This window comes from Ascaphus truei, chromosome 12, assembly GCF_040206685.1.
Source record: "Ascaphus truei isolate aAscTru1 chromosome 12, aAscTru1.hap1, whole genome shotgun sequence".
Taxonomy (NCBI): Eukaryota; Metazoa; Chordata; class Amphibia; order Anura; family Ascaphidae; genus Ascaphus; species Ascaphus truei.
Window position 1 is genome coordinate 45,637,060 of NC_134494.1, and position 125,646 is coordinate 45,762,705.

A 125,646-nucleotide genomic window follows, 5' to 3' on the forward strand; every position below is an offset into this window, starting at 1 on the left:
TCACTGAGCCGCTCCTTCTCCCAGGTTCCCCTGCTTCACACTCAGTGCCAGTCAGTGTCTTTACTCACTGAGCCGCTGCTTCTCCCAGGCTCCCCTGCTTCACACTCAGTGCCAGTCAGTGTCTTTACTCACTGAGCCGCTGCTTCTCCCAGGATCCCCTGCTTCACACTCAGTGCCAGTCAGTGTCTTTACTCACTGAGCCGCTCCTTCTCCCAGGTTCCCCTGCTTCACACTCAGTGCCAGTCAGTGTCTTTACTCACTGAGCCGTGTCTTTACTCACTGAGCCGCTGCTTCTCCCAGGTCCCCCTGCTTCACACTCAGTGCCAGTCAGTGTCTGTACTCACTGAGCCGCTCCTTCTCCCAGGTTCCCCTGTTTCACACTCAGTGCCAGTCAGTGCCTTTACTCACTGAGCCGCTCCTTCTCCCAGGTTCCCCTGCTTCACACTCAGTGCCAGTCAGTGTCTTTATTCACTGAGCCGCTCCTTCTGCCAGGCTCCCCTGCCTCACACTCAGTGCCAGTCAGTGTCTGTACTCACTGAGCCGCTCCTTCTCCCAGGTTCCCCTGTTTCACACTCAGTGCCAGTCAGTGTCTTTACTCACTGAGACGCTCCTTGTCCCAGGTTCCCCTGCTTCACACTCAGTGCCAGTCAGTGTCTTTATTCACTGAGCCGCTCCTTCTGCCAGGCTCCCCTGCCTCACACTCAGTGCCACTCAGTGTCTTTACTCACTGAGCCGCTCCTTCTGCCAGGCTCCCCTGCCTCACACTCAGTGCCAGTCAGTGTCTGTACTCACTGAGCCGCTCCTTCTCCCAGGTTCCCCTGTTTCACACTCAGTGCCAGTCAGTGTCTTTACTCACTGAGACGCTCCTTGTCCCAGGTTCCCCTGCTTCACACTCAGTGCCAGTCAGTGTCTTTATTCACTGAGCCGCTCCTTCTGCCAGGCTCCCCTGCCTCACACTCAGTGCCAGTCAGTGTCTGTACTCACTGAGCCGCTCCTTCTCCCAGGTTCCCCTGTTTCACACTCAGTGCCAGTCAGTGTCTTTACTCACTGAGACGCTCCTTGTCCCAGGTTCCCCTGCTTCACACTCAGTGCCAGTCAGTGTCTTTATTCACTGAGCCGCTCCTTCTGCCAGGCTCCCCTGCCTCACACTCAGTGCCACTCAGTGTCTTTACTCACTGAGCCGCTCCTTCTCCCAGGTTCCCCTGCTTCACACTCAGTGCCAGTCAGTGTCTTTACTCACTGAGCCGCTCCTTCTCCCAGGTTCCTCTGCTTCACACTCAGTGCCAGTCAGTGTCTTTACTCACTGAGCCACACCTTCTCCCAGGTTCCCCTGCTTCACACTCAGTGCCAGTCAGTGTCTTTACTCACTGAGCCGCTGCTTCTCCCAGGAGATTATTATACGGGCAGCTTCCCCTTCTCCGTTTGTTATATAGATGAGGAATGCAGCATATTGGGCTTCAAGGACTAGGAATACACTTTTTTTGTGATCCACCTCAGAACGGCTGGTTCCTTTGGTCTGAGGATTTCTGTGGTTCAGTCTCTGTGTATTACAGTGTGGATCTAAAGAAGATCAGAAAGAGTTCCCCTATCTCAAGCACTCAATGCCGGATAGTAGTAGAGGGACAGTGTTCATGCTACTGGAATACTGGAGGCTCAAGAGGGTGCAACCAGTCAAGATGAGCCCAAAGGAGCTCACTACTTGTAATCACTAGTGCAGAAAATGCATGGTCTCACACAGCAGCAGGGAATAATCTTAGCCTATTTGTAAATAGTCGTTTGCAACACTGAATAAATGAGATTAGACCCTAGCTGCTACACTGTTTTTATATATATATATCTGCACTAATGAATAACTGGGAAAGACACTATGTTAAAAACAGCCCCATAACGGGGACTGATGACATAATCATGCTGTGTGAGACAATGCATTTTCTGCACTAGTGATTACAAGTAGTGAGCTCCTTTGGGTTCATCTTGACTGGTTGCACCCTCTTGAGCCTCCAGTATTCCAGTAGCATTAATAACTGGAGTATTTATATATTCTTTGGAGAGCCAAATAGGGGTGTATGTATTTACCTTATTTAATCTATTTTTAGTGTTCATTATACCATCTTTTTCGGTAATATATGTTTTAAGTATTGTAAATTAAAAGTTAAATTTTATTTCCAGGAGTGTGCATATAAGTGAATTTTCTTCAGGGATACAAACACATAGTATCTCTTATTTTCTCTGATTCACTTCAATTCACAGTTGCACCTACCTGCATTGATAATTATCGATTATAAGATATCATTATTATATTTCATAATTACAATTGGTATGATTTAGTTGATCATTCCCTAATCCCTGTCCTTTCCTTCTTAGGATATCCTTAGGCTTCTAATTATGTTTATTTTGCGTCGCGCTGGGGTACACGCCCTGCAGCCCCAATAGCTACGCCGCTGTTTATTTTATTATTTTATTTATCTTATTTTTTATACAACCGGGGTGCAAATTTTAAGTTTCTCCTAGGGAGCATGAAACTGTCCCTGGCTACCAGGGATGACTGTAACTATTTATCTATTTAAGTCGCTAACTGGTGAAACTTTATTATACCCTAGGGGATCCTGAGTATTATTTCTCTCTAGTAGGGGCACTGTGATGTCCTATCTACCTAGGGCACCTACCTATCATTAATAACCAAACTTAGAATAGCGTAGACTTCATTTGATATGTATATTCTGAAGCCAGGGTCACGTGTGATGTGTGAATGGCCCCAGATAGCATTAACTCGGCTCCCTTTCCAAATCACTCCAAGTCCTATAATATTTCCTTCACTTTATTGGAAAAGCAGCAGTAAATACAGGCTCTTGTGGATGGTGTGTAGTAGTGGTTTGTAGTTAGAAACAGGTAGAAAGAGATGGCCTTGCCATGGGAGAGTAACAGATAGGTGCTGTACTCACTGTCTCCAGGGTGGAAAAGGAAGTGAGGGGGCAATGTGGGTAAAAGGAATAGTCTTGGGACAGACTATCTGTGAACAAAGACAGAGGGGAGGGCAGAATAGCCCATTCTGAGAAGAATCTCAGAGCTTGCTGTAGCAACTCACTGGTTACATGCTCGGAGGCAGAAAGGGCAACATAGTGATACATCACACAGGCACATTTACCGGGGCTGACCTGATGACTCTGATCTGACAGCCACCATCGGTTGACTGCCTTGCCTTTACTGCTGTTTTAAATCTTACAGTTTGTAAGCAGACATTCTATACGAGCCAAGGTTTGGAGCATACTGCCCATTTCTTGTAATTCCTCTGCACTTAGATTTTCTGTGCTTTTGTGTGTTTCTCCTTTATGCTCCCCCTGGATTTCGTGTATCTACTGCAACACATCCTATATAAGCACACGGACATTTCCCTCTGTAACACGTATCTAGCTACCTCTATAGGATACATTGTATCTTTTATACTAGAACATTGAATACCAATAGTATCCGATCAGGGCTACACTACATCACAGCCCACGTTTAGAGGCAGCTCTCGCAATACACAGTGCTTACACTGTACAGCGCCAACGCTGGATTCTGCCATTGCTCGCTACTCATCGGAGCCAGCCCGGAGGTACAGTTCCCAATTCTCCTTGGATCTCTTCATTTAAACTATAAAGGAGAAACAACTGCTCATCCAAATACGTAGGAAACAAATTTGTAATGAACCCAAGGTGCTCAGAAGGATATATATCTTGTATATCAAGGTAGATCCCAAGAGAGGATCAAAAAGGTTCCCTCATAGTACAGCACTCATTGTATGGAGTGTAATAAACAGATTAACATTGGTCTATCAAAATTATATGTGTAGATAGGTCCAATTGTCCCATCTAAACCAAACTGGCCAGGAAGAAAAAAATAATAAAGTTTTATTCAAATATATATATTAAAAACATACAAATCACATTCAAACATTAAAATAACCCCGTAATTCAAGTGGCAGGATCAGCAAAATCTATGGAAATTGATTCAAATATCAATATATTTACTGTCACTCTGAGCGTCTGATTATATAGACAAAGTGTCTTACAGTAGGTAGGAAACCAGGTAGAATATCATATAATATGTCTCTCTGACATTCCAATATACAGAGATAACCTTCACATATATGAAAGTGCATAGAGAATTATGGTTGAATCCATAAGTATCCTCCGCTAGCTAAATCCTTAATCTATCACACTGAGATGTGGAGGTGGTAATGAAAAAACGGCTTAGATACATATATCCGTTAGTATAGCTAGACTAAAATCATAGAGTATACTTTCTTAAAGCCAGGTGCAGCTATAATGTCCCACAGAGTGTATATACATCTATTGAAGGTATTTGTTAATACAAACACTCCGTTGGGGATGCACAATAGCGGTATATCAAACTATCAGTTAGCAATGGTCAGATAGATACTGGATATAATATCCAAATGAGGCATAGATAAACCGCAATGATATCAACAAACGCTGCTGGTGATACAAGCCTGGCGGTGAGGTTTCCTGATATGCCTACGTCTCGACGCTGCCACTTGTGATGACGTCACCTATGACGTCATTACGTCCCGACGATCGTTTCGCGTGGGCTAAACACGCTTCTTCAAGGGGAAGACTGTTTGATCTGAGAGTTAGTCTGTTTATTGCACTCCATACAATGAGTGCTCTACTATGAGGGAACCTTTTTGATCCTCTCTTGGGATCTACCTTGATATACATCTCTTCATTTAACTAGTAAGATTTTTGGATAGCAGGAAATGGAGCCCCTGTGTCTATTAATCTAATATTATTTTCCCATTGATAACAATAGGCACGTAAATCCAGCTCCGAGGACCCCCTGGTACATATCAGGAAAGATCCTTCCTTGCATTCAAATGCCTTGCGCCACACGGGCCAATGGAAAGCTGTGATGATGTGGGGGCTTCCTATTGGCCCGCGTGACGCGGGAAATTCAAACCTCCATTTGTTTCTCCTGAAGGAGATGGCGGTAGTGTCAGCGTTACACATCTCGGGAACCAGCTCAATATACTGCAGTCCGCATCTACTTATGGGGGAGATGCGCTCTGTCATGATTACCATGAGATATTAAGTATTCTAATCAGTCTGGCTCACGAGAGGTTAACGTTGGTTACAAATTGTCTTGTTAAGCCCCTGGCCAGGCCTTAGGGTTATACGACTGATGGTATCTAGAGATAAGGACATCTGTTTTTGTAACGGGGGGGGGGGGGGGGTAGGGGAATTGAAATATGGATTCCTTGTCACCAGAATAAACAGGGCCCTATTAAATGTCCCATGAAAGGCATTCTTTGGGGAATCCTGCACAGTATCAGAGGGCGGGGCTAGCACGACAGCGCCAAAGGTTTGTAGTTTGCCAAATATGAAGATATTCTGGGCCTGGCTGCACTTTGCAATAATAACACATAGATATTTGTAACCACTGCGATTACACGAATCAAATGATACAAAAAACCCAGGGTTTTCTATGTATAATCTCGCATATCTCTTTCTCAAGCAAAAATAGAAGTTATGTCTCATACCCTAGGTGCGCATATTAAGTACACAGGCGCAACAGTGAAGATGGCGTATGTCTAAGTATTATAGAAGCAAAGCTATGAAGTCTTATATATTGAGGCACAGTTTAAAATTATGAATTGAATTAGAATTCAACAAGGTGTGGCTGATGTCAACCAGATACGTGAATTCTCATATTCCAATCCGCAGACTCTTTGGAAAAGATCTGATCAATGTTATGCGATAACGTAAGCTTAGATTCTGCGAATTTTCTCTTTTGATTTTAAGAAACTGTCTGCATTGTTATATTGTATGTTCTTGTAATAATCTTTTCCTGAAACCTAAGTACTGTACTCGTATATTAAACCTAAACTTTAATAAGTAATCCTTTGGGCTCTGATTGAACTGTTACACGCGCTTTGCAGAGTGTTTGACATTTTCAGACTCAATTTGCTATTACAGATTTTTGTGTGTTTGTGTGCTTATTTTTCATAATAAACTCAGACCAAAGGCTCTTCAAATGAATACATATTTGATAATCCTTTGGTGGTAGCGACGGCGGATTAAAGATATAAATTTTAAGAGTATGAATAAATATTAACTCATTGAAAACCCCTTGTCCTGTATACAGGTCACGTACTCACAGGTGTGCCATACGTGACTACCCGAATCATACAAATAGCTCATAAAACAACATGGCCCAGTTCCTGAATAATTAGTGGCAGCCGGTTATTAATTGATGCAAACAGCGTGCGGAATGTGGACTAATCTCTGTAAGAGCTGAGCATTCGCTACCAACGTCAAACACTGATTGGGAACTTGGTAATTATCCCTGAAAGGATTTACCGGGCACATTTCCTCTGCAGGCGACTGTATAAAAGAAAGCATCAGAAACAAGTCCAGCAACAACTGTCACCCGCAGAACAGTGACACCCACGTCATGTGTCTCTGTCACTAACATCTAGTGGGACTCAGTGCTTATGTATGTCTTTATATAGCGCCCACAGTGTACTCTGTGCTTTACAAAGACAATACAGGGAATTATAATATAATAGCACAGCAAAGTCGGACAATAGGAAAGGAAATCCCTGCCCCGGAGAGCTTAAAATCTAAGTGGTATGATGGGAGTTACAGAGACAGCAGGTGAGGGAATAAGTGCAGTAGATGGCAGGGCTTGGCCACAATGGGTGTTGGAGTGACTGTGGGTGTGGGACAGTAGCCGTGAGTCCTGGCTATTGGGATGCTTCATTTAAGGGGTGAGTTTTTAGGGTTTGACTTAAAGGTGGGGATGTGATTGGAGTGTACAGAGTGTGAGGGAGTCCCATAGGTAAGGGGCAGTGAGGGAAAGGGGTTTAAGATGAGAGAGAGCAGTAGAGGTGAAAGGAGACAGTTATGGATAGAGCACAGGAGACGAGCAGGGGAATAGCGAGAGATCAGAGCTGATATGTAGCAAGGAGCAGGTTAGTGAAGACTTAACGCAAGGAGGGGAACTTTGTGGGTGATCCGAAACTTCCTGGGAAGTCGGGAGAGGGATTTAAGGAGGAGATGAGCAGAGACTCCTTTGGGAGAAAGTTACATTATTCTAGCAGCCGTATTGTGAATAGGAAAAGGTAAGGATCGAGTATCCAGCCGCTCCAAAGCAAAAAAATATAGGCACTCACCAGCAAAAAGGGGTTAAAAATCAACTTTAATGGACTACATAAAAAACAAAAAAACAAACAGTACTGACTACTCTCCCACGCGTTTCATGCCCACTGTGGCGCTTTTTTTTGTTTTTTATGTAGTCCATTAAGGTTGATTTTTAACCCCTTTCTGCTGGTGAGTGCCTATATTTTTTTGCTATGGAGCGGCTGGATATTCGATCCTTACCTTTTCCTGTTACCGTCTGAGAGGATCTATTTCACCACCGGATGCCCAAAGGAGACGCCTCTGGCAGCGTCGGGGCAGCAGCTGGAAGGAGGGGGATCAAGGCGGTGTTTCATTGTGAGTAGAGGGTACTCCGCACTGGGCATAGCCGGGGCTAGGGGGACTTAGTGATTGCATATCACAACTATCTGTCCCCACTGTGTTCCCATCTTGTTACCCCCAGTAATCCGCAATTATTCTGTTACTGCATAGCCCTTCAATCCATATTTTCCGGTGTCAACTCCCTTTATTATATCATACATCACTGCTTTAAAGGCATTTTTTGCTAAACCTCCTGGAGCTTGTACATGGTTTTTTTCTATGTATTGTGAATAGATTAGAAAGGAGAAAGCTATGAGGCAGGGTGGCCGGTTAGCAGCATGTTACACTAATCCAGACGGGAGAGGACAAGGGCATGTGTTAGAGGTCTAGCAGTAGCATGACAGGAAAGGACGGATCTTGGCAATATTACAGAGGAAGAACCGTTTACTGTGATGGAAACGGGGGGGTATTAGGCCAGATTTAGGGGGAAATATGAACTCAGTTTTAGCTATATTAAGTGTAAGACAATGGAGCGCCAACCACAGGGATATAGCCAGGAGGCAATCCAAGACATGGAACTGGATTGCAGGGGGGAGGGTCGGGGTGGATAGATAAATCATCATTTATTTTTTTTACTAAAAACACTCTTCCACTTAAAGGAGCACCACAATACTTTACAGTCAGTTCAAGAACAAACTAAAAGTATACACAATAATGTTTGTTAGACAGGAGAACCCAAAAGGAAGAAATAAGTCTTACACCGAGCCCAAAACAGTGGCATATCATCTGTATAGCGAGGATACCGGAGGCCAAAAGAGTCGATGAGGTCACCAAGTGATATTGTGTCAAGCGAGAAAAGGAGAGGTCCCAGAGCAGAGGTAAAACCAACAGACAGATCAATAGGACATGTTAGCAACAGAGATGGAGAATGTGTGATGGGAGAGGTATGATAAGAACCAGGATAACAAGAGAGTTTAGAATATGCAGGAGAAGAGTGATTGACGGTATCTAAGGCTAAGGCCCCGCTCCCACAGTCAGCGCGCCTGTACTGCAGACAGGCGGGGCGCTGACAGACACAGACCGCCATATGCGGTCTGTAGGGAGCCGGAGAGGGAGGGGGGCGGGAGTGGGGCGGGCTCTGATCGTGGTGCCGTCCACCCCCCCACACACATACACACACACACACTTTAATAACACGCAGCTCCTTCCCTGCTCCCCGCCCAAGGCGCCTCCCACCTAGCTCCTTCCCTCCCCTCCTCCCCATTTGGCTGACTCGCGTACCACGTGATGCGTCAACGCCGAAATTCACAAGATTCTTGCAGCATCGGCCAGTTGACGCATCACAGGACATAGTCAGCCCTGTCGGAAGGAGGCAGCGGGGGCAGGGACCACTCGGGCAAGGGTCTGGTGGTTCGCGGCCGCGCGCCCCGCCGGCCGCAGCGGGTTCGCAGCCTAAAGCAGCAGAGAGATTAAGTAGGATTAGTAGGGAGAAGTGGCCTTGGGAATTTGCTTTGTGTACATCATTGGTTACTTTACTGAGCACAGTCTCTGTTGAGTGAGGTGTACGAAAGCCAGATTGGGAAGGGTCCAGGAGGGCATGGAAATGAAGTTGATCATACGGGAGAACACAAGACGTTCTAGCAATTATGAGGCAAACGGCCGGAGGGATACAGGGCGGCAGTTAGTAAGGCACATATGGTCTGTTCTTGAAAATGTAGCCATTTTTTCTGCCGCCATTTGGGACTTCATTGCACCCATTGTGGTGCAGTTTTGGCGCTCTGGCCTCGGTCCTGCGCCTTGGCTACATACTAGTGATGGGTGTTAGATTTTTGGATGCCATACATCTTTTAAACTATTGTTCATGGTTTCCCTGCTCTGTACTATCCACTGTGATTTTATATGCCTGTATAATCTAAATTAAAGGGTACTTTTGCATATATATTCATGTATTGGGTACTGCTGTGATCCCACTAATCTTTTTTTTCTACTTTTGAGTGCCGCAGACATTTTGTTCTTTATTATGATACTAGCTGAGAGCCCCGGCGTTGCCCGGGATGTTTGTGGTGTGGGTGTGGCATTTGGGTGAGGAGTGGTCAACGCGGCCCATGTGCGGTGGTAGTGCTGCTGTGGCTGTACTGATGGTGATTGTATCGGTGTGCTGATTTGGGAGGGTTTGGTGCTGATGTGGGGGTGCGGATGTGGTGTGCCGATGGGGGAGGTGCAAAGGTGCCGATGTGTGGGTGCTGATGGTGTTGATGGGGGCTGAGAATGGCAGGGAGCCGAGAATGCCAGTGTGCTGGGGGGGCATGGGATAGCGGTGTGCTGATGTGGTGGTGCTGGGGATAGTGTGTGTGTGTATACACGTGTGTGTGTGTGTGTGTATACATGTGTGTGTATACACGTGTGTGTGTGTATACGTGTGTGTATACACATGTGTGTGTGTATACATTATGTGTATGTATACGTTTGTGTGTATACGTGTGTGTGTATGTCTACATGTGTGTGTGTGTATGTCTCCATGTGTGTGTGTACGTGTACATGTGTGTGAGTATACGTGTACATGTGTGTGAGTATACGTGTCTACGTGTACATGTGTGTGTCTACGTGCGTGTATGTTTCTACGTGTGTGTGTGTGTGTGTGTGTGTCTATGTGTGTGTGTGTATACGTGTGTGAATACGTGTGTGTGTGTACGTGTGTGTCTACGTGTGTGTGTGTCTACGTGTGCCTGTGTGTATACGTGTGTACACGTGTGTGTTTCTACGTGTGTGTACATGTGTGTGTATACGTGTGTCTACGTGTGTGTGTATGCGTGCGCCTACGTGTGTGTGTGTATACGTGTGTGTACGTGTGTGTGTGTGTACGTGTGTATACGTGTGTGTATATACGTGTGTATACGTTACGTGTGTGTGTAAACGTGTGTCTGTGTGTATACGTGTGTCTGTGTGTATACGTGTGTCTGTGTGTATAGGTGTGTGTGTGTATAGGTGTGTGTGTGTGTACGTGTGTCTGTGTGTGTACGTGTGTCTGTGTGTGTACGTGTGTCTGTGTGTGTACGTGTGTCTGTGTGTGTACGTGTGTCTGTGTGTGTACGTGTGTCTGTGTGTGTACGTGTGTCTGTGTGTGTACGTGTGTACGTGTGTGTGTGTGTGTGTGTGTGTACGTGTATCTACGTGTCTGTGTGTCTACGTGTGTCTACATGTGTCTACGTGTGTCTGTGTGTCTACGTGTGTCTGTGTGTCTACGTGTGTCTGTGTGTCTACGTGTGTCTGTGTGTGTGTGTGTGTGTGTGTGTGTGTATAGCTGTGTGTATGTATAGGTGTGTGTGTGTGTCTACGTGTGTGTGTGTGTCTGTCTACGTGTGTGTGTCTGTCTACATGTGTGTGTGTGTGTGTCTGTCTACATGTGTGTGTGTCTACATGTGTGTGTCTGTGGACATGTGTGTGTGTCTACATGTGTGTGTCTGTGGACATGTGTGTGTGTCTGTCGACGTGTGTGTGTGTGCCTACATGTGTGTGTGTGTGTGCCTACATGTGTGTGTGTGTGTGTGTGCCTACATGTGTGTGTCTACATGTGCGTGTGTGTGTGTGCCTACATGTGTGTGTGTGTCTACATGTGTGTGTGTGTGTGTGTGTGTGCCTACGTCTGTGTGTGTGTGTGTGTGTGTGCCTACATGTGTGTGTGCCTACATGTGTGTGTGTGTGTGTGTGCCTACATGTGTGTGTGTGTGTGTCTACATGTGTGTGTGCGCGTGTGTGTGCGTGTGTGTGTAGCTAAGAGACCCGGCGTTGCCCGTGAGTTAAATTTCCCGCTGGAGGAGGGGGAGAGCGGACGGAAGGAGAGGGAGAGCGGACGGAAGGAGAGGGAGAGCGGACGGAGAGCGGACGGGAGGGCGGACGGAGAGCGAGCGGGAGGGCGGACATAGAGCGGACGGGAGGGCGGACGGAGAGCGGACGGGAGGAGGAGGAGGGGGGGAGAGCGGACGGGAGGAGGAGGAGGGGGGGAGAGCGGACGGGAGGAGGAGGAGGGGGGGAGAGCGGACGGGAGGAGGAGGAGGGGGGGAGAGCGGACGGGAGGAGGAGGAGGGGGGAGAGCGGACGGGAGGAGGAGGGGGGGAGAGCGGACGGGAGGAGGAGGGGGGGAGAGAGCGGACGGGAGGAGGAGGAGGGGGGGGAGAGCGGACGGGAGGAGGAGGAGGGGGGGGAGAGCGGACGGGAGGGAGGAGGAGGGGGGGAGAGCGGACGGGAGGAGGAGGGGGGGGAGAGCGGACGGGAGGAGGAGGGGGGGAGAGCGGACGGGAGGAGGGGAGAGCGGACGGGAGGAGGAGGAGGAGGGGGAGAGCGGACGGGAGGAGGAGGGGGGAGAGCGGACGGGAGGAGGAGGGGGGGGAGAGCGGACGGGAGGAGGAGGAGGGGGGTGAGAGCGGACGGGAGGAGGAGGGGGGGAGAGCGGACGGGAGGAGGAGGGGGGAGAGCGGACGGGAGGAGGAGGGGGGGGAGAGCGGACGGAGGAGGAGGGGGGGGAGAGCGGACGGGAGGAGGAGGGGGGGAGAGCGGACGGGAGGAGGAGGGGGGGAGAGCGGACGGGAGGAGGAGGGGGGGGGAGAGCGGACGGGAGGAGGAGGGGGGGGGAGAGAGCGGACGGGAGGAGGAGGGGGGGGGGAGCGCGGACGGGAGGAGGAGGGGGGGGGAGAGAGTGGATGGGGAGGAGGAGGGGGGGGAGAGAGCGGACGGGAGGAGGAGGGGGGGGAGAGAGCGGACGAGGAGGAGGAGGGGGGGGGAAGAGCGAGACGGGAGGAGGAGGAGGGGGGGGAGAGTTGGACAGGAGGGGGGTGGGTTGTTAAAATTTCCGGGCTCTCTCCCTCTCCACTCCCCCTGTATGTTCTTCTCCGCTCCCCCATTCTCTCTCCCCCTCCTGCCCCCCCCCCCCATGTGACACAGACACACACACACAGTGACACACACAGTGAGAGACACACACACACACAGTGTCACAGACACACAGTGAGAGACACACACACAGTGAGAGACACACACACAGTGTCACACACACACACACACAGTGAGACACACACACAGTGAGACACACACCACAGTGACACACACAACACACACACACACACACAGTGACACACAGTGACACACACACACACACACACACACACACACACACAGTGACACACACACGTCACCTCTCCTTCGGGGCGCCGCCATCTTAGGTGCCGCGTGTCCCCCCGCCGGGGAGGTGAGTGCGGAGGGAGTAGAGCGGGAGGGAGGTGAGTGCGGGAGTGGAGCGGCTTCCGGCCGCCTCTTAGGTGCCGCGTGTGCCAACCCCCCGCCAGGGAGGGAGTGGAGCGTGAGGGAATGGGAGCGGCTTCCGGGCGCCTCTTAGGTGGGCGCGTGTCCCCCCCGCCGGGGAGGGACTGGGAGGGAATGGAGTGGGAGGTGAGTGGAGCGGGGAGGGAATGGAGTGAGAGGGAGGTGAGTGGAGCGGGGAGGGAATGGAGTGGGAGGGAGGGTGAGTGTGATGGGGGGGGGAGAGGACAGAGAGGGGTGTGTGTGTGTGTGTGTGTGTGACACACTGTGTGTGTGTGTGACACACTGTGTGTGTGTGACACAGTGTGTGTGTGTGTTTTTTTTTTTTTTTTGTGGACCTTTGGCCCGTCACTCCGCCTCAGGCCAATGCGAGGTGTGGGGGGCGGGCCAAGGGGGTGGTGTGAGTGTGTGAGGCCAATGCGAGGTGTGGGGGGGCGGCCAAGGGGGTGGTGTGAGTGTGTGAGGCCAATGAGAGGTGTGCGGGGGTGGGCGGCCCAAGGACCAATGAGATTGCCGCTAGGGACACCGGACATCCAGACAGGCAGGCAAACATACAGTGCTTTCACTAATATAGTATAAGATAATTCAATGTTTGTCTTTGGATGTAACCGCTGCTTAGGTAACCCTGACAAAACCGTTTTTTCCCTTTGACATCTAGGTGTGACATCTACAGAGCATCTAATCCCAAATTAATCACGTCCCTCCCTCTTTTATGTGAGAAACAGCATTTAAAGTATTCAAAGAACTATAAAAAAAACCTCTTTCACTGTAAACAGCAGCTGTGCGAGTACAATAACCAGGACAATAAATAGTAGGAAGATCTGGGTCACATAATTCCAGCCTTTCCCGCTGTGACCGGTTGCAACATGATCGTGTGAGAGTATATTCACTCTGATCAGCCCGCAGTATACGCATGGACATGCATGGGAGAGAGACCCCGAGATCTGACCAGCCCGCAGTATATACATGGACATGCACGGCAGAGGGACCCCGAAATCTGACCGAGCCCGCAGTATATACATGGACATGCACGGGAGAGGGACCCCCGAGATCTGACCAGCCCGCAGTATATACATGGACATGCACGAGAGAGGGACCCCGAAATCTGACCAGCCCACAGTATATACATGGACATGCACGGGGAGGGACCCTGAAATCTGACCAGCCCGCAGTATATACATGGACATACACGGGAGAGGGGACCCCGAAATCTGACCAGCCCGCAGTATGCACACGGACATGCACGGGAGAGGGATCCCGAAATCTGACCAGCCCACAGTATGCACACGAACATGCACGGGGGAGAGAGACCCCGAGAATCTGACCAAGCCCGCAGTATATACATGGACATGCACGGGGGAGACCCCGAGATCTGACCAGCCCGCAGTATATACATGGACATGCACGGGGGAGACCCCGAGATCTGACCAGCCCGCAGTATATACATGGACATGCACGGGAGAGGGACCCTGAAATCTGACCAGCCCGCAGTATACGCATGGACATGCACCGGAGAGGGACCCCGAAATCTGACCAGCCCACAGTATGCACACGAACATGCACGGGGGAGAGAGACCCCGAAATCTGACCAGCCCGCAGTATATACATGGACATACACGGGGAGAGGGACCCTGAAATCTGACCAGCCACAGTATACACATGGACATGCACAGGGACCCCGAAATCTGACCAGCCGCAGTATATACATGGACATACACGGGGGAGACCCCGAGATCTGACCAGCCCGCAGTATACACACAGACATGCACGGGGAGAGGGACCCTGAAATCTGACCAGCCACAGTATACACATGGACATTCACAGGGACCCCGAAATCTGACCAGCCCGCAGTATATACATGGACATACACGGGGGAGAGGGACCCTGAAATCTGACCAGCCGCAGTATATACACGGACATGCACAGGGGAGAGGGACCCTGAAATCTGACCAGCCCGCAGTATATACATGGACATACACGGGGGAGACCCCGAGATCCGACCAGCCCGCAGTATATACATGGACATACACGGGGAGAGGGACCCTGAAATCTGACCAGCCCGCAGTATATACATGGACATGCACAGGGACCCCGAAATCTGACCAGCCGCAGTATATACACAGACATACACGGGGGAGACCCCGAGATCTGACCAGCCGCAGTATATACATGGATATACACGGGGAGAGGGACCCTGAAATCTGTCCAGCCCGCAGTATACACACGGACATGCACGGGGGAGAGGGACCCCAAAATCTGACCAGCCGCAGTATACACACGGACATGCACATGGGGAGAGGGACCCCAAAATCTGACCAACCGCAGTATACACACGGACATGCACGGGAGAGAGGGATCCCGAAATCTGACCAGCCGCAGTATACACACGGACATGCACGGAGGAGAGGGACCCCGAAATCTGACCAGCCGCAGTATACACACGGACATGCACAGGGACCCCGAAATCTGACCAACCCACAGTATGCACACGGACATGCACGGAGGAGAGGGACTTTTGTAAATAATATATGGCAACCGGAGGACGATTTCACTGTAATTAATTCTTTCATTTTGCCTTGTAATTAATTCTTTCATGGTGCCTTGTATATGTGCGTATCTTTGTTCCGCCTTCCAGAGAACCTGGAAAGATATGTGGCTGCATTATCCTCCCCAGTTACAGCGCGGCCGTTTCATCCCAGCAATAAACTCCTCCAGGCCGAAGCGCGGGGACCGCGCGTTCTCCGATAGAACGGCCTCGATTTCGCCAGAACACTGCGCACAATGTGAATAAAAACAAATGCAAAATCGACACAAGGATGTAAAATAGTATTCAACAATCTTACGTTGTGGCAGGTAATGTAAGCCCCGGGGAATATGGATTCCATGCGAATCCGCGTGTTCCTCCATCGCCGACTGATTGGAAAAGGTATTGGGATCCCAATATGTTGCTTTCTGAGGCCCACAATTAGCCACCAGCAGCTGTAGAGCAGCCATTAATTAGTAACAACCCCCCCCCCCTCCAGCCGCCATGCTTGTATTTCTTAACCCCTTTAATGCCACGTCGTCAGAATCCGGGCCATGTACAAGTAGTTGGCAATTCTACTCAACAGAGCCAGTGGCAGGAGCAGTAAGCGGCCTCACATGTTACATACGTAAACACAAGTGTCCCAAACAACAAGGACCTGTTCAGTTTATTGTACAAATAAAACAAAATCTGTACCAAATACACAGAGAACCAGCCTCTTCCCCTCCGGGAGCGGCTGAGAAACGCCTCGTGATTTGGTTTACCGGATGAAGAGGAAGATGACACACGGCAAAGAACCGGATATAAAAACAAACGGCCATGTGAGTGGCGTGTGAGCCATGTTTGTCATGTTTTGCTGCGCGTTCATTTGTATTTGTAGGCAGATTGAAATCAGCCACACCGAAACCCCCTCTTCATGTGAAGCCAGAGGGCGCCCCCCATATTCATGTGAAGCCAGAGGGCCCCCTCCTCTTCATGTGAAGCCAGAGGGCCCCCTCCTCTTCATGTGAAGCCAGAGGGCGCCCCCCATATTGATGTGAAGCCAAAGGGCCCCCTCCTCTTCATGTGAAGCCAGAGGGGCCCCCCCTCTTCATGTGAAGCCAGAAGGCCCCCTCTTCTTCATGTGAAGCCAGAGGGCCCCCTCCTCTTCATGTGAAGCCAGAGGGCCCCCTCCTCTTCATGTGAAGCCAGAGGGCCCCCTCCTCTTCATGTGAAGCCAGAGGGCCCCCTCCTCTTCATGTGAAGCCAGAGGGCCCCCTCCTCTTCATGTGAAGCCAGAGGCCCCCTCCTCTTCATGTGAAGCCAGAGGCCCCCTCCTCTTCATGTGAAGCCAGAGGGCCCCCTCCTCTTCATGTGAAGCCAGAGGCCCCCTCCTCTTCATGTGAAGCCAGAGGGCCCCCTCTTCATGTGAAGCCAGAGGCCCCCTCCTCTTCATGTGAAGCCAGAGGCCCCCTCCTCTTCATGTGAAGCCAGAGGGCCCCCTCCTCTTCATGTGAAGCCAGAGGCCCCCTCCTCTTCATGTGAAGCCAGAGGGCCCCCTCCTCTTCATGTGAAGCCAGAGGCCCCCTCCTCTTCATGTGAAGCCTCCCCTCTGCTGTCTCTTAACCCAAGGCCCCCCCGGTCAGGTTTTCATGATATCCCTGCTTCAGCACAGGTGGCTCAATCAGTGGCCGAGTCTTGGACTGAGCCACCTGGACGCAAGTTGAGAACTCGTGCCTTAACCTCTTCACTGCCAGATGGCTCAAAAGCAGTTCCATGTAGCATCCAGGAGCAGCGCAGAGCACACGCACAGCCCGTCCTATTTGGCCATGTCTATGAGGCTCTGTAGGGATGTGGGCACCCAGGTCTTCTCCCCCTGCACAAACACAACACCCCGGTCTATGTAGATCACGATGCGGCCGAAGGTGTACAGCTGCTTCCCCTCGTGCCGCTTGCCAATAAGAGGCATGAACACGATGTTGTGCTCCTCCGCCTTGGTTTGGATCAGGTCCTTGAAGTTCACTGGCATGGCGGCGGCGGCAGCTCCGATGCCCCTCTGCGCGATGCTCTCCGCGTCACGCCGCTCCTGCATGGCCTCGTACTGGAAGTCTTTCCTCCTCTCCGTCTGCGTCAGGTAGGCGATGCTTTCCCGGGCGCCAGGCTGCATGTATGCACCTGGGACACGAGAACCAGAGACAAGAGTGAGTCTTATTCCGAGCCGCGCCAGTGGGCACCGCCAATACATTAACCGCTATCTCATCGGGCAGCACAGGGGGCGAGGTCACAGGTCACTCACTGAATGAACGACCAGATACCCGAGTGTGATTGCATTTCTAATAAGGGAAGCAGATTACTGCCACGTTATGCCGAGAGTGGGGGGGCGGTGATGCCCACATTATGCCGAGAGTGGGGAGGGGTGTGATGCCCACGTTATGCAGAGAAGGGGGGGGGGGGTGATGCCCACGTTATGCCGAGAGTGGGGAGGGGGGGGGGGGGGGATGCCCCACGTTATGCCGAGAGTGGGGAGGGGGGGGGGGTGATGCCCACGTTATGCAGAGAAGGGGGGGGTGATGCCCACGTTATGGGGGTGATGCCACTTTATAAATTAATAATAATAATAAAATAATAATAAATTGCATTGCTGCTTATCAGAACCTGTGTGTGTATCCCAGGCAGTATAGTGTCCTGAGCCCGTGGGGGGGAACACACGCTTAATAATCCCCCAAACTGCCCCTCAGTGTGTGCAGTCAGCATGGAGGGGTATAGCGGTCACTCCCTGCGGGAGCTTCCAAAGTCACGCCCCACAATGCCCTGCTGCTGTGGGTGCAAAGCATTGTGGGGAGTGACTTTGGAAGCTCCGGCTGTAAGTGACGGCGATACCCCTCACGCTAAGGTGCAGTTTGGGGCCTTAACTATGTGCCCAGTCCCCACACGGGCTCAGGACCCCGCTATACTGCTTGGGGTCCGCCAGTACAGGTGTTATTTGGGTGGATGACTCACTAACCCCATCTAGAAATCTCTGCCTTAGAGATAAAGTTTACGTCTGAACTCCCCACTTACAAATTCCAATTTAGCTGCAAGTTCCGAAGATGAAGAAGACTACCTGTACAATCTAAGGCAGGGGGGCTCAACGCCAGTCCTCAAGCCCCCTCAACAGGTCAGGTTTTCAGACTATCCCAGCTTCAGCACAGGTGGCTCAATCAGAGGCTCAGTCAAAGACGGATTGAGCCACTTGTGTTGAAGCAGGGATATACTGAAAACCTAACCTATTGGGGGGGGGGGCTTGTAGACTGGAATTGACCCAGCTGATCTAAGGCAGCCCCGGTAAGTGCCGAGGGCGGGAGTAATGGAGAGGGCCACATTGCATCTGTTTGCAGGGAGAATCCACTCACCAACACTGGAGGAGACAGCTCTGTTCATGATGTCCAGGGCTTCGTTGAACTTGTCCTTCATGGATGGATGGGCCAGCAACTGGTCCGAGAACATGGACTTCCATCCCAGGTACCACTTGGTGATCTCTTCGTAGTTAGGGCTGTTACTGAGCCAGGAACACAGAACCTGGGAACAAAGCAGCGGGAACATCAGCTAAACCCCAAACTGGCGGGAGAAGATACAGGAAAGTTACGGTGAGTTCCATGCTGTCTCTCTCCGGTTCTCCTTACAAGTCGCTGCGCAAACTGCGTCACCAGCAACTCAAATATAGGAAACATGAGAAATCAGCACCAGGTGAACGTGCGAGGCGAGGATGGAAGCGATGCGGTTAGTGCAAGGTTTGGCTATGTATAGAGTTTCCGTCCTTCAGGTTGGTTCTAGAGCAAGGGTGCTCAACTCCGCTCCTCAAGTGCCACCAACAAGTCAGGTTTTCAGGATATACCTGCTTCAGCACAAGTGGCTCAATCGAAGACATCACAGGTAGCTCTTCAGCACAGGTGGCACAGTCTTCGACTGAGCCACTGATTGAGCCACCTGTGCTGAAGCAGGGATATCCTGAAAACCTGACTTGTTGGTAGCCCTTGAGGACTGGAGTTGGGCATCCCTTTTCCAGAGCAAGTATAAGAGATCTTGCTAACTGGCCAGAAGAAGTAATGTGCCTTGTTTTCCTTTATTTGGATAGTGGCCGTTACCACTGCAGCAGATCGCGTCGGTGAGGACGTGGCAGAATAATACAGTGAGAGCAGAACCCCGGTAAGGGCAGTGTCTGATCTACGGGACTCACCTGAAGCCACTTTGAGAAGAAATGCTTCTCCAGGAGCCCCACGAGGCTGGACAAGGAGACCATCCCCTGCCAATCCATCACCCAGTGAAACATCTCCATGTGCTGCTGGTGAGGATTAACTACAAACTCTCCGACACACAGTGCTGCCGAGAGAGGGAGCAGGGCGGGAGGGTGAGAAGTGACACACACACACACACACACACACTCTGTCCTGTAGAGAGAGGGAGCAGGGCGGGCGGGCGAGAAGTGACACACACACACACAGTGCTGCCGAGAGAGGGAGCAGGGCGGGATGGTGAGAAGTGACACACATACACACACACACACACACACACACACTGTCCTGCAGAGAGAGGGAGCAGGGCGGGCGGGCGAGAAGTGACACACACACACACAGTGCTGCCGAGAGAGGGAGCAGGGCGGGAGGGTGAGAAGTGACACACATACACACACACACACACACACACACACACTGTCCTGCAGAGAGAGGGAGGCGGGCGGTGAGAAGTGATACACACACACACACTGTCCTGCAGAGAGAGGGAGCAGGTCGGGCGAGAAATGACACACACACACACACACACACACACTGTCCTGCAAAGAGAAGGAGCATGGCGGGCAAGAAATGACACACACACACACACTGTCCTGCAGAGAGGGAGCAGGGCGGGCGAGAAATGACACACACACACACACACACTGTCCTGCAGAGAGAGGGAGCAGGGCGGGCGAGAAATGACACACACACACACTGTCCTGCAGAGAGAGGGAGCAGGGCGGGCGAGAAATGACACACACACACACACACTGTCCTGCAGAGAGAGGGAGCAGGGCGGGCGAGAAATGACACACACACACACACACTGTCCTGCAGAGAGAGGGAGCAGGGCGGGCGGGTGATAAATGACACACACACAGAGCCCTGCAGAAAGAGGGAGGCAGGCGGGTGAGAAGTGACACACACACAGCCCTGCAGAAAGAGGGAGGCAGGCGGGTGAGAAGTGACACACACACAGCCCTGCAGAAAGAGGGAGGCAGGCGGGTGAGAAGTGACACACACACACACACACACAGCCCTGCAGAAAGAGGGAGGCGGGCGAGAAGTGACACACACACACACACACACACACACACAGCCCTGCAGAAAGAGGGAGTCGGGCGGGTGAGAAGTGACACACACACACACACACACACAGCCCTGCAGAAAGAGGGAGGCGGGCGAGAAGTGACACACACACACACACACACACACACACACACACAGCCCTGCAGAAAGAGGGAGGCAGGCGGGTGAGAAGTGACACACACACACAGAAAGGGGGAAGAAAAGAGAGAGAAACCATTTCCACGTAGTAATTATATACACACTATTAATTGTGCACAGGAAGTCTGGGAATACTCAGGACCTGGGTCACAGAGTAATGTCTCAGACCAATGACTCCTCACCTAACTTGGGTACAATGTTCTTCACCATGAAGGCCTCCCAGGAGCCTGGGGTGAACACCTCCTTCCAGGGCTGCAGGATAAGCTTGGCAGAGGAATCGCTGGGGTGCCATTTCTGCAGGGCGCTGGCCAGCTTGCTCCTGATGGGTGAGAACAGCGGCTCCAGCCGGGACTGCATCAAGGGCAGCCAGGGGTGTATCCACGAGTGGATGGGAACCGTGTCTGTCAGAGGGTTCCAGCTCTCAACCTTCAGAGGAACACAAGGGAGGGGAGTCTGAGGATTCTGCCAGTCACCCCCAGCAGTGAGGCACAGGGTTTACACAAAGAAGTACCAACAATAGGATCAGCACCCACAGTATTTAACAGGTAGTGGTACTCGGGGCCCGTGGCATCTGCCGTCCTCAGTAACCTGTTACATATTCTGTGTGTGAGGGATCAGGGGACACGCGCCTCTCAGCGCCTCCCCGTCACCTCAGCTTCCCGTGCGGCTGTTCGCTCCGGTCCCCCGCTCCCTCGGCTCCTTACCTCTCCTGCTCCCAAGCCATGCCGCTCCTCCGCGGCGCACGCCACTCCCTCCCGCGCGCAGCCGGGGCGCGCGCACGACAACCTTACAGAGTGCGCGCGCAACCAATCCTCTTACTCGTCTTCCCGTGCCGCTGGCTCCGCCCCCCATCGGCTGCAGGCGATTTTCAACTACTCATCTCTCTGACCCCCTCCCTGCTCACCTGGACCTATCCCTGGGATCGCTCAGACAGGCCTCCGCTCCACCCCTTCCTACCATTGGTCCTCCTTCCTTTATAACCCCAGTCTGCCCTCTCCTTCCTCGCTCTGCATAGTTCCTCTGTGACTCCTGTGTGCAGCTGTCTATGCCAAGCTCTGTTCTCTGTTACAGCTCTTGTTCCGGTCCCTGCCCCTGTTGGATTCCTTTGGATTTGATCTCGGCTCTGTTTGACTACGTGTACCTCGCTACCCCTGGACTCGGCTTTGGACCTCACTACGCTGCTTTCTCCTGCTCCTGACCCACGGCTCTTGGACAATTACCCTCGGACTTCTGGCACCCCGGACGTAGCAAGTATATCGTTATCCCTTACTCACCAGGCCCGGCAACGCACCTTACCACACTACGGGCACGCCCTCACTGCGTGTTATACCCTTACCCACCTCAGTTCTGGGAACCGGCCAGGTCTGCGGGCATACAGGCGTTACACTGTGATGCCACGTCCGATTCCGTTTACCTTGGGTTATTATAGGAATCCACCTCTCCTGTGATAACAGGTCCCACACATAGCAAGGATGGAAGCGACTGATATCAAAGCAGAACCCTTCAGACTTCCAGTAATCTCACGAGACCAGCACTCTGATCATACAAGGGGTGGAAGTCACAAACCCTATCACATTACTACGGGGCAGGATGCGCAGTTCCGCACACTGCAAGATAAATCGCTATAATTCAAAATAATTCCATTACTGACGTGACCGGTGGGCGGGATAGAGCAACTAGACGTGACCGGGGGGGGGGGGGGGGGGGCCTGGAGGGAGGGAGAAGAGCAGCCCGACGTGACCGGTGGGGGTTAGAGCAACCTGACGTGACCGGGGGAGAGAGAGCAGCCCGACGTGACTGGGGGGGAAGAGCAATCCGATGTGACCGGGAGGTGGAGGGGGGTTTGGGGGAAAGAGCAGCCCGACGTGACCGGGCGGTGGAGGGGGAGAGCAGCCCGACGTGACCGGGCGGTGGAGGGGGAGAGCAGCCCGACGTGACTGAGGGGGGAAAGGAGGGGAAGAGCAGTCAGATGTGACCAGGGTGTGGGGGAGGGGGGGGAGAGAAAGAGCAGCCCAACGTGACCGGGCAGTGGAGGGGGAGAGCAGCCCGACGTGACTGGGGGGGAAGAGCAATCCGATGTGACCGGGAGGTGGAGGGGGTTTGGGGGAAAGAGCAGACGGACGTGACCGTGCGGTGGAGGGGGAGAGCAGCCCGACGTGACCGGGCGGTGGAGGGGGAGAGCAGCCCGACGTGACCGGGCGGTGGAGGGGGAGAGCAGCCCGACGTGACCGGGCGGTGGAGGGGGAGAGCAGCCCGACGTGACCGGGCGGTTGAGGGGGAGAACTGCCCGACGTGACCGGGCGGTGAAGGGGGAGAGCAGCCCGACGTGACCGGGGGGTGGAGGGGGGAGAGCAGCCCGACGTGACCGGGCGGTGGAGGGGGAGAGCAGCCCGACGTGACCGGGCGGTGGAGGGGGAGAGCAGCCCGACGTGACCGGGCGGTGGAGGGGGAGAGCAGCCCGACGTGACCGGGCGGTGGAGGGGGAGAGCAGCCCGACGTGACCGGGCGGTGGAGGGGGGAGAGCAGCCCGATGTGACCGGGCGGTGGAGGGGGGAGAGCAGCCCGACGTGACCGGGCGGTGGAGGGGGAGAGCAGCCCGACGTGACGGGCGGTGGAGGGGGAGAGCAGCCCGACGTGACCGGGCGGTGGAGGGGGAGAGCAGCCCGACGTGACCGGGCGGTGGAGGGGGGAGAGCAGCCCGACGTGACCGGGCGGTGGAGGGGGAGAGCAGCCCGACGTGACCGGGCGGTGGAGGGGGGAGAGCAGCCCGACGTGACCGGGCGGTGGAGGGGGAGAGCAACCCGACGTGACCGGGCGGTGGAGGGGGAGAGCAGCCCGACGTGACTGGGGGGGGAAAGGAGGGGAAGAGCAGTCAGATGTGACCAGGGTGTGGGGGAGGGGGGGGAGAGAAAGAGCAGCCCAACGTGACCGGGCAGTGGAGGGGGAGAGCAGCCCGACGTGACTGGGGGGGAAGAGCAATCCGATGTGACCGGGAGGTGGAGGGGGGTTTGGGGGAAAGAGCAGACGGACGTGACCGGGCGGTGGAGGGGGAGAGCAGCCCGACGTGACCGGGCGGTGGAGGGGGAGAGCAGCCCGACGTGACCGGGCGGTGGAGGGGGAGAGCAGCACGACGTGACCGGGCGGTGAAGGGGGAGAGCAGCCCGACGTGACCGGGGGGTGGAGGGGGGAGAGCAGCCCGACGTGACCGGGCGGTGGAGGGGGAGAGCAGCCCGACGTGACCGGGCGGTGGAGGGGGAGAGCAGCCCGACGTGACCGGTCGGTGGAGGGGGAGAGCAGCCCGACGTGACCGGGCGGTGGAGGGGGAGAGCAGCCCGACGTGACCGGGCGGTGGAGGGGGAGAGCAGCCCGACGTGACCGGGCGGTGGAGGGGGGAGAGCAGCCCGATGTGACCGGGCGGTGGAGGGGGGAGAGCAGCCCGACGTGACCGGGCGGTGGAGGGGGAGAGCAGCCTGACGTGACCGGGCGGTGGAGGGGGAGAGCAGCCCGACGTGACGGGCGGTGGAGGGGGAGAGCAGCCCGACGTGACCGGGCGGTGGAGGGGGAGAGCAGCCCGACGTGACCGGGCGGTGGAGGGGGGAGAGCAGCCCGACGTGACCGGGCGGTGGAGGGGGAGAGCAGCCCGACGTGACCGGGCGGTGGAGGGGGAGAGCAGCCCGACGTGACCGGGCGGTGGAGGGGGGAGAGCAGCCCGACGTGACCGGGCGGTGGAGGGGGAGAGCAACCCGACGTGACCGGGCGGTGGAGGGGGAGAGCAGCCCGACGTGACCGGGCGGTGGAGGGGGAGAGCAGCCCGACGTGACCGGGCGGTAGAGGGGGAGAGCAGCCTGACGTGACCGGGCGGTGGAGGGGGAGAGCAGCCCGACGTGACCGGGCGGTGGAGGGGGGAGAGCAGCCCGACGTGACCGGGGGGGGGGGGGGGGGTTGGAGGTGGAGAGGGAGAGCAGCCTGATGTGACCGTGAAAAAGCCAATATATTCTCTCTCCACCCCACCTGCTTGCTCCCACCTCATATAAAACATGGACGGATCAGCGACAGGAAGCGGTTCCTGGGTATCGGGTCTTTAGTCACACAGTTCTGGGGCTGCTGGTTAGGCGTTGCACTGCAGACTAGAGCAGTACTGAGGTATCCAAAAAAAACCCCTCACCTCTTTCTGTAATTTGGGGAAAATTAGCTGATCCAAAATGTTATCCAGAATCCAAATCGGAACCAGGTGGACCCAGCAGTCCAAGAAATCCACCATGGGGGCACAGTTCCTGGGCTGCCACTGGGAGATGATCGTTCTCAGGAATGGGAGCCACATCTCCCATAAGAGTCTGGAAGGGCAGACGGAAAGGCGTGATTCATCAGTAATCCCAGATAATCCCCCCCAGGAATGTTACCAACCCCGGCAGAGGAGACGCTCGCCTCATTGTGACACGGTGATGTCATGGAAGGGAGACGACACCCACACTACAGATCATGAAAACATGCACCCAATTTAAGGTTAGTTTTAAACTGTAATGTGTTCTGAAAACGTCGTCATGTTACCAATTTCATCAGTTTAACGCTTTCCCTTTCTTTTAGGTTTCATGTTAAACTCTGTCCGTGTCTTCCCTCTACAAAGGTCTTATTGCCAAATAGAACGTGCCTTAAAGCTAGGGCAGTAGACAACGTGGCAATGCAAGGCAGTGGCCTTGACGAAGGCAGCTCACCATGAGCCCGAAACGTTGATTTTTGCCACTATGGCATAATAAGTGTTCTACTGCAATAAGACCGTTGTGCTCACCCTTTATCTGTTTGGACTTCCACAGCGGGCTCCCTCGGGTGCTAGTACCAGCAAGCCAAGGGATCTACTAGGCTACAACTATTACAGGAGTGATCAGCTTAACCTCTTCCTCTCTACAAAAAGGTACTCAAGTCTTTTTTTTAGTAACTCTGATAGATCCCTTAATGTAAGTGTGTCGGCCAGCGGCGGTTACTGGGGATTACCGGTGGTAGGGATCCATGGCTGCGTCCTGTGCGCTGTGGGACAGGTGACCTTCCTCTAACAGGTTCTTCCACCTGGTCAGGACGTCAATGCCGTACGTAGGGTCCTACATAGGGAGAGAGAGCAAAGATCGTCTGACCGGTGGGATTAAGGGAGAGGCTCCCTAGCGTGACGTTCTGGGGTAGGAAAGACTCACCGCTTTATACCCACGGCAGAGCTGACGAGGCCTACAATGTATTATACACACCGAATAACCGATGGGTGAGGAGGATACTTTCGCCACATACTCTGTAACCGGAGACCCTTCTGCATCTTTACCTTTTTCTTATTTCCTGATCCCAAATGGTTCCCATGTGCTTTTTAAAATGCCCCAAACCTCCTCTGCTGGGAGGAGGTTCTCTGCATCCCCCCTCCATTCTCTACTCCCCACTACTCCCGTTTCTGCCCTCCCCTGCAGGCTCCCTCTTTCCTCACCCTCAGCGGGTCCCAGTCTTTGAAGTATTCTTTCATCAGGGGGTAGACTATGGCCACCGCCAGGTCTGCCTGCTCTGACATCTTGTATTCCTCGTAGTACTTGTCCTGCAGCGTCTCGAAGACGTGCGCGCACTCTTCCAGCGTCAGCGGGTCTTTGCACTGCGGCTGCATCCTCAGCTCACACTCCTCCACCGTCTGCAGCACCTGGCTCAGGTTGTGTATGGTGGTCTCCTCTCGCCCCAGGACCTCGGTCAACTTCTCCAGCTCGTGGGAGAGGTTCACCACCATGTCCTTCTCGTACTGCAGCTGCCGGTCGTTCTGGATGATCTCCTGCTCAGTCATGTCGATGAGCAGCTGCAGATTGTGCTCCAGCTCGGGCAGGATGAAGCCCTGAGGCTTGTCCTCCTTCTGCCCCTGCGGAGTGGACTCTCCTGGGATGTTGTGCTTGTGGGAGATCTGGCTGTAGCTGTAATAAACCTTCTGCTCTCGGCCAGTCATATCGATCACCTGAGCAGAGGAGCAGGAGGAACCCGTCAGTGTGCACACTACACACAACTCTTACAGATACCCAACGTGATGCGGTGTTAGTTACAGAATGTCTTCAAAGAACGGGTTAGTTACAGAATGTATTCAAAGAACGGGTTAGTTACAGAATGTCTTCAAAGAACGGGTTAGTTACAGAATGTATTCAAAGAACGGGTTACTTACAGAATGTATTCAAAGAACGGGTTACTTACAGAATGTATTCAAAGAACGGGTTAGTTATAGAATGAATTCATAGAACGGGTTAGTTGCAAAATGTATTGATAAAACGGGTTGGTTAGTTGCAAAATGTATTGATAAAACAGGTTGATTAGTTAGTTAGTTGCAGAATGTATTGATAGAACGGGTTGGTTAGTTAGTTGCAGAATGTATTGATAGAACGGGTTGCTTAGTTAGTTAGTTGCAGAATGTATTGATAGAACGGGTTGGTTAGTTAGTTAGTTGCAGAATGTATTGATAGAACGGGTTGGTTAGTTAGTTGCAGAATGTATTGATAGAACGGGTTGGTTAGTTAGTTGCAGAATGTATTGTTAGAACGGGTTGGTTGGTTAGTTGCAGAATGTATTGATAGAACGGGTTGGTTAGTTAGTTAGTTGCAGAATGTATTGATAGAACGGGTTGGTTAGTTAGTTAGTTGCAGAATGTATTGATAGAACGGGTTCCTTAGTTAGTTGCAGAATGTATTGATAGAACGGGTTGGTTAGTTAGTTAGTTGCAGAATGTATTGATAGAACGGGTTGGTTAGTTAGTTAGTTGCAGAATGTATTGATAGAACGGGTTCCTTAGTTAGTTGCAGAATGTATTGATAGAACGGGTTGGTTAGTTAGTTAGTTAGTTGCAGAATGTATTGATAGAACGGGTTGCTTAGTTAGTTGCAGAATGTATTGATAGAACGGGTTGGTTAGTTAGTTAGTTGCAGAATGTATTGATAGAACGGGTTGGTTAGTTAGTTAGTTGCAGAATGTATTGATAGAACGGGTTGCTTAGTTAGTTGCAGAATGTATTGATAGAACGGGTTGGTTGGTTAGTTAGTTGCAGAATGTATTGTTAGAACGGGTTGGTTAGTTAGTTAGTTGCAGAATGTATTGATAGAACGGGTTGGTTAGTTAGTTGCAGAATGTATTGATAGAACGGGTTGGTTAGTTAGTTGCAGAATGTATTGATAGAACGGGTTGGTTAGTTAGTTAGTTGCAGAATGTATTGATAGAACGGGTTGGTTAGTTAGTTAGTTGCAGAATGTATTGATAGAACGGGTTGGTTAGTTAGTTAGTTGCAGAATGTATTGATAGAACGGGTTGGTTGGTTAGTTAGTTGCAGAATGTATTGTTAGAACGGGTTGGTTAGTTAGTTGCAGAATGTATTGATAGAACGGGTTGGTTAGTTAGTTGCAGAATGTATTGATAGAACGGGTTGGTTAGTTAGTTGCAGAATGTATTGATAGAACGGGTTGGTTAGTTAGTTGCAGAATGTATTGATAGAACGGGTTGCTTAGTTAGTTAGTTGCAGAATGTATTGATAGAACGGGTTGGTTAGTTAGTTGCAGAATGTATTGTTAGAACGGGTTGGTTAGTTAGTTGCAGAATGTATTGATAGAACGGGTTGGTTAGTTAGTTGCAGAATGTATTGATAGAACGGGTTGGTTAGTTAGTTGCAGAATGTATTGATAGAACGGGTTGGTTAGTTAGTTAGTTGCAGAATGTATTGATAGAACGGGTTGGTTAGTTAGTTAGTTGCAGAATGTATTGATAGAACGGGTTGGTTAGTTAGTTAGTTGCAGAATGTATTGATAGAACGGGTTGGTTGGTTAGTTAGTTGCAGAATGTATTGATAGAACGGGTTGGTTAGTTAGTTGCAGAATGTATTGATAGAACGGGTTGGTTAGTTAGTTAGTTGCAGAATGTATTGATAGAACGGGTTGGTTGGTTAGTTAGTTGCAGAATGTATTGTTAGAACGGGTTGGTTAGTTAGTTGCAGAATGTATTGATAGAACGGGTTGGTTAGTTAGTTGCAGAATGTATTGATAGAACGGGTTAGTTAGTTAGTTGCAGAATGTATTGATAGAACGGGTTGGTTGGTTAGTTAGTTGCAGAATGTATTGATAGAACGGGTTGGTTAGTTAGTTGCAGAATGTATTGATAGAACGGGTTGGTTAGTTAGTTGCAGAATGTATTGATAGAACGGGTTGGTTAGTTAGTTGCAGAATGTATTGATAGAACGGGTTGGTTAGTTAGTTGCAGAATGTATTGATAGAACGGGTTGGTTAGTTAGTTAGTTAGTTGCAGAATGTATTGATAGAACGGGTTGGTTAGTTAGTTAGTTGCAGAATGTATTGATAGAACGGGTTGGTTGGTTAGTTAGTTGCAGAATGTATTGTTAGAACGGGTTGGTTAGTTAGTTGCAGAATGTATTGATAGAACGGGTTGGTTAGTTAGTTGCAGAATGTATTGATAGAACGGGTCCTTTATGGTTAAGGCTGAGGCGCCCTGGAAATATCTGCCTTCAGTTTGTAAGTATTTGCAGAGCACATAAATTGGCCGGAAATGCTGGTTTTGGGGTCTGCAAATTAAATATACGTTCAATAAAGGGTTTCTGAAAATACACATCCGAGCGCTGTGAAAATACGCCAATTCCCGGAGTCCGTACGACACACGAGAGATCGCAAACGCTCACGGCCGTTAAAACAATCACACGATGCAGAGACCCCAATAACTTTGGATTTTTTAAGATTTCACCATTAATCATAAAGGCCTCAATCACGTCTCTACAAGGAAAGGACAGCAGGGGCGCGCAATGCTGAGCGCACAGGGCAGAAAACATTACACGACTAAGGTGCCCGCAAACTCCGCTCCCCCGCCCGTGGCTTCACCACGGCCACTCAATTACCACGGAAACAATGGGGGAGATTCACCCACACCCAGTCCGGGTTATTGCAGCGTGATCCCACTTTACCTGCCACGCGATGAGCGTTATCGTGGGATCATAGTGCAACGCCCCGTGTCGGAGGTTAGTGAATGGGACCCCGTATTCTGCGCACTTCTCCCCAAAGTGATGAAGTAAAGGTGTTCTACCCAAATGTGCTCAAACAAACATGATAAAAACTCATTCAGGCGGATCAGCTCATGAGATCAGTTATTGTAGAATGAAGCCGGGCTCCCCTTACTGGGGAAGACTTCAGCTTCATTCATTTGGAATAGGGACTCCAATCCTCCGAAGCGAGAGGAAGACCGTTTCCTAGAAAACGCAATTCTTGGAGAAGAAAGAAAACGCCGGATGTTTTTCTCTTCGTTCTCGGTGTGTAACTGCCGGGTTTCATTAGAAAATGACTGAAGTAATTAGCACCGTCTCTAATTGCTGTAATTAATCATTTAATGGAGGTGACACATTGCGCTCTTAATAGCTGCAAAGAGGTGAATCAGGGACGGCAGCAAATATCAAGGACACAGCCCATTTGTAAGATGTTTGCGTATACACGCAGTTCCCGGGGCCACCTGTATATGTAACCAGGTTTGGTATACTTCATTTTAAATAAAACCCTAATGAACCCTTGATGTGTATCCTTCTGTGTGTTCCCAGTGTGGGTACATTACTGGGCACATAATTAGTGTCTGGATTCACCTCTTTCTCTGTCTCTGGGACCCTTACTCATTATGCAGCTTCCCTTCACTGGACAAGATTTCAGCCCCTTTGAACAGAACCGATCGCTTCCCAAGCACCTGGGAGCAGCTTTAGTGCAAGTGCAGTAGGGAGCAGATAAGCTTCTCCCCGGACAGGTTCCTATACTGATGCTTCCCCATACGTAACCCAGGCTCCCTGTGTATAGCACTTCTCCTCGCGCTCCAGCTGCGCAAAGTAAGTGTCGCCCTGTGTTTCTAGAACATTCTAGGCACAATCATGTGACCTAAGATTCCCGAGCACGGATCTGTGGGCGGCAGCAGCACTGACCTTGACCTGGGATATTTCCTTCTGCGGAGCAGAGATGGATTTTCCCACCCTGCCCTTGGCTTTCAGCTCCTCCACCGTCTTGTAGGAGTACTTGGGCTTCTTCTTGCCTCCGCTTGGGTCCTTCCGCCATTGGCTCAGCTCCTTCTGAAAATCCTGCACAACAAAGTCACGCGTTAGGCACGATCACCCCCGAGCCACGCAGACCACGGGACTGACTGCTCGTGGCCTGCTGCAGGTGGGAGAGTTTAACTGGCGTGGAGCTGGAAACCGCGGTTTGGGTGTAATAAGACACTACGAGTGCCAAGAACATTAAATATTCATCCATAGGGGCCGAGTGAGAGCCAGGTCCATACAATGCCTAGAAGCGGCGCCAGTGAAAGGGCGCACGGCCCACTGAAGTTCCTAATGCGAGTCTGCCCACGTCTCACCTTCTCCTCCTCTTCCTCAGAATCCACGACTGGGAAATCCTGCAGCGACTGCTTTGTCCTCTCGGAGCCGTACGCACCCACCGCCCCTTTACCTTTCCGCTGCTTGGCCTCAATAGGGGTGATGATTCCTGCGAGGAAGACAGTTAAACCTTCAGCCTCGTCTCTGTGCCAGCGAACGAGACGAAATGAAAGCCTGCGCCCGTGTTCGGATTCTGTGTCTTTTAGTATTGCATCAGGCATCCCGTGCGAGGCAACGCTGCCCGACGCACGCACTAGCAACACGACCCTACAGTGGGGTTAGGACCGTGTTGAAACGCGCGAATCGCTAAATCAGGATTTGGCTCATTTGTGCAACTTCGCAGCGGGAACATCACGGGAAATCTTATATGTTTTATTTAAATAAATCAGTTCTGTAGTATTAGATAATAGTGACTGTTTTGTTTGTTTTTTTATTCAACTCTTAATGCCATTTGTAATGAGTTTTAATATACTGAGCATCCTTTGATTTCTATCGCAGGCTTTAACCCACCTCCCCATCAGGGCAAGATGTTTGGGACACTTTCCTGTTTGTGATCATATGTTGCCAATATTCCCAGCAGTTTGAGCTGCAAACTGTAACATCAGATCATGTTACCTTAGTAATATAAGAATACATTGTAGCTGCTGAGTTACAATGACCAAAGGATTGATTGAAACTGAAAGGCGCCCATTATGTTAGGCACACAATCAGGATTGTTACAGATGTATAACAGGAACACCCAACGATTGCCAGCGTAGGTAAGAATGTAGGATTATACATTGTCACACGCTTTACATATCTAAAAAGGGGGCGCGGATGTAGTATTGTTGCTTTATCAGCGGGATAATCGGGTTATTACTGTAGGGTGCAGCTCCTTGCTATGCGGAGGGGGATAGCTTCCCTGGGAAAGTAAAGCCAAGGACATGTTTAATTCGTGGTGAGTCTCTGGCCTAAGGAGCTCACTAACTAACCTTTTACCCGAGAGACACAATAACAGCTGTGACGGCAGGAACATCGTTACCGGCCATTAAATACACGGACAATGCGTGTGGCAGTGGTTAGAAAGCATGCTCTGCAGAGCGGGGGAGACAGCCCTGTCCTGCTGCACCCCCCAGGGAAAGGGCTCCGGACCCCGGCCTCGCACGTGCGCTCCGTACCCCGGCCTCGCACGCGCGCTCCGTACCTTGAGCGTTCTTCCCCAGGCCTCTCCCGGGCACGTAACCCATCCTCTGCAGGAGTTTCTGCCCGATTCCCTTGGTGTGCCGCTCCCAGGAACCAAAGTCACTGTTGGACTTGATTCCTCCTGCAAACGTTTTCTGTGAAGGTCTAAAGTTCCCGCCCTGCAAAAACAGCAATACAAAAACAGGACTCGGATTAACCACGTTTCTGGCCGATGAAGGGTCGTGCGACCCAAAAGGTTACGGGGCGAATGACCACGTATCTCCCCGCCCTGTGAATGTGGCTTACAATGGATGGACCGTTGCTGCTTTTTTCCTCCGTTGATTTGTGAACAAAATCATATTTTTAATTTGCTCTGATTTGCATGGTACCTGGTACTCTTCTGTATTGTTGCAGATATTGGGCTAAGGATCTGTGTCAGAGTCTGATCTGTACTAGCGCACCTTCCCATGGTACGTAGTATTTTTGGAGTGCTAGCCATTTTTTTGATAACCAAATCTTTGTAATGGAATCCAAAGACTTTTTACTGTGGTCCCCAATTTGTGTTCATTAGACTTTATCACGCAGCATACGAAAGCCACAGGAATAATATCACCCACTACCGTGATATCACCCACTCCCGTGATTCTGACCACCCGCCTGTCTGAACAAGCTCCTCCCCCCTACCACATGCAGCACTTTTCACCTGAGATCTGACTCCAGAAGACTGCGCACGGTCCCAAGGTTCAACAAAGTATCCGGCCGCTCCTCCTTCTCTTACCGTGCACCCCAAAACTGGAACAGGCTACCGGAGACTCTCACAGCCGCCAGCAGTCTAAATTCTTTCATAACTAAGGCGGTCTCACATTTTCATTTGGTCTGTAACTGTTACATACGCCTATAACATGTATTATCTCTAGCTGTTACATACGTCTATAATATATATTATCTCTTAGGCCGCGCTTATAGTGCCGGCGACGGCGACGTCACACCAAATGTATTGACGCCGTCGCGTGCGCTTATAGTAGGAGCGACGCGGAGGCTTGGCTGCGATCGCTGGAAGTCACTTGTTTGATTTTTCCAGCGACCGCAAGACATCAGCGTTGCGTCGTCGGCACTATAAGCGCGGCCTTACTGCGCATGCAATGCCTTGTATAGAATGTATAACCCTGCTCACTTAATGTAACTATGTATTTGTAACCATGTGTCATCATAACGCTGCGCCCAGGACATACGTGAGAACGAGCGGTAACTCGCACTGTATTACTTCCTGGTAACACATTTTTATAAATAAATGTAGTTTTACTACTAGTGCAACTACCGATTTCTCCATCAATAAAACATAACAAAAAAAATCTAATTAAAAAAAATGACCTTTGATAGGACAGACACCTTCCTTTACAGAGATTCTGTAACAAGTCAGCCCTTTATCCCAATATCCCAGAAATATACCAGGGTGAGAACGTCAAAGATCAATCCTACTGCTGACAATGGGAAGGGTCAGCTTGTTTTGTCCCAGAAATGCCAGTAACGTGTTTACAATATGATGCTGGCACCTCCAGTCCTGAAGGAGATGGATTATAACTGCCACGGACCCCCCGACGCTCCCTGACGCCCGCTCACCGTCCTCAGCTTTTTTGCTTCGAACTCCTTATGTAAATCATCTCTCCGTGCTGGGACTTCATCGTCAGAGCCACTCTCTGCGTTCTCCTCTGCTGCGGGCTTGCGGATTCCAGCACTGATAAAATTTACAGGGGCAGAATAATCCCGGGACCTGGGGAGGAAACAAGAAACATCTGGGTCAGAAGGACCAATCAGCTGGATTTATTAAGGGGCAACCACTGCCCGTCTCTCGGCAGTATTCCCACGGCAATTCCTTATCATTGTGGGCCCTCTCAGCAGCAATGGCTTAGCAAGACATTAATAAGAATGGGACCGGCACTCAAAAAAGTAAAAACAGCAAGTAAATGTATGCAAAAGTGACTCATTTAACCAAAATCCAATAATACGAAAACAGTATGATCAGAAAAAAGTGAACGGGAAGCCAGGGGCCTCGAGAGCAAGGGGGGAAGCCAGGGGCCTGGTCAGGAAGGGGGGAAGCCAGGGGCCTCGAGAGCAAGGGGGAAGCCAGGGGCCTGGTCAGGAAGGGGGGAAGCCAGGGGCCTCGAGAGCAAGGGGGAAGCCAGGGGCCTCGAGAGCAAGGGGGAGGCCAGGGGCCTCGAGAGCAAGGGGGAAGCCAGGGGCCTCGAGAGCAAGGGGGAGGCCAGGGGCCTCGTCCGGAAGGGGGGAAGCCAGGGGCCTGGTCCGGAAGGGGGGAAGCCAGGGGCCTGGTCCGGAAGGGGGGAAGCCAGGGGCCTCGTCCGGAAGGGGGGAAGCCAGGGCGTCGACCGGAAGGGGGGAAGCCAGGGGCCTCGTCCGGAAGGGGGGAAGCCAGGGGCCTCGTCCGGAAGGGGGGAAGCCAGGGGCCTCGTCCGGAAGGGGGGAAGCCAGGGGCCTCGTCCGGAAGGGGGGAAGCCAGGGCCTCGTCCGGAAGGGGGGAAGCCAGGGGCCTGGTCCGGAAGGGGGGAAGCCAGGGGCCTGGTCCGGAAGGGGGGAAGCCAGGGGCCTGGTCCGGAAGGGGGGAAGCCAGGGGCCTGGTCCGGAAGGGGGGAAGCCAGGGCCTCGTCCGGAAGGGGGGAAGCCAGGGGCCTGGTCCGGAAGGGGGGAAGCCAGGGGCCTGGTCCGGAAGGGGGGCAGGGCCTGAAAAACCAGTGTTGCGACGTAATTTGCTGTAGGAATTTTGTGACAACTCCCTTTTTGTGATGACGCTCTTTTTGTATTAATATTGGATTTATTTGAGTGAAGGAATCACTTTTGCGTACATTGACCTGTTTGCGTTCCAGTCCACATCACACTTCCTGTAATTATTTATGTGCCCAGCGGTGAGGGTGCCGGACCTGAACACCAACGGACAACCGAGTCTTCTGAAACAGGCGGGATCCAAATAAACATAAGACATTTATACACAAGTGCTTGGTGTGTGTGCAGATTTAAACTATACATATGCAAATAGTAATACCACATTGTGAGCACATTTATACGCCTCATAAAGGTCTGCAACCCTGCCTGTCCCCATTATCTCTTTGCATAGAATGCTCATTTGCATGTCATTACCCAGAATCCCTGGCTGCAGTGGAAGCACTCAGTGTCACCTTTTGCTACTTACCCACCAAGCTTATGCCTGTTGCATTACACAGTCTGGGGGTAAATAGGTATATAGGTAGATACCAACGGTTGGATAACACTGCATCTAAATGCCAAGTCCCAATCTGAATTAAACAAGGTTAGAAAATCCAGAGATTTCCTTGTTCAGGGAGATCCATTAGCCCCCCTCCCGGTGAGTAAGCGAGATAATTAGTAGGCCTCCGCCTGTTACTTTCGAAACATTCATTCCATTTTCCATGCCAAGTAAAAGCCATATTTTAAGAGCCCATTTCCTGCCCCGAGACCGAGAACCCGTCTGTGTGTTAATACGTTGGGTTATAAACGCCACCAATTGTCTACGCCACCAATTGTCTACGGTCATTACTGGCAAGCGAGAGTTTCTGGTGGTGACCTGGACTTACTTCTTCCCCCCAAAGCTGGGTCTCTCGTCATCCGAGTCCCGCTCCGCCCACATGCCGTAGGTCGCCTCCTCTTTGGTTTGAAAGTGGCGCCGGCGGTTGGGGTTGAACTCATTTTGTAGATCCCAGTCGGTGATCTCAAAGTTTTCCATCTCCACGCCGTCACTGTCCTCATCTTTGCCGTAGAGGTGGGACATAGACATGGTGCCCTGTGTGTACAGAGTAAAAAAAACACCACGGTCATACCACAGATAAAGAGTCACGTAAGAACGGTGAGGCCCATGTGATAACCTGTACAGGAAGTTACAGCACAGTGCCATGTGCTGGAGGTGTTACAAGGCCAGCTTTTACAGGCGTCGTCCCCTCATGGCAAAGGTAGTTTATATGGTCCAGGATGGTACGAGAACCGTCCTGATATGGGGTAATAAGGTGTCTCTGTGGAACAGGATGGGGTAATAAGGTCTCTCTGTGGAACAGGATGGGGTAATAAGGTGTCTCTGTGGAACAGGATGGGGTAATAAGGTCTCTCTGTGGAACAGGATGGGGTAATAAGGTCTCTCTGTGGAACAGGATGGGGTAATAAGGTCTCTCTGTGGAACAGGATGGGGTAATAAGGTGTCTCTGTGGAACAGGATGGGGTAATAAGGTCTCTCTGTGGAACAGGATGGGATAATAAGGTCTCTCTGTGGAACAGGATGGGATAATAAGGTCTCTCTGTGGAACAGGATGGGATAATAAGGTCTCTCTGTGGAACAGGATGGGATAATAAGGTCTCTCTGTGGAACAGGATGGGGATAATAAGGTCTCTCTGTGGAACAGGATGGGATAATAAGGTCTCTCTGTGGAACAAGTTGGGGGTAATAAGGTCTCTCTGTGGAACAAGATGGTGGTAATAAGGTCTCTGTGGAACAGGATGGGGTAATAAGGTCTCTCTGTTGAACAGGATGGGGTAATAAGGTGTCTCTTTGGAACAGGATGGTGGTAATAAGGTCTCTGTGAAACAGGATGGGGTAATAAGGTCTCTCTGTGGAACAGGATGGGGTAATAAGGTCTCTGTGGAACAGGATGGGGTAATAAGGTGTCTGTGGAACAGGATGGGGTAATAAGGTCTCTGTGGAACAGGATGGAGTAATAAGGTGTCTCTGTGGAACAGGATGGGGTAATAAGGTCTCTGTGGAACAGGATGGGGTAATAAGGTCTCTCTGTGGAACAGGATGGTGGTAATAAGGTCTCTGTGGAACAGGATGGGGTAATAAGGCGTCTCTGTGGAACAGGATGGGATAATAAGGTATCTCTGTGGAACAGCATGGGGTAATAAGGTCTCTGTGGAACAGGATGGGGTAATAAGGTGTCTCTGTGGAACAGGATGGGGTAATAAGGCATCTCTGTGGAACAGGATGGGGGTAGTAAGGTGTCTCTGTGGAACAGGATGGTGCTAATAAGGTCTCTGTGGAACAGGGTGGGGTAATAAGGTCTCTGTGGAACAGGATGGGGGTATTGTATTGTATGTCTTTATTTATATAGCGCCAAAAGTGTACTCAACGCTTCACAAAGAATACAGTACAGGGAATTAAAATGATACAATAAGTGCAGCAAAATCAGACAATAGGAAAGGAAATCCCTGCCCCGAAGAGCTTACAATCTAAGAGGTATGGTGGGAGACTTACAGAGACAGTAGGTGAGGGAAAAAGTGCTGTGGTGAGAACCGTCCTGGATGGAGTAATAAGGTGTCTCTGTGGAACAGGATGGGGTAATAAGGTCTCTGTGGAACAGGATGGGGTAATAAGGTCTCTCTGTGGAACAGGATGGTGGTAATAAGGTCTCTGTGGAACAGGATGGGGTAATAAGGCGTCTCTGTGGAACAGGATGGGATAATAAGGTATCTCTGTGGAACAGCATGGGGTAATAAGGTCTCTGTGGAACAGGATGGGGTAATAAGGTGTCTCTGTGGAACAGGATGGGGTAATAAGGTGTCTCTGTGGAACAGGATGGGGTAATAAGGCATCTCTGTGGAACAGGATGGGGGTAGTAAGGTGTCTCTGTGGAACAGGATGGTGCTAATAAGGTCTCTGTGGAACAGGGTGGGGTAATAAGGTCTCTGTGGAACAGGATGGGGGTATTGTATTGTATGTCTTTATTTATATAGCGCCAAAAGTGTACTCAACGCTTCACAAAGAATACAGTACAGGGAATTAAAATGATACAATAAGTGCAGCAAAATCAGACAATAGGAAAGGAAATCCCTGCCCCGAAGAGCTTACAATCTAAGAGGTATGGTGGGAGACTTACAGAGACAGTAGGTGAGGGAAAAAGTGCTGTGGTGTAATAAGGTCTCTCTGTGGAACAGGATGGGGTAATAAGCTGTCTCTGTGGAATAGGATGGGGTAATAAGGTCTCTCTGTGGAACAGGATGGGGTAATAAGGTGTCTCTGTGGAACAGGATGGGGGTAATAAGGTGTCTCTGTGGAATAGGATGGGGTAATAAGGTCTCTCTGTGGAACAGGATGCGGCTAATAAGGTCTCTCTGGAATAGGATGGAGTAATAAGGTCTCTCTGTGGAACAGGATGGGGTAATAAGGTCTCTCTGGAATAGGATGGGGTAATAAGGTCTCTCTGTGGAACAGGATGGGGTAATAAGGTGTCTGTGGAACAGGATGGGGCTAATAAGGTGTCTGTGGAACAGGATGGGGTAATAAGGTCTCTCTGTGGAACAGGATGGGGTAATAAGGTCTCTGTGGAACAGGATGGGGTAATAAGGTCTCTCTGTGGAACAGGATGGGGTAATAAGGTCTCTCTGTGGAACAGGATGGGGTAATAAGGTCTCTCTGTGGAACTCTACTCACTAATCATTACAATCACAGATGACAGTTGTAATGATTTAATTAGAGCCGCCTGTACAGACGCCTAAATAATACGGAGCCCAGCGCCGTGCCGAGATCGGTATTATTCACATGGTTCTGTGTCGGGTTTATGGGATTACAGCGGTGCTGTGGAGGACATTGCAGAGTCACTGATGGGTTTAGAGGATCACAGTGATGCCATGCTTAGACCATTACATTTTTGGTATCAGAGCAAAACGTGTTGTGATGGGGTAAGCAGCTTGTGGGTGACATCCCTCTGATCACAGGGTGAGATGGGGTGATATGGCCCCTCTGATTATGGGGTGTTATGGGGGGGGGGACAGGGCCCCTCTGATTATGGGGTGTGATGGGGAGGCAGGGCCCCTCTGATTATGGGGTGTGATGGGGGAGGCAGGGCCCCTCTGATAATGGGGTGTGATGGGGGAGGCAGGGCCCCTCTGATTATGGGGTGTGATGGGGGAGGCAGGGCCCCTCTGATAATGGGGTGTGATGGGGAGGCAGGGCCCCTCTGATTATGGGGTGTTATGGGGGGGGACAGGGCCCTTGTGATTATGGGGTGGCAGGGCCCCTCTGATTCTGGGGTGTGATGTTGGGGGGGGGACAGGGCCCCTCTGATTATGGGGGGGACAGGGCCCCTCTGATGTTGGGGTGTGATATTGGGGGGGGAGGGCAGGGCAGTTGGTATAGTTACCACAGATGTGTCCGGCGCTGCCTGGTGATTAAGCGTGGCGCAGAACAAAACACCGCGAGAACACACCGGAAGCCCCGACCACCGCGTGACGTCTACACTCCCGAATTCTGCCGCACGGCATGCCGGGAGTTGTAGTTCTGTAGGGGCCTCGGACAGCCGGGGCATGATTCACACATACCCAAATGAGTGAGACTGCCCCTCTAGTAAGGGAGACTGCCCCCCAGTGAGTGAGACTGCCCCCCCCCAGTGAGTGAGACTCCCCCCCCCCCCAGTGAGAGAGACTGCCCCCCAATGAGTGAGACTGCCCCCCAATGAGTGAGACTGCCCCCCCAATGAGTGAGACTGCCCCCCCCCAGTGAGTGAGACTGCCCCCCAGTGAGAGAGACTGCCCCCAATGAGTGAGACTGCCCCTCCAGTGAGTGAGACTGCCCCCCCAGTGAGTGAGACTCCCCCCCCCAGTGAGGGAGACTGCCCCCCCAGTGAGTGAGACTGCCCCCCCCAGTGAGTGAGACTGCCCCCCCCAGTGAGTGAGACTGCCCCCCCCAGTGAGGGAGACTGCCCCCCCAGTGAGTGAGACTGCCCCCCCAGTGAGTGAGACTGCCCCCCCCAATGAGTGAGACTGCCCCCCCCAGTGAGTGAGACTGCCCCCCCCCCCCCGTGAGGGAGACTGCCCCCCCCAGTGAGTGAGACTGCCCCCCCAGTGAGTGAGACAGCCCCCCCAATGAGTGAGACTGCCCCCCCAGTGAGTGAGACTGCCCCCCCAGTGAGTGAGACAGCCCCCCCCCCAGTGAGTGAGACTGCCCCAGTGAGTGAGAGTCCAGATGAGAGAGATGCCAGGGTGGAGTGCTGGGTCTCAGCTCTGTGATAGTGGGAAGCTTCTCTAAACGAGCGGGAAATTCGCAAGAACCTGAAAAAAGTTATTTTTTTATTTCAGTGAGAAACAAGAAAATGTTGTTTGTGATGTTCTCATTTCTGAATGAAACGTGTTACAAGAGTAAAGTGCGACCAGGAAAGAGCGCAGCAACAATCGCCACGCGTAGTCTTTAGGGCGAGACGAGAAGAATCGGGTATTTTGTTTATCCAATTATTTTTTATCTTATAAGGTTACTGATAATTGTATGTTTCCATTTTGTTCACAGACAATAACGTAATATATTCAAATAATAATAATAATGACCATATTTGGCAGAACCCTTTTGTGTGGTTTTTCACCAGCGGGGGAGGGATGGATGGATGGGTGGGTGGATGGATGGATGGGTGGATGGGTGGGTGGATGGGTGGATGGATGGGTGGATGGATGGGTGGATGGATGGGTGGATGGAGGGATGGGTGGATGGATGGAGGGATGGGTGGAGGGATGGATGGGTGGAGGGATGGGTGGAGGGATGGATGGGTGGATGGATCTTTTTCTGCAGTGGCTTGTCATGGCCAGAAGATGGCAGAACAAAACTTCACTCAGCCCCATGGATGGAAGATGTCAGAACTGAACCTCACTCAGCCCCACGGCCAGAAGGTGGCAGAACATAACTGTGATGGGAGGAGGTAACCAGGCTATACAATAAAGGTTAGGCCCTCTGGTCACCCCTGGAACCGTGGGGTCCCAGGTAGCTCCATAAGCCAGGAGACGCACTAAGTTGTTATTCTAATGTGCGTCTGTTTGACGTCCGCATCACTTTGAGGCACGCTTAATACGCTCTATACACGGCCCCCCTTAGCCTTACTAACATGGACCCAGAAGTCATTTACCTTCAGCAATCACTTACACATTTTCTTTTATATCTTAATAAGTGTCACTGTCACATTTTCCATAAGTTTCCGTTCCAGAAAATATATTGGTGTAAAATACATGTTGTGGGCCTTCTTTAATATGGCCGCCATTGTGAATATTCTAAGACATGGGCAAACCTGATCCTGGATGTCTGCAGCTTTGGAATCACATAAGCATTCTTCTCTGGTATGTTGGTCTGAGCTCTCACGCAGTCCCTAAGGAAAGCAGTAACACTGTGTGGGCATTGTGCTTTTGGAGTTTTAAGCCTACATGATTAGGCTGCGCTTATAGTGCCTGACAACGCGACGTCGCTCCAAAACAAATTAATTGACTCCGTCGCACGCGCTTATAGTAAGCGCGATGGAGCGTCTAAAAATTTGGAAGCCGGGTAAATTTGATTTTTTAGAGGCAGTCGCCACATGTGACTGTCTCTAAACCAATCAAATTGCGCGGCCCGCCCCATTTAGTGACATCACTGGCGACCGTCGCTAAAAAAACCAAATGACAACTATCGCGGGTGACGTCATTGGTCGCGTCGCCGTCGCCAGCACTAAGTGCGGCCTTAATGCGTGATTGAAACCTATCCCAGCTTCACATTGCACAACCTCACACTGGTGAGACCCAAAAGGCTGAAATAGCTGCCCGTGAGTAGGGTTACTGGCTTTGTACTTCTTTAACCCAGGCTGAAAGGCTGTGTAATGTAGCGAGCATAAGCTTATAGGGGGTCTATGTTACAATGGATTTGAAGCAAAAGGTGACACTGTGTGCTCATTTGCATGTCATTTCCCAGAATCCCTGGCTGCAGTGGAAGCACTATATGCTAAGAGATAATGGGGAAGGGCAGGGTTACTGAGCTGAGACATGTGAATCACACGTGGGGTTTTTTAGTGGCTGCAAGCCTACATTTGAAATTGACTAAACTGGAACTTCAAAATCAATAATAAAATATTACAATGAAAAAAAAAATAAGATTATTTGCATTTCAAGGCAAATGGACAGATATACGTATATACAGATGTAGCAGGCGTTATTACCGCTGATAACGCGAGTTAATAGAAAAACGAACATGGTAAATAACGGGTTTTCTCCTTAACCATTGTTTTGAATAGCGCTGCTTTTAAATAATGCGCCAGAATCAACGCATAACATTTACTACCTGTGTGTGTGTGTATATATATATATATATATATATATATATATATATATATATATATATATATATATAGCGTGTGTATATATACAGTTAGGTCCGGAAATACTTGGACACTGACACCATTTTCATAATTTTGGCTCTTTACGCCACCACAATGGATTTGAAATGAAACAACCGAGATGCAATAGAAGTGAAGACTTTCAGCTTTAATTCAAGGGGTTGAACAAAAATATCGTATGAAACGTTTAGGTATTGCAACCATTTTCATACACAGTCCCCTTATTTTAGGGGCTCAAATGTTATTGGACAAATTAACAGAATCATAAATAAAATGTTCATTTTTAATACTTTGGCGAGAATCCTTTGCAGGCAATGACTGCTTGAAGTCTCGAATGCATGGACATCACCAAACGCTGGGTTTCCTCCTTTGTGATGCTTTGCCAGGCCTTTACTGCAGCTGTCTTCAGTTGTTGTTTGTTCGTGGGTCTTTCTGCCTTAAGTTTTGTCTTCAGCAAGTGAAATGCATGCTCGATCGGGTCGAGATCAGGTGATTGACTCGGCCATTGCAGAATATTCCACTTCTTAGCCTTAAAAAACTCCTGGGTTGCTTTCGCAGTATGTTTTGGGTCATGGTCCATCTGTAAAGTTAAGCGCCGTCCAATCAACTTCACTGAATTTGGCTGAATCTGAGCAGACAATATATCCCTATACACTTCAGAATTCATCCGGCTGCTTCTGTCTTCTGTCACATCATCAATAAACACTAGTGACCCAGTGCCATTTTAAGCCATGCTTGCCCATGCCATCACACTGCCTAACCGTGTTTTACAGATGATGTGGTATGCTTCAGATCATGAGCCGTTCCAAGCCTTCTCCATACTTTTTTCTTCCCATTCTGGTACAGGTTGATCTTAGTTTCATCTGTCCAAAGAATGCTGTTCCAGAACTGGGCTGGCTTTTTAAGATATTGTTTGGCAAAGTCTAATCTGGCCTTTCTATTATTGAGGCTTATGAATGATTTGCACCTTTTGGTGAACCCTCTGTATTTGCTCTCGTGAAGTCTTCTCTTTATGGTATACTTGGATAATGATAAGCCTACCTCCTGGAGAGTGTTCTTCACTTGGCTGGATGTTGTGAAGGGGTTTTTCTTTACCATGGAAAGGATCCTACGATCATCCACCACTGTTGTCTTCCGTGGACGTCCAGGCCTTTTTGTGTTGCAGAGCTCACCAGTGCGTTCTTTTTTTCTCAGACTGTACCAAACTGTAGATTTGGCCACTCCTAATGTTCCTGCTATCTCTCTGATTGATTTTCCTTTTTTTTTTGCAGCCTAAGGATGCCCTGTTTCACTTGCATTGAGAGCTCCTTAGACTGCATGTTGTGGGTTCAGAGCAACAGCTTCCAAATGCGAATGCCACACCTGCAATCAACTCCAGACCTTTTACCTGCTTAATTGATGTTGAAATAACGAAGCAATAGCCCACACCTGTCCATGAAACAGCTTTTAAGTCAATTGTCCAATTACTTTTGGTCCCTTGAAAAAGAGGGGGCTACATATTAAAGAGATGTAATTCCTAAACCCTTTCTCCAATTTGGATGTGAATACCCTCAAATTAAAACCTGCTAGACTGCACTTTAAGCCCATATTCATTATTTAACTGTAACTTGAATTTATTTTGGTACACAGCCGAAATAACAAAACTTGTATCAGTGTCCAATTATTTCCAGACCTGACTGTGTGTATATATATATATACACACACACGCTGAGGCAGTCAATCAGTGCACTTACTAGAATGACAATATAGTAAAAGTCATCCAGCACTTATGAATACAATGCAGGAAGCCGTTTGCAGGCGATTAAAGTGACACTGCCGGTTTTTGCAGAGGGAAGATCTCTGTGATTTTATAAAGAGGTACTGTAGGAAGATATTTGTAACAGATAGAGATGAATGCCTAGCAGTGACGTTCTCGCTTATCACTGCACGGAGGAAACAGGACAAGGCTGTGAGAGAAGCAGTTCCCCCGCTGGAGCTCATCGTGCTTCCCTGACACGCCGGAGCTCATCGTGCTTCCCTGAGACTCCGGAGCTCATCGTGCTTCCCTGAGACGCCGGAGCTCATCTTGCTTCCCTGAGACGCCGGAGCTCATCGTGCTTCCCTGAGACGCCGGAGCTCATCGTGCTTCCCTGAGATGCCGGAGCTCATTGTGCGTCCCTGAGACGCCACAGCTCATCGTGCTTCATTGAGACGCCAGAGCTCATTGTGCTTCCCTGAGGCGCCAGAGCTCATCAGCTTCCCTGAGATGCTGGAGCTCATCGTGCTTCCCTGAGACACCAGAGATCATTGTGCTTCCCTGAAACGCTGGAGCTCCTCGTGGTTCCCTTAGACGCCGGAGCTCATCGTGCTTCCGAGAGAGGTTGGAGTTCATCATGCTTTCATGAGATGCCGGAGCTCATCATTCTTCCTTGAGATACCGGAGCTCATCGTTCTTCCTTGAGACGCCTGAGCTCATCATGCTTCCCTGAGACGCCGGAGCTCATTGTGCTTCCCTGAGACGCCACAGCTCATCGTGCTTCCCTGAGACGACAGATCTCATCGTGCTTCCCTTAGACGCTGGAGCTGATCGTGCTTCCCTTAGACGCTGGAGCTGATCGTGCTTCCCTGAGATGCTGGAGCTCATCGTAATTCCCTGACAAGCTGGAGCTCATCGTGCATCCCTGAGATGTCAGAGCTCATCGTGCTTCCCTGAGATGGCAGAGCTCATCGTGCTTCCCTGAGACGTCAGAGCTCATCGTGCTTCCCTGAGACGTCAGAGCTCATCGTGCTTCCCTGAGACGTCAGAGCTCATCGTGCTTCCCTGAGACGTCAAAGTTCATTGTGCTTCCCTGATGTGCCGGAGCTCATTGTGCTTCCATGAGATGCCAGAGTTCATTGTGGTTCCCTGAGATGCCGGAGCTTATCGTGCTTCCCTGAGACGCCGGAGCTCATCGTGCTTCCCTGAGACGCCGGATCTCATCGTGGTTCCCTGAGACGACAGAGCTCATCGTGCTTCCCTGACATTCTGGAGATCATCCGCTTCCCTGAGATGCCGGAGATCATCGTTCTTCCCTGAGACACCAGAGCTCATCGTGCTTCCCTGAGATGCCGGAGCTCATCGTGCTTCCCTGAGATGCCGGAGCTCATCGTGCTTCCCTGAGACGTCGGAGCTCATAGTGCTTCTCTGAGACGTCGGAGATCATCGTGGTTCCCAGAGACGTCGTAGCTCATCATGCTTCCCTGTCATTCCGATTCCAAGCGCCAAAACTTTTAATGTCCACTTAGACTGTAAGCTCTTCAGGGCAGGGACTCATTTTCCTAATGTTTACTTCTGTGTCTGAAGTGCTTATTCCCACTGCGTCTCCTATTATTATGTCACGTGTATTACTGCTGTAAAGCGCTGTGTATTTGGGTGGCGCTATACAAATATATATATATACACATACATAGCTAGTTAGCTGTCGTGGTTATCAATATAAAGCCATAATCCCATCTCGCACCGACGTCCGCAGTTTTCTATTGGCTGCGTAGCGAGCCCTGACTTTGCAACATGTTTGTGCCTGGGGTACATATTTTTCCTGGGTGCCAGACATGGGGGGGAGCCAGCGAGTCCCCAGACATGGGGGGGGGCAGGGAGTCCCCAGACATGGGGGGGGGCAGGGAGTCCCCAGACATGGGGGGGGGGGCAGGGAGTCCCCAGACATCCGGGGGGGGGAGCCAGGTAGTCCCCAGACATTGAGGTCGGGGGAGGTTAGGTGTCCCGAGACATTTGAGGGAGTCCCCAGACACGGGGGGAGAGGCCCCAGACATCAGGGGGTGCCAGGGAGTCTCCTAACATTGGGGAGGGGGGGGCAGGGAGTCCCCAGATATTTTGGGGGTGGAGGGAGGCAGGGAGTCCCCAGGCATTTGGGGGGGGGGGAGGGAGGCTCTACACATCAGGGGGAGCCAGGGAGTCCCCAAACATCAGTGGGTACCAGGGAGTCCTCAGACATCATGGGGAAGAGCAGGTAATCCTTTCAGTAAGACAATCTGGAGCAGCATGCACTGCTGCCGGAGCTGATCCAGTCTCCTAACCTGTTGTGCTTGATACTATTTGCACCGTCCCTGCCTGGGTTCTCTTTCACCGGTGTGCCCGCCTCTGGGATTACCTGATTGGTTGGTGCTTTGGATAATATTTGCATAGTGCGGCAGGGTATGTGCCAGGCAGTTAGCTGCTGAGATAAGTTTGCTAGAAGCTTTCCCAGTTGGATGAGGGAGAAGCAGCTTCTCACTCCGCTGGATCTTAATTCTCTTTCTTTCTTTCTCTCTATTTCTCTGGTTCTGTTTGGAGGAGAATAATCCGGGAGATATCTCACCTCCGGGAAGCTGCTTCCCCCAGACTTCTGACTTGTGTGATGCTGAAAGGGAAGACTAACTTTGTGCAACTGATACTTTGTGAGCAGCACCAAACCTTGCAGTCGTTCCCATTGCACTGGTTGGATATTTAAACACCTCACAGTAATATGGGAATCATTGTAACTCATTGGAGCTTCAACAATTCTTCAGGGAGGTTCATTTCTGCGACCCACTGTATTACATTGTAGGTAGTTTGCACTCAGACCCTGAGCATCTTCTTGTGTTTTCTTCCTTTGTGTACTATCAGTGGTGTACCGCTCAGCATCTATGGCAGGGATATACAACACTACCCTAAAGACCTTGGAGGACCTTACACTGGATTCTGGCTATGGGGCAGAGGACTCCTGCAGGTCCCTCAGCCTCTCGTCATCCAAGTCGAACTCCCAAGCGTTGGCTTCATCTCAGCATCGGAGGAACTGGTGGTATTATTCAGGGTCCATGAACAGCAGGAACAGCAGCTGGGACACCATGAACACTGCTCTTACAGAGGACCCAGAGGTGGCCGACATGTTCTCGAGGTGCCACAGGCTGCCCGAGCTGGAGGATTTTCCTTGGACGGATGAGGACATTGGGAAGCTCCTAGGGACAGGGAAAGGTGATGGAGACTGGAAGGAGTTCTCTCAGGACGCTGTGAGGAGGCTGTCGGTTTTGCTGAGGAGGCCTCTCATCAGGATCTCCAGGGAGGCTCAGCGCCTGAGCGTCCTACACTCCAAGTGCACGCGCTACGAGATCCAGAGCGCCATGAAGCTTATCCTGAGCTGGGCACTATCACAGAGCTGCGCGCTCGCCACCATCAAATCCCTGTCTCTGTACAGCATGAGCGCAGGGGACGGGCTGCGGCGGGGGAAGTCCGCCCGCTGCGGCCTCGCTCTGTCAGTGGGCAGGTTCTTCCGATGGATGGTGGATACCAGAATCGCGGTGCGGATACACGAGTACGCAGCCATATTCCTAACTTCCTGTATGGAGAACCTGCTGGACGAGATCAGGAGCCGTGTCCTAGCGAGCCAGGGGCCCGATGGTGCAGAAATCTCCCTCGAGGTCCTTGAGATGGCAATTAATAATGATGCCGAGTTGTGGGGGGTCTTGCAGCCCTACGAGCACCTGATCTGCGGCAAGAATGCCAACGGTAAGTTGAGACTTCCATGAATGATCTGGTATCTGCTGTGCCAAAGCTGCCTGTTGTAAGGAGTGGGAAAGCTATGTGAGCCGTGGGGATGCTGTGCTAGATGTGTGGAACCCGTGTTAGATGTGTGGAACCCGTGCTAGATGTGTGGAACCCGTGTTAGATGTGTGGAACCCGTGTTAGATGTGTGGAACCCGTGTTAGATGTGTGGAACCCGTGTTAGATGTGTGGAACCCTTGTTAGATGTGGGTGCCTGTGTGAGGCATGTGGAGGGGTTGCGTCACCTTCTTACCCACATTATCCCAGTTGTGTGTGGCTTGGTGGAGACTAAAACAATAAGGCAATTGAACAATGCTTGGGGTAGACATAAGACTATCCTAAGTAATAAAGAAATGCATGGATCCAACAGGGCCTGGGGCTGTGCAACAGATAGGAACGTGGGCAGTGTAGGTGGGACTCTTTAATGCCATCAAACTCTGTTTCTATTATTGCGACCTTCTTCCGGCTTCATAATACAGAGCAAGAGACCAAGATAATAACCCCCTCTCCCCCTCCCCAATAACAAACTACGAGCTGTCGGCTCTGTCGTTTCCTAACCCAATCTCTGCTGTACAAACTACATATGGAGATGTATTTATTTTAAAAAAAGGGAATGAAAGCTAAGCAAGTGACACACAGGATTCTTTAGTCTCTGTTCCACGTTATCTCACTGCGATACCGGCAGTTCAGGTGGTGTCACGGTGCTGTACCCCATATCACAGGTTAGAACGGCAGTTCAGGTGGTGTCACGGTGCTGTACCCCATATCACAGGTTAAAATGGCAGTTCAGGTGGTGTCACGGTGCTGTACCCCATATCACAGGGTAGAATGGCAGTTCAGGTGGTGTCACAATGCTGTACCCCATATCACAGGTTAGAACAGCAGTTCAGGTGGTGTCACGGTGCTGTACCCCATATCACAGGTTAGAACGGCAGTTCAGGTGGTGTCACGGTGCTGTACCCCATATCACAGGGTAGAATGGCAGTTCAGGAGGTGTCACGGTGCTGTACCCCATATCACAGGTTAGAATGGCAGTTCAGGTGGTGTCACGGTGCTGTACCCCATATCACAGGTTAGAACGGCAGTTCAGGAGGTGTCACGGTGCTGTACCCCATATCACAGGTTAGAATGGCAGTTCAGGTGGTGTCACGGTGCTGTACCCCGTATCACAGGTTAGAATGGCAGTTCAGGTGGTGTCACGGTGCTGTACCCCATATCACAGGGTAGAATGGCAGTTCAGGTGGTGTCACGGTGCTGTACCCCATATCACAGGGTAGAATGGCAGTTCAGGTGGTGTCACGGTGCTGTACCCCATATCACAGGGTAGAATGGCAGTTCAGGTGGTGTCACGGTGCTGTACCCCATATCACAGGTTAGAATGGCAGTTCAGGAGGTGTCACGGTGCTGTACCCCATATCACAGGTTAGAACGGCAGTTCAGGTGGTGTCACGGTGCTGTACCCCATATCACAGGTTAGAACGGCAGTTCAGGAGGTGTCACGGTGCTGTACCCCATATCACAGGGTAGAACGGCAGTTCAGGAGGTGTCACGGTGCTGTACCCCATATCACAGGTTAGAACAGCAGTTCAGGTGGTGTCACGGTGCTGTACCCCATATCACAGGATAGAATGGCAGTTCAGGAGGTGTCACGGTGCTGTACCCCATATCACAGGTTAGAATGGCAGTTCAGGTGGTGTCACGGTGCTGTACCCCATATCACAGGTTAGAACGGCAGTTCAGGTGGTGTCACGGTGCTGTACCCCATATCACAGGGTAGAACGGCAGTTCAGGTGGTGTCACGGTGCTGTACCCCATATCACAGGGTAGAATGGCAGTTCAGGTGGTGTCACGGTGCTGTACCCCATATCACAGGGAAGAATGGCAGTTCAGGTGGTGTCACGGTGCTGTACCCCATATCACAGGTTAGAACGGCAGTTCAGGTGGTGTCACGGTGCTGTACCCCATATCACAGGTTAGAACGGCAGTTCAGGTGGTGTCACGGTGCTGTACCCCATATCACAGGTTAGAACGGCAGTTCAGGTGGTGTCACGGTGCTGTAACCCATATCACAGGTTAGAACGGCAGTTCAGGTGGTGTCACGGTGCTGTACCCGATATCACAGGTTAGAACGGCAGTTCAGGTGGTGTCACGGTGCTGTACCCCATATCACAGGGTAGAATGGCAGTTCAGGAGGTGTCACGGTGCTGTACCCCATATCACAGGTTAGAACGGCAGTTCAGGAGGTGTCACGGTGCTGTACCCCATATCACAGGGTAGAACGGCAGTTCAGGTGGTGTCACGGTGCTGTACCCCATATCACAGGTTAGGGACTTTCCCTCTATGTATATGTGTTGGAGGAAAGGAACGGCAACAAAGATCATGCCCTCGGTATTGCTTTCTCTGGGTTTGCCTTATAACCAGTTTTAAGTTCAGCAAAGGACTCTGGAGGTGGGTCACTGGTTAGGCCACTTTGTACGCGTATACCTGATGGTAACCTAACTCCTGTGTACATGACCTCTGCATCTTCAGCTGCTTTGAAAACTTCGGGCTTACGGACGAGACACAATGAGAAAGTTAAATGACACTGGTTGTATACGGCTGAATATTAATGTATGTAAATAACCCAGCTTCATTAGTGCTAGAGGTGACATTAGGAGTCATTTCATAAGCAGGACAGCACCCTGGCCGTGACATATGGCGACTGCAACACTTCAGCCTCTCACCCTGTCACCACTGATTCATTCTCTCTTTTGTATGCCCAACGGTTTGCATATATTAACAGTTACAGGCTTCCATAGAGGAGCTGAATAAGGGAGCCCCCTGGGATGTCTGTGTAAGCCAAGCCAACGAGCATCCTTTCCACACTCTGCAATGGGTCTGAAGCTCCATGTCACCTGCCTTCCTCCCGCATCTGCCCACCGTGTGTAAGCCACACATCACGCCCTTCTCCCAGTCTCATCTCCCTCATAGCATCATTATATACAAGCTCTTATTTCTCTTTAGAACTTTTCTCCCGATCCGCTGTACATTGTTTCTCAGAACCAAGGGTCACTCAGTCATGAATAATCGTGTAGCAGCATCTGTCTAGTTGTACTTGTATACAGTACGTTGAAATATTAGGTGACACCTTATGCGTTTGTAATAACAGAAGCTCTATCCAAAATTCTGCTGCTAGAATAGTTAAACGTTCTCCCAGTATCTGCTCATCTCCTAAAATCCCTCTCCTGGCTTCCCATCAACGTTCGGATGACCTACAAAAGTGCTCCTTCTTACCTTTAAGGCTCTCCAATCATCTGCTCCTCTCTACAGTCCAGCTTTGATCTCTCGCAGGAGACTGCTCGTCGCCTGCGTTCTACCCATAACGGTCTCTTTTAGACCCCTTTCACCTCTTCTGCTGTCTCTTGCCTTAAACCATTTTTTCCCACAGTCACTCATACCAACCATTGTGGCCAAGCACTGCCATCTTCTGCACTTATTCCCTCACCTGCTGTCTCTGTAAGTTCTCCCAACATACCGCTTAGATTGCAAGCTCTCCGGGGCAGGGATGTCCTATCATATTGATTGTTTGTTGCATATATGGTATTATAATTCCCTGTACTGTATTGTCTCTTTTCTAAAGCGCTGAGCACACTGTGGGTGCTACATAAGGATACACGTACGCGCAGTCCCCAGAGAGCGCACTGGTGAATAGAATGTTGGTTTGTGAGTCCCAGGAAATGGTCTTGCTTCAGTCCCCTGATAACACGGCTGAGATGAAACGGAACCCGTTGTTGGATGTAGAGGTCACTTAAAATTAGTCCACCTCTGTACAGATGGCCCCCAGGCCCCAGCCTGACCTGCCACTTGTCTTCCCCAATGTTTCCATAACAGACGTCCGAGTGATCTTTTAGAAGACTCTTATCTGGTCCCCGGGGTGTTTGTAGACAGGAATTCGCTCACTGAAGGGGCCTCATGATCACACCACTGTCTGCTCTCACAAACTCTGGCTTTAGTTTTGGTAATTGAAGAGGAAGACCCCCTTAGCAGGGCACACATATATCTAAATATCTTTATTAATGTAATCAGCTTCCTCCGGTAGAATCATTGACCCTTAGGCTGCGGCCCCAGTGGTCACTGCTGCAAGCGCGCCTGGCAGCCTGGGGGCGCAAGCACGGGTGAAAGCCGCGATCTGTGATCTGTGGTTGAGCTGCAGGAGATTGCGACAGGGGGGGGAGGCGCCGTTTAACGTCACATTATAGTAGTATAATTTAGATTGTAAGCTCTTCGGGAGAGGGACTCCTTTTCCTAATATTAATTTTATGTCTGAAGCGCTTATTCGCGTTATGCCTTATATTATTATGTCACGTGTGTTACTGCTGTGAGGCGCTGTGCACTTGGATGGCGCTATACAAATAAAGATATACGTAGATAACCTTGCGTTCTCTTCCAATAACGTGACATTCAGAATGCGTTGGCGCCACACTGGGAAATCCCTACTTCACGGGTTGCATGTGTGAGTTTAGGTATGACACAAGGGACGTAATGTTATCTCCCTGCGTTAACCTTAGCGCACTCTTGTGATATGCGCTGTTACCGGAATGCCTCATTTGCATATCATGTGCGTGTCACTTAAGCACTAACGGCTGTAATAATGAACGCACGGCTCTTTACGGCAGAAAACATGGCTTAGCGTTGCGCTACCGGCCTTAGAGAATACGCGGCTACGCTTAATGCGACTGTAGCCCTTTTTCTGAACCCTCCCAAAGGAACTACTGGTCACTGTACAACACCTGCGGCTCCAGGAGATCTGAGCCTCCGCTAGCTGGGAGCCTGGGGTAACACTCATACACTCACTTAGCGCAGCGCCTCCACTTACCCAGGATCCCCGTGATATGAGATTCCCCTGGGCAAGAAATACAACAACACATATATATATATATGCAACCAGTTTTACTATAAGATAATGCACGGAACCTTATCACTCTATATTATAGCAATATAACCTTAACGTGTAACCTTAGTGGCCCGGCCACTCTTATCAGGAGCAACGTCTCCGTCCCCTCACCGCGTGCCCCACACACCGTGTCCATATATTTTAAAGTGATGGTATAGGCTCAGTTCTTTAACCACTCGCTCAGTGTTCCTAAAGAGTTTAGCCTAAGGCGGGATCAGCGCCTGTTGACCGGTGTTGGTGCACTTGATGTTATAGTACCTTCCGGTCACGGCGGTGACCGGTACCTCTTCGCAAAGGGTCAGATGAATCAGCGGTCTGCCTCCTGGGTCTCAATGTCCAGCCGTCTGGTCCCAGACGACTCCCCAGCAAACCTGCTCTGCACGCTTGTCGCTTTGTCCCTAGCTGGTACTCAGTAAGGGTGATGCTCGCTACTACTATAGGCCGTCCCTGCAGCACAGCAACCTTCGGTGACTTCAGGGAACACTCCCAGGGGCCTACGGGGTAGCCTGTCCTATGCAGGTGGGTCACTGACCCCCTGCACCCACTCTACCTCTCCCGTACCCACCCGGGTCCCCTCTGACTAACTTCTCCCTAACCTCTGCAGCAAACGCACTGAACTCACACTGAACCTGCAGCAACACACTGCACTCACTCGGTACCTGCAGCAACACACTGCACTCACACGGAACCTGCAGCAACCCACTGCACTCACTCCGTACCTGCAGCAACCCACTGCACTCAAACTGGTACCTGCAGCTACAGTGCACACACACTGAACCTGCAGCAACCCACTGCACTCACTCCGTACCTGCAGCAACCGCACTGCACTCAACCTGGTACCTGCAGCTACACTGCACACACACACTGTGCCTACTTGTCAGCGCTCACAGCACTACCAGCCGTGACACTGACAAGACTGCACACTCACACCTAAGGGCAGGGTCCCTAACCTAGGGGCCCTCCCTCAGTACCTACCCACTACCCTGGTGGGGATTGGGGCCTGCCTGGGATCTGGGGAACTACCTTACCTGGTGTAGGAGCCACTTGCTCCCTACACCTTTCCTCCCCCTTCCTGCTCCCAGCTCCAACTGCCAAACGTGGTCCCCGCAACATTGTAGCCTTCCTCCACAGGAGAAGCTGCAAACCCCTATTTGCTGGCTGGCTACACGTGATGTGGGTGAAAGGGCAATCCCCAGAGGCTGCTGGGAATTGTAGTCCACTCAGGACCTCTTTAGCATTGGGACCGCGTGCGCTACCCTTACTGCGCCTGCGCGATCCTGTAATGGCTACCGCGGTGGTTCTACGCATGTGTGACCTCACGCCAACCTTAACATTGCTGCCGGCACTCCTGGCACTGTACAGCGCGTGCGCAACTACACTGCGCAACCGCGAGCAGACACAATGGCGGCCCCCGCTAGCCGGGTGTGCCTCGGAGCGCTTCCTGCTCCGGACCCCACCTTCTCGGCGTCGCTGCCTCCGGCGGCACCCGCGATCGCTCGGCACGCTACAGAGGGGGTCTCTGGAGGCAAAATAAGACCGGGGCTACACGACATTAGGTTAACATCACGGTTAGCGACTTAGCGGAGATTTCTAGATCTGGGTCCATGAGAGCTAATACAGGAGGAAATTTGGGCTTTATGGTCAGCACAAACCCACAAAGATTCTCAGGTAAAAACTGTGCAGCCAGCGAGGCGATTGTTGTCCGCCAGGAGACTGGTTTCCCGTGACTGCACTCCTAGTAAGAAATACTTCACCGTCAGGTGCATTCTGGGACTTGTAGTTTATTTGAGTATGGAAAGGAGTACATATCCTGGGACTGTACGGAAGATGAGCTGCAGCCAGGGTGAGAGAGCGCTCGCTGCCGCTCAAGCGCCTTGACGTCAGGCGCTGGGCGTTTCCTGGCCAGCCAGTTGCGCATTTGAGGGGGCATGTCGGGGGCGCGGCCACGACGTCACAAGCTGGGCGAGCCGCTCACGTGACGCATCAGCGAGCAGCCAAATCAAATTTGGTTGTCTCGCCATCAGGTAAGCGCCGTGCATGCTCACGCTGGTCACACACATTGCAGCAATGCGTTTCAGCGCGAGCGCCCGCTCAGCATCACCCTGGGCGCAGCCTTTTCACAGCACACGGGAAGGGTTCCACGCCGCAGTCTCGTTTTGCATTGTGGTTCTGTAATCCATAACTGGGTTTCCGTGTCATACTGTAGCAGCGCTCACAGTGAGAGGGTCCCTGTGTATTGTGGAGAAAATGCATAATGCCCATTATTACAGTAATAATGAAAGGGAGCGCGGACCAGGAGCGTTATTACCGTATTATTATTATTTAGCGGTATTGAAGTTTTTGGACGAAGGTATATAGGTCATTATATAAGTCAATGTAACAGGATCAGCTGACTCAGTTGCTGGTCATGTTCTCCTTTCCGTACCTCCTCTCCCCCACTCCCACTTTTTCAGGTATCTCCCCCGTCCCCCCCCCCCCCCCCCCCCCCGGCCTCAGCACAGTGCACAATCCGGGAACTTGTTCTGCGCTCATTACTTATTTAGATTGTTGCATTGGCTCCATCATGCTGTTGAAATTAGTGGTTACACTCCATCTTCAATCCAGATGTTTTGAAAGCCCAGTAGGGCGTTGGCTGAACATTTTTCCCAAACCCCATTTGGAAGAAATGAAAGTAATTAGTCTTATTTGGGAGCAGCCTGACTTCTGGTCTCATTCTGAGCTGAACCGCAAAGCCACTTACTACGCATGGTAATCCTGCAGGACGCATGCCGGGTACAGAGCTGTGCATTCAGCACAGAGACCTGTAGACACTACACTACACAGCATACTGTACAAGGCTGGCAGGATTACAGTCATTAGCTGTGCGGAGAACGATGTGTTTGCCCAGCGAAGGAACGTATATGCACTTGGCTGATGTCCAGAGGATAATCACAGTGGTGCCGGCGATGCCTTTGGTTGGGGTGTCCCTGTGACATGGTGTTGTTTCTCTGATGCTTCTCTGGATTTAAACATCAGCTGCATTTTTTCATGGGCAGTAAATGACTTTGAGTTTCCCGTGGGAACCACATCTGAAGTTATTGCACAAATGAGACCAATTGTCTAATTTTTTTTTAGTTTTGTTTTTATTCCAGCTAATCGCGAAAGAATGGAATTGCTCTCTGTAATTCTCTTTAAATTAAATGCTTCTTCCTCGCTTATTAAATGAGATGCTTCTTCCTGGCTTATTAAATGAGATGCCTCTTCCGAGTTTATTAAGTTCTGCTAAATCTTATCCCGTGTGCTGGTATTGCTCAGAGCGCTGTGATGCAGATCCCTCTGGCAGACGAAGGAAGGAAAATGAAAGGGGCGAGCGATTTAAATGATGAACGCCAACCCTTGAGCACAGGTTTGCCAAGATATCAGGATTCTCCCTGGATGGTTTCCAAACTGTTGACAGTGTTTCCTGCCTGTACGTGAGGAATATAAGGCGGAGGTTGTCTCCTTTCTGTGTTTGGGAATATTTGGGCCACATGTTTGTGAAGTTTAGCCAGAAGCTGCTGAGGTCTCTTCTCAGTCCCCTTTTTGCTCGGGGATTGAATCCTCTGGGTCATTCTGAGAGGGCTTTTACTTTTAACAACAGGTTCCCAGCAAAGCTTTGTCCGAGGCCTCCGATAGCACTCGGTCAGTTGGAGGTGACCTCGTGTGGCCTTGATGTCCCATTATATCAGGGTGGACAACTCCAGTCCTCGAGGGCCACCAACAGGGCAGGTTTCCAAGATATCCCTGCTTCAGCACAGTTGGCTCAATCAGTCAAAGACTGAGCAACTGACTGAGCCACCTGTGCTGAAGCAGGGCTATCCCTAATACCTGACCGTTGATGGCCCTTGAGGACTGTATTATAGACTATGGAGCTCAGCAGGGAACTGAGCCAGGCTGTCAGTCTCATGCTCATTTGCATGTCATTTCCCAGAATCCCTTGCTGCAGTGGAAGCACTGTATGTTGGGTGATAATGGTGAAAGGCGGGGGTGCAGACCTGTCTAAGACATGCAAATGAGCACACAGTAATATTTCCATTATTTATAGGAATATACAATTCAGGGAGGTGTCTGCACGGTAGCAGGTCCATTCTAGAGATGTGCGCATGTCACTTCGTTCCCAGCATCTTTTACCATGGCCACATTTTGACAAAGTTGCAGATTTTCCAAGAATTTATCTTTTTAACGCTTGGCAAACATTTCGGCGACCGTTTCCATCAGATCTCGAGTCAGGTCCGGCACAGAGCAGGCGAATGTGCAAACAGAACAGCGGTAACCGCACATGCTAGCAGAATAATAAGGCTTGTGTATTTTGTAACCGCAGAGAAATGTGTGCCAGGAAGTGCAGTGCCAGCGTAAAACACTTAGCCCTATTCTGCAAAGCCGACTCGATATTAATGTGTAGGCTCCAGTTTATTATACGTCACATTGACTTCTACTTTAACCTTCTCACTGCCAGGGCTCGCTATGAATTACTTATCAATGCATTGGCAGCAAAGAGTTAATGTCTGACCAGGAGAAAAGTATATTTATCTTTTGGCCATTGAGAATAATGTGTCAGAATTCAGAGTTTGTGTTCGTTTTCCGAGAGATCAGAAGAACATTACTGGAACGTTGAAACCTCACTATTCACCCCGAACACCCTTCATCCTTCTCCTCATACACCCTCAAGGAGATCCTTTATTTTGGGGTATTTCTGCGGATTGCAATACAAATTCATCCTGACCGTCCTGGGACCGGGGGGGGGTGTATGTAGGACTTTTTACTGTATATTTAAAGTAGAATGTTTGGAAAGTTTCACATGTTTGGGGTGTGAGAAAGCTACATCTTCATTCCTCTCTCCAGCACTAGATCAGTTCTGGGAAACCTAACTCAGTGAGAGGACCATACGGGGCAAATATGGAGCCGGGGTATGTATCAAGCTGTAGGGCGGGAGGCTTAGGGCAAATGTCAGGATGTACTTCTTTATGCAAAGGGTGGTGGCTTCATGTGACAGCCGCCCAGCAGAGGCCGTGGAAGCTAATACAGTAATGGGACCCTGCTTGGGATGGACACACGGCTGTCCTTAATATGGCAGAAAGACGAGGATTTCTAATAGAGCCTGGAGGTGGTGGGGGGTTGGAGGGCACTGCCCAAGTAGGTTTTAGCTGCGGTTAAAGCAGCAGTCCAAGTTGCTGTTTGTTTTCTCCTCCCCTTTAATATGTGCCTCAATACAATCCACACAATGGTAAGTAATTAGCTAAGTTGCCGATTGATCGATGAAGATTCAGCTCGGGGTTTCACTAAATGGCTGTCAGTGCAGCAGAAGATGACCAAAGATGCAAAGTTCTGTGGGGAAGATCATGTGAGAGGGCAGAGCTCAAAAAGGGTCGTGCCAGAGCCTGTTTCAGAAGAGGAAGGGGATGTGACTTTGTAAATGGTTGCTATAGAAACAAAAAATGCTTGTTACAGTATAATACATTAAAAATGTCATTCAGTGTTGTTGGGTTTTTTTTAATGCTAAAGTATTTTCTCATAGCACAGAACTGATTTATTTAAAAAAAAAAACACATGTAGGATATTGCTTGAACTGCTGCTTTAATGTCAATGTTTCTGTGTTTCTATTCTTGCAACAGATTTCAGGGATTTTGTAATGTCTCTTCTAACACTACCTAACCTTCCCGTGTCACTCATCACTCTCTCTGTCACAGAACTCGAGCACTCACCACAGGCCGTGAGACCCTAACATGCATGAAAAGCTGACAGGTATGACTTACTGGTTCCCCCCCCCCCCCCCCAGTCCCGCGGGACAGTCACACCTGCCATGTTTCTAATTATACACTATGTGACCTCTTGTACCAAACTGGAATGAGGAGGAAGACTCCCCAGCTGACCCAGAGATGCTTCCCCTGGTCACAGGTCACCGAGCCTCCCAGTGCAATAAGCATGTCTCATGCTGTTGGGCATATCAGTTCCTTGTATCAGAGCATGTAAAATTCCATCGGTCGTCTATCACGCGGTGGATCATTTGCATCAGAAGAAGTTATGTTCGGCGCTGGGGCTTCATTTATTCTGCGAAGCGCTGTCAGAAAAGCTGCCTATTTTTTTTATTAAACTAATTGTTGTGATTCAAAAATAGAGCAGATTGCAGCAAAACAGCGCGCGCCTCGTTTATTTTAATGTATTTATTGTATTGTAGAATAGGATTTTATTTTTCAAGGAGATGAAGAAAAAAAATAGTTATGCAGATTTGCTGCAGAACTTCAGTCGGCTCCGGCTCCGGCTCCGGCTCCGGCTCCAATGATCACCCTTATTGTAGGCATTAGATTGTAATTCTTATTGACTTAATAATTGACACAGTGGTTAGGGGGGAGAGGCCGGGGGTTAAGGGGGCAGGGGAGGTTAAGGGGGAAGGGGAGGTTATTGGGCGGGGGAAGAGGCGGGAAGGTTAGGGGGGCATGGGGAGTTAAGGGGGAGATTAGGGGGTATATGAGGTTAGGAGGTTAGGGGGGCAGGGGAGGAGAGGAGGATAAGTGTGGAGAGGAGGGGAGGTTAGTGGGTGAGAGGAGGGGGAGGGGAGGTTATGGGGCGGGGGGAGTTAAGGGGGAGATTAGGGGGTATATGAGGTTAGGGGGGCAGGGGAGGTAGAGGGGGGAGAGGAGGATAAGTGTGGAGAGGATGGAAGGTTACGGGGCATGGGGAGTTAAGGGGGAGATTAGGGGGTATATGAGGTTAGGGGGCAGGGGAGGTAGAGGGGGGAGAGGAGGATAAGTGTGGAGAAGAGGGGAGGTTAGTGGGGGCATGGGGAGTTATGGGGTGAGATTACGGTGTATATGAGGTTAGGGAGGCAGGGGGGAGAGGAGTATAAGTGTGGAGAGGAGGGGAGGTTAGTGGGTGAGAGGAGGGGGAGGGGAGGTTATGGGGCGGGGGGAGAGGCGGGAAGGTTAGGGGCATGGGGAGTTAGGGGGGAGATTAGGGTGTATATGAGGTTAGGGGGGCAGGGGGGAGAGGAGTATAAGTGTGGAGAGGAGGGGAGGTTAGTGGGTGAGAGGAGGGGGAGGGGAGGTTATGGGACGGGGGGAGAGGCGGGAAGGTTAGGGGGCATGGGGAGTTAGGGGGGAGATTAGGGTGTATATGAGGTTAGGGGGGCAGGGGAGGAGAGGAGTATAAGTGTGGAGAAGAGGGAAGGTTAGTGGGTGAAAGGAGGGGGGGGCATTGAATTATTCCGTGTGTTAGCAGTGAGTGTTAGTGTTATCCCAATGATGCATGAAGTGTGTGTCAGGCGGCCTCTCCAGCTGCATACAGCTGAGTGATATGCCACGGTTCTGTGGCATGTACTAGGTATCCATGTCGGCCAAGCGTGACACCCAGGATCTGTGTGACGGGCCTTATCCTGAACCGGAATTAAAGGGACTTTGTTTTGACAAATTAGTCCCCGCAATTGAATGTTTTCCCAAACCCAACTCCAGCTGCAGACCCGAGGATGCCTTTCCTGGGATCCTTCGTACAAACACCGATCACGCACGCCCCCCCCCCCCGTCCCCCCGTCCCATCAAGAAATACCTGCTCAGATCTTCGGACAAACACCGATCACGCACGCCCCCCCCCCCCCCCCCCCGTTCCCCCCGTCCCCCCCGGAAATACCTGCTCAGATCTTCGGACAAACACCGATCACGCACGCCCCCCCCCCCGTTCCCCCCGTCCCATCAGGAAATACCTGCTCAGATCTTCGGACAAACACCGATCGATCACGCACGCCCCCCCCCCCCCCCGTTCCCCCGTCCCCCCGTCCCCCCGTCCCATCAGGAAATACCTGCTCAGACCTTCGTACAAACACCGATCACGCACGCCCCCCCCCCACCCGTCCCATCAGGAAATACCTGCTCAGATCTTCGTACAAACACCGATCACGCACGCCCCCCCCCCCGCCCCCCCCGTCCCATCAGGAAATACCTGCTCAGACCTTCGGACTGGCGGGCATCTTCGCAGGAACAGGAGGCCGTTTCTCCTTTGGTTTGGGATTCCAGCAGGTAACGATGACAAATCTCCGGGCAGATTGTGAGAGACGCAGAAAGCCGCGCGCTGTAAACGTGTTCATCGCCCGTTTGTTATTTTCTTTTATTTCTCCCTGGAACTCACATTGGCTGAGAGTCACTAAGCGCCATTAGCCTCGTAACGTTATGTTACCCTAATGTAACTGCGGGTAATCATAACACTGCATCATCGCACACTATCACACTGCAGTGTCTCACACTATCACACTGCAGTGTCTCACACTATCACACTGCAGTGTCTCACACTATCACACTGCAGTGTCTCACACTATCACACTGCAGTGTCTCACACTATCACACTGCAGTGTCTCACACTATCCCACAGTAGTGTCTACACCATCGCACAGCAGTGTCGCACACTATCACACTACACTGTCTCACACTATCACACTGCAGTGTCGCACACCATCGCACAGCAGTGTCGCACACTATCACACTACACTGTCTCACACTATCACACTGCAGTGTCGCACACCATCGCACAGCAGTGTCGCACACTATCACACTGCACTGTCTCACACTATCGCACTGCACTGTCTCACACTATCGCACTGCAGTGTCGCACACCATCGCATTCAGTGTCGCACACCATCGCACTGCAGTGTCGCACACCATCGCACTGTAGTGTTGCACACTATTACACTGCTGTATCTCACAATGTTGCACACTATTACACTGCAGTGTCACACACTATCACACTGCAGTGTCTCACACTATCACAGTGATGTGTGTCACATGATCACACTGCAGTGTCTCACACTATCACACTGCAGTGTAACACACTATCACACTGCAGTGTCTCACACTATCACACTGCAGTGTAACACACTATCACAATGCTGTGTCTCACACTATCACACTGTAGTGTCTCACACTATCACACTGTAGTGTAACACACTATCACACTGCAGTGTCTCACACTATCACAGTGATGTGTCTCACACTATCACAGTGATGTGTAACACACTATCACACACTAGAGTGTAACACACTATCACAGTGATGTGTCTCACACTATCACAGTGATGTGTAACACACTATCACAGTGATGTGTAACACACTATCACAGTGATGTGTAACACACTATCACACTGCAGTGTAACACACTATCACACTGCAGTGTCTGACACTATCACAGTGATGTGTAACACACTATCACACTGCAGTGTCTCACACTATCACAGTGATGTGTAACACACTATCACACTGCAGTGTCTCACACTATCACAGTGATGTGTAACACACTATCACACTGCAGTGTCTGACACTATCACACTGCAGTGTCACACTATCACACTGCAGTGTCTCACACTATCACAGTGATGTGTAACACACTATCACACTGCAGTGTCTCACACTATCACAGTGATGTGTAACACACTATCACACTGCAGTGTCTGACACTATCACACTGCAGTGTCACACTATCACAGTGATGTGTAACACACTATTGTGGTCCCAGAGCTGGCAGTGAGCTCCTTGCTGAGCATCTTCTGCCAAATCTCTCCTGTTACCATGGGACCAGAACCTAGACAGGAAATCATGGCAGGACGGGACCAGGTCCAACATACACACCAGGCAAAAAATATCCTCAGTGAGGGAGCAGAAAGAGCTCTCTGTGCCGGGGAGAGAACCTCAGTGAGGGAGCAGAAAGGGCTCTCTGTGCCTGGGAGAGAACCTCAGTGAGGGAGCAGAAAGGGCTCTCTGTGCCTGGGAGAGAACCTCAGTGAGGGAGCAGAAAGGGCTCTCTGTGCCTGGGAGAGAACCTCAGTGAGGGAGCAGAAAGGGCTCTCTGTGCCGGGGAGAGAACCTCAGTGAGGGAGCAGAAAGGACTCTCTGTGCCGGGGAGAGAACCTCAGTGAGGGAGCAGAAAGGGCTCTCTGTGCCGAGGAGAGAACCTCAGTGAGGAAGCAGAAAGGGCTCTCTGTGCCGGGGAGAGAACCTCAGTGAGGGAGCAGAAAGGGCTCTCTGTGCCGGGGAGAGAACCTCAGTGAGGGAGCAGAAAGGGCTCTCTGTGCCGGGGAGAGAACCTCAGTGAGGGAGCAGAAAGGGCTCTCTGTGCCGGGGAAGAGAACCTCAGTGAGGGAGCAGAAAGGGCTCTCTGTGCCGGGGAGAGAACCTCAGTGAGGGAGCAGAAAGGGCTCTCTGTGCCGGGGAGAGAACCTCAGTGAGGGAGCAGAAAGGGCTCTCTGTGCCGGGGAGAGAACCTCAGTGAGGGAGCAGAAAGGGCTCTCTGTGCCTGGGAGAGAACCTCAGTGAGGGAGCAGAAAGGGCTCTCTGTGCCGGGGAGAGAACCTCAGTGAGGGAGCAGAAAGGGCTCTCTGTGCCGGGGAGAGAACCTCAGTGAGGGAGCAGAAAGGTCTATCTGTGCCGGGGAGAGAACCTCAGTGAGGGAGCAGAAAGGGCTCTCTGTGCCGGGGAGAGAACCTCAGTGAGGGAGCAGAAAGGGCTCTCTGTGCCGGGGAGAGAACCTCAGTGAGGGAGCAGAAAGGGCTCTCTGTGCCGGGGAGAGAACCTCAGTGAGGGAGCAGAAAGAGCTCTCTGTGCCGGGGAGAGAACCTCAGTGAGGGAGCAGAAAGGTCTATCTGTGCCGGGGAGAGAACCTCAGTGAGGGAGCAGAAAGGGCTCTCTGTGCCGGGGAGAGAACCTCAGTGAGGGAGCAGAAAGGGCTCTCTGTGCCGGGGAGAGAACCTCAGTGAGGGAGCAGAAAGGGCTCTCTGTGCCGGGGAGAGAACCTCAGTGAGGGAGCAGAAAGGGCTCTCTGTGCCGGGGAGAGAACCTCAGTGAGGGAGCAGAAAGAGCTCTCTGTGCCGGGGAGAGAACCTCAGTGAGGGAGCAGAAAGGGCTCTCTGTGCCGGGGAGAGAACCTCAGTGAGGGAGCAGAAAGGGCTCTCTGTGCCGGGGAGAGAACCTCAGTGAGAGAGCAGAAAGGGCTCTCTGTGCCGGGGAGAGAACCTCAGTGAGGGAGCAGAAAGGACTCTCTGTGCCGGGGAGAGAACCTCAGTGAGGAAGCAGAAAGGACTCTCTGTGCCGGGGAGAGAACCTCAGTGAGGAAGCAGAAAGGGCTCTCTGTGCCGGGGAGAGAACCTCAGTGAGGGAGCAGAAAGGGCTCTCTGTGCCGGGGAGAGAAGCTCAGTGAGGGAGCAGAAAGGGCTCTCTGTGCCGGGGAGAGAACCTCAGTGAGGGAGCAGAAAGGGCTCTCTGTGCCGGGGAGAGAACCTCAGTGAGGGAGCAGAAAGGGCTCTCTGTGCCGGGGGGAGAGAACCTCAGTGAGGGAGCAGAAAGGGCTCTCTGTGCCGGGGAGAGAACCTCAGTGAGGGAGCAGAAAGGACTCTCTGTGCCGGGGAGAGAACCTCAGTGAGGGAGCAGAAAGGGCTCTCTGTGCCGGGGAGAGAACCTCAGTGAGGGAGCAGAAAGGGCTCTCTGTGCCGGGGAGAGAACCTCAGTGAGGGAGCAGAAAGGGCTCTCTGTGCCGGGGAGAGAACCTCAGTGAGGGAGCAGAAAGGGCTCTCTGTGCCGGGGAGAGAACCTCAGTGAGGGAGCAGAAAGGGCTCTCTGTGCCGGGGAGAGAACCTCAGTGAGGGAGCAGAAAGGGGTCTCTGTGCCGGGGAGAGAACCTCAGTGAGGGAGCAGAAAGGGCTCTCTGTGCCGGGGACAGAACCTCAGTGAGGGAGCAGAAAGGGCTCTCTGTGCCGGGGAGAGAACCTCAGTGAGGGAGCAGAAAGGGCTCTCTGTGCCGGGGAGAGAACCTCAGTGAGGGAGCAGAAAGGGGTCTCTGTGCCCGGGAGAGAACCTCAGTGAGGGAGCAGAAAGGGCTCTCTGTGCCGGGGAGAGAACCTCAGTGAGGGAGCAGAAAGGGCTCTCTGTGCCGGGGAGAGAACCTCAGTGAGGGAGCAGAAAGGACTCTCTGTGCCAGGGAGAGAACCTCAGTGAGGGAGCAGAAAGGGCTCTCTGTGCCGGGGAGAGAACCTCAGTGAGGGAGCAGAAAGGGCTCTCTGTGCCGGGGAGAGAACCTCAGTGAGGGAGCAGAAAGGGCTCTCTGTGCCGGGGAGAGAACCTCAGTGAGGGAGCAGAAAGGACTCTCTGTGCCGGGGAGGGAACCTCAGTGAGGGAGCAGAAAGGGCTCTCTGTGCCGGGGAGAGAACCTCAGTGAGGGAGCAGAAAGGGCTCTCTGTGCCGGGGAGAGAACCTCAGTGAGGGAGCAGAAAGGGCTCTCTGTGCCGGGGAGAGAACCTCAGTGAGGGAGCAGAAAGGACTCTCTGTGCCGGGGAGAGAACCTCAGTGAGGGAGCAGAAAGGACTCTCTGTGCCGGGGAGAGAACCTCAGTGAGGGAGCAGAAAGGGGTCTCTGTGCCGGGGAGAGAACCTCAGTGAGGGAGCAGAAAGGGCTCTCTGTGCCGGGGAGAGAACCTCAGTGAGGGAGCAGAAAGGGCTCTCTGTGCCGGGGAGAGAACCTCAGTGAGCGAGCAGAAAGGACTCTCTGTGCCGGGGAGAGAACCTCAGTGAGCGAGCAGAAAGGGGTCTCTGTGCCGGGGAGAGAACCTCTTATTATTGAGCCGGGCCGCTCTGCACTGAAATCATTTACAAATATTGCTTTTATAGTAAAATAAGACACTGCAAATAAATAATGTATAATTCAACAAAACACTTTGCAGTGATAACGTCCCCGCTATCTATCTCCATCTAGTTATGTAATGTAGTGTCTCAGCGTCCCTTTGTGTTTGTAATAACACACATGGGAATTCTGTCACTGCTTTTCGGCACAGCACGACCTACCAGACTTACCGGGGAGACTGACAGACGTACGAGACTATACACCGAGACAACAAGGGGGGGGGGGGGGGGTGAGGGGAAAAAAAAGGGGGGGGGTGTTTTGCCATCGGAGGAGCTGCCACCTCCTTGCTGTTCTGTGTGGACCATGTCAACTTCGGAGAGACCTTCGTCTGTGGCTCATGACTCTCTCGCTGATCCTTGGAAACCCCCGTCCGCCCTAGCTGTCTGTAGGGTGTCAAACGTCGGAGCCCGCACATCCAAAGAGAACACGTGTTTGACTATCACAGCAATATGTTGGAGGTATCTACCCCTGGGATATCAGTTTGGGCCAGCCATGGAGCCCAAGCTTTTAGAAAATTTGTGCCGGTGTCGTTAACTAAACTCGTCAACTGCTCCATCCGGCAAACGTACCATATTCTGTTCCGAATCTTTGGGATTTTGGGTAAATCGGGTTGCTTCTACAGTGCTGCGAGTTCGCATCTTAGTGCTGTCGCAAAATGTGCGATTAATTTGTGCTGCGATCTGTTTAGACCCCGGGTGCGCCTGCCTAACAGAAACAACCAGGGGTCCAAAGGGACCGTGTGTCCGAGAATTCTCTGTAGCCAATTCCTGATGTCCTCCCAGATTTGGGTCACCTTCGCGCAACTCCACAGCATGTGCAACAAGTCCGCCGGTTCCCCGCATTGTTTCGGGCACAATGGGGGGTAGTCTTTGACAAACTTTGCCAATCTCGTTGGGGTGAGGTACCACCTCTTTAGGACCTTATACGCGTTCTCCTTTAATGTGGTTCATATAGAACTTTTTGCCGCCGCCGCCAATACTATAGTGTCCCAGTCCTCGTCTTCTAGCGTCTCCCCTAAGTCCTCCTCCCACCTAATCCGATAACTAAGTTTGATCTAGGGGTTCTTTTCTAAAGTCTCTCAGCGGCAAAACTAGGGCAGAATCAGGCAAAAAAACGGCCCCATATTCATCAAAGAAAAGCAAACACTAGTTTTCCTTTAATAAATCAGGTGCTGTTTTTTTGCCCAAGTATTCCGGCTGGGAAAACGTATTCTCTTTCAGGAATTAAGAAAATAAAATACACTAAAGTGAATAAATAAATATATACATCCCCCCCCCCCCCCCCCGAGACACGCTGCAGGTCTCGCTCCAGTTAGTTAATATTCCAATTCCCCAAACAGTTCCCACCTGCACAAACAGGGAGGCTAATAATAGGAAAGCAGTGTGTAGCACATTCTGCCGGACACAATGCGCAGCCCCCTGTGAACGTCCCACACCCCTCTGTATTAGGCTGATGGGCTTAATTGTGTCCGTGAGGCTTCTGTTTGCTCATTAATAGATGTCAGCAGCAGCTGCTCGGACAGTCCTGCTGACACATGTTAAATCCAACTGACCACTGCACAAATGTGCTGGGAGTTTGTATCCCAGTCTGTTCTCGTGGACATAACTAAGCGGCTGTGTAATGTATTTATCCAATGTACCTGGCCAGGGAAGGAAGCCCGCTGGGTGTGCGAGTTTTTTTACAAGGCTTTGCACAGCTTTGCAGGGGTCCTTCCCCTGCTTGTAAATCCCATACAGTACTTTCTCTGTATGCACAGAAAGGAGGTGTCAGCTTTAACCCCGCGTGTGCCCCGGGATGTCATGGTGTCCAGCACTTCTAAGGGTTAAAAATTGGACACCTAGAACAGGGGTGCTAAACTCCAGTCCTTCAGACCCCCCCAACAGGTCGGAAAGAAAACGGGAACAGATGGGGAATAAATAAAAGGGATAAGGGTAATTATGGCCCTTCCCACATACTCGTATAGCCACCCTAACTAATTCCATTATTCATACAAAGGATTCCAGCAGGTCAGGTTTTAAGGATATCCCTGCTTCAGCGCAGGAGGCTTAATCAGTGGCTCAGTCTTCGACAGAGATTCTGAAACCCTGCCCTGTTGTGGGGTCTCGAGGACGGGTTGAGTCCCCCTGATGTGGAACCCTGGCCGCTCCCCATATTTACAATGTGTCAGTCTCGAGCAACTCTACATTATATTACTGTATTAAACCTCTATCCTGAAGCAGAGACTTATGAGGTCTGGAAACTCGTGTACTAATTACAACCAGTGGTGGCAGTGTGATGGTAGCTGTGGTACTCAGTACCATTGTGTCTTTTATTTGCCACCCTAAAGTTACCGGCTTTTTAAATTCACCAGTCTTGGTCTTGTAGTATTTTTTTACCGTTCCCCCATTGTGCAATATATAGATCTGATTCCCAAACTCAGTATGTTTTTTTGGTGGCGCTGCCAGCAAAGTACTGATACTCCGGCAGGTATGGTTATCACAACTGTGTGTGCAGCACTTCTCAGTCTCCTGGCTGCAAAACCAGAGCACATATAATCAGAGCACACGCCAATACAGACACCCAGGGCACACCCCCACAACACACACACACACACACAGAGCACACGCCAATACAGACACACAGGGCACACCCCACAACACACACACACACAGAGCACACGCCAATACAGACACTCAGGGCACACCCCACAACACACATACACTCAGAGCACACACCAATACAGACACACAGGGCACACCCCACAACACACACACAGAGCACACGCCAATACAGACACTCAGGGCACACCCCACAACACACATACACTCAGAGCACACGCCAATACAGACACTCAGGGCACAACACACACACAGAGCACACGCCAATACAGACACTCAGGGCACACCCCACAACACACACACAGAGCACACGCCAATACAGACACTCAGGGCACACCCCACAACACACATACACTCAGAGCACACAACAATACAGACACTCAGGGCACACCCCACAACACACACACTCAGAGCACACGCCAATACAGACCCTCAGGGCACACCCCACAACACACACTCAGAACACACAGAGCACACGCCAATACAGAAACTCAGGGCACACCCTACAACACACATACACTCAGAGCACACTCCAATACAGACACTCGGGGCACACCCCACAACACACATACACTCAGAACACACTCCAATACAGGCACTCAGGGCACACCCACAACATACACTCAGAGCACACTCCAATACAGACACAGAGCACACCCCACAACACACATACATTCAGAGCACACTCCAATACAGGCACTCAGGGCACACCCACAACATACACTCAGAGCACAATCCAATACAGACACTCAGGGCACACCCCACAACACACATACACTCAGAACACACTGAGAGCACACTCAAACCACACACAGCACACTCCAGCATTCACGCACACTGAGAGCACAGTCCAATATACACACACTCAGCACACTTCAGCATGCACACACACACACAAACACTTAGGGGGCTATTTACGTAGAGATAGTGTCAGTGTTATCAGTTACCGTACACGCCAACACACGTTACTTTGTGAAATGGTATAAGCAACGCACTTATATATAATTTACCAATGAAATAGTAAGTGCAATTGTACCATTAATGGTTTACACAGAAGTAGCGAGTGCCAGCACTGTAAGTAAGTGGCTGAGTAGTGAATACAGGCATACCCCGAATTAATGTACGCAATGGGACCGGAGCGTGTAATATACAGGCATACCCCGCATTAACGTACGCAATGGGACCGGAGCGTGTAATATACAGGCATACCCCGCATTAATGTACGCAATGGGACCGGAGCGTATAATATACAGGCATACCCCGCATTAATGTACGCAATGGGACCGGAGCGTATAATATACAGGCATATCCCGCATTAATGTACGCAATGGGACCGGAGCGTATAATATACAGGCATACCCCGCATTAATGTACGCAATGGGACCGGAGCGTATTATATACAGGCATACCCCGCATTAACGTACGCAATGGGACCGGAGCGTGTAATATACAGGCATACCCCGCATTAATGTACGCAATGGGACCGGAGCGTATTATATACAGGCATACCCCGCATTAACGTACGCAATGGGACCGGAGCGTGTAATATACAGGCATACCCCGCATTAACGTACGCAATGGGACCGGAGCATGTAATATACAGGCATACCCCGCATTAACGTACGCAATGGGACCGGAGCATGTATGTAACACAGGCATACCCCGCATTAACGTACGCAATGGGACCGGAGCATGTATGTAACACAGGCATACCCCGCATTAACGTACGCAATGGGACCGGAGCATGTATGTAACACAGGCATACCCCGCATTAATGCACGCAATGGGACCGGAGCATGTATGTAAAGTGAAAATGTACTTAAAGTGAAGCACTCCCTTTTCCCACTTATCGATGCATGTACTGTACTGCAATCGTCATATACGTGCATAACTGATGTAAGTAACGCATGTGTAACAGGCTCTATAGTCTCCCCGCTTGCGCACAGCTTCAGTACAGGTAGGGAGATGGTATTGCTGTTCAGGACGTGCAGACAGGCGCATGCGCGAGCTGCCGTTTGCCTATTGGGCGATATGTCCTTACTTGCGAGTGTACTTAAAGTGAGTGTCCTTAAAGTGGGGTATGCCTGTATAGGATTTGGAGAGGGGGGGCAGAATGCCAGGCCCGGCTCGCTGGACCCAGACTTTCTCCCCCACCCTCCTGCTCAACACCCTGGGGGCTAAGGAGGAGACCTCTGTGCTGGGAGTACTGGGAGTACTGGGAGTACTGGTGGCGAGCCGGCATAAGAGATTATATTCATTCAGAAGAAATCTATGTGGCTGAAGAACACAAGTCCCTGCGGTTAGGGTGAGGAATACAGGAGTTACATGGATCATTACTGTAACGTTGTTGCAACTCCATTATCCCAAGGGCACTACAGATTACTTATGACATAGGAAACAGCAAACCCCCCGCTCCGTGACGCTCCGAGACGCGTGCAAGATAACACTTTGGGGACTATTTACTGAGAGGGAATTTTGGCGCTCACATGTTTAGCCGCGGCGCGTTTTCTAGTACATAGGAAGCAGTTCTGCGTTTGTATCACATTTACACACACACTAGGAAACGCGGTGTCAATTGTATGACAATGATCATGATGTAGTGAGACACAAGGCATGTTATAGGTTGTGTTATCGATGTTAGTAACTCACACGGGATATAGGTGATTGTGTGTTCTTTTCTTTAGCAATCAATAGTTTGTATATTATATAAACTTTATGTGAACATTTGTATATAAATGACTCATTTAGTATTAATGACATAATAATTAGGGAACAGTGAATAAGGACATTATAATATAATTATATATTATTATCCTTTATTTGTAAAGCACCAGCGTGATATCTATTACATAAACAGAATGGGCGTCAAGCGCAAACAGATACAGAGGGTACTGGGCGCCCTTACACACTATACCAGGGGAGGCCAACTGCAGTCCTCAAGGGCCACCAACAGGTCAGGTTTTCAGGATATCCCTGCTTCGGCACAGGTAGCACAATCTTTGACTGCACCCCCTGTGCTGAAGCAGAGATATCCCGAATACCTGACCTGTTGGTGGCCTTTGAGGATTGGAGTTGGCCTCCCCTGCTCTAGAGGGAATAATAATAATAATAATTTTGCAGACACAGGTACCTGCCCCGTGGAGCTTACAATCTATGTTTTTGGTGCCTGAGGCACAGGGAGATAAAGTGACTTTGCCCAAGGTCACAAGGAGCCGACACCGGGTGCCAGTCAGTGTCTTTACTCTCTGAGCCGCTCCTTCTCCCTACATAGATGTATATACATTACTTTGACATACTTTGAATACTAAGTAATTAGCGCTGGCGGGATATGTAGCAGGGAGCCCACACTGATCCCTTTGCATATTATGTAGCTGTAACGATTAGAGGAGTGAAGCCTGAGCCTCTCTCGGAGCTGGCAGACACCGTGGGACACGGTATAAAGTAGCTAAGGATTCACAACTGTGCATGTCTAATTGCTGCTAAATAGGGAATACGCCCTAATAAAGCACCTGGGTTTCATTTAGTAATTCACCTAATGGTCAATTAGCGTTAGCTCGGGTAATGTGGGCAGACGGGGAAGAAATCGCGTCAGAAGAAGCTTGAGAAACGCTGATCAGCAGAAACACAAGGTACTCACTCTGGGTGTGTGCCCGCCTAGTCCCCAATCCCGCTCCCCCCACCAGGACAGGTTTTAAGGATATCCCAGCTCAGCACATCTGTGCTGAAGCAGGGATATCCTGAAGACCTGGGGGAGACCTTGATGATTGGAGTTGAGCACCCCTGTGTTAGAGGAAGGCAGCAGTGACCGTGTCCACGTGTCCAAGTGTCCACGTGATCACTATGTTATGATCTGGGAGTTGCTCTGCTCAGTCTGGTTTCACTTAGCTGCACGTTTTGGGTTTCCAGAGACCAGCAAAGCTCTCACTGTCTCATTTACATGGGAGTTAATCCAGAGAGAGTCTTACAAATCCATCAACGCCACTTTATAAAATGTATTTCTTTTTTTTTACCATTCACTTGGGCCTGTGTGCCCTTACCCCCTCCCCATGTATGTGATGGGGGGGATCTGGCTTGTCTCCCCTCTTACACTTCTCAGATGCCAGAGCAGAGGTAGATCCCAACATGTGTCCATCTCAGGCTCTAACTCCAACCCCCTGGATATTACCTGTGGAGTCCCGGAAGGCTCTGTTCTGGGCCCCTACTCTTCTCAGTGTTCATCAATGATCTTCCTACAGCTTGTAAGGAAGCCTCAATACACATGTATGCAGATGACACAATTCTGTACGCACATAGCCATAGCCTCTCCGACCTTGGACAAGTACTTCAGTCTGACTTTTTGAGACTTGAAAATTGGATTTCCCAAAAAAAAAAACTGTTTTTAAACACTGACAAGACTGTAACATTGGTATTTGGAACCAAGGCTACATTTTTAAAGCTTCCAATGACTGAGCTCCAGATCAGAACCAACGTTAATACCACACAAATTCCTGTTACTAGTTTTACATACTGTACCTGGGCATGTGGTTTGACTCCCATTTAACATTCAGGATGCACATTGATACCCTGACATCCCAAACCTATTCCAAACGAGGTGCACTTTACAGGAACAAATCCTCCCTAAGCCTGCTGGTCAGAAAGCGTACCGCACAGCAGATGCTAACCCCAAACCCACCTTAGCAAACTTGACACCCTCTACAATTAAATATGCCATTTTGTTCTCCAATGCAACTACAACACACAACACAGCGAAATGCTCAAGAACTAGATTGGTCATCACTTGAGTCTAGCCACAAAGTTTATCTTTCCCGTCTTGCCTTCAAATACTTTGTGAGCAAGCTACCCGTCTACCTGAACAAGCTCCTCACCCCTACCACACGCAGCACTTATCATCTGAGATCTGACTCCAAAAGACTGTTCATGGTTCCAAGGCTCAACAAAGTATCCGGCCGCTCCTCCTTCTCTTACCGTGCTCCCCAAAACTGGAACAATCTACCGGAGACTCTCACATCCACCACCAGTCTAAGTTCTTTCAAAACTAAAGCTGTCTCACATTTTAATCTGGTCTGTAACTGTTACATACGCCTATAATATATATAATCACTTACTGTGCATGCAGTGCCTTGTATATAATATATACCCTGTTCACTTATGTAACTATGTATATGTAACCATGTATTATTTGTCATCATAACTCTATCCCCAGCACATACGTGAAAACGAGAGGTACAGCTCAACCCCGTTATTACGCGATCCGTTACAACGCAAATCCGCTCCCAAAGTTCGTAATTAGGAATACTTTACAACACGATTATTGGTATCTTAAACACTTTATTGTACAATGCATACAATTGTACATTATTTCTAACGCGATCCGCTTATAACGCGATGTGATTCTGTGGACCCCAAGCACAGCGTTATAAGGGGGTTGAGCTGTAACTCTCGATGTATTACTTCCTGGTAAAACATTTAATAAATAAATAGGTTTCCATGGGATACCCCTCTATAAGAAAGTGTTTATCCCTATAGGTTTCCATGGGATACCCCTCTATAAGAAAGTATTTGGCCCTATAGATTTCCATGGGATACCCCTCTGTAAGAAAGTATTTGGCCCTATAGATTTCCATGGGATACCCCTCTATAAGAAAGTATTTGTCCTTATAGGCCAATGTAATCGGTGTGGAAAGCAGTAAAGGGTTAATGCTGCTTGTGCAGAGTGATTGCACATTCAGAGACCTGAAGCCTCACAAGTCTCTCCCTGGGACGGGAGGGAGCCCCATTATCTCCGCGTTTCTCGGGGTGCCCGTCGCCTTATACCATGTAATAATATCTTAATGACACAGACCCCTTCATCAATGTGTAACCCTTTGAGTGCCCTGACCCCTCCGGCACAGTGGGGTCCCGCACACAGAAAAGGCGTCTTCCTCTTCCACCGTTTTCCTTCACTTCTGATCGCGTTGGGCGCTGCCACGGGAACGATGGCCACCATCTAAGCTGAAGGCACCCTCCCGGCGTGTGGCACCCACAGTGTTAAAGCTGCCGTCCCTGCTGAGTGCCATTTTTTGTATTTTGTTCCTTATTTTGAGAGATCTCTTCCTGCCCGTTGTAACGCTGCTTTTTATTTTTTACGTTTGGTGCTCCGTTCGGGAGATGGAAGTATTTGAAATATTACGTGTCCGGGAGGTTAAAATGGAGCTCGCCTTGCAGAGAACCAGTGCAGTGTGATGGTTACCATGGTAACCTCCGACACGGGAGATTAAAAAAAAAAAATCCCGATTTTTAACACACAAAAAGTAACAACATAATCCCTGCAAGATACTAATATTATGAGTTACATTCATAAGGGCATCTGAGGGGGGCAGTTTTTAAAAAGAGGGGGTGCATATGCAAATCCTCATTATCCAGGGACATATAAGATCAGCATTTTCAAAACGTTGTACAAATATTGCTTTAATATTACTGCACATTCATAGTCCGTTACCGTATGGTGCTACTGTATATACCTGGCTCTAAAGATACAATAATGTCACAATCTACTGGGTCTGGTGTCTGACCCACTAATAATAATAATAATAATAATAATATTATTATGTGACCAGAGAACAGGTCAGAATGGATATTGTATGACCAAAAATCCACAGAGGGGATGGAGAAAAATGTCTCCTTATAGATGGTGCACAACCTGAGAGCCATATGTGTCTTATCATCTACAAGGGACCCTCTTTCTCCATCCCCCCCCCCCCCCATCTGTGGATTTTTGGCCATGTGCTCCCCCCTGTTCCCTTAAGTTGCACCCTACGAGGCCCCACCGTGCACTGTTTAATAGAGATGCTGTGCTGAGCGGGGGCTTCCTAGACGTTATACACAGAATGGATTGTACATTGCGCTCAGTATTATTCTCTTGCCACACCGTAGCGGATGGAAATCGGTGAATAACTCTTCTCAGAGAGGAAAGCCCCCAGCTCTCGTGTACAAATCCTCCAGGGCGGCACCACCACCTCCAGTTCTACGCTATAATATAGGTGCCCAGCACCTCCTATAGAACACACCTGCCCACAGCGCTTTGGGTCTCTGTTCTCTTAGTTAAAGATTTGGGTGGTTAAAAGTTTGCAGCCATACTCATCACCCCTGTATGTTGCAGCAGGGGGGGGGGTGGGGGTGTGGGCTGTTGAACGTGATCTGCTGTTGGTAGCTTTACCAAGAGGATTATTGGCAGGGGGCAGCCGGGATGAGAGAGCGTCTCTCGGGCTGTGAGCGCAATTCTCCCAGAGGTGCTTCTCTGGGAGGCTGAATCTGGCCCAGAAACAGATGTCCCGTCACTGGTCTCGCTGACAAGTCCAGGAGGCTCAGAAAGGACAAGCTGCCATCTGATACCCCCAAGCTTAATGTGAAGAAGACGGACTTCCCCCAAACACCTACCCTGCGGGGGGTATCGCATTCGTCAATCTTTTCCATATGCTCTACTCTGGAACGGGCACAGAGCTGCATTAACCCCATCACCTCTGCACAGGGGAGCAATGCACGGAGCGCGTTCTGTGGCAATGCACTTTTCAGAAGCCTCTACAGCAGGCCTGCCCAGCCCCAGTCTTCGAGGGCCGCAAACAGGCCAGGTTTACAGGATATGTTATCCCTACTTCAGCACAGCTGGCTCAATTAGTGGCCGAATCATACTGAGCCAGCTGTGTTGAAGCATGGATATCCTGAAAACCTGGCCTGTTTGCGGCCCTCGAGGACTGGAGTTGTGCAGGCCTGCTCTACAGTCTCCGAGAGAGAGAGAGAGAGAGAGAGGATGGTTTATGCCCCCCCCCCCCCCCCCTCTACAAGAAATTGCTTTTTCTCATAGACTTTCAAGGGACCCTCTGGTATTGAAGGGGTTAATATTTAAAACCTGATGACAGTCCCGCACACCTTGAAACCATTAAAATGATAAATTCCTCCATAGGTTCAGTTGCAATTGCTCTTCTATTTCTACAGAAATCGAGCAAAAAAAAACAAACAAAAAAAAAAACCCCAGCAATTTATAAATGGGCATTTTTCATATGAAATATTCTCCACGGGGAACAGCACGGGCCAAGAGTTTAAGCTTCGCGGCGGCGCTGTGCGTCAGAGCGAAACATGGCTTCTGTCAGAGCGAGCTCTGCATGGCGTTCCTCACACACATCGTATTATCCGGAGACCGAGCTGCGTCGCCCCGTCCTGTTTATTCTCAATCTTCTTTGTCTTCCGTTTATTACAGGATGGGACCGGGGAAGGGGGGGGGGAGGTCCCCCTGATTCCTGAGATATGGGTAACGTTACTGTGTTTAAATCTATCTCCCTGGGGGGTGGCCGCCAAATCTCAGGCATGAAATCTACATCATCGGTTCTGTCTTCCTATCTGACGGCCATTTAAATCCCCTTTAGAAAATAGGAAGTGATACCTGTAACTTCACCAGTAAGTGTCTTGGGAACGTCGGGCGCCCCGGAGCGGTAAAGTGTGGTTCTGTTCTGGAGAATCTCAACAACCCCCCCCCCCCCCCCCCCCCTCCGGCTCAATCCTGTAAAATGGAGGTTGCGGGGGATTGTTACTCCTTTTTTATTTATTTTTTTATTTGAAGGAAAAGGGATTATTTTTAGGAAGACTCTGGATCTCGGGGAGATATACAGATGTTTACTATAAAGCAGCACTCGTCACACTTGTGTAATACTTTTTTTCTGGGGGGTTGGAATTTGGGGCACTTCCAAGTGTTGTTCCAACCTCAGAGACCCCCCCCCCTTTTCCACCCCCCTTCCCCCCAAAAAAACCCACAAAGGAGACCGACCCTTACATTTACTGCTATCATTTAAAGAATAAAATCACGGTGACGTGTCCTGACATTGCAGCATCTGATTGTCCCGCGGGACGCTGACTCAGTCAGACCCTCTGGCTGCAAAGGGTAACATTTCAATTGACAGATTGCAAAGTACAACACAATCCCAGGACCCAGATCCACCAAAGGGGGCAAGCCCCTTATTCCCATCAGCGGGAGTAAAGGTGTGTGCTCAGGCTTAGAACCCTATTGTGGCACTGGGCCCATATGAGGCCCCCCTGAGTGCTGCTCATATTAGGACAGGACTGGCTGGAGGAGGGAGTGTGGGGGGTGCACTTCTCATCATGAACACACAAGCTTAATTCTGATCATAGCCAACCACCCTCACTCTCGGGACATTGCCAAACTCCACCGCAGAGGATGCGGCCTCAATGGCTTTGAAGGCATACAATATCTCATTACAGCTTCTTATCGTTGTTATTATTGCGGGAATAATTGTCTCCCATTACTGTATTTTTTTTAATGATAGAATAATTTCACTCGTCCTTTGAACGCCAGGCATGCCCCTCCCTGGTGACCAGCGTCCCCTGCATTATCACCCATTAGCAGAACCGGTGATTATATGAGTTCTTGGCCTTGTCGGACATCTTGATACAGTGTAACAGGACGAGTGAGCAGCCTGAATGTCGCCCATTGTCTGTTGTGCGGCTGCTCTTCCTTCTTGGTATAATGTAGCAGGGTCTGTGCTCTGCGAGAAGGGGAGCGTCTCTATAATATGCGCCACATTCTGTCATTATTCCAACATTAAGGGGGTCAGTCTCTATTATCTCAAGTGGCCATTTGGTTTGTTTTCAGCTGAAAATCCCGGCTTACTTCAAGGCCGCTTTGGACAATATAGCTTGCCCCCCCCCCCTAAGTGCTTAGGGGAACAGGACACTTAGCTCTGTGATGAAGGGGTTTAAATGTGACTAAGAATAGACTCCGGGAGCGATTACAATAGTGTAGGGATCAGGGATTGGTTATCAGCTTTTCTCCAAGATAAAAGGAAACCACTACGGTGAGCTTGACAATAAGTCACGCGATCAGGATAAAAAGGAATTCTAAGTACAATTGGCCATATGTACCAAGCCATAAAACACTTTAATAGTAAGGTGTCTTCCCTTGCAGAAAGGGGTTTCATGGCTTTGTACCATATATATCGCCCAAAATGTATTCTTTGCGCTGTGTGTGTGGGACTTGGGCCTTAATGAGGATTACATGAGTAGCAGGTAACCCCAAACCTAATATAGTAATATATCCCTGTATACATGAATAGCATTATTATCTTGTCATCAGCATCAAAACACACACACACATATATATATATATATATATATATATATATATATATATATATATCACTCTGTTAGAATGATAAAACTGGACTTGGTTCTTGCCAGCAATTGGTTGCCCACAGGTGACCTCTCAGCCATCATGGGGTTAATACTGGAGATTTAACCTTCACTGGGATGAAAGGAGACCTGCTGGGGAGGCGGCTTCCCACAGGATCAGAAGCACAGCTGCTTTTGTTCCTCTGTGTGGTCATTTAACAGGCAGGAGCCGGGGGGCTTGTAAGACCTCAGGACTCATGTCATTACACAGTATCCTCCCACTGTATCAATGTGTTTCTGTAGTAAGCATTGTACCATGTGCAGTGCATGCAGGGGGAGGATACCGCTGAGTGAGGTAGAGGCGACTGGCAGCAACGTTTTGGATGGATTGGAGTTGGGACAGACGGACACAGGGAGTGCCAACTAAGAGAAGGTTACAGTAGTCAAGACTGGGCAAGATGAGTGAGTGAATTATGATTCGAGTTGCGTCGTGAGTGAGAAAAGGGTATATCCTGGTGTTTTGTGCATGTGCATTATTAGTGTTTATTAGCTGCAGAAAGAGCTTTCAATGTGTTTTGCCAATTAGTGCTCCATGCGTTCACCAACGTGCGGAATTTATTCATAAAAATGTGTTACCAGGAAGTAACACACTGAGTTACCGCTCGTTTCCAAGTATGTCCTGGGATGAAGAGAATGTGAAGATTTATGGGTTAGAATCCAGCGAATTGTTCTCAGAATAAAAGCAGCAGCGCTGTGATACCCCGTTCCAAGGCCACGGGGGGTTAGAAACGAATAGCAAGCCAATGGGAGCATTGCAAGATCCTCATTAAAATTGCTCGCCTCTCTGTGGGATGAGCTGGGTGCTGCAGGACTTGTTAATGAATAGCAGTGATCAGTGATTTATTGCCGCTACGCAATGCATTTCCACCAGTCCAGTGCTGATAAAGGCAGCCACTTACAGTACTAACTGTCCAAAGCATGTATTGTATCATTCAAATGCAATTATGAAACACTCAGATTCACACAAGTCCTGTGTGTTTAAATGTAATGAAAGGGATCTGAACCCTCTTCCCCAAACATGTCAGGAATTATGAATATAATTCAGTTTGTCTGCGTTATTGAGCAGGGTCAGAAGTGACACACACATACTTATGCTAATAATAAACCATAGGGGGTGAACTCTAACTTCATACAAAGCCTCCTTTGTTCTAGTTATTGGTACCCAATGCTGTGTCTAACGTATCGCTGCGGTCTGTAAAAGAGGAATCCAAGCACATTTATATATATATAAATGTAAATACAACTGTATGCTCATCTGCATGTCTTAGGCAGGTCTGCAACCCCGCCTTTCCCCATAATCACCCAGCACACAGCACTTCCACTGCAGCAAGGGATTCTGGGAAATGACATGCAAATGAGCACACAGTGCCACTTTTTGCTTCAAAAACCATTTTTAACATGGTTCCCTATATATATTTGCAGACATCCTTTCCTATATGTACCTGCTGTGTGTTGGAATTATTGACCGGTTGTCAATCGTTTAAGTGAAAATGGAGTGTTTGGATATAAATCTAACAGCTTGCACTCTCTGGTTTGTAATGATCTCCTTTACTTCCCCCTGTAAATTGTAACCTCTTCCGACCCCAGCGTTCTGTTGACGCCTGTTGTACAGGTCGCTTGTTTCCATCCCTGGCTGATATTGGGGCTTTCTCTGTACATAGCTGGGATAATCTGTGCTTTTCATATTCCGCAGCGATACAAAACGTGCCGAGTCTCAAATCTGCGTTCAGTTCTTTCACTGGTTATAATCCAGAAGGTGAGCACCCGGTACTCCGGTGAGAGGAAGAGAATAGCTCTTTGCGTGGCTCTTTGCGTGGCCCATCTCGGTGAGTCTGACCTGTGTGAGCAACACACTTACACACTTCTGACACTTGGGCTAAGATTCATTAAAGCAATAGCGGCCAACTCCAGTCCTCAAGGACCCCCAACCGGTCAGGTTTTCATGATATCCCTGCTTCAGCACAGGTGGCTCAATCAGTGGCTGTTTTTGACTGAGCCACCTGTGCTGAAGCAGGGGTATCCCTAATTCCTGCCCGTTGGTGGCCCTTGAGGACTGGAGTTGGCTAAAGGATGCTGAACTTTACCCCAACTTTACTCCCGTTCATACGGGTACCTTGTGATAATATTCATATGAATGGCGGTAAAGGTGAGCTGAAGCGGAGCCCCCTTCTGTGGCTCTGGCCTTTGGGTTTGAGTCTTTATCCGAGCAGGATTAGTCGCTTAAAAGCCAGGTGCTCCGGGGACGAGAAATATCCTCTGCATCAGACGTGGGAATCTCCTTCTAAACCCCCCTCCCCCCTCCCTTCCCTCCACCCCCCTCCCTCCCCCGCCCGCCACCCCCCTCTCACCCCCCCATCCCCGATTACATTATCCTTTCATCAGTTCAATGCTTGAGCCACAATGGGTTAAATGCGGCTCCTGGTACAGGTTGAAGTGGCAGTTCCCTCTCGTAACTACAGTGTAAAGCTGTATTAAGTATGACTGACTTCCAGAAACACACTAAGGTTCTATGCTTAGACTGTAAGCTCTTCGGGACAGGGACTCCTTTTCCTAATGTTATTTTGATGTCTGTAGCGCTAATTCCCTTTATGTGTCCTATTATTTTGTTGCGTGTAGTACTGCTGTAAAGCGCTGTGCACATGGGTAGTGCTGTGCACATGGGTAGCGCTGTGCACATGGGCAGCGCTGTGTACATGGGTAGCGCTGTGTACATGGGCAGCGCTGTGTACATGGATAGCGCTGTGTACATGGGTAGCGCTGTGTACATGGGTAGCGCTGTGTACATGGGTAGCGCTGTGTACATGGGTAGCGCTGTGTACATGGGTAGCGCTGTGTACATGGATAGCGCTGTGTACATGGGCAGCGCTGTGCACATGGATAGCGCTGTGTACATGGATAGCGCTGTGTACATGGATAGCGCTGTGTACATGGATAGCGCTGTGTACATGGATAGCGCTGTGAACATGGGCAGCGCTGTGTACATGGATAGCGCTGTGTACATGGGTAGCGCTGTGTACATGGGCAGCGCTGTGTACATGGGCAGCGCTGTGTACATGGGTAGCGCTGTGTACATGGGTAGCACTTTGTACATGGGCAGCGCTGTGCACATGGGTAGCGCTGTGCACATGGGTAGCGCTGTGCACATGGGCAGCGCTGTGTACATGGGTAGCGCTGTGCACATGGGTAGCGCTGTGCACATGGGTAGCGCTGTGCACATGGGTAGCGCTGTGCACATGGGTAGCGCTGTGCACATGGGCAGCGCTGTGCACATGGGTAGCGCTGTGTACATGGGCAGCGCTGTGTACATGGGTAGCGCTGTGTACATGGGCAGCGCTGTGTGCATGGGTAGCGCTGTGTACATGGGCAGCGCTGTGTACATGGGTAGCGCTGTGTACATGGGTAGCGCTGTGTACATGGGCAGCGCTGTGTACATGGGTAGCGCTGTGTACATGGGCAGCGCTGTGTACATGGGCAGCGCTGTGTACATGGGTAGCGCTGTGTACATGGGCAGCGCTGTGTACATGGGCAGCGCTGTGTACATGGGCAGCGCTGTGTACATGGGCAGCGCTGTGTACATGGGTAGCGCTGTGTACATGGGCAGCGCTGTGTGCATGGGTAGCGCTGTGTACATGGGCAGCGCTGTGTACATGGGCAGCGCTGTGTACATGGGTAGCGCTGTGTACATGGGTAGCGCTGTGTACATGGGTAGCGCTGTGCACATGGGTAGCGCTGTGCACATGGGCAGCGCTGTGTACATGGGTAGCGCTGTGTACATGGGCAGCGCTGTGCACATGGATAGCGCTGTGTACATGGATAGCGCTGTGTACATGGATAGCGCTGTGTACATGGGCAGCGCTGTGTACATGGGTAGCGCTGTGCACATGGGTAGCGCTGTGCACATGGGTAGCGCTGTGCACATGGGCAGCGCTGTGCACATGGGTAGCGCTGTGTACATGGGCAGCGCTGTGTATATGGGTAGCGCTATGTACATGGGCAGCGCTGTGTACATGGGCAGCGCTGTGTACATGGGCAGCGCTGTGTACATGGGCAGCGCTGTGTACATGGGCAGCGCTGTGTACATGGGCAGCGCTGTGTGCATGGGTAGCGCTGTGTACATGGGCAGCGCTGTGTACATGGGTAGCGCTGTGTACATGGGCAGCGCTGTGTACATGGGTAGCGCTGTGTACATGGGCAGCGCTGTGTACATGGGTAGCGCTGTGCACATGGGTAGCGCTGTGCACATGGGCAGCGCTGTGTACATGGGTAGCGCTGTGTACATGGGCAGCGCTGTGCACATGGGTAGCGCTGTGTACATGGGCAGCGCTGTGCACATGGGTAGCGCTGTGCACATGGGCAGCGCTGTGTACATGGGTAGCGCTGTGTACATGGGCAGCGCTGTGCACATGGGTAGCGCTGTGTACATGGGTAGCGCTGTGTACATGGGCAGCGCTATACAGATAAAGATATACGTAAAAGAAAAAAGTATCCCTCAAAGCACTCAGGTATACGAAAGTATATACATTTATTAATAATTACATCACAAAAACACAAATAGTTCAAACAATCTCTAGTACCTCCTAAATATATAGTAATAATGCTTGCACCCCTAGATAGAAGAAAGCCACTCTATAGTGCCAAATAAGACACCAAAATAATTGATGATTCACAATTGAGGGTGATGAGGCCGGTCAAAAAGAATGCTGGTGGAACAATGCAACCCTCAATCTGCAGCGAACATACACCTGGGGTACAGGGGAACCTGGTTGAGAATATGGTAACAGCAGTGAAGAGCACTAAGTGTTCCAGACATAAAAAATAAGATCCGCATGTGATAATAAACCTCCTAGGAAAAAGCAATCCATAGATGTAAGTTCATGAAAGCAGCTCCACTGTCAAACGCGCATCGGTGAAGTTCCTAACGCTGTATCAGGAGTAGGAGTACTCAAGCAGGGCTGAGCCAATACTTAGCCACAGCTGAGAGCTGAAGTCCTGAACAGATGGACAAACCACTGGGAGTATGCCGACAACGATGGCCGCTGGATCACTGCTTCGACGCCAGGAATCCACGGAGAAGTAAATGTTGAAGCCACGGAGGTAGAAAGAGAGTACACAGGAAACAGCCCCGACGTACGTTTCGCCAACCGCTTAGTCTGGGATAACGATATACATACGCTGAATAAATGTGGAGCCCCGTATGTATTTCTGGGATGTGGGCTCTTCACACCTCGTGCTGTCAGAATGTAAACTCCTGTCCTCTGGAAAATTCCTCATTTTATTAGGGGGAGGTGTGCTTTAAGTCCAGAGCGCTCAAGACAGGTCAGGTTTGAAGGATATCCCTACTTCAGAACAGGTGCAGTCGAAGACTGAGACACTGATTGAACCACCTGTGCTGAAGCAGGGATATCCTTAAAACCTGACCTGTTGGGGGTTCTTTAGGACTGGAGTTGGCCCCCTAATGTGACCAAAGAGCTTTCAGATACAGTAAGGCCGTGTCCATGCTGATCGCGCGCGAGATGCGCGATCAAAACAATGTAAATTGGAGCATCCATTCTGCGTGCGTCTGGGCACGTGAGCGTGGTTAGGAGCGATGCGTGCGGAGACAAACTTTTGTCTCTGTTGCGTGCGCAGTACGTGCCCTGGACACGTGCGCGATTCAGCCAATGAGGGCGAGCCGTTCACATGACGTCACAGGCACGCCTCTCTGCACACTCTCGCCATGCCCCCCATTACGCAACACTGCAGGCCACGGATCTCTGCAAGTACAGGTGCGTGTGACATCACGCGCGCCCGTCGCCCTATCTATGGACCTAGCCTAAGTTTAGTGTCATTATCGGGAAACAATCAACAGGAAGGGAATCTGTATTGTTAAGCTACAATGGCACTTTTTACCATCCCCTCTTTCTTTCCTGTCGCATAAACCTTTTAGCATTGTGGAGAAATAACACGCAGGTTCTTTTTATGCCTGCACTCCACTTCATTCAAACACAGTACAACTACTTTTTGTTACGCACTTCGACCAAAGAATAAAGTTGTCAGATTTATTGTCGACAATATAAATTTTAGCGGCCCCAACCAGGACCCACACCAAAGGCCTGACCTGCCCAGGGTTCCTGGCTGTGCATGGCCATATATTTGGTTGCTCTCGTATATTTCATTAGCAGAGCAGCCTCTTCTGTTGGGTCACGTGGCTGAGCAGTAAACCGCTTATTGAGTAACTCTTCCTTTGTCACCGGGTGTAGATTCTCCGGCTAATTAAACCACCCTCGGCACGGATTGTCCTTGCTTTAGCAAGACCCCTCCTCGTTAGCGGGTCTGAATCGGAGCCTGTCCCTACTTTACCCAGGACCATTGATCGGGTCCTTGCAACGTCTCACATCTTTGCTGCCCTGGAATATAAATGGGCATTTTCTCACAGCCCCGGACAATAAGGCCCAGCTCCCGCCCTCGGCCCAAATCATTGTGCATTTGTCTAACAAGGAGGAAATGTTCCAGAGGAGATAAATGGCGAGCTCATTGGGTGAATGTCTCCCTTGTTGCTGCTGTCGGAGGCATTGAGCAGAGCTCAGAATGATGCATCTCTTCCTGGCACAACCACCTTCCACTTCAGCGTCACACTCTTGTGGCAGAAATGTGTGTTTTTCTCTTCCCTTATCCACCCAGACCACGGAGCTTCCATCCTGAAACTCTCCGGCAGCTTTATGTTTTAGAGATAATATTTGACTTTTGGGGCGTTTTGCTGGATAACTGCACAAAGCAGCAGAGAGCAGCATATCCCGGGGTAGTTTTTTCCCCCAGTTTTATTGTATCTCTGGTATATAAAAGCAGTGCTATTATTAACTGGCACGGATTTCAGATACGGCTAGGTAATTAGGTGGGTTTTTTTGTCTGCGTGTCTTTACAAGTCCTAGACTGCTTCGTGCTTTTGGGAGTCATAGGGGGTTAGTGGCGATCGTACACTTTGCCTTCAATGGGAGTTTAATGAATAACACCGGTGACCTCTGAGTTAAGCCTTCTGCATAGGAGATGAGCAGCCCTGTGTGACAATTCTAAGCCTCTCTTCTGGTTCATAGGCCTGCTCTCTGGTTCTATGCTGAATGCTCTAGTTTCCGCAGCTCACCCACAGTACAGTCCGTGCCGGGGGCACAAGCTGAAAGCATTATGGGCCATATTTACTCAGCAGTGCTTTTCCATAAGACCCCTTCCAGCAACAGCCGATACCTTACAGCTCATTCATGTCAGGTCACCTGCGTGTGTGTGTATATTATAGAGGAGACGGGTGCACCAGGGGTAAGTATCAAAATAGTAAATTGTTTAGTACAAATGAACATTAAAAAGTAGGTAAGCGAGGGCGAGTTTTATCGGAGGCGCAGCACATGGCGTGCATTGCTGTGACGGAGTTGCCGATAGGATTGGGGATATCCGATCCCCGGGACCCTGTCTCCAAAGTTTTAACCACCGACACACCCCAGCAAACTAAACATGGAACAGCATAATGATGGGTAGAGTTATTCCCAACGCGTTTCGCATGTGCTTGTGCGCTTGTCTTAACTTTTTCTTCATTGGAGACACCTGGGCTTGCAGAGCGCCCTATCTGGACGAAGCTGCAGGCGTGTAATCGCCATTAGGAAGTGAACAACGCTTTGCACAAGGTGTGTGTGCGCGTGCATCCGTGTGCGCATGCGTGTATCTATCCGTCGAAGACCAGGAAAAACAATCTAACAAAGTGTGCTCAAAAATACAGTAATATTTCCATTTGCAATATTCTTTACTGTGGAGGGTTTTTGTCCCTTTTTTTCACCCACCATAACTTAACTGAGTGTGGTGAAACCTATCTCTGCTTCATTTTGCATAGCCAGTATAACCAACCCCACACTGATGAGACCCATTAAGGTCAAAACGGCTGTCTGTGGGTGGGTTTATTGGCTATGCATCTTAACCCACGCTGTGCTCAAAGCTGTGAAATGCAGCAAGCTTAAGATTATAGGGGACCATGTTATATGGTTTTGAAGCAAAAGGTGGCACTTTGTGCTAAAATTTGCATGTCATTTCCCAGAATCCCTTGCTGTGCTGTGCAGTGGAAGCACTGTGTGCTGGGTGATAATGGTGAAAGGCAGGGCTGCAGACCTGTCTAAGACATGCAAATGAGCATACAGTAATATTTCCATTTGAGATATATAATGTCTCCGTCATAGTGTAGGATCTTATGTTCCAGGTTTAGGCAGGAAACATAGTATTTCTCTATATGGGGTTTATTTACAAGGATAAATTATACACTAACGGGCCCACCGTCCCTTTAAGTCAAAACAAAATCATAAAACAAATGTCTACTCCTCTTAGGATGTAAACATGTAGCCGGGTGAACCAGGGGTTAACCCACGCAGTGCTCCAGAAGAAAATTGATAGCTGTGTAATGCTGAAAAATTCAATCTTAAAATGAGTCACGGCCACTTCGAACAAATAGGTGTGATAGTCTCTCCCAGCAACTGGCTCCCCTAAGAGCACTAATGAGGTTGAGTTAAAGAGACTCACGATTCATGAAGTATATGGCGCCGTGCAAGATGATCCTCCGTTTGAAATGCAGTTTGGTGAGCCGCCAACCCCTCAAGCAACTGTGATGTCGCGAAGGGTGGTCACGTGACCGGCGGTGACTGCGCTGGTAGGAGTCGCATAAACCACAGCCCGGCGTGCTATCAGGAACAGCAGCAGACAGGAACTCCTCCCACAGGAGGCAGGAAATGATGCACAGCCGTCGTGAAGAAGCGAAGGGAGGCTGAACTGGTGACTAATGAAACTTTATTTAAAAAAAGTGTAGTACTGACGGATCTTCTGACGCATTTCAGCCCATGAGGCCTTTGTCAAAACAAAATCATAAAACAAATGTCTACTCCTCTTAGGAGACTACACATCAGCTTCAACCTTTACCAACTGGATGGACAGGTAGGCTGGTTAACACCCCAAAACAGGTACTATTATAGCAAACCATATACAGTCTCTGCACACAGCAATATATTGTTTCTCTTATCTGTTATTCCAGGGTTTGGAGCAGACGTCCCCGCTTCAGCACGGTCTCGCATCCTTCATTCTTAGGGGAGTTCAGCCCCACGAGAGCTCAGAGAACCTCTCCTCTGTAATTCCAAGGTTATGGACCGGATGTCCCCACTTCAGAGCTGTATGGCATCCTTCATTCTTAGGGGAGCACAGACCCACGAGAGCTCAGAGAATCTCTCCTCTCTAAGTTCAATGTTAAGGACAGGACATCCCTGCTTCAGTATAGTCTCGCGTTATTCCTTCTTCCTGGAATTAAGACTCCGCGACCACCGTCCAGCGGATCTAGGGGATTGTGCCAGCCGCCACAGCTGGGGAGAACTATTCTCTGTCCCCCTTCTCTGGGAACAGCTGTCTCTCTCAGCATGGCAGCTCCCTGTGTCAGCCTTAACACTTCCTTGTTCATTCAGCAGTTCATTCTGATTATCTGCAACCGAACTAGCTACTCTAGGGGAAATCAACTCTCTGTATGCTGGAAAGTCCCATAGCTGCTCTATTCCAGCACCTAGAGACAGTGATGGTATCACTGCGTGTGTGTGTGTATGTAGCAGGGTACCCTCCCTTGCCTCCTCCCTGGCAGTGATCCTGCCACTCGGGAGGGTTTGTGTGAGTTGCATCGGCCATGGTGTGACTATGTGTAAGGCAGCGGCCATCTTGTGGTTGGCGCTGCCAGAAGAGGAAGTCCTGGCTGTTCAGGATTTCCTCCGCAGACTGGAGGTGGCATGCTCAGTCCTGACGGAGCCTGCAAAGGGAGAGGTACAGTAGTGTCCAGGGTGCTAGTCAAGCCCATGGACTGGCCAGACCCATTCCCCCTAGGCCCCAGCTAGTTTCCCCTTCACCGTAATGGAGTGTTGTAGGGCTGGCCGGTTGTGAGGGACCTGCCCCCTTTAGTGTGTGGAAAAGAGAACCAGTGACGCCAATGGAGCCACAGCGGAGGATTCCCCTGGTCTGGTGGAACGACCGCGCAGTGCTACCGGAAGTATGGCGAGAGGGGATTGTGTCGGAGGCCCTGCATCGTGGGATCACAGATGTGGCCTATCTAAGGAATAACCTGGTGTACCCAGGAAGGTACCCACGTGCACCAACATTACACGCGGGAGGGTAGCGCTACCCTCGCATGTACTATTGGGTGGAGATTGTTCTGCCAGACACCGGGGTCTGGGTGCCCATGGCATCATCAGTATTCTGGGGGGACAATTACGGTTATCGTTGTTACCTGTTACTATGGAACCATAGTAAACAGCCTACGCTGGGATCCTTACGGGTGGAGGCGCTGCACCAGGCTCCCCAGGAGCGAAGGCTTAGGCCTTCTGTAAGCCTAACAGGTTAGCACCGTAACACTAGTATCTGTTGCTTCCCTCGGGGGTAGGGAAAGAGCGTTACACGCACACACACAATAACACACACACACACACACACACACACACACACACACATACATACATATACTGACACACATACATACATACATATACTGACACATACACACACATACACACACACACACACACACACACACACACCGCGATATCCATCACTCTGTCCTCTGCTAGTGACATCTACCACCTGTCCCCACCAGCTCAGAATGAAGGGTTGATGATGCGACCTCCGCTTGCCCTTGTGTTTGTCAATAGGATCCCTGAGTGAAGAGGGGGAAAAAAACAACTGCTTTAACGGCCTGTGACAGACAAGTGGGCCTCGCAGCCTGCAAACAGCCTCTCCTCTCCTTACAGGCCTGTGACAGACAAGTGGGCCTCGCAGCCTGCAAACAGCCTCTCATCTCCATACAGGCCTGTGACAGACAAGTGGGCCTCGCAGCCTGCAAACAGCCTCTCCTCTCCTTACAGGCCTGTGACAGACAAGTGGGCCTCGCAGCCTGCAAACAGCCTCTCATCTCCTTACAGGCCTGTGACAGACAAGTGGGCCTCGCAGCCTGCAAACAGCCTCTCCTCTCCTTACAGGCCTGTGACAGACAAGTGGGCCTAGCAGCCTGCAAACAGCCTCTCCTCTCCTTACAGGCCTGTGACAGACAAGTGGGCCTCGCAGCCTGCAAACAGCCTCTCATCTCCTTACAGGCCTGTGACAGACAAGTGGGCCTCGCAGCCTGCAAACAGCCTCTCATCTCCTTACAGGCCTGTGACAGACAAGTGGGCCTAGCAGCCTGCAAACAGCCTCTCCTCTCCTTACAGGCCTGTGACAGACAAGTGGGCCTCGCAGCCTGCAAACAGCCTCTCATCTCCATACAGGCCTGTGACAGACAAGTGGGCCTAGCAGCCTGCAAACAGCCTCTCCTCTCCTTACAGGCCTGTGACAGACAAGCGGGCCTAGCAGCCTGCAAACAGCCTCTCCTCTCCTTACAGGCCTGTGACAGACAAGCGGGCCTCGCAGCCTGCAAACAGCCTCTCATCTCCTTACAGGCCTGTGACAGACAAATGGGCCTCGCAGCCTGCAAACAGCCTCTCCTCTCCTTACAGGCCTGTGACAGACAAGTGGGCCTCGCAGCCTGCAAACAGCCTCTCATCTCCATACAGGCCTGTGACAGACAAGTGGGCCTAGCAGCCTGCAAACAGCCTCTCCTCTCCTTACAGGCCTGTGACAGACAAGTGGGCCTCGCAGCCTGCAAACAGCCTCTCCTTACAGGCCTGTGACAGACAAGTGGGCCTCGCAGCCTGCAAACAGCCTCTCATCTCCTTACAGGCCTGTGACAGACAAGTGGGCCTCGCAGCCTGCAAACAGCCTCTCATCTCCTTACAGGCCTGTGACAGACAAGTGGGCCTAGCAGCCTGCAAACAGCCTCTCCTCTCCTTACAGGAAGACCTGTAATCATTGAAGACAGGTTATCCGCCACAGCTCCTGACCCTGGGACCTTTCTGAACAAGACGCTCTCCTGCAGTTTCTCCTTCTCTCTCACTCAAGAGGAGTCAATAAACTCCACATATAAGGAGGTTACAACCGTGTATATAGATTTTATTTACGATTCCTCCTCGCGCCCTTTTGAAGAGCTAAAAATAGTGGTACCGAGATTCATTGCAGGCGACGATCATTTTTTATAAAGGGTGTATACCAGGGGTGAGCAACCCCCATCCTCAAAGACCCCCAACAGGCCAGGTTTTAACGATATCCCTGCTTCAGCACAGGCGGTGCAGTTTTCGACTGACTGAGCCACCTGTGCTGAAGCAGGGATAGCCTTAAAACCTGACCTGTTGGTGGCCCCTCAGGACTGGAGTTGTGCCCCATCCTGGTGTATACTGATATTGTAGATTCCTCAATGCTGCTGGTTTGTAAATGTTGTGTTGTTTTTGCGTTGATTAAATCGGGTGCAGTTTGCGCTCAGGAATGTTTGGTGGAGAGAGCAGGTTTTTTTATTGTTTGGGTCCATGTCCCAGCGATAAGAGATACATTATATCTTTCTGTAAACGTGTAAAAGAACAATGACACAATCCTCACCAGGGTATGGTTGGTAATAAAGAAGTATCAGTACTTTCTCTGTTCTGTAAGGCAGCGATGCGCAAACTGGGGGGCGTGCCCCCCCTGAGATATTTTTTTCTGGGGGAGCGCAGGCGGTTGCAGAGGTCCCGCGCTCTTCCCCATTAAATGCAGGGGGGCCGTGCGAGTCCTCTGCAACCTCTACTTACCGGGATTCAGCCGGCTTCAGGACGCGTGACCATGGCAACGGCGTCATGTGACGTCACGGTTGCCTTACTAACGTGGGGTGACACAACAAAGGAGAGCAGGCAGGGGGGGGGGTGCAGCAAAAAAAGTGCGAGCCCCTGCTGTAAGGAGTATAAGTGAGGAACAGAGGCAGGACGCGACCCCCCAGAATTCGCTGCTTCATTCATCATCTTCAGTCATTCGATTCGGGATAGGGTTGCACCCGGGCCCCTCGTAACTGATGACACACAGACACACACGCGCACACACATCTGTAATTTCACCGTTACAGCAAACACTTTTTTTTTTATTATTAGCAGTTTTATTCTTTTTAGTAACAAAAAAAAATAGACACAAAAAGTTCCAGTAAGAATATCTATATAGCAAATAAAAATCCCGCTTGTGAGCACATTCACACGTCTCTGACAGGTCCACACACCCGCCTTCCCCCATTATCTCTTTGTAAACAATGCTTCCACTGTAGTCAGGGATTCTGGGTAATGACATGCAAATAAGCACAGTGTCACCTTTTGCTTCTTATCCATTTTTGCATGGATCTCTACAAGCTTATGCCTGTCGCGTTACAGAGCCCGAGTTAAAGAAGTGTAGATCCAGTAAGCCTACTCACAGCCAGCTTTCTCCACCTTTTGGCTCTCCTCAGTGTGAGCCTGGTTATACTGTCTGTGCAATGTGAAGCTGGAAGAGTTTTCAACCACACATAATGCCAAAAAACCTCCACCGTATAGTGTATGGCAAAAAAAAAATACCCCTTGTGAGCACATTCACCTCTAAGACAGGTCTGTAATCCTGCTTTTTCCCAGTATCTCCTAGCACGCAGTGCTTCCACTGTAGTCAGGGACTCTGGGTAATGGCATGCAAATGAGCACACAGTGTCACCTTTTTGTTCGTGCCCATTGTTACACGGAGCCTCGTAAGAGCGTAGAAATCCTGAAATGAGAATGTGCTCCGAGAGCTGTCACTTATTGTGAGAGCGATGTAAGCATTGTCCTCAGCGCGTGAGGGTTTTTCTTCTCTAGAAAGGTATCGCTCACGGGGGTTTCTGTATCATCTCCACTCTGCTCCAGTCCAGAATGGTCTCTGCTGATCCACAGCTGACACTTTGTAACATTTCAAAACTCTGAGAAGGTGAACGGGTTTTAATGGTGGTGTAGTAGCTACGGTGAAGTCTTAAGTAAACGAAAAGAAAAATGACCATCGGGCGCCACCAGTCACTTAACCCCTGCGATAACCAGTTTGGGAATTCCTTGAAAAAGTGCCACATAATGCTGTGGAAAGCGATTTTTTGATATGACCCAATTAAACATATTCTTATATCTCTTAATCTGGTTATCCCGGGCATTAAGTGAGGTTGATGGCGCCCGATTACCAGTTTTCTTTTTTTTTTTTTCCATTCACTTTGGGCATTCACAGACGCAGAGCGCATCAGCAGGCGGGAATTAATGGCGGACATGTGAGTATTTATATGGATAAATACTGATTTTATCCCGGGTTCTTTAGAGGAGGTATTGGATCTACTTTCCTAACAGGGTCCCGTGTAGGTGTTTCCTCTCGCACATTTATACACACACATTTATGTTATCCTGCCTTTGACTCTCGATTTTGTGATTACTCGCGGTGGGAATCTGTGGGGCTCTCCAAGAGTATTTTATAAAAACTGTCACTATTTACAAAGGTCTTTATAAGTTTGTGGGTTCCATTTGTGCTCACTCTTTTGGGATGCTGGGGAAATGAATGTATCTTGCTGATAGTCACATTCTCCTGGTTCAAGTTAAATTGGACTCAACGTGAACTTTCCAAAGCCGAGCAGATAGTCCTGATAGAACTCAGGAGAACGAGTGTTAGTTCAGTGGGTGCTGAATGCCAGGAGTGAGTTGTGTATATACCCTTTAATATCCAGTAACTTAAAGCACTGCACAGATATGTAACCCAGACAAGTTTCTTCCTGTGCCATTAACATCTTATCAGAAAAACATTCGATTTCCAAAGCGGGTTTGTAGTATTTATGTGCACTTATCTGCTTCCGTCCTGGTCCGATACCCAAAAGTGGTTCATGTCAGAAGGAAGGTGGCAGGTGCTGTGTGATTATGTTGTGGGCCGTTTCTATTCTCCTATTACTGCTTTTGCTTCAGTTACATAACCAAGATGTCGCCGTAGACGGATCCAAATGATAATCTGTGACATTTCTGGGGGTTTTTTAACCATAAAATGGCATATTTATGGCAAAAGTACAACTTATTTTTTATAAGTCAGATTCTATTGAAGTCTGCAAAGAAGGGTGGGGGGGGCCGTGATGGTCCTTCCATGTACTAACACAGGAGGGAGAGGGAGTAGCGGGTATGATACCTTTTTATTGGACCAACAAGTAGTTGATATGTTACAAACTCTCCAACCTCTCAGGGTCCTTCATCAGGTATTAAAGTCTCAGACTGGTGATGTGCTAAATATCAGAGAGACTCTCGCAAACTCAGCCAGACTCGCAGGAGACCAGTGAGTGTTCCAAGGTCTGATGTGTTCTGTTTAACAAAAGAGTTCGAGAACACACGTTTCCACTAGTGTTTCTTCACAAGCCATGTATAAGAACCCGGGGAGGGTTTGGATGTACCAGAACCAAGTCTTTGGTATTCATATTAAACCTTCATATTTTCCAATCTGTCAATGTATCTGTGATATTTTCCATTTATACCCATGGATAGTTCATGGATATTCTAGGAAGCCGGGACACTGACCTCGTTCTTTTACAGGCACCTTACAAAGATCTGCACCTCCGACATGCTGCATGTTATTGTGACAGACATAGTGGAGCTTTTTGGATCTGCTTCTCCTGACTTAACGAAACATTGTAATCTTGATATATTCTCAGTCTTTTCCTTGCCACATTGCTCCCCTCGCGGTTTGTTTTACTTGGATTTTATTATTATACCAATTTGCAATGTGATTGATTTTGTGCAGTTTGCTGTTACTCTTCGCTTCACAATCTTCCTGGTCTAGATCCCATCAATCTGACAACCTGAAGTCAACTTTGTCAAACATGTGGTGTTTATTTTATTATTTATGCCACATTTAAAAAAAAAAAAAAACTGTGCGTGTAAGTTATAGAAACCAGATGTAGCGCGAGAGCCAAGAAACCAGCAAAATCCAAAGGCCACAGATGGGGGCGAAAAAACCCACCCCCGGGTAGGGCAGATTTGCTATTTTATTAAATGGATCTGACTTGGCACGATGAATCTCTCTGACTGGGCATTCTGTCTTACACACACGGTAACAATCTCTCTCCCATATATGGACCAGCGGGCCCTGGATTTCCAGACTGAAATAATGAGGGAGGACTGGGAAGATATCTGGGGAAATGCGGGTAAAACCTCTCTCTGTACGCTAACGAAAGAGAATATGTATAACGTTTTGTTACGCTGGTATTACACCCTCAAAAGATTAAAGCAGATGTTCCCGGGGACCTCGGACAGGTGTTGGAGGGGATGTGGACAGCTAGGAGACCTGGCACATATCTGATGGTGTGGTCCAGTATTGCGGACATACTGGAGAACAGTTCTGAAGTTAATAAAAGATGTAACAGATGTTGAGTTTCCGTTAGATCCAATTTTAATTATTCTGGCTAAACCTACTGAGGATGGGAACCACTATATATTCAAATAGATCCGGCATATTCTAACGGCGGCTATATGCGCTGCAGCAGCAGCAGCATGGAAAAAAACCGCTCCCGCCCTCCAGAAGAGAGGTTATTAGAAGGTTAATGATGTCCAATTAATGGAGAAACTCACCTCGTTCCTGAATCATACTACTGAGAAGTATGCTAGGGCCTGGGACCCCTGGGATGCCGGATAGGGGGGTGTTCCCGCAGGAAGAGCTGATTTTGGGAGTGTTTTGTGTGGAATGTGTTGTCTATAAGATATTGTATAAGATATTGTATAATATGTAATGTGATTGTTGATGCTTGTAAATAATTTTGATACAAAATGGTTGTTCCCTTCCCCTTTTCCTTTTTCTTTTTTTAAACCTTTCCCCTCCCTTTTTTTTTTGAAAATTCAAATAAAAATATAAGTTACCAAAAAAAAAAATCTCTCTTCGGGGTTCTTCTCACGAAGTGATAATAAAATGGTGCTTATTTTTACTTTATTGTCTCCAGGATATGATGTTTAAGTTGAAAGAATAGCCCTAATTACGGTATTCCCACGGCTACTTTCATGGTTTGTCCTCCTAAACACTGAACCGAAGAACGGATCTTTTGATGGCTTGTCCTCCATGCTCCCGTATTAACACCATGTTACATCCATATGAAGCTTGACAGAAACGAACTAAGACACAGCCACGGTCAGGGCCGTTCTACCATATGTCCGGCAGTAAAACCTTGAGTCACTGTGTTACCATACCAGCCGGAGCAGCCCCAGCAATCTGTGACATTGGGAGAGTCACCGTGTCTCCTGTTGTATCTATAACCAGAATACAGATGGTAAACTCATAGGGGCTCTGGTTGACGCCTCAGAGTCTTTGAAGTTTTTGCCAGCAACGGATACAAAGACATGTCAGTGGATATATTTTCCAGAAGGTAATCCAACAGAGTGCCTTATTGCCATGCCAGGGACATTACATACAATAAAAAAATGCTGGATAGATCGTTATCCACAGAAGCAAGACAATTGGGAGACGCTGTTCCAGATATGCAACTTCAGGTGAAGCTCAGATAGTTCCTCTGAGTAACAGTGCGGCTGAGATATACGAGCCTGGAAGAGAAGAATCCCCATCACTTGCAGGACACTATCTGAGAATATGTATGTATGTATGTATGTATGTATATCACTATGCAAACTCAACATCTTATAGTGTCAATGTTATGAGCAGGTGTAGAGCAACTCTCGGGACTCACCTGTGTCCTGCTCCCGACTTCATTACGCATGCGGATCGTTCGCATTCATATTCAGATCTCTTCATTGTCACCCAGTGCTGCAGGGTGCTCGAAGCCTTCTGTTGGAGTTCTGGGTTTCTGGCTGCAGGCCAGAGGTTAAATGGTAACTGGTCCCATCTGTGACAGAAGGTGAGCGTAGATATCTGTGGGAAGCCAATGAGAAGATGGAAGTGCTGAGTACGATGGGAACCCTGCGTCCGCTCCTCCTACATCCCCTGGGAACTCCTCGGATGGGACGCCAGGCTGCCCTATCCGCGGGGGGGGGGGGAAATAAGTCAGATGGTTGGGTAGACTGACTTCTGAAGTGAGCAAGACAAAAGGGGTGACTAGGAGCCAAGTTACCCTGCCAGAGGGGCTGCCACGCATGCTTTGCCATATACCAACACTTCACCATGCAACAACCCCATCTTGTGGGCACCTTCCTTCCATGTCCTGTGAGGAACAGCCACCTCGCTGCGCTACAATACATCACTAAGCCGATTCTAGTGGTCCGTATGCAGTTTTAACTGGAAGGGCTAAAACCACATTAAGAAAAGTGTTTTCAGTCACATATAGCCCCCCTTTCTGACTACTATTGAGTTAAGGGGATAATGGCCCTAATGGGTTACCTGTGTGACACGCCCCTCTCCCTTCCCATGGCAAAGAGTGACTTGGCAGTGGTGATCAGTGCTGTCCCCATCAGGGTATATAAGACTGCCTTGGAGGTTCTAGAGGTCAGGTTCCTGGGAGTGGCAGTAGGAGGAGCCTCACTGTTGTAAATGTAAATATGTTTGAGTATAGTTAATGTATAGTGATGCTGCCCTGTCTATTATTTTATGGTTAGAGAAGGTGTCCCATGCAGTTGGCGTCCGTAGCCATGGTACTGCAGAAGTTTACAGCCTCACGAAGATGAAATCTATGGGGCTACCCAAATAGTAGCACCGGGAGCTACCCCTGCCACGTGGTAGCATCCGTGGGATTGCAGGATGTTTTGTTACAATGTCCCATCTATTCTGGGGCACATATAGATATTAGGGGACCCCTGACACTTCTCTCGCCTCTGCACCTCCTCCCTCTTCCAAGTCCGAGGGAGAAGAGGAACAAAGCCGTGTGGTTTTGGAGAATGATGTCACTACGCTAATAAAAACAAACACATTTGAAGTGCGTATTTTGTTTAGCGAGTAACTGTTCCAAGAAATGGATTTCCCCGCGCTGCAGAAACATCAGACTTCATTTTCTTCTCTCTGGGTTTCTGCTTCTTTCTATTTGTTAATTAAAAAAATAAATATATATTGTGTATCTGTAACAAATATATTTTTAATTATGAAGCACTTCAGCCATCTTAAATGCGCCCATGTTTGTAAAGGTGAGCCCCGTATGATGCCCCCGAGAGCGGATTACCAGGTTTATTTCTGTTTTTATTCCTAGCTGTTTTTTTTAAATGTTATTTACATTATTATGTAAAAAGGCCTATATTGGCACAGAACAGTTTTACATGCAGAATACAAAGGGTCTTATCAGGGACGCAGTCTTATCCTGAGCTACTTGGATACTTTTCTTCGATGTATAATGATGTCATTAATTAAGTGGGGCTTAGCAGCCGTATTAATTTTAGGTTTTGTGCTAAAATATGTTTTTTAGAAATAAGTACACAATTAAAAAAACTAAACTGAGCTGGGACAATGAGTTTGAAAGCAGATACTACGTAATTGTGCAGGGAAATGACCCCTTTATATTCACCAATCAGTTCTATACCAACTCAGCAACTTCAAACCGGCCTGTTTAATCTTAGTGAAAAACTTTTATCTTCCTGTGCTGAAACCACCAAGAATTAGATTGTCAGCTCTCCGGGACAGATAACGATTGCTCCTGAATGACTGTACTATGTAGTATAATATATAAGACGTCTTCTCCGCCGCGCACGAAATACAGAAAATGTCTCCGAACGTCGGTGTCTGTCCCCCAATATTTCTGGGGGAGATCTCCAATCGCACACCGTCCCGGGGGTTTAACCTCCTGCGTGGGGGGCTCTGGGCACGAGATCCCGCGCGGTGTCCCGGACCGGCAGCGAGAGAGACGGATGTACGGGACACCGGGGAGAGTGCGAGGAGGCCGGCGGCGGCTGCTATGTGTAATAGTAACATTATATAACATCAGAGTATGATTATTAATGCCGTGTGTCTTGGCGCGGGAAGAGAGAAAGCGCTTCCTTTCATAGCAAATAATCATTTTGCTGTTGAAATGTGACTTAGGCTGCGCTAATAGCGCCGGCGACGGTCGCTGGAAAATCAAATAGAGATGACTTCCAGCGATCGCGACCAATCCGTTGCGCCGTCGCGTCGCACTTACTATAAGCGCACGCAATGGCGGAAATGCATTTGTTTTGCCGCGACGTTGCTGCTGCTGTCGCTGGCACTATAAGGGCGGCCTTATAATGCAACGATCTGCTTCCCCCCTCACTTTAAGGCCTCTAACCCCACGTATGCTGGATGGTTTTACAAATGCATCTTTAAGTATACTAACTAACGTGCCCTGTTCTCTGCGGCTGCCTCACTGGGGTTTTACTGGCGGTTTTACTGCTCTGCTAGAGCCATTAGCGCATCCCCCCCCTTCCCTCTCCGGGGACAACTCATGCTATAAGGGGTTAACGGCCTTAATGGGTTAACCAGGCGGGCTCACGCTGGTATTGTGACCAGTGCGGGAGGTGTCTCCCCCCCCCCCCCCGATGTTCTAGAAACAGGTTCTCCCGAGTTCTGACTGTTGATAAGGATGCAGCATGCTCCCGATAGGAGTTCTCGGCATGGTAATTCCGGGTGTGTTTGGACCGGCCCAACCAGAAGGTTCCTAATGCAATCCTGATCACACCAGTATGGAAGGAGCATGCAGTACATAGTTGCGGGTTGCTAAGCCCGAAGTGTGTTCCCGAAAGGCCTGTTCGATATGGGGTATTACTAATGCTATGCAAGAGACTGCCAATGTATCCCTTACTACGGGTACAGCTGCGTCCATAGACACAGCAGCCGTGCGGAGGAGTGCGGAGGCGTGCGGAGGCGTGCGGAGGCGTGCGGAGGCTGAGGGCCCTGGCCTTCGTACGCGTGCCGTCCGGGGGCTTGTCTATGGGCGGGCCAGTGACATCACGGAGCTGGTTCACCCTCATTGGGATTTAAGCTGGGGGTCTCTGGAGCTGGACTGTGGTAATTTCAGCTGCGGGGACCCCCTGCTTCCAGAGATATTTATCTCTAGAGGTGCTGGCGGTATCCCTGTGAAGTTTAAATGCCCGGGTCACGCGGGCCAATAGGAAGCTGTGATGTCTCTACTTGCTATTGGGCCGCGGGATATTTATGCCACCATTTTGTTGGGCACGCAAGCTCCCTGGCTGCAGAGATACTGGCACCCCCTACGGAGGTATATCTCTCTGAAAGCAGGGGGGCCCTGGAACGGAAAATAACACAGCTCAGTTCTGGAGACCCCCTGCTTCAATCCTGTAATAATTACAACACAACCCGTGCAGAGCTGCATGTTCTGCTGCTTTAATGTCAATACAATTCCTATTGCTTGGTTTTAGGCTTTTTTTCTTTTTTTAGAAATCTGGTACAGTTTATTTGTTTCCACATTGCAGCAAAGAGGTGTTATATAGTGTTATATAGTGTTACATAGTGTTACATAGCGTTATATAGCGTTATATAGCGTCACATAGCGTTACATAGCGTTACATAGCGTTATATAGCGTTATATAGCGTTATATAGCGTTACATAGCGTTATATAGCGTTATATAGCGTTATATAGCGTTACATAGCGTTACATAGCGTTATATAGTGTCACATAGCGTTACATAGCGTTACATAGCGTTATATAGTGTTCTATAGCGTTACATAGCGTTATATAGCGTTATATAGTGTTATATAGCGTTACATAGCGTTATATAGTGTTATATAGCGTTACATAGCGTTACATAGCGTTATATAGTGTTATATAGCGTTACATAGCGTTACATAGCGTTATATAGTGTTATATAGCGTTACATAGCGTTATATAGCGTTATATAGCGTTACATAGCGTTATATAGCGTTATATAGTGTCACATAGCGTTACATAGCGTTACATAGCGTTATATAGTGTTCTATAGCGTTATATAGCGTTACATAGCGTTATATAGTGTTACATAGCGTTATATAGTGTTACATAGCGTTATATAGCGTTACATAGCGTTATATAGTGTTACATAGTGTTACATAGCGTTACATAGTGTTATATAGTGTTGCATAGTTACAGTGTTGCATATTAGATGAGGTTGAAAAAAAACATATGTACATCAAGTTCAACCTATGCTAAATTTAGACAACAGATACTTTGTCCTATATCTGTACTAACAGTATATTGATCCAGAGGAAGGCAAACACACAACTCCAGTGACACATCATCTAATGATATCACATAAGGGGAAAAATGAATTCCTTCCTGACTCCAAGAATTGGCATTCGGATTAATCCCTGGATCAACATCCTTCCCATGTATACTTATTAGGTATATCCCTGTATACCTTTCCTTTCTAAAAAGATGCCAACCTTTTTTTGAACAAATCTATTGTATCTGCCATCACAGTCTCCATGGGTAATGAATTCCACATTGTAACTGCCCTTAATGTAAAGAACCTTTCCTTTGTTGCTGGTGAAATCTCCTTTCCTCCAACCTTAAGGGATGGCCCCGAGTCCTTAGTACTGCCCGTGGGATAAATAGTTCTTTTGAAAGCTCCTTGTATTGTCCCTGAATATATTTGTATATAGTTATCATATCCCCTCTTAGACGCCTCTTTTCTAATGTAAATAAATCTAATTTAGCTAGACTCTCCTCATAAATTAGATTAGCCACCCCCTTTATTGATTTGGTGGCTCTTCTCTGCACTCTCTCTAGTTCCATAATGTCTCTTTTATGGAGTTGTGCCCAAAACTGTACTGCATACATAATCCTCTAAAAGTTATGAGCACACACGTTCTAAAACACGGAGCTTTAATCCCTCCCGGGCCGGCACTGAATGTGATGTTGGGGACACGGGGAGCCATGCATTATTTATCCTGGATTATTAGGCTCTGCGATACTGGTGCCTATGTTATCTGACACATTCTCCCTTGTGTATTCTCTTCCTGTTCCACTTGATTTGCTCTTTTCAATCTCCTCCTTTCCACTGACACAGTGTTGGAGAGTCGCTCCAGTGGTCTGAAGACGCTTGGCTGGTTCTCTCCAAATTAACCCATTCCCTGCATTAATAATAACAACGTGGTGTCTTAACTACGTGGTGCACTTTACACAGCAACGTAAATAGAATTGTTCAATCTGAAACCGCTGTCCCAAAGAGCTTACAATCTAATATTGAAATACAGGGAGATAAAGAAACTTTCCCAAAGTCACAAGGAGCTGACTTTAGGATTCACCCACTTCAAAGGCAATGTGGTTACCCGAGTAATATTCCTGGTCTCCTATTACGTTAAAGGGGTTAATTAATATAAATTCAGCGGTTAAGGTTTTAACCCCTCTTTAGATGAGGATCCGCACTGTATAGTGAGACTACGTATCTTTAGAAGTTCGGTATAGGAATAAGCTGGAAATGATGTACTTTCTGTAAGTTCAATGCCGGATAAACACGGAATAAACGGCTTCTCTGTGCATCTCACTGATGAGAAGGGGACGAGGAGAGGAAATTGGTGCCCGGCAGGGGGTGGATGTGATATAACAGGCAGCATGAATTATTACAAAGCACCCATGGGAGATTGCGATTAATCTGATCAAGCAAACGGGGAAGTCGGTGGAAGCCATACGTTTCCGTTTATCTACGCCATTCGCAGCCTGGGAAGATAAGATGCTGAGGATTAGTAGGTAGGAATTTGATTTCTTTTTTTATTCTTGATAAATATTTATATAAACAATAAAACTAGGCATACAGGGCTGCACACAGTAACTCTCCTTACACATGTCGTTCTCACACTTTTATTAGAGGTCACGGACGCACTGCATTTTTTAGTAGCGCCGGGGCTCTATGGCGTGAAATTCAGGTTGAATTTGCTTTTGTAAAGTGAAACGATTTGTGGCTGTTTTTCAAAGCTGCCTTTTAGAAATGCCACGGACCACATCACTGCAGCAGTTCAGTCTTCCTCTAACCCAGAGAGGGCTCAGTTTCACCCTCCTCCCCCCCCCAACAGGACAGGTTTTCAGGATATTCCAGCTTCAGCACAGGTGACTCAATTAGCGGCTCAGTCAAAGATGGAGTCTCTGAGCCACTTGTGCTGAAGCAGGGACTGATTGAGCCACCTGTGCTGAAGCTGGGATATCCTGAAAACCTGACCTGTTGGGGGAGGGCTTGTGTGCTGGAGTTGAGCACCTCTGATTTAACTGACCACGTGTAACCAAAGAACAAGAGGGAAATTTGCCTTAATATGTTTGCAAATCTGCATTTTGTGAGCCCTAACGTTACCGCTGTGTGAATGTCCCAGTTTAGGTCACAAATGCACGTGTAAAATTCTTCGCCTTTTGGCACTTGAAAGACTGAAAATGTTAACTTCAATCCTTTTAAAAAAAAATCATTATACCAATATGACCGAGTTTAAGTAAGTCCTCGTAAAACTCACCAAATTATGCAAACGCTGGCCAAGAAATTCCCGTTTGGGGGGAAATAGATGTAATATACAGCCCGTGCCTTTTCTTTTTTTACAAAGGTTTTCTGCCCAGAATTCATCAGTTTTATGTTTGTGCGTGTTACATACTGACGACAAACGCTTACACTGACGCACTGTGGCACAAACGCTTACACTGACGCACTGACGCACAAACGCTTACACTGACGCGCTGATACACTGACGCACAAACGCTTACACTGATACACTTACACTGACGCGCTGACACTGATGCACAAACGCTAGCCTTACACTGACACGCTGACACTGACGCACAAACGCTTACACTGACGCGCTGACACTGACGCACAAACGCTTACACTGACACGCTGACACTGACGCACAAACGCTTACACTGACACGCTGACACTGACGAACAAACACTACCACTGAGGCACTGACACGCACATGCTGACGCTCTGACACAGACGCACAAACGCACAAACTAAGATGCACTGACACTGACGCTGTTCCTGCTCCACACAGAAGTGGCCGCTCTCTGAGATCAGCACAGGCAGAAGGAGGGGTCCCCCCCCCCGGAGAGCTTATTACCTGCTTGGAATAGGGGAAGTAAGACTCTCTGTGTGCATATAAGGCAGCAATCCCACACTGGCAGGCAGCTGAGTTCCTCAGGGATCCCTGATGAAGGTGCTTGTATGCCCCGAAACGTTGGATGCTGCTATGACTTCATTAAATCATTAAAATGACCTTTTTTGCTTCCCATTGAATTCTCGCTATTTTTGGGGCGCTTGACTCCATTTTTTCATGATTACTATATGGTATCTTAAGCAGATTTTTTGTCTCCGTGCCCACGTGACACTTTTGTATTGCTCTAGGCCCCAGGTAGGGGCATCCCAAGTGGCTGGACCTGATCCTCTATCCTTTGTTATATCCTACAGAGGCTGTTTGTGTGTCTTACCTTTTTTGTAGCAGGCCCTCTCCTGTAGCGGTGCCTCGTCATGACAATGCTGCGTCAGTTGCCATGACAACGCAACATCGTGATGTCATACGCTGAAGTGGAGGGCCGCACCCCCCTCCCCCCCAGCCTACAGGCGGCAGAAAGCAAAATCCGCCACTGATCACAGTGACATCACACAGTGACATCAGACAAAAGGGAGCAGCCAGAGGAAGTCAACCCCCTCCCAAGTCTATGGAAAAAAGAAAATACAATAAAAAAAAAAGGTGTCAGTTACCCAAATAAAACCCCGTAAATATGGCATCGGAATTAGTTCACTTTGGTCCTAGGAGGGTTTGGTGCTTGAATGCCCGATCCAAGATGGAGCCTGTCCCTGTCCAGCCTTGAGCTCGACCACACACACTGACCGCTGCCTCTTTGTTTCCCTAACAATATCTATACGAAACAGGATCATGTCCTTGGCATGTAATGTGCCCCTTAACCTGGTCTTTGGTAAAGGAGCAAGAGGTGTGAAACTTATATTCAGCTGCATAACCAACCTACTGCCGCTGTGTCATCTATACTATATACTATCATTCTAAGTTGGATTCCGTTTGTTTGTTTGTATGTCCAAAGCATCGAAATCTCAGAAACGGCACCATGTAGCACAGCCAAACTTTCACTGGACATTCTGCTGCGGATTTGTTGGTCAACGCAACTATTTTGAGCTTCCAATGTGATTCACCTCCCAAATTATGGACATTCTAAGTTTCCCTCGGCTGTCCAGCAAATCTGTTAGAGCAGGAGCAGTGGGCGGGGGCGTGGCTACTAAGGGAGGGGGCATGTCCTTGCCTGGATCGGGGCTTTGTGTGTGTGTGTCTGTGTGTGATGTGAGATGTGTGGGGGAGATGTTCCAGCGGGGGGGGGGGGGAGTGGGGGGAGCTGTGCCAGCTAGCGTGGGAAGATGTGCCAGCTAGCGGGGGGAGATGTACCAGCGGGGGGAGTGGGGGGAGAGATGTACCAGCGGGGGGGGGGTGGACATGTGCCGGCAGCGGGGGGAGATGTACAAGCGGGGGGTGGGGGGAAGAGATGTACCAGCGGGGGGGGGACGACATGTGCCGGCAGCGGGGGGAGATGTACCAACGGGGGGAAGGGGGGCCAGGAAAATGTGCCACCAGCGAGGGAAGATGTACCAACGGGGGGAGGGGTGAGGAGATGTGCCAGAAGCGAAGGGACATTCCACAGAAGCGCGGGGACATGTGCCACCAGCGAGGGGGGGAGAGGACATGTTCCGGCTGCGGGGGGAGACGCACTACATCCAGCAGCGGGGGTGGGGGGCGGCCCGGGGAGATGTGCCAGAAGCGGGGGGAGGAAGGGGGGGCGACGACATGTATTCAATATTACATTCCCCGGGCGAAGCCAGGCACAAAAGCTAGTATTATATAGAGGGACTTATCCAACCTACTGCCGCTGTGTCATATTATATAGAGGGACTTATCCAACCTACTGCCTCTGTGTCATATTATATAGAGGGACTTATCCAACCTACTGCCGCTGTGTCATATTATATAGAGGGACTTATCCAACCTACTGCCTCTATGTCATATTATATAGAGGGTCTTATCCAACCTACTGCCTCTATGTCATATTATATAGAGGGACTTATCCAACCTACTGCCTCTGTGTCATATTATATAGAGGGACTTATCCAACCTACTGCCGCTGTGTCATATTATATAGAGGGACTTATCCAACCTACTGCCTCTGTGTCATGTTATATAGAGGGACTTATCCAACCTACTGCCTCTGTGTCATATTATATAGAGGGACTTATCCAACCTACTGCCTCTGTGTCATATTATATAGAGGGACTTATCCAACCTACTGCCTCTATGTCATATTATATAGAGGGACTTATCCAACCTACTGCCGCTGTGTCATATTATATAGAGGGACTTATCCAACCTACTGCCTCTGTGTCATATTATATAGAGGGACTTATCCAACCTATTGCCTCTGTGTCATATTATATAGAGGGGCTTATCCAACCTACTGCCTCTGTGTCATATTATATAGAGGGACTTATCCAACCTATTGCCTCTGTGTCATATTATATAGAGGGGCTTATCCAACCTACTGCCTCTGTGTCATATTATATAGAGGGACTTATCCAACCTACTGCCTCTGTGTCATATTATATAGAGGGACTTATCCAACCTACTGCCGCTGTGTCATGTTATATAGAGGGTCTTATCCAACCTACTGCCTCTGTGTCATGTTATATAGAGGGACTTATCCAACCTACTGCCTCTTTGTCATATTATATAGAGGGACTTATCCAACCTACTGCCTCTGTGTCATATTATATAGAGGGACTTATCCAACCTACTGCCTCTGTGTCATATTATATAGAGGGACTTATCCAACCTACTGCCACTGTGTCATATTATATAGAGGGACTTATCCAACCTACTGCCTCTGTGTCATATTATATAGAGAGAGTTATCCAACCTACTGCCTCTGTGTCATTATATAGAGGGACTTATCCAACCTACTGCCACTGTGTCATATTATATAGAGGGACTTATCCAACCTACTGCCTCTGTGTCATTATATAGAGGGACTTATCCAACCTACTGCCTCTGTATCATATTATATAGAGGGTCTTATCCAACCTACTGCCTCTGTGTCATATTATATATAGGGACTTATCCAACCTACTGCCTCTGTGTCATATTATATAGAGGGTCTTACCCAACCTACTGCCTCTGTGTCATTATATAGAGGGACTTATCCGACCTACTGCCTCTGTATCATATTATATAGAGAGACTTATCTGACATACTGCCTCTGTGTCATATTATATAGAGAGACTTATCCGACCTACTGCCTCTGTGTCATATTATATAGAGAGACTTATCCAACCTACTGCCTCTGTGTCATATTATATAGAGGGACTTATCCAACCTACTGCCTCTGTGTCATATTATATAGAGGGACTTATCCAACCTACTCCCGCTGTGTCATATTATATAGAGGGACTTATCCAACCTACTGCCTCTGTGTCATTATATAGAGGGACTTATCCAACCTACTGCCTCTGTGTCATTATATAGAGGGACTTATCCAACCTACTGCCTCTGTGTCATATTATATAGAGGGACTTATCCAACCTACTGCCGCTGTGTCATATTATATAGAGGGACTTATCCAACCTACTGCCTCTGTGTCATATAGAGGGACTTATCCAACCTACTGCCTCTGTGTCATATTATATACAGGGACTTATCCAACCTACTGCCTCTGTGTCATATTATATACAGGGACTTATCCAACCTACTGCCGCTGTGTCATATTATATAGAGGGACTTATCCAACCTACTGCCTCTGTGTCATATTATATAGAGGGACTTATCCAACCTACTGCCGCTGTGTCATATTATATAGAGGGACTTATCCAACCTACTGCCTCTGTGTCATTATATAGAGGGACTTATCCAACCTACTGCCTCTGTGTCAGATTATATAGAGGGACTTATCCAACCTACTGCCTCTGTGTCATATTATATAGAGGGACTTATCCAACCTATTGCCTCTGTGTCATATTATATAGAGGGACTTATCCAACCTACTGCCTCTGTGTCATATTATATAGAGGGACTTATCCAACCTACTGCCTCTGTGTCATATTATATAGAGGGACTTATCCAACCTACTCCCGCTGTGTCATATTATATAGAGGGACTTATCCAACCTACTGCCTCTGTGTCATTATATAGAGGGACTTATCCAACCTACTGCCTCTGTGTCATTATATAGAGGGACTTATCCAACCTACTGCCTCTGTGTCATATTATATAGAGGGACTTATCCAACCTACTGCCGCTGTGTCATATTATATAGAGGGACTTATCCAACCTACTGCCTCTGTGTCATATAGAGGGACTTATCCAACCTACTGCCTCTGTGTCATATTATATACAGGGACTTATCCAACCTACTGCCTCTGTGTCATATTATATACAGGGACTTATCCAACCTACTGCCGCTGTGTCATATTATATAGAGGGACTTATCCAACCTACTGCCTCTGTGTCATATTATATAGAGGGACTTATCCAACCTACTGCCTCTGTGTCATATTATATAGAGGGACTTATCCAACCTACTGCCGCTGTGTCATATTATATAGAGGGACTTATCCAACCTACTGCCTCTGTGTCATATAGAGGGACTTATCCAACCTACTGCCTCTGTGTCATATTATATACAGGGACTTATCCAACCTACTGCCTCTGTGTCATATTATATACAGGGACTTATCCAACCTACTGCCGCTGTGTCATATTATATAGAGGGACTTATCCAACCTACTGCCTCTGTGTCATATTATATAGAGGGACTTATCCAACCTACTGCCGCTGTGTCATATTATATAGAGGGACTTATCCAACCTACTGCCTCTGTGTCATTATATAGAGGGACTTATCCAACCTACTGCCTCTGTGTCATATTATATAGAGGGACTTATCCAACCTACTGCCGCTGTGTCATATTATATAGAGGGTCTTATCCAACCTACTGCCTCTGTGTCATATTATATAGGAGACTTATCCAACCTACTGCCTCTGTGTCATATTATATAGAGGGACTTATCCAACCTACTGCCTCTGTGTCATATTATATAAAGGGACTTATCCAACCTACTGCCTCTGTGTCATATTATATAGAGGGACTTATCCAACCTACTGCCTCTGTGTCATATTATATAGAAGGGACTTATCCGACCTACTGCCTCTGTGTCATATTATATAGAGAGACTTATCCAACCTACTGCCTCTGTGTCATATTATATAAAGGGACTTATCCAACCTACTGCCTCTGTGTCATATTATATAGAAAGACTTATCCAACCTACTGCCTCTGTGTCATATTATATAGAAGGGACTTATCCGACCTACTGCCTCTGTGTCATATTTTATAGAGAGACTTATCCGACCTACTGCCTCTGTGTCATATTATATAGAAAGGACTTATCCGACCTACTGCCTCTGTGTCATATTATATAGAAGGGACTTATCCGACCTACTGCCTCTGTGTCATATTATATAGAAGGGACTTATCCGACCTACTGCCTCTGTGTCATATTATATTGAAGGGACTTATCCGACCTACTGCCTCTGTGTCATATTATATAGAGAGACTTATCCGACCTACTGCCTCTGTGTCATATTATATAGAGGGACTTATCCGACCTACTGCCTCTGTCATATTATATAGAGAGACTTATCCAACCTACTCCCTCTGTGTCATATTATATAGAGAGACTTATTCAACCTACTGCCTCTGTGTCATATTATATAGAAGGGACTTATCCGACCTACTGCCTCTGTGTCATATTATATAGAAGGGACTTATCCAACCTACTGCCTCTGTGTCATTATATAGAGGGAGTTTTCCGACCTACTGCCTCTGTGTCATATTATATAGAGAGACTTATCCAACCTACTGCCTCTGTGTCATATTATATAGAGAGACTTATCCAACCTACTGCCTCTGTGTCATATTATATAGAAGGGACTTATCCGACCTACTGCCTCTGTGTCATATTATATAGAGGGACTTATCCAACCTACTGCCTCTATGTCATATTATATAGAGGGGACTTATCCGACCTACTGCCTCTGTGTCATATTATATAGAGGGACTTATCCGACCTACAGCCTCTGTGTCATTATATAGAGGGGCTTACCCAACCTACTGCCTCTGTGTCATTATATAGAGGGGCTTATCCGACCTACTGCCTCTGTGTCATATTATATAGAGAGACTTATCTGACCTACTGCTGCTGTGTCATATTATATAGAGAGACTTATCCGACCTACTGCCTCTGTGTCATATTATATAGAGAGACTTATCCAACCTACTGCCTCTGTGTCATATTATATAGAGGGACTTATCCAACCTACTGCCTCTGTGTCATGTTATATAGAGGGACTTATCCGACCTACTGCCTCTGTGTCATGTTATATAGAGAGTCTTATCCAACCTACTGCCTCTGTATCATATTATATAGAGGGACTTATCCAACCTACTGCCTCTGTGTCATTATATAGAGGGACTTATCCAACCTACTGCCGCTGTGTCATATTATATAGAGAGACTTATCCAACCTACTGCCTCTGTGTCATATTATATAGAGGGTCTTATCCAACCTACTGCCTCTGTGTCATTATATAGAGGGACTTATCCAACCTACTGCCTCTGTGTCATTATATAGAGGAACTTATCCAACCTACTGCCTCTGTGTCATATAGAGGGACTTATCCAACCTACTGCCTCTGTGTCATTATATAGAGGGACTTATCCAACCTACTGCCTCTGTGTCATTATATAGAGGAACTTATCCAACCTACTGCCTCTGTGTCATTATATAGAGGGACTTATCCGATGCGCACCCCTCCACGTGGCGCCGATGAGCACTGCAATACATTGCATTTAGCAGCGGTGGGATTAGCAGCGGTGGGATTAGCAGGGGTGGGAATCCCCCCTCCCCCCCCCCCCCCCCCCGGCCATGTTTGTTTTTGCTTGTGGTCCCTTCATGAACAGGTCCCCCTTTCATGCTGTCAGGAAATCACTATTTCTGTGCTTCCTTCTGCCCTGAATACCAGCTCTGTGCTGTACAGGGACCCCCAGCCGGACTCGGGGAGCGTTATGGGGGCAGCACAGAATTGGTGAGGGGGGGGGGGGCGTTCTCTGAAACTGCCGCAAGCCGCAGATCCGGGAGAGCGCCGAGAACACCGACCCTGCACAAAATGCACAATGCAAAAGCCTGGCCAGCCAGAGAGGAGGGGCATTAACCCCTTACATGCTGGTGGGGGTGGAGACAGAAGGATGAATGAAATGCAGAAGCCTGGGGCTCAGTGCACACTCAGACTGACACAGACACATTGTGATGTATAATATTATCACTGACTAGTATGGGGGCGGGGGGGTTATATATACAGTATGGGGTGGTTATATATACAGTATGGGGTGGTTATATATACAGTATGGGGTGGTTATATATACTGTACAGTATGGGTTGGCTATATATACAGTAGGGGGTGGTTATATATACAGTAGGGGGTGGTTATATATACAGTATGGGGTGATTATATATACAGTATTTGGTGGTTATATATACAGTATGGGGTGGTTATATATACAGTAGGGGGTGGTTATATATACTGTACAGTATGGGTTGGCTATATATACAGTATGGGGTGGTTATATATACAGTAGGGGGTGGTTATATATACAGTATGGGGTGGTTATATATACAGTAGGGGGTGGTTATATATACAGTAGGGGTGGTTATATATACTGTATGGGGTGGTTATATATACAGTATGGGGTGATTATATATACAGTATGGGGTGGTTATATATACAGTATGGGGTGGTTATATATACTGTACAGTATGGGTTGGCTATATATACAGTAGGGGGTGGTTATATATACAGTATGGGGTGGTTATATATACAGTATGGGGTGGTTATATATACAGTAGGGTGTGGTTATATATACAGTAGGAATGTGGGGGGGGCGGGTAACTGAATGCGCATCATGGATAAATGATTACCGCGGAGGGATTTGCTGAAGCTATGATTAAGTATCAAATAAATTAATTCACTGGATGACGTGGGGGTCGCAGCAGGCTGGAATATTACAATAACCTCCCAGATTGCAATGTGGGGGTCTGTAATGCAGAGGGGGGGCGTGGGGTCTGTATGATGCTGTGGGGGGTTTGTGACATGCGGGGGGGGGGGTCTGTGCCATGTGGGGGTCTGTGCTATGTGGGGGGTCTGTGCCATGTCTGTTTGTGATCACAAAGTCTCTGTACTCGTCGGACATTCACACGGCGAAACCTGCAGAATACACACATACTATAATGCAAAACGCAGCAACACAAAACATGTACTGTATGTATGTCTTTATATAGTGCCCACAGTGCACTCTGCGCTTTACAGAGAGACGATACAATAAGTGCAACAAACACAATCAGACAATATGAAAAAAAATTCCAGCCGGGCCAGAGAGCTTACAATCTAAGGCTGAGTCCATGGTGACTCAGCCCGTGCGGAGGCGCGCTGAGGCTGAGGGAAAGCGGGTGCTTTCCCTGGCCTTGGTTAGCGCGCCGTCCGAAGGCGTGTCGTGGGGCGGGCCAGTGACGTCACGGAGATGAGGGCGAACCGCTCACGTGACCGGCCCTGCGCTCTGATGAGCGCGAAAACTTAAAATTTTCATAAGACCTACGCTTCCGCACGCTTGCGGAAAGGTTAAGCGAGCCCCTGCTAAAGCCGCTCTCATTGCGGCTGCAGGGGCTCACTGCCGAGCAGCAGCGCGCCTCAGCACGGGTCAGCGCGCATGCCCGAGGCCTAAGTCTCCCAAATACTGACAAAGTTTAAGTAGTAGATTTTCTGCCGGACACATCTGGCAGGTCTGGGTTTGGGGCGTCTTTGTTTGGACTTTAACCCTTTTGCTGCCAGGCTCACACCTTGATTTGGGCTGCAGAACTAGGGAAGGAGTGGTCTGGATCCGAGGGAGTGATCCGGAACCGAAGGAGTGATCCGGAACCGAAGGACCTCACATGACATGACCGGTCAGCAGAGATGGGGAGTCCAATGTAGGAAGCTGGGCCCCAACTTCTGCTTTCGTCTGGGCCCCTTCGCAGGGTCGGCTGGCGTCCTCCCCCCCTCCTCACCCCTTACTCTCCTCTGGCAGTGAGAGGGTTAATGTAGGTGTATGGAGCCAGATGTGGTTGCTTAATGGAGACAGGCACAGAGGTAGGTACGTTCTCCTGATAACGGGATGAGGTTTTCAGCCTCTCCGGCTGTACAGAGATTTCTCTATCTTATACGGCACCAGCCTGTCTGTCACCCTCCCTTGTTCCTCGTAATCATTCACGGTTTCATTAATATAAACAAAGAGAACCCAAGCGCAACTAGTATCTAGATATCCATAAGTAATAATGTGGTAATAAGATGAATCTATTATAGTGATCTCAAATATAAATAATATATAGAAATGTGTGTGTACAAAAAAGGAAAGTGTCAATTATAAAACCCAATAGGGAAATATGCGGCCACTTTTTAAGCTTGTGAGGAGCTGTTCCAACAAAGAGACCTTCCATAAGGTCCCAATGGGAATCTGTAGTTTTTAGCGTAACTCCAAGGAAGCGTATAGACTAGGATAAAAATGTCTGATATTCAAAACTATTAGCAAATAAGTGGGTATTATTACACTCACAAATTGGATGTGTAAATCGGGCTCATCAGTGAAGTAGAAATCCCCGTAATGGCCTGAAATAGGAGAGACGGATACATAGTGTGATCCTGTAAGAAGATCTTTATACCCAGAAAAATACAAATAATACACTTGCAAACATCTGCTTAAAAAGGCATATCAGCCCGCAGGCTTCAATATGGTATAATATAATGTCAGATATATTGCACTCTATGTGTTTGTCTCTTTTTCCTACATATGCTTCCTGGGGGGTACGGTTTAATTAGCAGGTTGCAGGCAGAGACATCTCACACAACCCTTTTACCTGGGGTTATATGTTACAGACTCATGAGAGAGACCGAGAACTGAAAAAAGCAAACCCCCCTCCCCCCACAGCTAAAAAAAACCCCCATAGCTAAAAGCAACCCCCATAACTAAAAGCAACCCCCATAACTAAAAGCAACCCGCATAGCTAAAAGAACCCCCCATAGCTAAAAGCAACCCCCATAGCTAAAAGAACCCCCATAACTAAAAGCAACCCCCATAGCTAACCTCTGGGTTTTTTCTTTACAGGATTATAGCGGGGTTCCCCAAAACAGAACCGCACTGTTTTCAGCTCCGTAGTCGTCGTCGTCCCCCCTGCCCCCCTGCTTCCCGAGATACATGGGACGTTACCGGTATCACTTCCTGGCTTTTAAAGGGGATTTAAATGCCCGTCCAATAGGAAGCCCCCAACTGATGATGTTGCAGCTTTCCATTCCCCCGCTATTTTGCAGCCATTTTGTTTCCCCCGAGGGAGATTTAAACCCAGTAACTTCCTGAGTAAGTATCTCGGGAATTAAGGGGTCCCCAGAGCTGAAATTAGTGGCGTTTTGGCTCAGGGGACCCCCCCAGCTCCCATCCTATGGGATGTTGGGGGGTTCCCTGAGCCAAACGCCACTAAATGGGGTTAAAACGAGCGAACCCCCGAACGCTCAGTGCGCAGCTTCTGTCTTTGGGATCAGTTCTTGTTATGTGATAACAGGTACGATTTGCAGGTTTGGGAATAATAACATAGGCAGCGCTTCCCCCAAGAGCTGGCAATCAGAGCTTTGCTCCTGCAGCACAGGGGGTGGGGGGGGTAAAGTGACATCGTACAGAGCTCACCCCGCCAGCAGAGAATGGGTTAAAACGTCTTAGTCTCTGTCATCTGGCTGCGCAGAGATTATTGTTCCCGGCGTGTTTACCGCGGCCTGTAATCTGACTGACGCGCTTCACCATTTATTTTTTTCAGCGCACCCAAAATCCTCTTTGTGTTAACCCTACAAGTGCCAGGAGAGGTAGCGTTGCAGGCCCCTCCGTCGCTGAAAGGGTTAAGCAGAAGGAGTCGTGCCTCTGGAGGTAAAAGCGCTTCCATATTAATAACATTTTAACAGCTCTGGCAGGAGAAGCACAAACGGAGCAGTGTGTAAGGTGCTGGTCGCTGGACTCTAATTGTATCCAGATGCCTGGAAAAGAGATGGAGTCAGACACAGGAGAAGCCAGCAGCGAGCGCAGAGAGGGACGTCCTCCTGTAACCCCTTGTGTGCTGGTTATCGCCTGCGCGATCTGAACTGTGGTTCAGACCGCTGTCTCTTTAAGGGTCCTTGTATTGTATTGTATGTCTTTATTTATAAAGCGCCATTAGTGTACATAGCGCTTCACAGCAGTAATACGCGCGACAATCATATAAATAATATATCTTATTCCCCAGCACACTGAGCGTGAGTCGGAGCTGTGCATCTTATTCCCCAGCACAGAGTGTGAGTCGGAGCTGTGCATCTTATTCCCCAGCACACAGAGTGTGAGTCAGAGCTGTGCATCTTATTCCCCAGCACAGAGTGTGAGTCAGAGCTGTGCATCTTATTCCCCAGCACACTGAGCGTGTCAGAGCTGTGCATCTTATTCCCCAGCACACTGAGTGTGAGTCAGAGCTGTGCATCTTATTCCCCAGCACAGAGTGTGAGTCAGAGCTGTGCATCTTATTCCCCAGCACACTGAGCGTGAGTCAGAGCTGTGCATCTTATTCCCCAGCACACTGAGCGTGAGTCAGAGCTGTGCATCTTATTCCCCAGCACACTGAGTGTGAGTCGGAGCTGTGCATCTTATTCCCCAGCACACTGAGTGTGAGTCGGAGCTGTGCATCTTATTCCCCAGCACACTGAGTGTGAGTCAGAGCTGTGCATCTTATTCCCCAGCACACTGAGTGTGAGTCAGAGCTGTGCATCTTATTCCCCAGCACACTGAGTGTGAGTCAGAGCTGTGCATCTTATTCCCCAGCACACTGAGCGTGAGTCGGAGCTGTGCATCTTATTCCCCAGCACACTGAGCGTGAGTCGGAGCTGTGCATCTTATTCCCCAGCACACTGAGTGTGAGTCGGAGCTGTGCATCTTATTCCCAGCACACTGCGTGTGAGTCGGAGCTGTGCATCTTATTCCCAGCACGGAGTGTGAGTCGGAGCTGTGCATCTTATTCCCAGCACACTGAGCGTGAGTCAGAGCTGTGCATCTTATTCCCCAGCACACTGAGTGTGAGTCAGAGCTGTGCATCTTATTCCCAGCACACTACGTGTGAGTCGGAGCTGTGCATCTTATTCCCAGCACAGAGCGTGAGTCAGAGCTGTGCATCTTATTCCCCAGCACACTGCGTGTGAGTCTGAGCTGTGCATCTTATTCCCAGCACACTGAGTGTGAGTCGGAGCTGTGCATCTTATTCCCCAGCACACTGCGTGTGAGTCGGAGCTGTGCATCTTATTCCCCTGCACAGAGTGTGAGTCGGAGCTGTGCATCTTATTCCCAGCACTGAGCGTGAGTCAGAGCTGTGCATCTTATTCCCCAGCACACTGAGTGTGAGTCGGAGCTGTGCATCTTATTCCCCAGCACACTGAGTGTGAGTCGGAGCTGTGCATCTTATTCCCCAGCACACTGAGTGTGAGTCAGAGCTGTGCATCTTATTCCCCAGCACACTGAGTGTGTGTCAGAGCTGTGCATCTTATTCCCCAGCACACTGAGCGTGAGTCGGAGCTGTGCATCTTATTCCCCAGCACACTGAGCGTGAGTCGGAGCTGTGCATCTTATTCCCCAGCACACTGAGTGTGAGTCGGAGCTGTGCATCTTATTCCCAGCACACTGCGTGTGAGTCGGAGCTGTGCATCTTATTCCCAGCACGGAGTGTGAGTCGGAGCTGTGCATCTTATTCCCAGCACACTGAGCGTGAGTCAGAGCTGTGCATCTTATTCCCCAGCACACTGAGTGTGAGTCAGAGCTGTGCATCTTATTCCCAGCACACTACGTGTGAGTCGGAGCTGTGCATCTTATTCCCAGCACAGAGCGTGAGTCAGAGCTGTGCATCTTATTCCCCAGCACACTGCGTGTGAGTCGGAGCTGTGCATCTTATTCCCCAGCACACTGCGTGTGAGTCGGAGCTGTGCATCTTATTCCCCTGCACAGAGTGTGAGTCGGAGCTGTGCATCTTATTCCCCAGCACACTGAGCGTGAGTCAGAGCTGTGCATCTTATTCCCCAGCACACTGAGTGTGAGTCAGAGCTGTGCATCTTATTCCCCAGCACACTGAGCGTGAGTCAGAGCTGTGCATCTTATTCCCCAGCACACTGAGCGTGAGTCAGAGCTGTGCATCTTATTCCCCAGCACACTGAGTGTGAGTCAGAGCTGTGCATCTTATTCCCCAGCACACTGAGTGTGAGTCAGAGCTGTGCATCTTATTCCCCAGCACACTGAGTGAGTCAGAGCTGTGCATCTTATTCCCCAGCACAGAGTGTGAGTCGGAGCTGTGCATCTTATTCCCCAGCACACTGAGTGTGAGTCAGAGCTGTGCATCTTATTCCCCAGCACAGAGTGTGAGTCGGAGCTGTGCATCTTATTCCCCAGCACACTGAGTGTGAGTCAGAGCTGTGCATCTTATTCCCCAGCACACTGAGTGTGAGTCGGAGCTGTGCATCTTATTCCCCAGCACACTGAGTGTGAGTCGGAGCTGTGCATCTTATTCCCAGCACACTGAGCGTGAGTCAGAGCTGTGCATCTTATTCCCCAGCACACTGAGCGTGAGTCAGAGCTGTGCATCTTATTCCCCAGCACACTGCGTGTGAGTCGGAGCTGTGCATCTTATTCCCCAGCACACTGCGTGCGAGTCGGAGCTGTGCATCTTATTCCCCAGCACACTGAGTGTGAGTCGGAGCTGTGCATCTTATTCCCCAGCACACTGCGTGTGAGTCGGAGCTGTGCATCTTATTCCCCAGCACACTGAGCGTGAGTCAGAGCTGTGCATCTTATTCCCCAGCACACTGAGCGTGAGTCAGAGCTGTGCATCTTATTCCCCAGCAAAGAGTGAGTCGGAGCTGTGCATCTTATTCCCCAGCACACTGAGTGTGAGTCGGAGCTGTGCATCTTATTCCCCAGCACTGAGCGTGAGTCAGAGCTGTGCATCTTATTCCCCAAATTCAGAGCTCTATTCGCCCTAAAGTGAATACGGGGCCTACGGTTTCCTACCTAATAAAGCTAAAAATACATTTATTTATCAAATATTTTACCATGAAAATGATACACAGAGAGTTGCCCCTTGTGTGTAAGTCTGTCCTGGACACAAAGTGACGTTGACGAACTTACAATTACAAACATGTTTCAAATGGAAAACTGTCCAAGTCTTAAAGGGGCTCGGGTAAAATGTCCCAGAAATGGGGGGATGGCTACAAGAACGAAGAGACGGGCAATAAAAATATTAATATTCGCAACAATTTCATGGTCTTCCCCCATGTGCCCCTGTAATAAGCGCTCTCTCTATACACAGGCTGAGTGGGTAGGAGGTGTGTGGCACAGGGGAGACTCACATACAGCATTGTAAATAAATGTTTTGTTTGTAATAAGGTCAAGTAAAGAATGAATAAGTGGCGTGTGTAATATCCCACCCCATACTGTGAAAAGTGCGATGTCCATACAGAAGTCCTCCAAGATTCATTACAGAGAGCATGCGTGGGCAAATCAAAGATGGCTTCCCCAGATAAAGGATAGAGCTTTAACTTCTAATTAAACACAGCAGGGAGAAAGTATCAAAGAATGACTTTATAGCTCCGATGAAAACATTACCCAATCTGTACACACACACATTACTGCCGGGTATACCCAGCAACCTCGCAGAGAGAGGCGGGCACGGGCAGAATTATCACACGGTCTTTGCACACTTTTCTGTGCATTTATATGGATTTATTGGGGGAGGTGCCCCAAAATAAAAGCACACTGCCGTGAGAATGCAATCTTTATACAACTCACAGACAGCACAAGTGAAGAAGAGACCTGTGAGGTTGAGAAAGCTCTGTACACGTGAAGAAGAGACCTGTGAGGTTTGGGAAGCTCTGTACACGTGTAGAAGAAACCTGTGAGGTTTGGAAAGTTCCGCACATTTGAAGAAGAGACCAGTGAGATTTGGAAACCTTGGTACACACGTAAAGAAGAGACCTATGAGGTTTGGAATGCTCTGTACATGTGAAGAAGAGACCTGCGAGGTTTGGAAAGCTCTGTAAACTATAATTTCATATATGAAGTCTCATGTTGACTCATTAACGTGCAGAGTGAGCTTTTGATGTAGCTGGCGCGCCAGAGTCCCTATTGACACTATATACGTCACTGCACCGAGGCCCATTTTCTAGGGCACGGTCGTGTAACGCCTCCAACTGAGCAGTCAGCCCAATTGAAACGGAAGTGAAACCCTGTCCTGTTTCTGGCAGCCGGGGAGGTCATGTGATTGCTGCTGAAGTGATCACGTGACCGGAAATGTTGGCGCTCGCATCTCAGTCGCTGTACAGTATCAAATCCTGCAATTAATCTGCACTTCTCCAGGTCCAACACGGCGAATTGAACTTTGAACTAAGACAGTGTTTTACCCAGGTGTGCTTTCCGGAAAGAGCAGTGTGCGTATTGGTGCATTCCATTACCCAGAATCCCTGGCTGCAATGGAAGCACTGTATGTCATTACCCAGAATCCCTGGCTGCAGTGGAAGCACTGTATGTCATTACCCAGAATCCCTGGCTGCAGTGGAAGCACTGTATGTCATTACCCAGAATCCCTGGCTGCAGTGGAAGCACTGTATGTCATTACCCAGAATCCCTGGCTACAGTGGAAGCACTGTATGTCATTACCCAGAATCCCTGGCTGCAGTGGAAGCACTGTATGCTGTGTGATTTGATACATGGTGTCTGGTCTGGGTTGCCAGGAGACTACAGGTTTTGGCCCCTCATCTCCGGGCTACGGGTTTACCTGGCAAACCTCCGGGTGGCGGAAACCCATGGCGGGCGGCGGAGACACGCCATGCTCCGGTATCTTCCCCCTACAACTGTACTCAGTATGGCCACACACGGTGTCTAATGGCGCCAAGCAGTTGGAAAAGAAAAATGTCACCGGGTTGGACTTCAGTATAAGGTTTCAGCGCTGGGCCTGGTCCATTCCGTCTCCGTGAGGATGTACGTTCCTTCCCCTCACTGACTGCTCTTATCTCCTCACACGCACTCACCAGCAGCCGGGCACAGGGCACAGGTCACCGCGGATTTAACCAGGTCACAGGTCACAGCGGATTTAACCTTGTCACAGGTCACAGCGGATTTAACCTTGTCACAGGTCACAGGTCACAGCGGATTTAACCTTGTCACAGGTCACAGGTCACTGCGGATTTAACCTTGACACAGGTCACAGCGGATTTAACCTTTGGATATGCAGCTCAAACGGCTATTTACCGCAGCTGAAATTAATGGGGTTCAGCTCTGGGTACCACCTACTTCAACCCTGGACCACCCCCACACCCCAAATCAAACAGATGTAGTGCACGGTGTTTTGCTGCTTTGAACGTGCTATTTCAGTCTATCTGAAATGTTTTTACTTGATAATATATATAATATTTCCTTCCTGGTTAAACTATTTATTGTCACATTTTCTTTAATGCGTTTTAATATAAAATGATCTTTTTGGTGACACTTTCATTCGCCGGTGATTGTGCGTGTTCGGGATCTGGGAAGGTTTTCAGTGGTTTGGGAAGATACGGTCACAGACGGAGCAGTGTGATGGGGGGGAGATGTATCCTAGCATATCTGTGCTGGTAACATTGTATTCTTTGCTGCGGTCAGATATTGTAACCTGTCAGCCCAGCTGTGTCCTAATATCTCTCGCTCATGTGTAGCTATCATGTCTGCTATCAATCCCACGTCAATATATACTTCATGTTAATCCCACAGATAATCTGGGGTGTGATTAGCAGCAGCCTGAGGCTATGCAATAATTACAGGTCCATTTCCTGGCATCCTGAAGACGTAGCAGATTATCTGTCTACCTGCAGTAAATATGTCACCGCCCTGCAGGAGCACGCAGGACACTGCACCCTGCGTTCTGATTTTGCAGGCAATGTGCTACTGTCCATATAAATATATATATATATATATATATATATATATATATATATATATATATACTGTGTGTGTGTGTGTGTTACATGTAGTGCTGTCAGGTTTCATGTATGTTTAATTTTTAATAGGGTGCAAAGTTTTAAAACACTTCTATGGGCTCATTGAAATATTGGTAATATATAGGGTTGGCAGGTGTCCGGTATTGAAGAGGACTGTCCTGTATTTGGACACTCTGGCCAGTAACAAACGAGAGGTAATACTGGACATTGGTATGTGTATACCGCTGTTACCTCTCTGGACTGAGTGACCTGACCAGCTTGGGGGGCCACGGGATTTCCCCGAGCAGGGCTGTTGCTAGGGGGCTTCCCCCATCCTGATTTGCCGATGCTGGGTAATGCAGCCAATCAGGAAGAGGTGTCAGGAGCCTGGGGGTGGGGCCAAGGAGAGGAGAAAACAGCATGGAGTGTAGAGAGGTGTGTGCACCTTTCACCATTGTGTCCAGTATTTTTGGAGAAGCCCCCTGGCAACCCTAGTAATGGGCAGAGGGCCATAAAAATTCCCCTCCCTTACCCCCATGCAAACGATGCAAAGAATCTCTTTATTAAACACCCGCACTACAGTATATAATGATCCCGAGTACCTGTGTGTGCGTTTCTGCACTGATACTGAGAAACGCTGCTTCCAGCGCTTCCTTGTAACCCAGTAATTGCCTTCCCCAGTGGGGCGTTCCCGTTTGGATGGAGATAAATGACATTAGGGGGTTGGATTTAACACTTTTTTGTAATTCTGTGAAGAGCGGTCGACATCTTTTAGTACTTTAGTCCGGAGCCGTTTGTGCCAAACCTGAAACAGACCGAGGTTTGGCTGGAACCTTCCGGCAGGGGATTAACGTCACCCTGGGGTGTTCAGAAAGCGCTAGCTGCCTTTATACACAGAGAGCAGTGCTACTGGTAATTGCTATGTATGCTACACACAGGTGGCTAATACAGGGCCCTGCTCAGCGTTTAATCTGTTCGGGGCAGGAATTCTCTGTTACATTAATTAATCCGGTTTACTCTGCACCGCTTCCTATCTGCGGCCCCAGTGGTATATATTCCGTTTGTGCTTTCTATGCATTAATAAGCAGACATTCATCCAGTAGCAGTTCCAGCCCCAAGTGCTGGTTTTATGAGAAAAGTGATACACAATATACAGTATACAGTACATAACGTTTTCTTATAGGAAGTTTCGGATCGCTCCAGTTTACAGATTGTATGACGCAGGACCGGACCCCAGCAAGCTGCAGTAATGTTCCTTAACGCCAGCGCGTTTCTCTGAGATTCCAGCCCGGATGGTATTTGCTTGCCCTTCCTGAGGGTCCCGGGTGCAGTTTGCCCCTTCCAGTGGCCCTGCGCCTGAGCAGGCGGCTAACGCTCTTTGTTTCCCTAAAGATAATAATGTACGTTTTGTGCCACAATAAATAAATCTGTCACAAGCCGAGCTCAGAATCCCTACAAGTTCTTGTCATTTTGTTGCCATATTGTCTTAAAAGTCACGAGAAGGTCCTGCTTACCCTCTCTGGACTGTATGTCACCTCTGGACTGTATGTGTAAATGCAGCCATTTTGTTTCCCCGGAGGGGAGATTTAAACCCAGTAACTTCACCGGTATGTATCTTGGAGACCAGGGTAGGGTCTGCGGAGATTAAATGAATGGCGTTTGGCTCGGGGATGCCTGTAAAAAAAAAAATGGGCGCTAAAAACAAAATACAAGTATGAGGAACTGATCCTGTCAGGCCCCTAACCGGTTTAATCACCCAACGGGGGTTATCGCCCATTCCAGTTATGGCAGTAAATGCCCATTTAGGGGCATTAGCCCACAGCGGATCTCTGTGAATCTGCCCCGTAGGCTCATACTTGGAATAGGAGTTTTGGGGTGCTAAGGCGTAGCACTATTTAGTTAACTTGGGCCTTAACGTTAGATGGCCTGTTCCACACAGAGAGGGCTGGAAACGGTTTGGCAGCTACATGAACCTGTTACAAAAACATATAACTTCCCTGGATACTTTCCGAGCTGTTTAAGTTATTAGTTCTCTCGCGGCCTCAAAAACAATATCTTTTTAAATAGATTTTCCTGCCATTCCGGCTGTGAAAGAAACAGCATTTACTTTGTATTCTCGGCAGTGAGAAGGGAAAGGGGGAGGGAATTCTACAGCGGGGCGCAGAAAGGGGAGGGCCCTGTATATAACACACGTATACATCGCCTTGTGTATAACACAGATATACATCGCCCGCTGTATAACACAGATATACATTGCCCTGTGTATACCACAGATATACATTTCCTTGTGTATAACACAGGTATACATTTCCTTGTGTATAACACAGATATACATTGCCCTGTGTATACCACAGATATACATTTCCTTGTGTATAACACAGGTATACATTTCCTTGTGTATAACACAGGTATACATTGCCCTGTGTATAACACAGATATACATTTCCTTGTGTATAACACAGATATACATCGCCCTGTGTATAACACAGGTATACATTTCCTTGTGTATAACACATATATACATTGCCCTGTGTATAACACAGATATACATCGCCCTGTGTATAACACAGATACAGGCAGTCGTCGTTTTACAACGCTTCGCTTTACAACGAATGGCTTATCCAACGCTGTGCAGTGCATACCTATGTTCATTTATACAACGCCAAAACGGCTTATCCAACGCTCTTACAACGCTTTGCAAAGTTGTTTGTGTATATAATATATATATTATGTAATATAATATAATATTATACTATATAATATATGTTATATCTATCTATATATTTCTCAAACCGTCGTATGTGTGTTCGTCGTATGTCTAGGGGCAATCGCATTGGACCTTTGGCCCGTCACTTTGCCTCAGGCCAATAAGATTGCTCCCTTGGCCCGCCCGCCCCCGCACAACTCTCATTGGCCTGAGGCGGAGTGACGGGACAAAGGGGACGGACACACACACACACACTCTCTCTCCCACCCACCCCTCCGCCCCCCCATCACGTGCGCCCCCCTGCACCGGTTCCCGGACGGAGGGGAAGCGCGGCCCTCCTGCCACCTCCGCCAACTTCAGGCTCCTCCCCCCTCGCTCTCAACCGGCTCCCGGAAGGAGGGGAAGCGCGGCACGGCCCTCCTAACCCAGCCGCCAACGCTCCCTTACCTCCCCGGCGCTCCCTTACCTCCCCGGCGCTCCCTTACCTCCCCGGCGCTACCTCCCCGGCGCTCCCTTACCTCCCCCCCACACCCTTCACCCCCTGCCACCCCTGCCCTTCACCCCCCACCCTGTACTCCTGCCCTTCACCCCCTACCCCTGCCCTTTACCCCCTGCCCTTCTCCCCCCACCCCCTGCCCTTCACCCCCCCTACCCCTGCCCTTCGCCCCCCACCCCCTGCCCTTCGCCCCCCACCCCCTGCCCTTCGGCACCTGCCCTTCGCCCCCCACCCTTCGCCCCCTGCCCTTCGCCCCCCTGCCCTTCGCCATTGCATGCACAGTTAAAGAAAATATATATTATGGGCGAATGAAACAGTTACAGACCAGATTAAAATGTGAGACAGCCTTAGATTTGAAAGAATTTAGACTGGTTGTGTAGATAAGAGTCTCTGGTAGGTTGTTCCAGTTTTGGGGTGCACGGTAAGAGAAGGAGGAGCGGCCGGATACTTTGTTGAGCCTTGGGACCATGAACAGTCTTTTGGAGTCTGATCTCAGGTGATAGGTGCTGCATGTGGTAGGGGTGAGGAGCTTGTTCAGATAGCTGGGTAGCTTGCCCATAAAGAATTTGAAGGCAAGACAGGAAAGGTGAACTTTGCGCCTAGACTCGAGTGATGACCAATCTAGTTCTTTGAGCATTTCGCAGTGATGTGTGTTATAGTTGCATTGGAGAACAAAACGACAAATTGAATTGTAGAGGGTGTTAAGTTTGCTAAAGTGGGTTTGAGGTGCTGAGCCATATACTATGTCTCCATAATTGGCATTAGCATCTGCTGTGCGATACGTTTTCTGACCAGGAGACTTAGGGAGGATTTGTTCCTGTAAAGAACCCCTAGTTTGGCATAGGTCTTGGTTGTCAGGGTATCAATGTGCATCCCGAATGTTAAGTGGGAGTCAAACCATATGCCCAGGTATTTAAAACTAGTGACAGGTGTTAGGGTGGTGTTAGTGATGGTTGTAAACTGGAGCTCAGTCGCTGGAAGCTTTAAAAATTTAGTCTTGGTCCCAAACACCATTGTTACAGTCTTGTCAGTGTTTAAAAACAGTTTGTTTTGGGAAATCCAGTTTTCGAGTCTGAAAAAGTCAGACTGAAGTATGTGTTGAAGGTCAGAGAGGCAATGGCTGTGTGCATATAGGATTGTGTCATCTGTATACATGTGTATTGAGACTTCCTGACAAGCTGTGGGAAGAACATTGATGAACACTGAGAAGAGTAGGGGCCCCAGAACAGAGCCTTGCGGGACGCCACAGGTGATAGCCAGGGGGTTAGAGTTAGCGCCAGAGATGGACACATGTTGGGATCTACCTGATAGGTAGGACTGAAACCAGTTTAAAGCATGCTTCCCTATTCCAGAGCTCTGGAGTTTGTTGAGCAGGATAGCATGATCAACTGTGTCAAAAGCCTTTGCAAAATCTAGGAATACTGCACCAGTGAGTTGTCCCCGTTCCATTCCACACTGGATTTCATTGCAAACTTTTAGCAGGGTAGTTACGGTGGAGTGTTTGGGGCGAAAGCCAGATTGGAATTGGCTAGGGAAATTTGTCTTGGTGCAGAAATCGCTTAATTGTCAGTGGATACATTTTTCCATGACTTTGGATAGGATTGGGAGAAGGGAGATTGGCCTGTATTTTGAGACAGTGTTTTTGTCCCCACTTTTGAAGATTGGGACAACTCTGGCAGCTTTCCAGATCTTAGGGATATGGCCTGCAGACAGGATAGAGTTGACTATGGAAGCAATTGGTTTGGCAATGGCTGGGGGACACCAAGTCGTAGGAACCTAGATTGTAGTAAGTCAGATCCACATTGGCTGCTTAGTTTTAATTTGAGAAGCGCTTGTGTAATCTCCTCTTCGGATACTGGGCCAAATTGAAAATTGTGGGCAATGTTGGGAGGGGGTGGTGCTATAGGGGTACTCCCAGGATGAGATTCAGGTTTGTGGTTTGGGTTGCGTTTTGCTAATAATTTAGTAGCACACCCCACAAAGTAATCATTGAATGCATTTGCAATGTCGGTGGGGTTTGTCAGAGTAATATCCCCCTTAGTGATATTACTTGGTTGTTGATGGTTAGGAGGCTGGAATATGTTGTTGATAACTTTCCAGAAGTTAGCTGGGTTTGATGTGTTCTGGAGGAGATTGTCAGAGTAATATTGTGCTTTTG

At 49.4% G+C, this 125,646-nt stretch overlaps 2 protein-coding genes across 2 annotated transcripts; one reads left to right on the top strand and one right to left on the bottom strand.

Moving 5' to 3' along the window:
* Positions 1-16,589: 16,589 nt before the first annotated feature.
* TFIP11 (tuftelin interacting protein 11) lies at positions 16,590-39,580 on the bottom strand. Its single transcript, XM_075567577.1, has 13 exons — positions 39,462-39,580; positions 35,913-36,118; positions 33,931-34,081; positions 32,333-32,489; positions 31,131-31,258; positions 30,703-30,855; positions 26,218-26,724; positions 25,746-25,849; positions 24,922-25,090; positions 20,939-21,182; positions 19,493-19,635; positions 18,669-18,834; positions 16,590-17,451 (listed from the first exon to the last, which is right to left on the bottom strand). The coding sequence occupies exons 2-13, from the start codon at positions 36,110-36,112 to the stop codon at positions 17,096-17,098; spliced, it is 2,478 nt and encodes an 825-aa protein (XP_075423692.1). The 5' UTR covers positions 36,113-36,118; positions 39,462-39,580; the 3' UTR covers positions 16,590-17,095.
* Positions 25,150-121,696, top strand: LOC142464214 (ankyrin repeat and BTB/POZ domain-containing protein 2-like). The gene is made up of 5 exons (XM_075567582.1): positions 25,150-25,259; positions 25,341-25,665; positions 40,396-40,528; positions 47,062-47,940; positions 121,469-121,696. Exons 3-5 carry the CDS (start codon positions 40,438-40,440, stop codon positions 121,543-121,545), a joined length of 1,047 nt encoding a protein of 348 aa, XP_075423697.1. The 5' UTR covers positions 25,150-25,259; positions 25,341-25,665; positions 40,396-40,437; the 3' UTR covers positions 121,546-121,696.
* Positions 121,697-125,646: the final 3,950 nt, after the last annotated feature.

Excerpts from the sequence above, each read along its gene's own strand:
- TFIP11 (XM_075567577.1), bottom strand. The coding sequence starts at position 36,112 with ATGTCTATGTCCCACCTCTACGGCAAAGATGAGGACAGTGACGGCGTG. Across the intron at positions 34,082-35,912 it reads CCCAGCTTTGGGGGGAAGAA|GTCCCGGGATTATTCTGCCC; the intron begins GTAAGTCCAGGT and ends TTTCCTCCCCAG. Across the intron at positions 19,636-20,938 it reads GAACATTGTACCCAAGTTAG|CACTGTGTGTCGGAGAGTTT; the intron begins GTGAGGAGTCAT and ends CTCTCTCGGCAG.
- LOC142464214 (XM_075567582.1), top strand. The coding sequence starts at position 40,438 with ATGAAACGTGTTACAAGAGTAAAGTGCGACCAGGAAAGAGCGCAGCAA. Across the intron at positions 40,529-47,061 it reads GGCGAGACGAGAAGAATCGG|TGGTGTACCGCTCAGCATCT; the intron begins GTATTTTGTTTA and ends GTGTACTATCAG. Across the intron at positions 47,941-121,468 it reads CTGCGGCAAGAATGCCAACG|GAAGTTTCGGATCGCTCCAG; the intron begins GTAAGTTGAGAC and ends GTTTTCTTATAG.